The 110,051-nt window shown below is 39.5% G+C and overlaps 8 protein-coding genes and 2 non-coding genes across 18 annotated transcripts; 5 read left to right on the top strand and 5 right to left on the bottom strand.

Annotated features, from left to right (window-relative positions):
* Positions 1–581: 581 nt before the first annotated feature.
* Positions 582–771, top strand: LOC129371574 (U2 spliceosomal RNA). The gene has a single exon (XR_008607163.1). It is a non-coding gene; the product is annotated as a U2 spliceosomal RNA (small nuclear RNA).
* A 1,339-nt stretch (positions 772–2,110) lies between these two features.
* Positions 2,111–10,419, bottom strand: pdp1 (pyruvate dehydrogenase phosphatase catalytic subunit 1). Of its 2 annotated transcripts, none has more exons than XM_055048074.1 (9): positions 10,338–10,419; positions 8,645–8,936; positions 8,388–8,555; positions 7,989–8,200; positions 6,979–7,060; positions 6,528–6,622; positions 6,253–6,421; positions 5,932–6,150; positions 2,111–4,113 (listed from the first exon to the last, which is right to left on the bottom strand). In XM_055048074.1, the coding sequence occupies exons 2-9, from the start codon at positions 8,885–8,887 to the stop codon at positions 3,733–3,735; spliced, it is 1,569 nt and encodes a 522-aa protein (XP_054904049.1). In that variant the 5' UTR covers positions 8,888–8,936; positions 10,338–10,419; the 3' UTR covers positions 2,111–3,732. The 2 variants fall into 2 exon arrangements, with proteins under 2 accessions (XP_054904049.1, XP_054904048.1); XM_055048073.1 differs by lacking the exon at positions 10,338–10,419 and adding an exon at positions 10,142–10,290.
* A 751-nt stretch (positions 10,420–11,170) lies between these two features.
* tmem67 (transmembrane protein 67) lies at positions 11,171–23,091 on the bottom strand. Its single transcript, XM_055047592.1, is given in 29 exon segments — positions 11,171–11,408; positions 11,487–11,629; positions 11,722–11,824; positions 11,980–12,087; positions 12,170–12,286; positions 13,197–13,313; positions 13,395–13,475; positions 13,552–13,692; positions 13,780–13,895; positions 13,898–13,918; positions 13,992–14,091; positions 14,257–14,343; positions 14,641–14,739; positions 14,817–14,915; positions 14,992–15,048; positions 17,045–17,150; positions 17,235–17,355; positions 17,442–17,595; positions 17,701–17,766; positions 18,094–18,180; positions 18,295–18,403; positions 18,531–18,685; positions 18,786–18,848; positions 18,934–19,005; positions 19,107–19,170; positions 19,501–19,600; positions 19,718–19,808; positions 19,941–20,035; positions 22,862–23,091. Coding segments are annotated over 29 exon segments (2,955 nt in total). The 5' UTR covers positions 23,064–23,091; the 3' UTR covers positions 11,171–11,327.
* A 62-nt stretch (positions 23,092–23,153) lies between these two features.
* rbm12ba (RNA binding motif protein 12Ba) lies at positions 23,154–30,122 on the top strand. 3 transcript variants are annotated; one of them, XM_055047599.1, is made up of 2 exons: positions 23,154–23,534; positions 27,842–30,122. In XM_055047599.1, the coding sequence occupies exon 2, from the start codon at positions 27,897–27,899 to the stop codon at positions 29,838–29,840; it is 1,944 nt and encodes a 647-aa protein (XP_054903574.1). In that variant the 5' UTR covers positions 23,154–23,534; positions 27,842–27,896; the 3' UTR covers positions 29,841–30,122. The 3 variants fall into 3 exon arrangements, with proteins under 3 accessions (XP_054903574.1, XP_054903575.1, XP_054903573.1); XM_055047600.1 differs by having other exon boundaries at positions 23,154–26,397; XM_055047598.1 differs by having other exon boundaries at positions 23,154–27,689.
* Positions 30,123–30,381: 259 nt separating this feature from the next.
* Positions 30,382–37,865, bottom strand: si:ch211-197h24.6 (uncharacterized). Its single transcript, XM_055047601.1, has 12 exons — positions 37,801–37,865; positions 37,300–37,402; positions 35,936–35,966; positions 35,182–35,259; positions 34,241–34,380; positions 34,026–34,151; positions 33,758–33,803; positions 33,339–33,404; positions 31,129–31,475; positions 30,951–31,055; positions 30,778–30,862; positions 30,382–30,675 (listed from the first exon to the last, which is right to left on the bottom strand). Exons 2-12 carry the CDS (start codon positions 37,390–37,392, stop codon positions 30,632–30,634), a joined length of 1,161 nt encoding a protein of 386 aa, XP_054903576.1. The 5' UTR covers positions 37,393–37,402; positions 37,801–37,865; the 3' UTR covers positions 30,382–30,631.
* tex10 (testis expressed 10) lies at positions 37,501–49,365 on the top strand. 4 transcript variants are annotated; one of them, XM_055047596.1, is made up of 16 exons: positions 37,501–37,518; positions 38,720–38,923; positions 39,136–39,323; positions 39,404–39,730; positions 39,822–40,034; positions 40,126–40,378; positions 40,475–40,587; positions 41,322–41,569; positions 42,502–42,637; positions 42,729–42,898; positions 44,292–44,469; positions 46,678–46,894; positions 48,138–48,218; positions 48,322–48,506; positions 48,767–48,977; positions 49,072–49,365. In XM_055047596.1, the coding sequence occupies exons 2-16, from the start codon at positions 38,741–38,743 to the stop codon at positions 49,192–49,194; spliced, it is 2,826 nt and encodes a 941-aa protein (XP_054903571.1). In that variant the 5' UTR covers positions 37,501–37,518; positions 38,720–38,740; the 3' UTR covers positions 49,195–49,365. The 4 variants fall into 4 exon arrangements, with proteins under 4 accessions (XP_054903571.1, XP_054903568.1, XP_054903570.1 ...); XM_055047593.1 differs by lacking the exon at positions 37,501–37,518 and adding an exon at positions 38,115–38,518; XM_055047595.1 differs by lacking the exon at positions 37,501–37,518 and adding an exon at positions 38,115–38,572.
* A 1,083-nt stretch (positions 49,366–50,448) lies between these two features.
* invs (inversin) lies at positions 50,449–77,990 on the bottom strand. 2 transcript variants are annotated; one of them, XM_055047781.1, is made up of 20 exons: positions 77,866–77,990; positions 76,380–76,476; positions 74,751–74,777; positions 67,905–68,004; positions 66,438–66,604; positions 64,721–64,894; positions 62,252–62,419; positions 61,956–62,136; positions 60,204–60,313; positions 59,887–60,058; positions 58,613–58,768; positions 57,510–57,631; positions 56,619–56,726; positions 56,431–56,537; positions 56,151–56,360; positions 55,074–55,261; positions 53,737–54,235; positions 53,092–53,243; positions 50,922–51,008; positions 50,449–50,844 (listed from the first exon to the last, which is right to left on the bottom strand). In XM_055047781.1, the coding sequence occupies exons 2-20, from the start codon at positions 76,380–76,382 to the stop codon at positions 50,729–50,731; spliced, it is 2,847 nt and encodes a 948-aa protein (XP_054903756.1). In that variant the 5' UTR covers positions 76,383–76,476; positions 77,866–77,990; the 3' UTR covers positions 50,449–50,728. The 2 variants fall into 2 exon arrangements, with proteins under 2 accessions (XP_054903756.1, XP_054903757.1); XM_055047782.1 differs by lacking the exon at positions 74,751–74,777 and having other exon boundaries at positions 50,450–50,844.
* On the top strand, positions 51,178–51,250 carry trnat-ugu (transfer RNA threonine (anticodon UGU)). Its single transcript has one exon. It is a non-coding gene; the product is annotated as a tRNA-Thr (tRNA).
* A 98-nt stretch (positions 77,991–78,088) lies between the features above and the next one.
* erp44 (endoplasmic reticulum protein 44) lies at positions 78,089–89,682 on the top strand. The gene is made up of 11 exons (XM_055047780.1): positions 78,089–78,264; positions 82,335–82,407; positions 83,348–83,387; positions 83,606–83,721; positions 85,319–85,503; positions 85,604–85,719; positions 85,804–85,978; positions 86,162–86,273; positions 86,373–86,514; positions 88,996–89,098; positions 89,182–89,682. The coding sequence occupies exons 1-11, from the start codon at positions 78,205–78,207 to the stop codon at positions 89,287–89,289; spliced, it is 1,230 nt and encodes a 409-aa protein (XP_054903755.1). The 5' UTR covers positions 78,089–78,204; the 3' UTR covers positions 89,290–89,682.
* Positions 89,683–91,057: 1,375 nt separating this feature from the next.
* stx17 (syntaxin 17) lies at positions 91,058–104,499 on the bottom strand. 2 transcript variants are annotated; one of them, XM_055047418.1, is made up of 7 exons: positions 104,356–104,499; positions 102,131–102,316; positions 101,976–102,041; positions 98,820–99,143; positions 97,305–97,355; positions 94,971–95,057; positions 91,058–92,657 (listed from the first exon to the last, which is right to left on the bottom strand). In XM_055047418.1, exons 2-7 carry the CDS (start codon positions 102,251–102,253, stop codon positions 92,412–92,414), a joined length of 897 nt encoding a protein of 298 aa, XP_054903393.1. In that variant the 5' UTR covers positions 102,254–102,316; positions 104,356–104,499; the 3' UTR covers positions 91,058–92,411. The 2 variants fall into 2 exon arrangements, with proteins under 2 accessions (XP_054903393.1, XP_054903394.1); XM_055047419.1 differs by lacking the exon at positions 104,356–104,499 and adding an exon at positions 104,093–104,153.
* Between the last annotated feature and the right edge of the window lie 5,552 nt (positions 104,500–110,051).

Below are 110,051 nucleotides of genomic sequence, written 5' to 3'. Positions count from 1 at the left end.
TGCAGTCGTGTTCGCATAATTACCGCTATAATTAGCAGCAATAATGTATTTTTGTTGTTGTTTGTCTCAGAGGGATGGTGTGCAGGTTACTTCTGGCCTTGCTGTAAATGTTTCCTAAAGTTGATTTTTTTAAAACACGTTCCTGGGAATATTTAGCAGATTATAAACAGGTTGGTGATTTTTCCAGAAAGTAAGCAGTGAGCTCTATTAAGAGTTACTTCATATATAACCATTTCAATGACTGAGTGTGTTATAACTTTAATTTAGCTCTATCGGTAAATTAACTCATTAACAAGAATATTTTAGCCACCAAGTAGTTTTAGGTGAAAAAAAGTCATTTTTCGCTTCTTCGCTTCCTATTGGTCGAAAGCGTCTGTGGTTTTTTTAAACCGCATACTGATTCAACATTTTTTTCTTTAGTGACTGATTTAGTTTAATTTCCCGCAACATACCAGTATTGAAGCGCCATAAAATAAAATTTCCCACCGTCTCTATTTCTTTAAAACGATGTTAAAATATGTGAACCGTGAGTCAAACTGCGCTCCGCCTGAAAGACACGGTTTCCTCCCCGGGTTTGTGGCATCGCTTCTCGGCTTCTTGGCTCAGATCATGTGTAGTTTCTGTTCTTATCAGTTTAATATCTGATAGTCTCCCATTGGGGGACCGTATATTAAATTGATTTTTAGAACGAGGAGATGCGTTAAGGGCTTGCTCTGCGTTCTCCACGCATCATCCTGGTATTGCAGCATGTCCAGGTGTGGTGCACCCCACTCACGTTGTTTAATGAAAACAGCTGAAACTAGAAATATTGATCTCAGTTGACTTCCAGCTTGTCGAAGCTGATAACTCTCCAATAATATACTAACCATCATTTTAGTTTTAGTTAATGTATGTTTTATGTCCAGGTAGGGATGGAGATTTATTGCACTCATTTCAACATTAATGCGGTTGTAAAGTTCAAGTCAACTCCATAAAAGTTGCGGCTCGGCCTGGTGATGAATTGGACAACTCTGATTTTAACTCTGCTCTTAAGTGAGTCATTTAATGACATGGGATGGTTCTTTCGTTTTGCTGCAGAGCCTACATCTTATTCTAAAGACGCAGAAGCGCATAAACGAGAGCGTCACTCGGGACGTTTGTTCACAAAATATCCTTGCTGTAACGTCAGAGCTTCTGCAGAAACTGGGGGCTGAAAAATGACAATGTGGAAGTGTTTATTTCCAGTAAACTAAACTGAGCGTCATCTAAACACGGCAACTCTGCATCATGCATGTCAAAGAAATGATGATCAAAAGTGGGAAGAATAGAAAACTTGTGTGACGTTTATGAGAGGCACTGAGTTATAAGTAAAGCAATTGTTGATATTATCGAGTCAATCTTATTTTAAATACATATTTTTTCAATATAGAAGGAAGCATGATTTAAAAAAAGCTTCTAATATCAAACTAAAAGAAGTGAACAAGGGCAAAACTTATTGAAGGAATAAATATCTCCAGTCAATAGTATAAGTAACAGCATGGCACAGTCAAATATTTAGATTTTTATTTACATAAATATTAATCACATCAGATCTGATTGAACTGGAACTGAAAAAATGTTCCTATTTTATATATTATTGTAATTTTTAAGATAAATTGGAAAGTTTTCCTTGCATTGTTTCAAATGATATTTTGATAAAATATTTGCCAATTTAAAATTTTTTGATGTTTATTTAAAAAGTCTTAATGCTTACGGTATTAGGCCCTCCTTCATTTACAGATGATCAAATACCAAATATTGTATGGAAAATAATACCAACTATTTCACATTATGCGACAGTCTGAACTGTTGCCATTTATCCTGGATCATAAAGTCACAAAATATTTAGAAACTTGCACTTTGTATAAAACTGACTAAATCTGAGTTTTATTTCTAAAACAATCTAATTTTCTGCTGTTTGGAGCTGCAGCGCCATCTTGTGGTAAAAATAAGACAGTATCTCTCTAAATTAGCCCAGAAAGGTAGTTTATGAGCAGTGATCTTATAAACTATGTTTATCCTGAAGTGCAATGACCTTCAGCGGTTTAGTTGGCTGGATGCCGCGCACATGAAAACAAATAAATGCAGCGTCACGGGAAGCTGTCTGTTCAGCATTTTATTTTCACATACAAAACTCAAACCCCCATAAGTTACAATTTATACATACAACAGAGAAGATGTGTAACATACTGCTGAGGCAGAATAAATATTTGATGTTGCAACAGCCTGATTTTAAAACATGTCCAGCTTATAGTCTTTTTGTACACATCAGTAATTCATGAGCAAAAGAAAGAAAGGCTCTGCTTTACCTCCAAAGGGAAGAATAAAACAACCCAGGAGCAAAACAAACGGGTAATGATCTGTCAGCGAAAAAATAATGTAGATTCTTGACCTTTGTGTTTAGAAAAGAAGCTCAGTGACTGGCTTCTGCTTACAGTTTCATAACACACTCTGTCACCTCAGCCGAAGCACTCTGAGGTCCCCGAGGGGAACAACTCCATCATTAGTGCGTCTCCAAGCAAAGGAGGAGGAGGCTACACAAAAAAATGCTGCAGCTACGGATTTGAGATCGAAACAAGATGAATGTAATTACCCACTTTACTATTTTCAGATTATGTAAATAATTTGTGACCTAAAATGTAAGACTACTTAATTATTTTTGTGTAACTTTTAGGTTGTAACGTTCAGCGTGTGACCCATCAGATTTAACATAAAGCTCAAAGGATCCAAATCCTCCTCCTTGCGGGACTGAAAATGCAAAACCCAGGGAGATAATTCAACTGCTTTCAGACAAGCTGCACAGATTGACTCAGTCTTCGTAAAAAAAAAAAACCCAACAAAAACAAACCACTCCATCCAATAGTGAACTAGACAGCGACAATGATCTGAAGGAGAGAAACAGCTTTCAGTCAAGCTAGCATGGACCAGCTAGCAGCATCAAGATCAACCAATAATTTACACCCTTCATCTGGTTTTAAGTTTTCTTAATGTGATTCACAGTGGCGTGCTGCCCTTCCTCCACCTGTTGCTGCTAATTCTGGTCAGCTGGCTGAAAGAAAGTTACTAAGCATCATTCATGCTCAAGACACCATTTTTAAAACTACCTCTGGGAAGCTGTGAAAGGCTTTCATTGCCACTAATTAACCAGTTAGTTATACTTTATAAAGAGAAGAACACTAGAAAACTCATGTTCAAAAGCATAAATAAATATTTACGATGATAGTAACAGTATAGTTAAAGTTACAAGATTAGCAGTGGAAATAGTTGCTGTTGCTAAACTGCTCAGACCTAAAAGAAACTGGAATCTAATAGGAAAAGTGCAATAAGTCATGTGAAACATTAAATGCGTGTGTTAATACCGTGATAATATGGAAGCGTTTGCCGAGAGGATCTCATGCCTGAGTCAGAGTCGGGCCAGCTAACCAGAACCGCTTCGCTTTTTAGCAGACACGAAGCTCTTTAAACTCTTCTTGCTTAAATTTGAGAATGAAATCATGCGACGTCATCAACAGTGACTGCTGTGCATGACAACGGCTCCTCAACAAGACTAGCAGCATAAAAAAAAAAATAAAACACTAAGCCAAACTAAACTTTTGTGCTGCTGCATTAATATTCCATAAATAGTTAAAAATAGCCGAACGTAGATTTGTCCATGTGGTGTGCTTGGGTTTTAAATCTGTGGCACACAGTTGAATTAGTCAGTGAAAAATCAGCTCAGGACTCATCTTCCTGTCTCTGCGCGCCGATCACGTGAGGGTTGAACTGAGCGATGATGATGGTGATGTCATCACGGTACATGCGAGCCAGCTCCTCAGGCAGCGACAGCATCTTGGACAGCCGCTCGTGGTCCACAGTGCCGAACTCGTTGTTTCCCACCGCGTGGCGCATGAGGTGCGTCGCCGAGTTCTGGTCCTCGAATGCGGAGGACATGCGGGCCTTCCGCTCCTCCAGCAGACCCTGCATCTGTCCCAGAGTGACTTTGTACCCTCCCACTTTAAGAGGCTGCCGCTGGTGAACCCCAGTTAAATACTCGCCGACGATGCGGATCACTTCCTGCCGGTGGAGCGTCTCCCAGAGGCCGTCTGAGCCGATTACCTGCAGACGGAGGAGGGGCGATGCTCAGAAACATCTTGGTCTTACATAAAGAACATACTTTAATCTCTCATCTTCCATTTGTTCCTGCTCTATTCAAATCTCGCTGACAGTCTGGGCTTTCTCCCATTCACTTGGATTCCCTGTCGTAGTTTTCCTACCAGGCCAATCAAAGAACAGAAATCCTGAACGATGACGCCGATTTTCTGCGCCGTTTTAGAATTGGAGTCTCCCTGTAGTTTTAGCGATGGCAGCGGAGGAAGTAAACAAATCCGTTCAGTCTGTGTTGGCCACGCTTTCAAATATTGAATTAGCATTAACATCCGCTCAGCACTTCTCTCTGTAGCTCTGTCTTTAGCAGTATAATGCACCGTCAAACAGGCGCATTGCATGCATGACGGACAACTATTAGTGACTGGGTAAAATTTAAAACTTCAGCATCCAGAGGAAAAGAGAACAAGGATCTGGTCTCTCTTACTAGGCTAGTTTCATCTAAGAGTGAAAAAATACACAAAAATACTTTTCACAAAAAAATAGTGTGAAATGTTCTTTACAAATCAGTTAAATGAAAAGAAAATCTGCAACACATAAAACATTAATGAACCCATACTCTCAGAAAGAGCTTTTTCAAATGTACATCCAACCTTTTTATGTAAAGAGAGCAAAAAGACCACCCTTTCAATCTGGAGAAAAAGATTTACAAACATGTTTTGAAGGACAGACGTGGCATATTTGATGAATATAATAGTAAAAACATCAGTAAAGAGCCTATTCATCAAACCTGAGAACTAATTAGCTCTTAGACATGGGAGGTTAAGGAGGAAGACGCCATTAGTCACTGCAGTATTTACAAAAGACCCCGGCCTGGTTTTCTTCCATTGTATTAAAAATGTCAAGGATCTCTGAGTCAAAGCTAACATTTCTGATTTATTCAGTAGTTTGACAAAATGGAGGGAAAAGTGAGATAATTGGATATTATTTTAAAGGGAAGACTAAGATGAATATCGCAGCACATTGGAAACAAACAAGAATTTAATGACAACTTGTAGCTATTAATTAATTAATTGTATAGAAGAAAGTCTGCAGATTCGTCATTGAACCACTAACGCCTTCTTTTTTCTTTTTACAAAATATTAGAAATACATACAAAAGGCTAATAAATAATTAAATTACTTCAAATAAAAAAATTAATATTTCATTCTCTAAAATGCAAGAACAGCATTCCTTTGGTGAATGCTTGATCATTTGTAGCAAAGGAAGCTGCTGCAGCTAAAAAAATTCTTCAAACATGAGAAGCTAAAGGCGCCGAATAGGATTTTTTTTAACAGAATTTGAGCCAGCTGAAGCTAAAACTTTGCCATGTAAGGAGTTCTGGGTAGAACATATTTATGTTTTTGTACAGTTTTATCTCTAAGTGAATTGTTCTTTCAGAAAATGACCTTCTTTAGCATCTGTATGCAATTAACGATGCATCGATTACTAAGATAGTTGATCAGTATTTCAGTAATTGATTCATCACAATTTGTGTAAATAAATAAAATAATCATCATTTAGGAGATAAATGTTACATTCCTGAATGTTAAGATTTTATTATTCAACTAAATTAAATAAGTCTATTAAAACTTTAGCTATGGCAACGACTGAAATTCTTTCAGACATTTAAAGGACTCTTCATTCATACGACAGAATGAATGAAAGAACACATGAATTAATGATTGAATAACTAAATTAACTTAATTCTGGACAAATAAATGCATGAAGGCACTAAGCTGTTGCATAAATAACTTCAATGAACAGCATTTGTCGGCGTTCTTCTCTTACCAGGAAGCGGTCCTGTGGCCGCAGTCTGTGGTATGTGATCTCCGGCTCGGCGGTCAGGTAGGGCGGCGTGTGGTAGTTGGGAGGGATGAACTTGGTGTGCTCATTCTCATGGAGCTGATCGGGTCCAGACTCCAGGACGCGCTTCTGCAGTTCGATGCTCCACTTGAACTTCACGTCCCCGAAGGCGCGGAACGGCATGAGCAGGCCCAGCAGCCGGTCCTGATGCAGAGGAAGACGGAGAGAGAGAGAGAGAGAGGCGGAAGTTCAGACTGACTTGTTTTTCAGTTCTTTAGCCGCGGGTGGATTGATTTCAATCACTACCTGACGAATAACAGTCTTCCTCTCAGAGTGAGGATGCTCGCTTCGTATCCGAGCGACCTCGCCGTCGTTCTGGGCGTTGTGGTCGTTGGACAGTGTGTGAGCACTGAATGAACCATCCTCCTCCTGCACCCCCAACACGGCCCGGGCGTCCCCGGCATTGGCTATATAGCTTTGAAGATAAAAATGGGGGAGGTAGGGGTTTAGATATTAGCTTCATAGAAACAGCAACTGGAACGTTTTGTCACAATGTGCTGCTGGACATTTATTCTCCATACAGATCTGGTCCATCGATGTGCGCCACGCAGGCTGTAGCTCCAGAAAATGCCACTCTCAGAACCCAGTAGTGCAGAAACGCACTTGCGTCTCCAACCTGTAAGAGAGAAATCACACACATGGTAAGCACCTTAACGAGTTTATACCACATGGAGATGAAGTGACATCTGGGCTCATTTCTGCTCTACCAAAGTTTAAATCCGGAAATTCTCATTCCTAACATTGGCGGACTGGACTGACGGATGTCCTCAAGATCTCTTACTGATGGAAACATTCCTCAGATTTGACAGTCCAGATAAATTACATGACCTGTAACTCGACTCTATCATGACCGCTCATGGACATCTTAAACTGCAGAACAGGAAAAGGGTCAGCTCATGTTGTTGCTAGGAGGAACGCATCCAAGGTTTTTACCTATAAAAAGAAGCAGACTCGTATCAGAACTGTTCTCACCTGAGCTTCCAGAGAAAGGTCGTTGTCCAGCCTCTTGAAGGCATTCAGTAAGGCCTCTCGGGTGTCTGGAACGTCACCAGGGCTGAGGATGAAAATAATATTAAGACAGATTGTCTGAAAAAGAGGAACAGCAACCAAAAATTTCCAGATCAAACAATAACAGATTGGTCAGTGATACTGAGGTCACAAAGAGTAAAATAAGAAACCAGAAGGTTCTGTTTGAAATATTTCACATGACAACAATCACTGGTGAGAAAGACCACGTGATAAATTAACATGCATTGGACATTACAACCACACATTTATTTTTCAGATTTTTATCTGCTAATTTGGACGGTTATGGCTTCCAGCTAATGAGGATCCCAGATTTAGCTTTTCAAAAACATTAAATATTAAAAAGATAAGAGGATTTTTAATGTTATATTTTGGCTCATATAATATTACTACTGATTTGACATCGTCCATAAGGAGGGTAAACCCCAACAGGTCAAACAAAGAAACCCAATGGAAAATTTGAAACAGAACTTGATTAATTAGTGAACTAAATTACACTATTGATGATTTTCTACTATGAGAGGCAACTACAAAGTTGAAAAGCTTCAACTTAATTGGGAAGATGTTTTGAGTGAAAACAACTAGATTAGTTCATGTGTTAAATTGTCCAAATACTGTGATGAATTTCTCATACCGGCCCAAAACTCGTTAACCTGAAGCTCATAGATGCTCTTCATTCAAACACCAGAATAAAAACTCTAGGCATTAAAATCTGGATCAGACAAACACCAATAGGAATTTAAGGTTGTTATCTTTAGTACTGGGGGAATAAATACAAATGCACTCCATACTTCTCAGATTTTTATTAGTCTATCCAATTAATTAAATGAACTGAAGTTCTGCTTGCATTATGATCAAATGTGGAAATATAATTATTCTTGTGGACATGTCTTATTTAAAAATACTGTTCTTACCAGGATGATTATTTAATACAGTAATTACTGTGTGTTTCTCACCTGGTTAGGTCAATTAGCTCCTGCCAGTAGGTTCTCAGGCTGTTGAAGTAGAGGCTCTGAGCCTCCCGGGTGAAGTAGTCATTGGGGTGTTTGTGCCACTGCAGGATGGGACTGAGGGCTCGGCCGGCCTCCATCGAAGCCTCGAGCTCACACAGAGTATCATGGGGGAGCAGTGAGACCGCTATGTAGTAAAACAGCCTCTCACTCAGCGCCTGCAGAGAAAAATTCTGAGATTATAACAACATATATTGCTGCCGATAAAAAAAAAAAATGTCTTGGAAAGTGTCTAGCTGTTGTCTTTGTGCCTAAAAATAGCCTAATGAAGTCTGACATTACTGTTTGACCAATGCCTCAAAAAACAAAGAAATGAATTATAACCCCTTCGAGTGAACAGATCACCTGAGCGCAGGCGCAGCCAGCGTGTCCATCAAACACACCCAGTAGCATTCCTCGTGTCTGGAGGCAAGTCGCCGCGCTCCGCCGGTCCTCGATGGGAGCGTTGGCCGGAAGCTGGTTGCTTTCAAAACCCATCACAGATGACACATTTTTACCGTCGAACTCCGGCACCTGCAACCGGATGGTGAAAACAAACGACAGGATGAGAATGTAAACAAACAAATGATGAATCAGGAACTCTGTGCATGACCTGCACCGACCTTGAAGCTGTACTCGTTGGCTTTCAGGATGGAGTTGACCTGTGGGGGCGTCAGGATGTAATTGTGAAGCGCTGAGGACGTCCGGTAAGACCTTCCTGCCGGGTGCGTCTGCCATGTTTGGGACGGACCTCTAAGGACAGGCAGGGAACCGAGGTGGGACTGGTGGTGTTGGCATGGTAGCAGGCTGGAGGCGAAGGCCTTGGCACGGGGCAAACCCCTTAGTAGTTGGGATGTAACAGGCATCACTGATCATGCAGCACCGGTAATCAAAGCACCACCGATGTGCACACACCTGAAGAAGCACATCAAAGCTCAGAAGTACGCATGGTGAACAGAGCGTTCTCTGTTCGCACCATTAAGCAAACACTATGCAAACAAGTAGATTTATTCTCAGAAGGTTAAGTCATTCTGAATCGGAAATCCAAAAATCTCCAACACAAATTATTATATCTAGAGATGAAGATTTTCATGGCCAATGTCAACTTATAGTTTACTTTTTGGTCTGATCTGCTGATCTGAAATGGAAAATAGTTAATTTGTTCACTACTAATTATATGCTTACCAATCTTTGCTTCACATCAACTATTAAACCCAAACCCTGCTGCAGACAGATCGAATCAGATTAATGGCTTGAAAAGATTGTTGATCAACTACTTTTCTTTCTCCTGGACTCTGGCACTTCTATGTGTAAAAAAAATTGATAGGGTTATAGGGATCACATTTACTGCTAATACAGATCAAAATATTTCCTTAAAGCACTTCCCTGTTCAAATCTAGTTACACAGGGGCAACCTGTGTAACTCTATGCTTTATACAACTGGAGGAAACTTTGTCATGGTATTAAAAGGAAAAGCTATTTAACAGACATAGCAGTTTGGAACCGTAACCCAAGTTTACCAGTAGAAGGAGGAAGTCTTGTGCTGTAATTCAAAACTACAACGTGTCTTTTTGTAATGAGATGTCAAATTTGCAATAGAGGAGCAGGATTAGTTTGAGTAGCAGCTCTGCAGACCGCTGCAAATATAGGTCAGAAGTGATGCACGGAGAGTTAAAAATAACAGTACTGGCATTTGTTCCTCTGATAGTTATGACTGCTGCTGGCCAGAAAAACAGAGTCCTGACCGTGACTCTTCAAATAACCTGCTCCAATGTACTGATTTTAATATATCTGCAGCTTCTGAGGTCACCCTAATCTCTCTACGACTGGTTATTTCTATGTAAACCTGGAGCATTTTAGTCGTTTCTACTACATCAGTCTTTCACAGGGTGACCCTGGTGTGAACAAATATACTTTTTAAGGATAATAATAATAAACCTGACCCAAACAGACCAGAGGATTCTTTTCATCTCTGAGCTTTAAAAGTTGTTTGTTGACATAATTAGCTTCTCTAAGCTAATTACCAACCAGGGACAGAACGCAGTTAGCCCACAAGATTTAAGCAACAGCAGTAGCTTTCGGAGACATGGAGTGAATTAAAAATGTTTAAATAGACTCACAGATGAAAACTCAAGTCAGTCGTGAAGGTAAAGCGTCCAGATTCAGACTAATGTAGCTAGCTCTGGGTTACACCCACAAACCGTCGATACAAACTGCTCCACTTACATAACATAAACATTCCAGGTACACCGGAGAATACTTTATAAAAGTTCGTTTGTTGAGAAGGGGACAAAACAGAACAAAATGTGCTCTTACCCTATCCGACAGATTTGAAGTAGATATTTAAGTTCATGACTCGAACCCAGCCCCTTCGGTTTGTGTTACTCCAAAGCGCCACACCTCATGCTGAAACCTGATTGGTTGAGCCTTAACCTACGCAGTGACGTCAACTCTCCCATGCACGTAACGTGTCAAAAAACAGAAAGCTGAATATCCCAGTCCCAGGTTGTGATACTGACATGTTAAATGGATGTGTTGTTGGATGAAAATGGCTTATAGCTTACGAAAAACCCAAATTTATTACAGAAAAAATGTCTTTTAGTAGAAATTTCAGTATTTTTCTCAGTGAAGTGACTTTGAATTCTGGAACCAAATCAAATAGTGTACAATTGTAATAGAAATGAACCCTGAATGATCAGAGTTGCACATTTAGTCAAATGTGTCATACCTGTCAAAATCACTAAAAAATATTTATCTTACAAAATGTTTGTAAAATAAATTATGACATACTCAGCAAAGTGATAGTAAAATGTTTAAATTAATGGGTTTGATTGATAAAGGTACAAGTGATACAAATGTATGAATAAATAACCATGCAAACAGTAAAACTTTTTAATAATTGCAAATATCTTTACAATTAGGAAAAAGTTAATTTCTATATTTTAATGCTACAAAATAAAATAGAAAGGAGAGAAAAAAAACCCAAAGATACTACATATTTGGCTTTCACAGTGACATTTTATAATGTCCTATCAATAACTATTGATGTTAAAAATGTATATCATATCCTTATGTAACAAAGAAAAAATGAAAACACTGAAAGAGACAAAAGAAAGAAAAGGAACTTCATAATAAAAACAAAACTCCAGTCATATTTTATAGAAAACAATTTAATCAATATAAAAGCATACAAATATTTCCAAAAAGACAACATTTGCATTAAATTCAGCAGTGAACAGATTCCTTTAACAAGAACAGAACAAGAGAGCAGTAAACATCTTTGCCACCGAAAACAGACCCTGAGGTCTATATCAGAAACCTCTGATCCACCAGCGTTTTGTTGGCAAGGTTCCTTCTCCCAAGAGTCTTACGGATAAAGCGGAACATCTGCAATAAATACATTTAGGTTTAATGTACATTTTTACTTTGGTGAAGATAACGCACTAGAAAAACATAAACACCAACCATTTGCTGTAGGTGTGTGAGAACAGCTGCGAGCACAAAGTTCTGAGATCCAAGGTCAACAACACAGAAGAATAAAATGTCAAAGATCAGCAGCGTGGCCTCATTTCCATAAAAGAGGACATTACTGAAGGAGTGGGCCTCATCTGTAGAGAGGAGAGCAGTGGTATATTATAAATGCACAGATCCAAAGATCTGTAAACAACAAAATAAACAGTTTTTTTTTTGTTTTTTTTACCACTGTAAAAGTAGCTTTTATCAGCCGGTTCCATAAACTCCATCCCTATGACTCGCTCCAACATCAACTTTTCCTTCACCATGTAGTCCATGTCAGGATGGCCCTAAGTCAACAATCCAGCATGAGAAAACAAAGATTTGCATCAAATAAACTTGCAGTATCTATAAAACAAACAACGGAATAAGATTAGATGTGATCCAAGGATACATTCTCACAGACTGTATCCTGTATCCTAATTTCTGGATGTTTTTTACGAACATGATCAATAATGGATCCCAGGAAGTGGTTCATGGTGTTGTACGCTCTGAACTGTAGATCTGACAGATTGGCTGTAGATGCATCCATCAACCGTGACGGCCTGTTCCTCTGCAGTGAAAGAGGAACAGCTCAAAGATTTTTAGTTTTTATTTTGTATCGAAGAATAAGGGTGATGGAGGTGATCACATACCTTGCTAAGAGAATCTTGTATCCTTTCATACTGTTGCCTCAGACGGTTGGTGATCGACACCTGAAAGGTCTGAATGTCAGAGTTGGGAACCAAACCCCGCTGACCACACAGCGACTCCTACAGGCACAAGAAGAGAAATACAGCAGCATCCATAAGTGTTGAACCCCCTTAAATTTTTTTTCTTGTATATTGTGATATGATAATCACACATTTCTGTTTAATTAGGGATTCGTTTGGAAGACCATCACAAAGTAGTAAATCTGTGTCTTCATGTTCACCAATTCTCTGTAAATGATAAGAGGCCTTCGCAGTAGAGCTGCATTTATTCATTAAGGCATGTAAACGTGGAAGAGATTGAATACAAATGTAAATCCACATTTTTCAGATTTGCATTTGTTAATAAAACAGCTGAAAACCAAATGTTTCCTTTTTCATCTACTTGACATTGACACATTACTTAATCTTGTAGTGCTTGAGCAACAAAACTTAAAAAGTTAGAGGGGTACTAATATTTTCATAAGTCTATTATTCTTTTGATTCTTTGATATCTTAAACAGTCTGAAGTGCATAATGCTGTCCGATAACAGTTTGAAGGAGTCCAAGAAGACCTGGCTTCTAGAAAGTAACTTCATTTGAAATGTGGGACTTCTACAAAGCAGGGCTGAAATGATTCCTCGAATGACTCAAGCACCTCGACTATTAACATTCCTCGAGAAACATTTACCTGCCTGTTAATTTATGTTTTATTATTTAGCGCACCATGTTCCAGTCAGAACATTATTTGCATCAGGCGTAGCTCCGATTCACCTCTGATTTGTCGACAAATGCAGACGTTGGCGGCATATAGTCCAATTTTCAAGTTCGGGCTAGGTGAGAGTTCATCTATTGAACTGATTTAATTACTCAGTTAATCGAAAGAGTAATCGATAGATTACTCGATTACTAAAATATTTGTTTACAACAGTCCTGCTGCAAAGCACTGCAAATGAAAACGAAAGATGAAAAGGTTCACTGTCGTCGTACATACACGTTCTCTCTTCAGGTTATTGCTCATTTCCTCCATGTTTGTGTCTGCGTGTCCATGCACTGAGCGTCCATGGATGTAGTAACCAAAACAACGATTGATGAACAGCAGCACAGAGACCTACGCGAAATAACAGAGGAAGGTATTTTATGTAAATTATTACTGATTGAGAGAAAAAAAAAAACTGGAGCTTCTACTTACATTACTGACAGAGCAGAGATCCACAAACTGACGAATTTTGTCCTCCACAAAGTGTTCGTAAAATACTTTGAAGAATATCACCTACAAGCACATGGAACTGTTATTGTAGCCAAAACAAATAAACTCCATAATTAATAATGAAATGGTGGCCATTAACCTGCAGAAGGGCAATGCAGAGCCACAGTGTGGCGGCAAGGCCGTAGCGTAGAATCAGACTGTAAGGAGGGGTGTATGCCTCTGGGGAGCGCTGTAACGTTGACCAAGGGTCTCTCAAAGCTAGGTTGGAGAAATTCAGCACCTTAACACAAGACGGCGTAATAGCGATAAGGAAAACAGACGTGTACTGTCAGAATCCTTCAAACAGAACACGCAGGGTGAGATGTACTTCGAGAAAGAAGAGCACAGCCATGGTCTGAAAAGTTGGGCTGATCTTGCGAATGGTCTGGAGTTTGTTCCACTCGTTTGCCACAAAGTAGGTCCTCCAGATGCTGACTGGGGAGGGTCACGTTTACTGTCCCCATGCGCTGAAACAACAGGAAAAAAGCTCAACAGAAGAAAAATACTGAATGACTAGCTTAAGGTAGTCTCTGTTGGTACCTGGCACTGTCCTGTTCCCTTTGCTTCGTGGTCTCTCCCAATCTATAAGAAATATATCGACTGACACCTGCATATACAGCTTGTGTAGAAACTGGACAGCCTGGATGCAAACGCACAAAACATGACACTTTTATATACTGTTATGTACACAATCTGATACATGTGTTTAAAAAACCTATCCCCTATGACACTGGATGGCTGAATGGAAATACAAATAACCTGGAAACTACTAAAAATTGTATTACAGATTACAGAGTGATCTGACCTTGAGAGCGAAGGCACAACCAATGTACGTCACAAACTGCTCCTCTTGAGAGGGGAGTGGAAGCAGCACAGATACAAATCGCTGAGCCTGTAGCGACAGAAGCAGTTTGTCTGATAAAAGCTGCAAAAACAACCAGAGTTGAATCTGTTTTACAAAAAAAAGGTGGTCATGAAAGCACACAGAGTAAAAAATAACTTGCCTTCAGTGTCTAAAGAATGCAGAAATGGAAAGCAAGAAGAATAAAAGATCATGCAAAGAGTGGAAGTCAAATTTGTGCAGATTATAGTCAAAAACAGGATGGTGAACTGATGGAGACGAACACAACAGCACAACTGGGATTAAAACTGCATGAGTAACAAAAAATAAACATTTCTTATGACCCACCTTGTAAAATATGAGCCAGTAAAGGCCAGTTCCCACCGTGACGATAAAGAAAACATTGGCCAGGTCACCGGAGTAAAACAACAGAAACTTCAGCATCGTCTGGAGAACACAGACCAGAAACGCATGAACGCCCGGCGGTCATTTTTTTTACAGCGCTTCAACAGACTGCGATGTACCTCCAGATCAATGATGGGCGAAGCAATCCTCCTCTTCCAGCTGACTGTCTTCAGGAGCGAGTAAAGAACTGCCAACCCGCCCAAGATGCCAAGAGCAGTCTGTGTGACCCAAGGGTGACAGTTTTTCAGTTGCATACAGATTTATTGCCATGGTTTCAGCCAAACTTATACTCACGTCAGTCTTTGTATGAGCCTCTGTCTGATCCATCTCATACTCCATAGCAAAAGTTATCTACAAACACACACATTAGAGCATTAGTTCCCAAACTTTCCAGGTTGTGACCCACAAAGTAAAAATGTAACAGGGTCATGACCCCAACTCTCGGCAGAGCATACAAGTATTTTTACAGTCAGTTGGTGCTGTGAGAACAGTCGGGATCAAAAGACGACATTTTGGCCAGCATGATTTTTTAAATGAATATTAAAGTCCTGCTTTTTATCGTTTGTAGAATTTCTACAATGTTTATTCTTTCTCATCATCATTGGTTTCAGGTTAATTTCTGAAAAGAACAACAAGACCCCAGACATACATATCTGTGACCCCACAAACTATAAACATTAGCCTTATGTAGACTGGATCAAAAAGCCCTTTAACTTGATCCTTACAATTAATGGATTAACTTCAAGCATTGTCCCTGAACTCTGTCTACATTAGGCTAAAGTTTCTAGTTTTTCAAAGACCTTTTCATTGTGGTAAATGGTGAAACATTGACAAATGTGTCTTACAGTGGCCTAAAAGTAAAGACACAAAACCTATTTTAAGACATGTCAAGTTTTTGATATGTATGTATATGTATCTGACTTCTGTACACCGCAAATATGGTGAGAGGACATATCAGCGTCTCATGTGGCAGAAAATTTTCATTATAGGTTGACTACATCACTTTTCTTAATCTGATGGTCATGTTTTTAGTTTAATGCTTATGAACTTTTCCCAAATAAACTTTGTGCTACACATCCAAACTTAGACGTTGTTTTGCAGGAGGCAGACTGTCTCTAGTGTTTGGGATTCCTTGTCCTTCAATAAAAAAAACCATGCTTACTCTGACAGAGCTTTCACTCTAACCTGTTAAGTGTCTGGCCTTGTAGACTCATATCAAGTGCACAGTATTAACAATCCTGACTGAGTGATTTTAACCTACCAGTGCTGGATAATTAAGTTTTTCCACAACTGTTTGATTTTTATTAAAAAACTGTCTCGGTAATTAATTAGAAAATTGACCAGTAGTTGAAGCCACTCCAACATTTAGCATTTGAAAGCGAGTGAAGCAGATTGAGGCTCATTGCGTTGCTCATTACTGTGACATCTGAGTGAAGCGTGGATCTGGGAAATGTGTGTGGCATTTAAATTTGTTGCGCTTGCCATCAAGCTTTGTACATGATCAAAAGAACTTTTGCAGCCCAGCTTAGCTGTAGGAACCAAGTATGCCACAGAATTTGGTGGCATAATGATGCAAGTACAGCTAAAATATAGAATATTGTGATAAATTACTGCAGCATTCCAGAGGAAATTAGCCTGAGGTGCAAAAACGGTGGAATGGAAACTGTGATGGAGACCAGGGCTCCATCCCTAATGATTATTGATATATTTATTTACAGAACAAATGCCTTTTTTTGTTTGATTTCTTTATTTCAGTTACACTGACATTTAATTAAACATGGAATGTGGAGAAATGTCAGTTTGTTTTAATTTGAGGTTAATTGTCAAGTCTTACCTTTCAGGTGTGTCTCCTCAGCATGGCGGAGCAGCAAAGGGAGACAAGCGCTCCAGGTGTTGTTAAAAAGCTCCTGGAGCTTACCATTTTCAATTAAGAGGGGCAACGCTCTAAAGAGTTATATTAAATTCAATTTAATCTTTGATTGACCTTAGATTAGTTTAGTTCTAATAATTTGCACGCATGTATATATTCATTGGCACCAGTTATTGTTTTGTGTTAGGTTTGTGTAAACTATTTCTTGTTTTGTTTTGTCACCCCTTTACCTGAGTGTTGGAATTGGCCAAAGATATAAAAGCCAGCTTCTGCGTCTCACTGTGAAAAAATGGGTGTCGGTTCAAGTTTGACCTGCAGTTTCAACTAAAATCCATCTCGACTACATTCTGAACCTCTTTCTCTGAATGCAGAGCCCCCGTCGGTCAAAGTGACAGAAACCCAGTGGTTTTGACAGAGGTCACCTAGACTTTTTTGTACGGTAAAAAGTAAGAACATGCAACATAGCAATGTACTCACAGGCACAGTTTGAGTATGGATGTCTGTGATGAGAACATCTGTGTAAGTCAAAGTCATCAGAGGGGGGAAAATGAGCCCCTCTTGATTTCGAGGAACGAGTTGAAACCTACCAGAGGTTTGAAACGCGTCAGTAGATTGCACATTTCGCCATTTTCATTTCTATTTTAACCGTGGCAACATTAAATATTACCTTATTTTGACACTGCTGGCAACACGAATGACTTTAGGTGAGGATGTTATGCTCTTCTCTCTTCCACTCAAAGTGTCCACAAGAAACATTCGGCGAGTTAGATACCAGTTTCTCATACTATCTGCATAAAAAAATAGAAACATATATTGAAATTACCCAAACATTAATTTAGAAGGAAGTTGCATGCTTTAATTAATAAAACCTCACCCTGATTGATGAATCCTCCATTGTACTGTTGGTTTTCGACCAGCGTTGGCAGGGGAAGAAGTTTCCTGTTCTCTCCTCCTCCCAGGTCCATGTAAATGTCATAGAACAACGGCTCGGGATGGGAATCCAGCAGATCCGCCACTGAAAGGTCACACTGAACGAACACCAAAACACACCCAGAAACTGCTTAGAACCTAACTTTTCACAGAATATAGGTTTGTTGTCATTCTGTAAAGTAAATTAAGTTGAAAGCACTCACACTTTCTTGGTAAGCGGTTCCAAAGCTGAAGGCTGCTGCCTGTTTGGGAGCTAATCCTGGACAAAGCTAGAAGAGAGATTTGTTGGAGGTTTGTGAAGTCTTCACAAAAAGGCTTGCAGAGGTAATTTCAGGTATAAAATGAACATACATTTATACAGGACATTTAAATTTGTATTTGAATAAATATTGTCGTTCATCTATATAACAATAATTTGTCCCGGCACTTTTACAAAAAAAAAGGTTCCATTGAAAAAACATCCTATGGTCTGGACACACACATCTGATCATTTTCTCGGCAGTGCTTAAGTCTGAATTACAAGAGATGATCTAAGCCACAAATCTTATTTGCTTGCGGCCTAAGTCTAAGTGATCACAGACAACTTAAAATCTTACCTGCAGGTTGCTTCCTCCGACCTGCTCCCACCGCAGGAACTCCCCCCCGACATTATAGACAGCAGCAAGCAGCTGAATGTTGGTGTTCTGACAAAAATAACAACATTTACATTTAAAGTTTCATTTAAATATCTGTAATGACCAAGACACACTATTAATGTGTTTTTTATTTGGTTATTGTTTAATGTCAACGTGTTTTACTTGATTTGTTCCTCTGAAGCTGAAGACGGTGGGAACAGGATCTGTTTGAAGCACGCGACTAGCCAGCCCGGGTTCATCTCCATAGAAAAGCCACGGGAGATTAACTCTCCTAGAGAAGAAAGAATCAAAGCTGCTGGTGTCTGCTCTACGCTCAGACTGGAAAAATCTGTTTGAAATTTATGAACATGCTAAAACTGAAAAATAAATAAATAAAATAAATAATCAAACAGGATTACCAATAAGCAATTTCTTGAACTGAGCTCAGAGCAGCTTTTGATCTGTAAACGTTGTTAAAAAGACCACAAGCATCAGAAGAGGAACCAGCGACGGAGTGCATGTTCAACACACACATGTTGCCAAGAGCCTCGCATGCTGTCAGGTTGGAGTAGTCCTGCAAGGAGAACATCACATGTGTATGCAGAGGAGCTGATCCTTCATCTCAACAATCATTCTTTGAATCTTTGTTAAAAAAATGTGTGTGTTTTCATTACGAGGCACGCCGCTGTGGAGGAGTAGAGATGTTCCACAAACCAGGCCGACTGAATGCTGAATTTCTAATACAGAATGTAAAAATGAATCAGAGTGGATAATAATATGCAAAATGTAACAACTGAGAAACCAAGAGCAGAGGATTCCTACCAACTGAGCATAGTTGACACTGGGATTCACATTAGTGGAAAGGACTCCTGGGCGGAAACACAATCCTCCTTCCTGGAAAAAAACAAAGCAAACTGGTGACATATTTTCTTCTGACAGCTGAACATGAGACGAGTTGTTTGAATATGTAAAGAGAGAGACAAGATTAAACTCACTTGAACATTAGGAGCCGCGCACACACAGGAGGTGTTAGTGAAGGTAGACATACATCTCTCACACCTAAAAGACAATTTGAAAATGTACAGATAATTAAGCCATGAGGTACGCAAATCCCATGATTAAATGAGTGAGTTAAAAGTACATTTTGAATTTTTGTCATGTTGCATCAGATTCCTTTTCCACCTCTTTACTTTGTGCTTTGTGTAACTATTTGAAGTCAAACATATTCAAAAGTCTTCAGAAGATATTTTAAGAAAAAACTGGAGATCTTTTGGAGACAGCATGTTGCCAGCAGGGGGACTTACCGAGCAGGGCAAAAGATGCAGTGAGATTCACTGCATTAAAGTGCTCCAGACTAGATAAATCACAATTCAAGTGCAGGTCATTTACCTGTCTCCATTGATGTTTGATACAGACAAAGCAGGGCTTTTGTTGTTGCACGCTTCACATCTGGCATTATTCAAGGGATTTCCATTGATATCCCTTTCCACTAGAAAAACAAACAAAAAAGCCATGAACTCCCATTCTTACAGAAAAACATTTCACATTCAACTCCCTTTTCATTCCTATTATTAATGCAAATCAAGCTAAAAAGTAAATAACTCACCCAGGATATAGCCTGATTGGCACTGACATTTTCCCTCATTACTCAGGCTGTTTGGACAGCGAATGCACCCAAAGCCATCTTGTGTTACTGCCTGTATGCAAACACAGAAAGTCACCAAAAAGTCAGACTTCTATTGAGAATAGATATTAACTCTGTATTGGACACAGCTGCAGGACTTTCATATTAATATAATAACAAGACATTGAAGAAAAATTGAACATACGGGCCTGTCTGTAGGACACTGCTCGCAAGAAATGGATATTTTATCATTGAAGACATTTAAGGTTCTGTAGCCAGTCTGGCAAATGCAACTCAGTCCTGCAAAACAAAGGAAAATCAGATGAGTAGCAGTGAGTAGAGCTGAATAATATGTTACGACTAAATAATAATGGCAATATCAGCGTGTGCAATATTCTCATTGCAAAGAACTGATTGGTGTGCAATAATTGTTGGCTAAGTCCAAATGTTTAGATGTTCACAGCGGACACAAATGACAGTTGTGAATGTATTCACCATCTCCACCCAAATGGCACGCACTCGTTTAATAGTGGCTTAAAAATAATAGGGAAATAGAAGAAATAGAACATATGCTGATTTATTCCAGAAAAAATATAAAAGAGAGGAAAGAACTGAAAAGGGTAATGGAAATTTCAGTAACTATAGCTAATATATTAGGGAAGCATCAATCATATGATATAATTCAAGCACTTATTAAATATTTAAAAGATACAAAATTAGCTGAGTGGATTTAGTATGTGTATGTGAGTGTATAAGTATACACTGTATTTTGTTATTTTAAGAATTGGAGATATACAGGAAAAATGAATGTCTGAATTACATCTCCGTCCAGTTGAGGGCGGTAATACACAAAGTTTGTAAACTGCCAGAAAACTATATAAAAGAAGATTCATAGTGAGAAGCATAGAGACATGCCTGGACATGTCTGGACATTTAGACACTGTATTGTAACTAGGGCAAAGGTGGGGGCTGAGCTGAGCAGGGAGAAAAGGGAGAACAGCACAACTTAAACATCGGTTAAAAATGTATGCATTGTTATATTTTGAAATGCATATTGCAGAGTTAGGGGGGAAAAAACATCTGTCCAGTTCAGCTCCAGCCATTGTGAAAAATAGCAAAAATGATGGGTCACTTGTCCTCTGCTTATTATCTCTTGCACCAAAGACCATCTACTGACAGTTCCTCTTTTTCCCATAAGCCTCCTTCACAGTTACCTCTTCTTAGCACTATTCTCATCTCCACCGTTTCAACACTTGATGTCTCAACAGCAGATTATCATTGCATTAGTGATCATACACTCGCACCATTTTTATATAATTTTCAGGATTATCCTCAAAATCACAACTAATTTAACAACAACTTCTCAATAATTAGCACCTCTGATTGTATAACTAAAGTATCATGTTTCACTTTAATTATAATCCATCATGATCACAGCTTTTATTTAATGCAGGCACACTTCTGAAAATGAAAACAAGTTTAATTTATTATTTGCAATCAAAAATTGCAAATAATAAATTGTATTATTTATGCTTCTTGCTCTTAGGCTTCAAGCCTATTTATTTACTCAGTGCTGTACTTCTATGCATGAAAGTGATGAATGATTTTGCTTGTTTTGGTAGAGTAACTTTTATTTCAGCATTTGTAGAAAAAAAAAAGAGCTTATCATTTGATCACATATAAAGTTGTAGAGTGCTGGATGCGTTCACATAATGCTAAAGGGTAGCATTATGTGAATGCTATTTTTCTTCTTGTGCATGTATGCTCCAAACAATAGGCTAGAGTTAAACACACACTGCAACCTAACTGGTGATATGTTAATACTGTCAGCAGGCCAGCCTCTGGACATGTGAATTTGTTGGGATGTGATGCAAATGTGTGTTTGTGTTGATTCAGGTGTGCAGCTAAATGGAACAGACCACATGGAGTTCCAAGACGACAAAGAGTTATCCAGTCAACAACTGCGTGAATACAAAAGAAATGGTTTGAAACCCCTTAAAACTTACAAAATTTTATCACATAAATCAAATTGTGTGTGTCAGTTCACATACGGTTAATAACTAGCGAATTATTAATATAAGTTTGGTGCTAAAAAATAAGTAAGTTCTAACAAAACAGCCCAGAAGGAGCAGGAAAGATTTACAGGAAGGGGAGTTTGTCTTGAAGACCTTTCCTTTCTGATGCACTTTATGTACTTTTAATCACTTTTTTCTCTGTTTTATTTTCTACTTGAGTAATTTCAAACTTATGCATTCATATTTCTTTTTTCATAGCTTTTTCAGATTATTTATTCAACTACATTCACTGTTATTTTTAGTCATTTCAATTTGAACATCATAATATCCCAACACCAAAACAGTGGAACTAGTTTGTTGCGCTGATTAATTTAACTTTTAACTCTTTGTGAATATTGTTTTTATTTTAACATAAGTCTTCCAATTTTTATCAAAATCTACAGCTCGGGTTTTTCATTTATTCTGGTTTTGCTATCTCGCAAAACTGCACTGTATATTTCCAACAGATTCAATTAGATGACTCATTCATTCACAGTTCATTTTCGGTGCAAATGAACTGTGCTCATGTTTGAAATATTTTGATAAAGATACAACCCCCACCCACCAAATAAAGACCTTCCTCTTATAAAACGCAAAGACACAAAAATAAAATGAATAATAACTAATTGCACAATTACATGAATCATCATCAAGAAGCTTGAAACCGAAAATCTTTCAACCTTTAGTAAATATGGATGGACAAAGAATATTAAAATTAAAAGCATATACAAAACTTATATATATCTATATTCCAACTACATAGCAATAAAAACATTTTCACACTGTCTAACACAGGCAGATATTGCTGCGTCTGCTGTTTAAAAGATTTACCCTTAATAGAATTCAAAACATTTATTCCATGTTTTATTTTTCCCCCTCAAAACATGAGGCAACAGGAAGCTAACAGCTTTTAGCTTCACATAATGGGCTCTCTGATTATTAGATGACACACGCTAACATACATTTCAAATTACTCTACATTCAAGTACAAGTAGTAAAATGTTTCTTATCATAGGTCGGTACCACAGCCCGAAATCAGATTAAGACGCGTGTTAAGATGCTAAACACCGACCTGTGGAGCTCTTGCGCTGATTTGAACCACATCTGGAGCACGACAAACTTGATATGTCGAAGAATTCGTCGACGCCGCAATCTGAAGGCGCTTTAAACGGAATGATAAACTGCTGGCAGTCAATTAGATTTATACATAGCAAAAGTGAAACATATTGGAGAACTCTGTGTCTGCTAATAAACAGTAGCGTCCCCGTCGCCATGGTAAACAACGGTCCTCCTTTTTTTTTTTTACCCACAATCCTTCACTCAGCTGGTGATGGGATTTTAGGGGTCTTTCTAGAGATCCGAATCATTTGGCTTAGCACACCGAACAGGGAGCTTCGGAGATCTCTGTCGGTTCCCAAACGTCTCCTCAACAACTTCGACGGACTTCTAGTTTTTAAATAATGAGTAAGGGTGATTTATTATTTTTTAAAGAGAGCAGGAGTTTATAGTTATACTGAGGTGTCTGCTGTTGAAGAGGACAAAACAGAAGCGTTGCACGAGAAAGTCTTCTAACAGAAAAGACCAAGGCGTTTCTTCAGTGGTTCATCTGAAGTTAACGGTGACGTCAGATTTTTTTTTTTTTTTTTTTTACCGTTTTGTTTCATTCCGACATATCGACTTCCATATGATCGGTGGTTGAATTACTGCAACCCGGGGGTCATTTTTCTATGGGCTCTCGCACAAAGGTAAGCAGAAATCTGGCGCTAATTCAAGAAAAATGTCTGCTGTTGAACATTCCGGAATGAGTGACGGTTTCCAAAACCCTTTGGTAAGATTATAAGTGGAAGATTTGCATTGACGCGAAAGTTTTAGACTACTCAGTTCAAGGCCAAATAAAGAAGTTGTGAACGACGTATTTCTCTTGTTGTGCTCTCAGCTCAAACACATAACATAATGTTGCCATCTTGTTGATAATTCTTTCAGATTAAATCCGGCTTGTTTGGTTCTCAAGCAATGATTGGGTCATTTAGGAAACACATTTAGAATAAACTATCTATTGGAAGCTTATCAAAACAAACTCAGCTGAAATACTATTTGAATAAGTCTAAAATGCAAGGAAGTCAAAAGGACTATTTTAATGGAAAATCTTCAGTCTTTTTATAGGCCATGAGTCATGGGGACTTTCTACAGGAAATGCAGTTGTGTAGTTCTTTTACGCAATTCCTTTGCTTTTGCAAAGAGTGATTAATGCAAGAGCACAAAGACAGAATAACATGAATTATTAAGCTTAAGTAAGAATTGTGAATTTGAGAATTCATAAGAACGATTCGTAAGAAAAATCTTAAAGCTTAATTTGATATGTTACAAAATCAAGACAACTAAGTAGATTTCTGAATAGTTTGGGGAAAATAAGTATTTATTTTCAGCCATTTACTTACAAAGAATGGAGAGGTTTGTGAAAAATTATGGTAAGTACACCTCAGCTGTAAGAGACAGGACGTCACGTTGTGTAATTTTCAACTAATTAATTTCAATTGTATTGCATGAAATCAGTATTTGATCACCTGCCCTGCTGTCCTCCACTCATTACCTCTATTAATTGCACCTGTTTGAACTCCTTATTTGTATAAAAGACAACTGGCCCTGACACCAGGGACAAAACTGGAGATCCGAGTTAGGTGCAATTAATAGAGGTAATGATGCTCCTTGCAAGTTCTTGCCTCTTGGAGTATCAAGGATTGTTGAAAAAGGTGAGGAATCAACCCAGAACTGTAAATGTAATAAGTTTCTGTACAAAACATTGTTCTATGTTTCTATTGTGTCAAATACATATTCTATTTAAAAAAAGCTAATCATTTAGAAATCATACAATGTGATTTTTTTAAGACTCTTGACTCACAGTTAAGTTGTACCTACAATAAAAAATTTGAGCTCTTTTTTAATAAGAACATTTTAAAAATCCAGAGTATATCAATATCAATGTTCTGTAGATAACCCATACCTCAGACAGTACTTGCAGGTTATTGGGTTTAGTGTTGTAAAATACAAGTACTTAAAAATGTTTTTGAATATTATTCAAATAAAATATTTTTGGCAATATTTCAGATAGAGAAAATCAGATTAACAAGAGTTAAAGCCTTTATTTTTCTGTAATTCTGATGATTATGGCTCTCTGGATGAAAACCACAAAATTCAGTGTCAGAAAATTAGAATGTCAAAAATGTATTGCATAGAAAGTTCTATGGAAGGAAGACATGTGGTAGGAAAAATATGCAACAGCAACAAATATAGCAGGGGTGAGCTTAGCCTATTTGGTGCTCTGGCACCTTTTAATGCAGAATCTCCTCAAGGTCCCAGCATCTGGGTGAAGAGTGCAGAAGCACAGCATCCATGTTGGTTTAAGTCTAGAGTGAAGTTGTTCCAGAGTTAATGCAGTCCTCTACCAGGACATCTTACAGCACTTCATGCATTCTTCTGCTGCAAAGAATGAGATCAGGAACTACACTAGGCAAGGGATGAATAAAATGATGAATTGAAAGTTGATAATAAAGTCAGACTCAGATGATTTTTATGTTGATAAGGTTATGTTGAAGAATCAAATTAGAAGGTAATTGTGTTTTATGATGATCATACAGCATAAATAGAATTGTAACTGGAGTAATGTGAAACCTTGCATTGAGAGGTGAGATCTTCCCAGGTTAATACAGAAAACATCGTAAAGGCCTGAGAGACTGAAGTAATCTTGCATTTTGATTATTGATGATTATGAGACAAATTGTTTTGTGTTCTGATTTACTGACGTGATTTACTGATAATAAAATATGTGATTTTGTGTTTTGATTCTAAAGAGTTTAATGTAATAAAAAGATCAGAAAATGAATAATATGATGAATAAAGTGGTAAATTAAAGGTTGATAACAAAATTAAACTCAAATGATTATTAAAAGAAATTATGGAGAAGAGTTTAGATTTAAAGGTAATTGTGTCTAATGATTTATGATAATCATAACATACAACATTATAACTAAAGTAATCATACAGTGTGTGAAGCACAGGGACATGTCTGGGCATGTAAAGACATGTAATTCTTGGACTGTGTAGTGACTAGAGCAAAGGTTGGGGCAAGGCTCCAAAAAAGGAAGTGAATCCCGATGGCCAGTAGAAAAAAAAGTGAGAGGGGCTTTGACCAAATGTGGGGAGGTTTAGAACTTTCCATGAAGTAATCGGATGCTTGCTCTCCATACACAACCATGTGGTGAGAGAGTATATACACCCATGAAAAAGAGAAAGAAGGGTTATTAGTCTCTGGTGCAGAAGTCAAGCTAACAAGAAGATGCAGATGGGAGATCAGAAAAGGACCGCACCCTCGAACCAAAGGAATAAAGACTTTGCACTAGTACAAGGGGATAAGACCCTTTGACCCTCAGTCTTGGTTCCTGATTCAAGTGCTGTCCTGCGCTCAATTCAAGGATCTGACTGCAACAGACTTGGGGAATAGACAAGGATCACTAAGTGATGAAGATCTGAGTGTTCGGAAGACAACAACCAGTTCTGCTTTGCTTCTATTCGAAAAGAGGATTTCTGTTGCAGAGATCATTCGTCATCTGGGTATGAGTTGAACTGCACCCCAAATCCTGGCTCTGTAAATTAGTGACACAGTTTAGGGAAAGAGGTTAGGAAAGAATGAAGGTGATTTTACTTAATTTGATTTTTATTCTCAAATTGTAATAATTGATGATTAACCTGTGTGTTATATAAAGACTTAATAAAGATGCATTAAAATTCTAATTAGATTTGTGGACAGTAAAATTAATTGAGTCATCTATTATTTTCGGTTCTTCAAATCAGTGTAAAACCCATGATCATTATTCCTGAATTGTTGTGGCTTTGGATGGGCTTTTAGTGCTGGTAAAATAATGACCTCGGGGCTTATGTTGAGCTTCTAAAATTTATCTAGCCAGTAACAAGCGCTACCGTTAACAAGTGTGGTTATTGAAGTTATGCAGTTGTGAGGGCTACTCAACTAATTGCTTCTTAAATAAAAAGGCACATAACTTTTGGAAATAGGCAGTTAAATGCTAGATGAGTCTCTCTTGACGCCAGTTTAAACAGATTATCTCTCCTAGACCTGTCAATCATGTGTGCATGAATGCATTGATAATACCCGTTTTATGAATCCTTCTTAACATTAAATAGTATTGAACATATTTTCACATTTTTGTAATTTGGCAGAATACAGATTTGATTTGATTGATAAAATAATATTTAAGCACACAATTGTTTATTAAAGTTATTTTTATGTGGTCCTTAGAGTCAGAGGGGCACAAAAGCTGTGGTGGACTTTATTTGGCCCCCAGGCCTCGAGTTTGACATCTGTGCGAGTCTGACACCAGGCCCTTAAAAGAAATCAATTGCAAATTAGCATATGGTGGATTTCTGCATAATTAATGGAGGTTTAATCAACTGTTTCGAGCTTGAAAATGTGTATACTTTTCAGTAGTCAGGCATTTCTGTTTACAATATTACTGTGATCTTGTATAACATTATTTCTGAAACATTAAATTGTGGGTTCTTTTAAAGCCATAATCATCATACTTACAAGACATAAGGGTTTGAAATGGTTCACCTCGTGCGTGACGAATCTACATTACGTCTTTAAACTTTTTCATGATATTGTAATTTGTATATAGTGTAGTTCACACTCCATCCGCTGGGAGGCAGTGATGAGTTACCCGGCACCTCAGAGTAAATAAAAAGGCAGGAAACCCGCGGGCTGATGATCAGTCCGAGGCAGAGATGAGGGAAGAAGCTGGCACGGCTCACAAAGTTGTTATGGATAAGTTGAAGCTGGATTTCATCTCTTAAACCCTTTAAAATCCTAGGACACGTAGACAAGCTATGTAAGTATTAATAGACACGTCACGATTGTATAACTATATCTTCTCTCTCTCTCTCCTAGATATTCCCGCCCTTAACTTTTGTGTTTCCTGTGGCGTCTATCCTCATGTTAAGGCCTCAAAAATAACACGTGTGTTCTCAACTTTTCCACCAGAGCCTTCTAAATTTACAGACAACACCCAGCCCCGCAGGAACGGAGGACGGAGAGAATGAGCAAGATCCTCAGACTGGAAGGCCTGGACGTGAAGGCAGGCACTGAAGATATACGGACCTTCTTTCAGTCCCTGCACATACCTGATGGAGGGGTGTACATTATGGGAGGACATCTCGGCGAGGCTTTTATTTCGTTTACCACCGAAAGTGAGGCACAGGCTGCTCTGCTGCGTAGTGGGAATTTTCTCAAAGGCTCCATGGTGACCCTGCACATCAGCAGTATGGAAGAAATAGAGCAGAAATTCGAGGAGTCCTTAAATGGCAAGAAAACTTCGCTCACTGTAAGAAAACCACATCCACGTTCAGCTGAAAATGAAATGTCAAGGCAACATAAGGATAAAAATGGTAATGTGGAGTCCAAATCCAGCTCACATGAGGTTTATATGGCTAAGGTGAAGCCCAAATCCAGACCTCATGGCGTTAATATATTGAGGCCCAAATCCAGATTACATGAGGACAACATCACTACAATGAAGCCAAAATCCAGACCACATGATGTCAACATGACTACGAAGCCCAAATCTAGGCTGCGTGATGTTAATATGATCAAGGTGACGCCCAAATCCAGGCCGCATGGTGATAGTACTTCAATTTCATCTTCAGCTGCATTTCCAGTAGATCCTGATCCTGCTGATCTGCCAGCTTCTAATGCACAACATTTTCAGCTGAGTACAACAAACACGCCAGCTTCAAATGCACAACTATTGGATACTGATGCTTTTTTTCTTGGAGTTTGTAGTGTCCTTCAAAGACTCCAATCTGCTCAAACCAATGTGCCAAAATTTGAGTTTCCCCATGTTGACAGCGCAACTTCCTCTGAAGCGGTCAGAAATCCAGAACATACACTGGACTTGAAGCCAGGCTATGTTCGGCTATTTGGGCTGCCAGCTTCAGTTACTAAAGAAGACATTTGCAAGTTCTTCAAAGGATTGCGTATAGAAGATGTTATAGTTGACGTCGAATTGGGAATCAGTCGTGGCTGCCTCGTGAAGTTTGCAGATATACAAGATGCAACTAATGCGCTTGGCTTCAACCAACAGTTGCTGGGCTCCATTCCTGTGGAAGTACGTGGAGCAGATGAAAAACTGTGGGTCAGGGCTCTTCAGGAATGTAGTAAGGCTTTTGATGACAGGTCAAAGTGTAAACATGAAAGATCTCCAACAGAAAAGGCACACTCTGAAAGAAGATCTGTTACTTCCTTTAAGAGGACATCTGATCAAGTTCCGTCTAAACCATTAAAAAAAACAAAGCCTGATGTGGAACCCAATGCTTCATTATCAAGGCCCTCAGAGTACACAGTCATGGTCAGAAACCTGCCAAAAAACATGACCAAGACTGACATAAAAGAGCTGTTCAGATGCCCAAACCTGCCGCACAAAAATGTGCTTCATCTGCTCGACGATTCAAGCAATATCACTGACACAGCTTTTCTGAGTTTCAACTGTACCGAGGACTTTGACTACGCCATTAATCTCTCTGGCTGCCATGGTGGCTCTGGTGCCATTGAGGTTACATCAATCACCAAGGAGCTCATGTGGAAAATGATAAACAAAAACCACCCCAGAAACCAAAGGACTGGTCCGACTGATCCAAGATTACAACGCAGCTTCAAGAAGTCAGAGCCAGTGCGACCTAACGCGCCGCAGAGAGAAAGTCTAAACGAGACGGGTCAGCGGTACATTTTTATTAGGAACATGCCTGCAACTGTCAAGAAAAGTCAAATCAGGGGCCTGTTCTGTAAATTCAGTCTGAGTTTGGATGACATAATGTTACTACATGATAGTGAGGGCTATGGCTCGGGTGAGGCTGTGGTTAAGTTTGAGTCTGAACAGCAGGTCACACAGGCTCAGAAGTTGCACGGTGAAGAGTTCCTGGGGTCAAACGTGCTTCTCACCCCCATAAATGAGAAGCAAATGAAGAACATTTTGATGAACACCTGAGGAATGTTTTGCCTCATCATCAACTTCAGCTGCACTTGACTGCGAAGGTTTCTAGTTTGCATTAAGGATTTTTTTATTTCAAGATCTGCCATTGTTATCGTTCTCTTCATATATACTACACAATAAATATTCGAATAATTAATGGACGACGTTCCCAAGTGTTGGCTACTACTGCAATGAAAGGAAGATGCCTTGGATTTGTGTACAAACATGTTGGCGATCTCTGTTTACCTTTATTCTGCATAGCTCAATAAATGTTTTTATATGGCTTTTGAGAAAAGACCGGTTTGTTTAGGTTCAATGATTTTTCAGTATTCGAATGGATAAGTTTCAACACAATGTGGACCTGCTTCAGAGGGAAGTTAAGTAAGTCCAAAACAATGGTGAACAACAGCTACATGGAAAAAAGGAAGAGGATCAAGTAACCCACAGCAGTGTGGACAGACGTGGACTGCTATTGTTGTGTACAACATAATGCAGAAGCATTTGACTGACAGAGCAGGTAATTGGAGAGGAAATGTCACTTGATAAGAGACTAAAGTGTGGGATTAAATGCTACCTGTGAAATTATTTATTGCAGTTACATCAAGTTCTTCATTACTGAAAAAAAAAGACGATGATATAAATAATCTGAAACATTCTGTTATGCAAAACTTTCCTTGTTCTGAGGAAGAGAGAATTAAAACGGAGGAAAACAAAAAGCTACCCAAAATGAATATACATGGGGAAAAAACTGGGCTTGTGCGTCGGTGAGAGACGGAGAAGAGGAGTGAGGCGCCATCTTCTGACAATCAGTTGAAGTATTTCTGCGGAGGGTCAGGATACCTGGATGAACCTACAAAATATAATCCAGAGATTGAGGTGAATGTAAATGAAAGATGCAACGTTCTATGACTCTTCGTTTATAATCAAGTCTGACTAGCAAGTTGTTCTGTACCGGACTGATTACTTGAATATCGGTCGTTTTGCAACCTTGGAGGAGTATTAGAAAAGTTCAAGGACGGGTTGCAAAAAGTTGATGCCTGTGGAGGTAAAAGCAATAAAAGAATGTAGCTAAATTAAAATTCAGCTTAAAGGTTCATCAAAGCATAAAATTAATGGTCTCCATACCGCAGGAATGGTCCTCAACCTGTACTCCATCAGTGCATCTGTTAGCCTTTGTGTCACTTTCAAAACAAGCTGTGCATCGTTCTCATTCTCTATTTGGAAAGATTCCTGAAGACAAAATAATAAGTTACAAAGCGCGTCCATCTAGTTTGATTTAAGGAGCACAATTGAAGATTCTCACCAAGTGTTTCAGCACCGCAGGCATGTTGCTGCTCTGTGGAGCGGCTCCCAATAATCCGGGTCGGTCCACTGGCTTGCTTATAGGTCTGTCCACTGAGTTTTCCTGGTACTCGTTGGTATATGCTGTGTTTGAGCTTTCAACCATCGGTTCACCTCTTCCATATCCATCTTGCCCAGGACCGATACTGTTTGCGTACGGAGCTGGAGCCATGCTGCTGTCAGGGAAAGCTGGTCCTGACATATAGCCTCCATATGCGGGTTCCTCGTATTCCTCACTTGGAAAACCAGGGTGAGGTCCTCCATGAGGGGCAAACTCTCCTGGAAACCTCGCGTCATGGAACCTAGGGCCTGTTAATTATATGATGCAGTTCAATTACACATTAATATGACCGCAGAGCATCAGTTCAGCAGAGTTGTGGAAATCTGAAACATCTTCCAAGAAAGAAGACCTTACAGTTGCATTAAAAGAATCACAAAAAGTGACATTTTAGTAAGTCAAAAAACAAAGTGAAAGGCATATTCACTCATTCATCATTTGCCCAAAGTTTTTTTTTTTTTTTTTTTAAAGCAGACCGTCAATGAAATGTTTCAAGATTAATGCTAAAGAACCTGGGTATTCAGAGTGCTGTCTACAAGAATATACACGGAAAGTTCAGTGGAAGGAAACCATAAACGGGCAACAGGATAACTTCAGCCTTGTGAGGATTGTGACATGAAGCCAATTTCAAAGTTTGTGGAAGATCAACTAGGAGAGGACTCTGCCTGGAGTCAGTTTTTCTAGAACCACCGCAACGGCCATACTGCTTGTGTTAAGCTACTTCTCATCAAAAGCATTTTCCCCTAGCTAAGGTGAAAAGGGGCTGAGCTGTTCTCAATTATCCTTTTTTTCCCCTAATTATCCTACACAAAAAAAAAGCTGTCTGGTGTTCAGTCTGAAGTAAAACGCAGACCGTGAGCCTTCTCTGATGCCGTTGCTCCAATGTGATTTTCCCCTGCTGACACGCTTTATGGAGATGCCAAGTTAATTTTTTACCATGACTTGGCACAATCCCACAATGCTGACTGTATCAACATGTGCATGGGTTACCATGTTAACCTGAGCTGGACTGGCCAGAAACCCCAGACTGACCTAAACTCTACGGTTTCATTAAATAAGTTCAGGTCCTGTGAAGAGAGCATCAAGATGGAAGTCCAAACATGTTTGTTTTTCTCCAATATTACCCATAAAATGAATCTATATTGTAAATGTTCTACATCATGTAAATAGTTTAAAGAATCAAAATGATTAAAACATGGCTGATTTGATCTTCTATTAAATTTTGTATTAATTAAACTGAATAAGTGCTGTGTTTTAATATATAATCTGTCAGAAGAGGGTGAGAGCATCAGCTCAGCATAATTGTGGAAAGGATATCAACAGATGGGACTGAACGTCTAATCTTGATCAAGAGGTTGATTAAAATACTTAAGTGTTACACTTCTTATTAATCTTAATTTTCTGTAGGAAATCATAATTGTGTTAGAATCTATAATAAGTTTTAAATAATTTTCTGTTTATGTAATCAAATATGACTTGAAAGGTGACTTGAAAAACATTTTAATCGCCCATCGTGTGATAATCAGTGTATTTTAAGACAATAAGGTAATTTTTGTATTTTGAAAAGTTATGTGTAGAAGTAATACAAAAGCCAATAGAAAGGAGAATAAAGCCATAAGTGGAGCACAGAAAGGTCAAAACTAAAAAAGCAAGGTCGTCAAAGTAAACGGATGGAAAAGTGGAAGGTGTGGGTTGCCGTCAAGAGGACGATGAGAGACACCAGGGCCAACAATGGAGACGAGCTGAAGGCCAAAATGAAAGGAACCTAAGAACCAATCACCCTCATGCCACGCAGAACTGATGCTGTCATTCATACAGTAGGAGTATTGAGAGCAAATACAGTTCGGTATTATGAATAAAATTGCTTATTATCATTATTATTAGTAAAAGGAGACACTTTGCTGTAAGCCAGTGGTTCTATATTAAAAGTTGAAAGAAAAACCAAAAACCACTTGGTGTGAATCTTTTAAAGCTGAGTTGTGTGGGTTGTATTATCTGTAAGCCATAATCACCAAAATAAATATAATTTATATCAATGTGTAAATAATTTGAGTTGCACTAAATTCAATTAGTTAAAATAATGTGATTTTCTAGTAGATGAAAAGAGAGCTCACCAAATGGAGGACCCATTGGTCTCATCTCATTATTTCGTGGATTAATCGGTCTGGGAACAGCAGAACCTGTGGAAAATGATGAGAAAAAAAAAACACAAATCAGGACCATGAAGAAAAATACATTGTAGTCACAGAAGTAAATTTGCATCCAAAAGCTAAAATTCTGTTAATTTTTGAGATGTACAAAAAAAGTTGATGTCCAAAAATTATAAATTTGACAGGAAAAAAAAAAGTGGTTTTGTGATTGTCTAAATTTATGACTTTGTCATATTAGAGGAAACACATTTTGAGTTTTTTGGTAGTACTGTATCCCTCAGTGACCAAGAATGTGGCCACTGAGGCATAAACTACCAAACTCTGAACTTTAATACTGTTGGGTCTGAAATCCCCCTTGGTGAGTATGTAGCAAAATCACTCACGGAGTCCTTTAAATGCAAGCACTAGATAGGGCTCCTTCAGAATCACCTAAACATCACAACAAAAACAGAAAAATGTTAATAAATTTAAGTTCCCCAAAAAAAACAAAAAACAACAACATTTATTTATCCAGAATTTAAACAAAACTGAAACCTCTCCCCTAAATGTCAGAAAATGACTCATTATTGAATTAAAAATTAAACAATTCTGAACAAGACAGATAAAAATGGGTCCTTTTGAACTTGTAATTGTAATAGGTTTATTACATACCCTGATTTGCCCCCTCCCCTCCGCTTTTTCCACCTCTGCAGCAGCAACTTTAACTGCCTTTCTGATTGCAGGGTCCTTGACACCATCTTCCTCTTCCCAGATAACCTTATGAGGGTGAGTCTTTTTCTGTTGCAAGCCAAAAAAAAAAAAAGAACAAAAATTTACTTCACTGTTGATTTTGAACAAAGAGGCCCTGTGAGGCCAGACTTTCTCACCATGTATCTGAAGCTGTGTTTCCAGCCTTTGACGTGATCAACCATGTCATGCTGCACACGGGACAGGGAACACAGCTTGCACTGGTAATGCGGTTGGACCATTTTACTGGGGCTGCGGTATTCCCAGACATACTGGAGACCTGCAGACATCAAGTCATTACTGAGGCTTCACTTATTTGTAATTTGAAATGAAAAATCTTCAAAAATAAAGATGTAAAAGTATTAACACCTTCCAAATTTTTTTTCCACACTTGCAAGCACACTTGCATTGAATTTTATTATGACACAAAACAATCAATAACCTTGAAGCAGAGGGAAAATAAGAGGGTTTACAAACAATCTGAAAGGTGTGGCATGGATTTGAATCCTTCCCGTACTCCAATACTCCTCTTAATAAACTCAAATAAAACCAAATGCCAAATGTTACCGAATTGGTTAATAGATTCTCCCTATGTAAAAATTTATCTCAGAATAAATAAAAAAGCTCACTGTCCTGCAGGTTTGGATATTTTTCTGCTCCCACATATCCAACTTAAACTAATTAAGTCATCATTTGCATCACCTTCAAAACATTAGATCTAAAACATTAAAGACGGTGCGGTCTGAGAACCAGCACCCAGAGCCACTCCTTTAGTCACGTTGTAATTTTTGGACTACATGCAAAATGCTGCAGGAAGAAAAGTAACTCTGCTCATGACCATAAACATATCACCACTTCTTGCATAATGCTGCCACCTAGTGGAGGTATTGATGTGGTAAATATTGAACAATGCTACTATTGAGATATTCCATTTATCTTGGAATTTTGAGCTTGAATATGGATGTACAAAATATATTATGCATTTTTATAAAAATGTATAAAATTTTAATAAAACAGATATAACCTATGATTGCAACCGGTTACATAAAAACTGCTGGAGGGAAATGTTTCACCTGCTTACCGATGATGCTTTCTGTGACGTCCTTTAACACTTTGCTCAGAGAGGGGACAGAAAGGAAAGCATGGCCTTTGGAGAACACTGGAGAAAATACAGCAGTGATGAGCACAACAACTTCACTAGAAACAAAATCACTTTAGATTTCTTGGCAAACGCAAAGCTGCAACCAAAAATCCAGCAAAGGTTACACTGATCGAGTCTGCTGTGTTGTTGCAGAAATTGCAACAACTGATCACCAGCGAGCTCATTTCCTGATTAACTGAACACCATCAGACATCTCATTGAAATCTGGGAGGAATAGGAGAAGCTCTTAACCAATCCCCACATATTTCCCCACAGATATGCAGGACACTGCAGGTGCAGTGCCTGTCGCTGCGCTCAGCACCACAAGATTCACCGCTGTGCCACAGAAACGAAGCACCTGGTGAAGTAAGAAGTGTAAACACTGTGCTTGGCAATGTTTAAAAATTAAACATTCAGCAAATGTGATGCTGCAGCATCACAGGAGAATGTGGTGCAATGTCTGTAAGTGTTCAGAACCTTTTTACAATCTAAACTGGTCACCTGTTGTAACCAAACACTGGGTTAAAACTGTGTGAGGGCACCGAAAGAGTCCCATGGTCACAGACGGGGGCTGGGGGGATGTCACTGCCTGGTGAACAAGTCACCCACCATTCATGACATGAACCACAGAGACCCAAGATCTCCAGCTTCAATTCTCAGCACAGGAAGTGGCACCGTGTGTAAAAACACTTACCTATGTCAGCAGAATGCAGAGGCTGCTTTTTCTGTCAGCGTGGAGGGAATAAACCCACGAGGAGGAGAGAGACACACACAGGGATTAGTGACAGGGTGACACTCAGCAGAGGACAGGACACCTCGTCCACGTCCGCCGCACCATTCAGAGCCGCTCTTTTACGCCATTCTCCGTGAGCCCCGCGTCACGCAGAGACAGCCACGGGAATGAGTTTATCTGGGCTCTGAAAAGTGTCATCGAGTGATGAAGGCTCATCAGATGAGAGCAGCAACAATAAGTTACTGGTTTCATAGGGGACACGGGGATAGCCACGGTTCAAAATATGCAAACGTCTGCTGCAGCCAGGTAACAGAGCACAGAGATGAAGACCTGCTCGCTCCTCTGACCAGACCGACGTATTCATGAACAGTGGATCAACGTTTGGAAACAAAAAAAGATGCAAATATAAGCTCAGTTCCTCACATAGAGGAACTGATATGAACGGTAACACGATAGCTATTATTATTACTGCACACTACAATTAAAATAACTGGGAAAAAAAAGTCAACATTCCGTCGAATGTGTCTCACTATTTTACACAAATAGTAAAGTCTTTAAAGTAAAGTCGAACATTTTTAAAAGCCTTGTTTTGATCTCAAAAAGCAGTCAAATAATGACTCATGCCATTAAATCATGAGCTGTATATTTCATTCTGACTCAACTTACGATGCAAATTAAAGTAGGACTGAACACAAACTGGGCAGCTGACAAGAGTTTATCTCTTCAGAGTAAAGCTCTGCATTTGTGGGATCATCAGCTGGACTTTTAAAGCTCCTGATAACAAACAGAGCCAGCCCAGTGATGACCCCTGCACAGTGATGCATCGAGAGCTCAACGCCTGTGTGTGCACTGCATGATGCTGCTGCAGCAGCACACCCTCTGCCTGTATGGTGCCAGAGAATCACCACTGTTACCCAGGAAGGACTGAAGGCTGAGCCAACAAACTTATGAGGTTAGTGAAGCTCTCTTATTTTAAAGTTCGAGTCCCGAGTCCATCCCACTGTAAAGCGGGAAGCAGGGTGAGGTGGTGATTTCCTTGAATATGGAGATGGGTCCTGTTTCAAAAGGAGTTCATTGTTCTTTATATTTTTTTTTCAGGGTTTTTATTATTATTATTATTGTCTTGATCTCTAATCTTAATCTACTGTAGAAGAGGCTTGTTTCCCACCAGTAGTTGCAGTGGTGATTGACAAAAGAAGATAACCAATTTAATTATACTGAAAAGCTTTGGATGATTTACTAAACTTGTACACTTTGTTTTTTAAATTAGAGTTGAAAATAACAATAGAAAGGAAGTTATTTGACATCTAGTTACTGCCATGCACCTTTTTCTTTTTCTTTGGATACGGTGGCCCATGATTTGGAGCGGGTTGTTCTTCTGTAGGTATAGCCAGAGTCTCCACCTCCAAAGTCTCCATAGTTTCACCACTGCAACATAAAAAAGAAACGTGATTTTCTGCAAATATTGGAGGAATTAACTGCATGAACTTGGTCCACGAGCCGCCAGCGTGTATTGTTTTGGTAAACTAACCGATTCAACGAAGGTAACCAAATAACTTTCCACATGTAAAGAAGGACTATATGTCAGAAAAAATAAATACAACCATGGTTGTATTTATTGAATTGCATGTTATGCATGTTTATTTTAGCGTATTTTCGCAAGAGAGAAGGCCCAGTTTACCATTAAGCTAAGGAACCTTAGCTAAACGGTAAGGCTATTTATTATTGCCTTTCTTGGTTATAACCAATAATCAAAAAGGCAATTTAATTATTTAATACAACTCTTATGATAAAAGCTAAAAACAACATTACACAAACATTCATACCTTAGATTTAATTGCAAGATACGAGTTCCTCCCCTTGCAGACCGCCTGGACTGTTTGGTTTCGGAATAAAATGGGCACTCCGAGAAGGAGATAGATAGGCTGACAATTATTTATCCATGTAAAAAGAAAAAAAAAAGAAAGAAAGAAAAATATTTAACTACTTTGACTTCATAAATAGATTTTTAATAAATGCTTACATATATGTATCTGCTGGATATGATTAATGTTTACATTTTAATCTTTTGTAGTTGAATAATAAAAACAACAGTGTTATTATTTACAAGGCACTTGTGCGGACAGCTATGTGGTGCATTTATTTTTAATACCGGGGCGTACCGTACGGAGACCCAGACGTGAACTGTTATCATTATTTGCATTGAAAACGCGCCTGATTTCATCGTTATAAAAGCTTTTAAAACTTATTTAATTTCCAAATTAAAAATCTCACTCATTATCGAATTAGCAAGGTGTTATTTTAGCTTTAGCTCCGTTAGCTGCGCACCCCTTCAGGCCAACACATCGAACGGACAGTGTTAATAAACATGAACGCTTTGAATCAGAGGACCCAGTGAACAGCCAAGACGAAACTGAATACGTCTTTTTATATAAAATTATAGCCGTAAACTTGGCGGATATGTGTTTAGCATAACTGGATGTTTGATGACGTGAGAAGATCTGACGGTTGAAGCCAAGCGTTTCTTTCTTTTTTTTTACTGTGGTAAGTTAAAATCAGCTAACACCCATGCTTGTTCCTGTAGGAAGAACGTGAAAGGTGAGTTAGCCACATGATAGCAGAGCAGCCGCTCCGACCTTTCATTGTTAGTATTTACCATTCAGATTTGGGCTATTTTTACAGCCCTGCAAGCGTTGAAGTTATCTTCTATCTCACATATGAATTCCGTTTAACGTTGTGTTACAGAAATTCTAAGTGTCCACAAAGATGAAGGCCAAAAAGAAGAAGAGGCAGGACGATTTCCAAAAAGTTAAGCTTAAAGTGGGGAAGAAGAAGCCCAGGGCTGATAATGCCACCAACACTAACTTCCGTACAAGAGGAATCTGTCTGCCTGACCAGTTAAAGAGAGACACAAGCGGCCCCACAACTCACAGACAGCTGGGCATTAATGTAAGTTCTGCAGAATTCCAAAACAGACCTTATATTTACATTGGATTTCAACAGTATTCACACCTTTTGAACTCTGTCACATGTTTTATCATTGCAAACAAACCTCAGTTGGGATTAATGCTTTAGAGAATCAGAATTTAAAATTATAATAAACTTTTCAAAGTATTAATGGATTTAGCTATAATTCATACATATATATTTTTTATATCCAGGAGCTCCTGTCTCAGCTGCATCATTACAATGCCAATGTGAAACACAGTGCCTTGTTGGGGTTGAAAGAGCTGCTGTCTCTGAGTCCTTCTCTGTTGGAACAGCATCTTTCACGCCTGCTCGCCGAAGTGGCAGCTGTCCTCGCCGACAAGGATGGAAATGTTCGTGTGGCAGCAACCCGGGTTCTCAGGTCCGAAAAGCACCCCGTTTTCAAAATGATGCAGGTCTTTAGCTCTTATATAAAAACACATTGTCTAAAACTTGTTGCAGGTTCATTGCACAGTCTGTGCCGGTAGAACGAGTGGCTCCGTTCTTCCCTCTCCTCAGCGCTCACCTGACCTGCGCTATGACCCATATCGAGCCAGTCATCCAGGAGGATGGCATGAATGTCCTGGACATCTTCCTGGAGCATTACCCCTCTCTGCTGGCCTCTCGACCTGTGGTGCTCCTCACCAACTTCTTGGAGCTGATCTCTCACAGGCAGAACTCTGGAGGAGCCAGAAAGGCTCAGTACGCCAGGGGCCGAACCTGGACACTCTCAGTCCACCCAGACAGGAAAGTGACCAGCCAGCAGTGGCGCTTCTCTGTTCTTCTTCGGTAACTGTCTGCCGACATGGTTAAAAAATGTAAGAAGTAAAAAGATTTTTCAGAATAAAAGCCTTGTTTGTTTAATTTCATCATGTTTCAGACTTGGAAACTATCTGCAAGCGGTTGTTGAGGAAAGACCAACGGAGGAGGACGACTTGTCTGTGCGAACCAAAGGAGTGTTCGGTTCAAGTGGGATGGGCCGTCTTACCCCTCTGAATCTGAACTGGGAGGAGCTAACTTACAAAAAGATTGATGTCAAGATGTATGAAAACTCTGGTGCCACCCCAACTCCCCACTCCACCTTTAAACTCAGGTATGATGTCATTCAGGAAGAAAACAATTTCATCACTCTATGTATGAGTGTGAAATCTAAGTCTAGTTTTGTCCTAAAACTAATTGCTTAGACCTGAGATGGACTCTGGTGGCGTGGGAAGCACGGGTCTGGACTCGGCTGAGACCATTCAGAGTTTCGCAGGCACGCTCGTGCCTCTGCTGCTGGAGGTTTGGGTGGAAGCCTGCGCCGGAGACTGCTCCTGGAACAGCACCGAGGGCGCCCACCTGCTCACACCTGGCGCCATGTCTGTAATGTTCCAGGTCTTATCTATTCTCCAGCTGCTGAGGAAACTGCCCACTCACCGTGAGAAAAAGGATGCACTGGTGAGATGAGATATGCACTTTGATATGCTCTTTGTTTTGTGTTCAAGTAATTTACTATGCAACAAAATAATAACAGAAGCCTTTGCTCTTGGCCAGGATGCTTGGTTTCGTCAGGAATATCTGGAAGACTTTAAACAACACTTCATGAAGAACTTTCCGTATGGTCTACAGGACACACCGAAACATAAGAAGAGAGTTGATCTCAAGAGGTAAGAATTTAATACTGTTCACTCTAGGGGTAGGCGATGTGGACTTAAAGTTTTATCAGTATATTTTATTGTATTACTGTGATAACAATAAATGTGACAATAAAAAACTATTTATTGTAAATCAAATTCTTATTGTGAAGAGATCTTTATCATGACGAATGATAATGCAATAAACGTCCACCCCTAGATCAAATGCATACATTAACAAACATTTGATTTGAGTAGCAAGAGGTTAGAAAACTGAAATGACTAGCTTTACATCATGTTATAATATTATTCCGTCATCAAAAACATACCTGGAGTGCTGCTTTGATTCTTTTACATTACGGAAACTCAGCCCCTTCAGACTAGCGGTAGCAGCAATTAGCCAACACCTGGTGGAACTGCACATTTCTTGAGCTCATTATAAGAGCTACTTCTGGGTCCAGTTCTCCGACAAACATCTGTAAACACTTGAAAGATAAATGTGGATGTGTTGTTCCATCACTTAAAATCACAGTAAAATGAAGGTAGTAAAAGTTAGAATGAGGTCAGATATAAAAACATTTGAGTTTTTACTGCATAGTACTTTATTAGTGTACATTGCTAGAAAATGTACATATTATTGATAATATGAAATCAGACATTTCATATTTCGAATCAGACCTGAACCAAACAGGGAGCTTCGGATATCAGTAGATGTTTGAAGCAACTAAGTTTGCCGACGCTTTGCTTTCCTCCTTTTCTCTCTGCAGGAACAAACAGACAGCGGCCGTCCCTTCTTCCACCGTAGAGCCCCTGGCTTTAAACATCACGCTCTGCCAGGTCATGGTGTCTCTCAGCCAGAAGCAGGGTCTCGGTCACGAGGCAGACAGGGACTGGCTGTCACCGCTGAGGGCTTTTGTTCGGGACACCCTGGGGAGTGGTGTGAAGCTGAGCTACAGGCAGCTACACATGCTGCTGCGCACCGTGTGGAAGATGGTGCTCACGCAGCAGAGCCGAGGTAAGCATGCGCATGATTTCATCAACGCAGAGGCGTGAACTTAATGCGACTACAAGAGTCCATTGTAGTCAGCGTGGCCGTGTATGTCACGCTCACCCGGGTAAACTGTAATAGAGATTTAACAAACCAAATAAAGGTGTCTAAAAGACTGAGTGTTGTAGATTTTAAAGTTAGTTTGGATGCCAAAAAAAGTTCAATAAGTTAAATGGCCCTTTTTCAGAAATGGGAACTGGATGCTGACATTATTGTTGGGGACGTCTGTGCTTGCCGCAGCATGTTTTGCATTGAGATGGTATTTTAGCCTTGCACAGCTTTGGATAGATAATTTTTTTAAACAAAATTTAACCCTCAGCAGGCCGAAAGAAGCAGCTTTGTTTTCCACCGATGTTTGTCGCTTGTGTGTCAGATTTATAGATGAATTAGAAATGCATGAATGCGGGGTGTGCTGTGGTGGCGCAGGGGTTGGCACGCCCCACGCTTGGAGGCCTCAGACGTCGCGGGTTCGACTCCCGGTCCCCGCGACCTTTGCCGCATGTCTTTCCCCCTCTCCTCGCCCTCTTTCCTGTCTGCCTACTGTAAAAAATACGAGCCACTAGCGCCGCAAAAACTATCAGGAGAAAAAAAAAAAAAGGTTCAGTTTGTGTTCAAATCTATAAATTAATTAATTAGCACATTAGACCTGAATTGACCCTAAATAAGGCCAAAGAAGGTGTCAAAGCATTATAAAAACAGTTAAGGAAACAAACATGAGGATGAAAAATTTTGGTTTTCTGTTTTTATGTACGTATTTTTCTGCTAAAATTGAGCAGAAATCAAGAAATTATGTATCTGGAAAATTTTTAAATATGAAAATGTGTCTAAACCAGATAAAATAATGAGTTTTATTAAAATAATTAGCCTGAAAACCCGTGCTCTGTGGTGTATCTGTGCAGCAGTGACAGAGGAGCTGTTGGCGGCTGTTTACATCTACTACAAGCAGAAGAACCTGCCTCTGCAGACGAGATCGCTGCTGCTCTCCTTCTACAGCAAACTCTACCTGCAGGAGCAAGAGCACACACACATTGCCAGGTAAACAGAGAAGATGTCAACGCCGCAGATCATCTGCTCAAGTCTGATTTGAGTTGATGTGAACGTGTCATCTGTCCATCTCTGCCTGAAGGAGCAAGGTGTTGTGTCGATGGCTGGCCTCTCTTCCTGTTCAGTTGTCCCAGCTGGGCCACCGTAACCCGGCTCTGTCTGCTCAGCTGATCGTTTTCATCCATGCTGCAGCTTCCCGAGGAAACAAAGAGCTTCTCAATAGTCTGCAGACGTACGCATGCAGGCTCTACGGTGAGACCACCTGTTATGATGATGATGGGAACGTTGGAAAGGACTCTGAAATAGCATTCAATGTTTTCCCAAACACTGAAATCTACAATCATACTGAACTGCAGCCAATCTGCTTATTTTCATCTGCTTGCAAATTGCTTCTGTAATTCTGATAAAAGAGGATTTTAATATTTTTCAGGTCTGCCCCTAAAATGTTTTATACATTTAGGTTTTGTTTTTCAGTTTGAGATATTTGCTTTGATTTCCACATAATGTGGATTTTAACATTTTATCCAGCAAAATTAAATTTTTGGGGGTTTAGAAACTGACTCATTTTTTTGTTGTTGTTTTTAAAGCGCGTAATTTCAGTTCTTTTTTTGACTTTAGAGAACTTTAAACTCGGGTTGTGACGAAGCTGTCGGTTTAAATTTTGGTTTGGTTTAAGCAGCCCTACCTAAAGATAAGAAGTAATTACTATTCAAGTAGTTAAAAAATGACATATTCTTTTCAAATCTTCAGAATTAAATTAAACTCAAGAAGAAAGCCTGAAATTGTAGTTCAAATATGTAATCAAATAATAAAAACAAACACAATCAAATGTTCCTGCAGACTCCACTGGCCACAGTCTGCTTGGTCCAGGTTAAAGTTCATGAAAGGACAGTTAGAAAAACACCGAACAGTACAGCTTGCTTGGATCATGCAGAGGTTTCTTTACTTATCCATTAAGAGATCTAATTTGGAAACTTCTGGGTCTGTGATGGATCGTAAGTCAGTCTGTAACTCCCATTGAAATGTGGTAATATTGGAACACTGAAGACAATTGGGAAAAGCTAATTTTTTGCAAAAGCTACAGTTTCATTTTTGTGAATGAAGTTGCAACACTCCCTTCTCTCGTCAGTTTTTGTTTTTAAGAATGAAAGCTTTATTTTTGCAGTTGCCATAAAAATATTTTCAAACATTATTTGTCCCCCAGGGGGCGGTATTGCTCCACACATTAATCTTCAGACAGCTTGCATATTGAAGTTACGTGTTCATGTGCGCAGCTCAGAGGATGAGTAGATAGTGAGGTGGCTGTGTGACACACACAAACACACACACACACACACACACACACACACACACACACACACACACACACACACACACACACACACACACACAGGCCTAAAGGGAGGAGGGGGTCCGACAGAGCGCAGTCCTCCATCACAAGACTCCTTTTGTCTGAGATCTTTTGACATCAGCATGTGCGTCAGAGAAACAAACCAAGACACGTAGAAAGTATCTGCACACTCACAGTGGCAGTTTTTCTGTACTTTTTTTTTGTGTTCCACAACAAATGAATAATCCAAGTGTCACTGTTTTGTAAACCTCTGAGGGTGCAGCGTGTTAAAAAACATTGTGCGTCTGTGTGAAGATCCTCAGGACGGTGTTGTGGTGCTGCTACCGGCAGAGTCCCAGCAGCGAATGGTGCAGCTGCTCTACTTCCTCCCCAAAATGCCCCAGCCTCTGCTGGCCAATCTGAGCGGCTGCTGCACCGCTGGACGCATCTCTGCGACCCTCGCTGCCTCCCTCATCCGTATCCTACACTTTAGGTGAGCGTCCGACCTGAGCTGTTCAATGATGCATTTTAAATCACATTGCCACTACAGTATCTTGTAGAAACATTCCCCCCACCCCCCCCACATTTTATGTTTGCACTGCAAATTGAAATCTTTTTTATTTGGATTTTATGCATCAGACCAATATAAACTACTGCATGATTGCAAAAAATGATCTGAATTTTTCTATAGAGGCTGCAGAGATTCACAGCCTGGGTGGGAGAGTCTTTGGAAAGGAAAAAAAGGTGGTCAACATATCAGAGCTTTTAACAAAATCCTGCGTTAGAAAATGATAAGAGGTCCAGTTTGTAGTTTATCACCAGACATGTGGGAGAAGGTGCTCTGGTCAGATGAGACAAAAATGAGCTTCCTCCCCCCATTATTCTTTGTGAATAAGCTCTGGCTCAGACTGAATGGAGAGCCTCTGTTGAACATTCGTTTTCAAGACCTGCCACAGATTCTCAGCTAGATTTTGCCACAACTTGCATTTTTATTCAACCCCTTTATTCTGACCCAGTTCAGCCAGCTTTCTTCAGGAGACATCTGATTGGTGAAGAAAGTCCAACTGTATGCAGTTATATATGTGGTGGAAAACTAACCCAGGACATCACCCTGGAAATTAAGACTAAAACGATTAATCTGATTAATCATGACTTGTTGATTATAGACATAATCATCAACTAGTAATTGACAAATCACTAAATGGAATCTTCAGACTCAAAAGGCAACTTGCTGAAAGAACAAAACACTCAGATCAGTAGCTAAACTAATATTGTACAAAAAATTTACGTATTTTTTATTTAAACTTTCTTAGTTTATAGATATATTGTACCCAGAACTCCTGCAAGTGATGTAGTTATAGCTTCACTTGATTCAAATTCTGTATTAAGCTACATTTTCTCTCCAATTACTAATTAGTTAATTGAAAAAATAGTGAACAGGTCAGCCCTGTACTGTAATAATGTGAAGTGAAGCGGAGTGGTTTATTCAAGTTTTCATGTAGTTTTTTTTAGGCAATTAAATGTTTTTGTTATTTAGAAAAAAGAATTTAAATATTTGTTTATTTATATTTTTAAATATTTTTATTATTGTATAAAATAAGCTTTTAAATGGTTCAATTAAAAATCTGCAGGATGTTGCACTTTTAAATCCAATGAATCGTCTGAATAACTGATTACTAAAGTAAATGCCATCCCCACAGTGAAACAAGGTGGTGGCAGAAACACGATGTGGGAAGATGGTTGTGTGTGTGTGTGTGTGTGAATATCAAGGACTAAATCCAATTAGGAATTTGCAGCGAGATTTGCTCTGGAGATGGACCGAAGAAGAATCAGAACATTTTCGTTCTAAATGTGCAAAACTGGTGGAGACATAAACCAAAAATATTTACAGTTGTAATCATAGTAAAAGGTTTTACTTGGAAAAATGCTGAAAACCAAGTATATACTACTTATTTTTACTACAATGTGTCGGACCGCCACATAAAGACCCAATAAAATCTGTTCCAAGTTCTCGGTTCTGATAAAATGTAAAAACATTTGAGCCGTCTGGAGCAAATGTAAAATTACCAGCCACCACAAGATGGCAGTATCGTGCTTTCACTGTCCATCAAATCTCTTAACTGCATCTTCAGCTCTTCAGGTGCAAATTTCCCATTTATTTTACATTCAACATAGTGAGCAGTATAAAAGCGAGTTCTTGCAGCAGCTCACCTTTGCCTGCCATGTTGTCTTTGACCTGTTTTGCCCCCGGTGTCAGTGGGCCAGTGTTACACAAATTTGGAGCGGTGAGATTGCAGAGTTCACATGGGATGTGTGCATAATGGATTTGATACAAAGAGTTCTTTGGGAGGCTGGAATGCAGCATCGTCATGGAGTATTGAGTGTAGTGCCTGCATGTGCCTCCCAGGCTTTCTAAAACACACACCGTTATTCACACACATTTCCTGCGGTTACACATGCATCCTCCCTGAGGACAAGGAGCCATTTTTCATAACTGTGTTTACGTGCGTTTTTGGCTCTGATAAATATTTTTGCTCTTATGAAACTGATAATTTCTAGATGTTAGAGGAGGATGAGCATATTCAGTTTTTTTGTGTTTTTTTTTTAAAGAAGCTGCATAACTTTGCGAGTGCTGTGTTCTGTGAAAACAGACTCTGTTCAGTATTTATTGTTCAGGACGCTATCTGCTTTTGCCCCTCAGGTCCTCTCTCAGCGGCTGGTCGGTCGGGAGCCAGGAAGCAGCTCTGCAGGACGTCGACTACATCAGCTTCCTGTTCTCGACCCTGGCGGGCTTCTCGTCCGAACACCTCGCCGTTCTGCAGGACGATGACACCGCCCTGCTGCCCTCCTCGTTCTCCCTCCTCTGCCTCTACCAAACGCCGCTGGAGCAGTTCACACACCACTGGGATGTTGTCGAGGTGCGAACTCTCCTCTCGCCAGTCGGCTTCGTGCACATAGTGAAACCGCCACAGATGCGGTCCTGAAAATAGTTAAGTTTTGATATTCTGGACACAGCTGTGGTCTTTCAGTCCCCCCTGGTCTCTCTGTCCCTCACAAAGAGCTCAGAGGAAGGAAGTTTTATCACTGCGCTCCTGCTGAGAGGGGACCCTTTATCATGTTGCGCAGGTTGGAGATGCGCGGTTATCAGGCGTAGTGGATATGCACAAATGGTAATGAGAGCCTGTGGCATGATGGTAGAGTGACATTTCTGCACAGAAATTACCACTAACCTAACTGCGCCTTGGGGCAAGTGTGTGAGCTGGTCGGGGGGGCTTATAATCACTAATTCAGCCCCCTCAATTAAAGCCTCAGATCCCTCTTCTCTCATCTTCCTGTCTGAGTCAATCACAGCCGAAGCGGGGGGCGGGGGACACGCGGTGGCAGCGTTACAAAACGGACCGTGTCAAGTCTGGTTCGGCTAATGAGACGGGATTGTTTTTAATGACGGGTGGTGGGGGACGGGGGGCGGACGCAGACAGGTGCAGCGTTCAGACACGCAGGCTCTCGCACCTCAATTTGATCAAAGGTAATGAGAAATTTGATTTGGATTTTCAAGTTAATGAAGAAAAGCAAAGTCTTATTTTTCACTCGTAAAAAGTTTGGCAGCAAGAAGGCCTGAAATTAATTCAAACAGGTGGAGAGCAATGCAAGTTAAAGAGGCCGTCATTAGGCAGCTGTTTAATTGTTCAGACATCATTACTTGATTTTTCTTTCCTGCAAACAAAGGTGAATGCAAAGAGCATGTTGGTTTTGGACATACAGTGGCTTTCAAAAGGCTACAAATCCAAAGAACATGATCAAAACTTTCGCACCTAAAATGTGATGATTATCCAGTGACCTTCAACAAAAAAGAAAATATGTTAGAAGGAAACCAGGCACTCTGTGTTTTAATGTGTACAAAATTAAGGCATTGAAATGTCTTAAATTTCGTAAAAGAAAATGTATGTTGGTTTTACGTATGACAATCTAATTCTCAAATTTTGATTTAACAATGCAATGTGAAAGCGAACCGCTCCAGTAACAAATGCTTAAAATTTGGTCCCCAATCAAATCGAGTGTATTGGACCATCTGGTGTGAAAACACCTAATGTCTGCTGTATACTGAACATTGTTGAATCTATATTAGCAAGAGACTTCACTGAAAATATGTTTGATCCACAGGAGGTGTGTCACTCTCTGGAAACCATCGGATCAAAGTCGCAATGCTTTGACATTCTGCAAAATGGCATCTTCAGATACCTGGTCGGTGTTCAGATATCTGCTCTGGTGCCATAAGAACCGTTCAGTTCAGTCTGTGCCTGTTTATCTCTGAATTTCTAATCAAGATCTTGTTTTTTTGTCTTAGATGAAGTTGGAGGTTGTTCCTGACAGCATGGCAGCCGGGCTGCTGAGAGCCGTTTCCAGACTATTAGACCTGTCCATCCTCCCCGCCGAGCAGGTGCTGCGTTTCCTGTCCCAGTGCTGCCTCAGCCTGCTGGTGCTGCTGGTCATCATGCAGCAGCACGCGCCCACTGAAACCAACCACAAAAGGTGCATTCTGGGGTCAAGACGCCAAGTTTGCTGCTTGGAGAGATTCCCAGAGTTGTTATCACAGCTCGTTTCGCAGTTCATTTCTGGAGTCTTGAGTGGCAAAACTTAAGAAATATAGAAGTTCAGTAGTTAAAATATGGGATGGATGATTGGGAAAGATATTTTAGATGGTACCATGTTCCATTTCTCACCAAAGTTTAACTAGAGAACTGGACATTAAGTTACATTACCGGTCAGTTTTAAAGCCTCTTTGTCTTCAGGGAGGCAATCTGGAGTTCCTGTGTGACGGCGCTCAGCAGCGTTCCTCGCCTGCTGCGGATCGTTCTGCAGTCGATGCACGTCGGAGACCTGAGCGCAGAGGAGCTGCCGCAGCTCGGCCAGATCCTCTCGATGCTGCTGCAGCACACGCCGCTGCACAACCAACTGATGGCCAACGCCGTGCTGCTGCAAGAGCTCATCCAGAATCTAACGGTAAACAATCTCGGCGCCCCTGTCGAACTTACTGGTAGAGATGAAAGTTGGCGAGTAGACAGACTGTTTACGTTCTGCATATTTGTGTTTTTAGAGGTTTTTCCGGGGAGCGACCAGAGAGCAGTGGCTGACAGATTTGCTCTACTGTTACAGCGTCACCGTGGCTCACGGCACCTCTGCACACCGTGGGAGCATGGGCCTCAGAGACATGTACTAACTTCACACGTTTAGCAGAGACAGAATCAAGAAACTGTTTTTTTTCTTTTTCACTCGTAGTTCACATAAACTTCACCTTTTTTTGTTGCCTTTCTAAGTTTTTCCTTAGTCTTTATTAAAGCGTGGAAAACCTTTGTTTAAAAAAATAGAATAAAGGAAAATTAAAATCAAAGGTAAGCTCATCTTTTTATTTTATCCGTCTTTTACATAGAGCTATAATATTCAGTTTAATATTAATTAATTTATAAAATCACACAGCTCTGATAATGAAGGCCTAATTCAGACATGCATGTTTCTTTTGAAAGGGAAAACGTTTAAAGAACAGACCGATGTGTAGAGTGTGTGTGGACTGCTGCAGGTGGGCTATCTGTATGACCGGCTGTTGATAGACTACCTCATTCTCTGTTGCGAGGAAAGGTTATCTTGGCGTGTGTGTGTGTGTGTGTGTGTGAGACTGAGGGGGGCAGTGTGTATGCACTCCCTCCATACTGGATGAAAGGTTATCTTTTACACACGCCATTTCTGTAGACTTAACCCCACCCTGTGAGGTCACGGCTCTGATGTCACATGACTTAATTGTAGAAAGCCCGGCACCTTGAGCCAACATTGTGTGCAGTAAAGTCTGACGAGGTGAGACTGACAGCCAGCTGAGAAAACAAACCGCTGCATTGTAGAAATATTCATAACCCTGCATGTCTTGGACCGTTTGTCAGGTTCAATCCCAACTAAAAATTTTGCACAAATTTAAGCCTTCTGGCATCGAAGGTCTTCAACTTCAGGGCCCGAGTCCCTGCGGTCTTGGTGCCCTTAAGAGTCTCAAATTTATGCATCAAAAAATAAGGAATCAAAATGTCTTAAATTTATTTTACATAGATGGAAGTTGGCTTTCAATATGTTAATCCCAAGTCTTATATTTTGTCACGGCAGAACTATTTAATCTCCATGACAGTGTATTAATGCCATTGTGATGGCATATTAGGGCCATTGTAGATATTTGAAACTCAGAACATTTCCAAAAGTCAAATAAAGCTGTAAAACACACTTATCAAACAAGACAGTGGGGGGATATTCAGGTTTTCCAAAAATGAAATCTTCAAAAACCAAAAATTTGATTAACAGATTAAAATGGCTTAATTAGGGCGTGATGTGGTGGCGTAGGGAATAGCACGACCCACGTTTGGAGGCCTTGATCCTCGTCGTGGGTTCGATTCCCAGACCAGATGATATTTGGCACATCCCCTTTCTTGTCAGCCTATTAGAGCAAAAAACCCCTGCAGGGGAAAACATTAAATAAAATGGATTAATTACCTAGCCCCAAGTACTCATTTAAACTAAAATGCTGCAATGTACAACCTGCCCAGATATTTCAATGTTTAGATGAAGCCTGAAAGCTAAAAAACAAAACACTTTTTTTTTTTTTTTTTTAGATTTTTACTTCAAGATTACAGAAGCGATGTGTTCGACTACCTCATAAAATCCCAGTAAAATACACTGAAATGTGTTTATTCAATGCACTGTTGGTAAACTGTGTGTGTTCAGGGTTTGCCCCGTCCTCTCGTCCCCTGTCCTGCGCTCTGTGGTCTCAGGTGGTAGGAGTACAGCTTGGCTTGAGTCAAGGCGCCGGTCAGGTGAATGCAGTCTAAACCGCCCACTGAAACACAAGCAGAAGACCGACTTTAAGAGCCTCGAAGGCGGTAGAGTGCTTCGTGTGAGGATGTAAGCACTTACACTGACTCTGGGTGCGTAGGGGAACGTTCAGCAGGAGGTGAGGCTGAGAGCCCTGAAGCGAGCGTCCTCGTCTCGTCATGGAATTGCCTAAAGGAAGGACATTGGGAGTTGGTTTTTAACCCCATAATTTCTGAATTCAGTGAGCCAAGGGTGGATCAGGACAGTGAGTCCTGTAAGACTGGTTCATCCAGGCCAGGTCCACACCCATGTCCTCCTGTCTTTATATGTGTGCTGTCACATCTCGACATACATCAAGGGCCCTATAGCTCAGTGGTTAGAGCACTGGTCTTGTAAACCAGGGGTCGCGAGTTCAATTCTCGCTGGGGCCTAACTTTACCCTTTTCCTGTTAATATTGCCTGCAAACAAACAAATGAACAAGCAAACAAATGCTGCACAGGTGTTATAGTTTGACAGATTTTGAGTGAGGGAGTGGCAGCGGTGCAGGGAGTAGTGTACATGACCCATGTACTCAACACAGCTGTTGTGGGTTCAAGTCCCAGGCCCTCTCTCACAACTGGCCAATTATGAAATTGGCCACCACAATTAGATGATTTCAGATTGATGAGAAATGATTCAGGGAACATGTAGAACCTGCTCTAGGTCCAATTCCTGTCCTGAGCTTTTTACAGCTCCTCAAGGCTAAGAGTGGCACACAATCTTTTGTCACTTTAAATCCAAATTAGCTGGAGCACTTTCAGTATGACTTTCACATAAAAATGTCTGCAAATAGATGTGCCATTATACCAACTGTCTCTGAGCATTATACAAACATATTTTCTGAATAGTAAGTAAACAATTAAACTTTTTTTTTTCAAGTACATACAGAGATAAAAACAGCTGACCAAATGTGCTGGAACTCATCTTGGGTTGCTCGGTGACAGTGCTGGGCTCAGCTGGGGTTGCTAGGTAACGGCGCAGTTCCCATAGGATGTGACTTAACAATTTTTGAAATGACTTGTTTTCCAGAGCTTTTTAAGCACCTGTGCTGTTTTTAGAAACAGTTTTAAACCTAAAGTGAATAAGAAAAAGGGGCAAAATATGAATCCCCTCTCATAAAAATATCAAAGAAAACAAGTCAAATGGTTTATATGACCCAGCCACTAGTGTGTGAAACATCCTGCTGCTTCATGGAAATGAAAAAGTGAGAATTCGCCTCATAAACATATGTATGTGTGAGGGCGCGTGTGTCGGATGGTGAGGCGTGTGTGTGTGTGTGTGTGTGTGTGTGTGTGTGGTGAGCGGAAAGCTCTACGCAGTCGTTTGACATTCCCCGTGACAGCGCTGAACTTTTCACAGTGCCAGGAACTGTCAGGTAGGGAGAAGGAGAGACAGAGGCAGAGAAAGGGGGAGGAAGACGATGAGAATGGAGTGGCGGGGGGAACAGCCGGACCGAGGACCCTTTCAGTCCGTCTGAGGGAGAGCGCCTGGGTTTGTGTGCGTTTCTGCCTGTCCTCCTATCATCACCTGGTGATGTGCGGTGAAGGTCGCGCCTGTCTGAGGGAGCGAAACCGCGGCAGAAACACCCGGCTGATGGCGTCCAGATACAAACACTGGTACTTACACCTGAGAGCTTGTCGCTTTTCATCCAAACCTACAACTTCACTCTCACAGTTCTGCAGCAGCAGCAGCAGCTATTTTTCTGTTACACTGACATCATTAACTTATTCATCAGCGATCAAACTGCAGAAAATATATTCAATATTGGAAAACCTCAGCTTAAAGCCAATGCAGCTGTTGTTTAGTATTTCCTCAGGACAAATTCCTCAGAGAAAGACTGCCTCATTCCCTTTCAAAACATCTGAGTTTTGCTCTCCAGGGAGCATTTTTATGTAAACTCCTCAGTGCACCTTAACGCAACTATGAGTGTATTTAGACATGGAGGTGAAATCTATTTGTTTTTAAACAGCTGTTGAGTTGTTTCAGGTGTTGCCATAGAGTTTAAAGCTCTCCATCTCCATCCCGGACCTGTCTGTGTGCTCTTTGGTCTTGATGCTGTTTTTCTAATTCTGATTGACAAATTTTATGTTGGGGTATCAAAGTAAGACTTCTCAATACAACGCTTTCCACACTTTTCACAGAAATTACATTAAATGTCAATTGAACATCATATTTTGAGGTTGTAACATGACAAGAGTTTTACAATGTTTTGCAGCATCCTGGTTCTCTTACCATAGATGCTCTGCAGCACAGAGCTTTTACTCAACACAGGTTTGGCAAGCACTGCTTTGTTTTCCACTTTTTTCCTTCCGGGGGTGCAGCTCGACTTGCTCTGCTCAGCTTCTTCACAGGCCCTCACCTCTGTTCTCCTGCGTGCACAGAACCTGAAATCAACCAAAAAAACCCATCTCAGACGGCGTTCAAAGGCCCAAACGCTGGCGAGCCCCCACACCGACACTCACGAAGCGTAAACAAAGTAAACAGTTTATTCAGAGCACTTAACAAGCAGCATGTATACAACTTAAATGTGAAGGCCGCAGAGAAACAGAGGGCCTCCTGTGGGGGATTGGCAACCTCTAAGAGGAACACAGCAAGCGTAAGAAGGGTAGAGGGGCTGCTGGTAGCTATTAGCGCAGCCCTGCTGAACTTTTAGCCTCTTGTTAAATCTGTATGAAAGATTTAGATTATAGCCTTTCTGTTCTCACTCTCCCACGTTCTCTCCCCCACCGCTCTCCTGCTGATGGCATCCAGAGCAGTTAATGCTCAGGGTTGGGGGGTCGGTGTTACAGGAGGGAGAAGACACATGAGGGCACCACATGGCTCGTACAGTTAAAGCACGTTGACGTTACCGAGATCCAACCGAGGTGTGAGCCTCACCTCTGCCACGCTCGCTGGATGATCCGTGCGGCCTCGTTCCTCCTCACCTGCTCCTTCTCACGCTCCCTCCCACCAGGCTGCGTTTTTCTGCGGGGCCTTTTGGGATGTAAAGACGAGCTGCTCCTCAGTGATGGAGCTTGATGTCTGACCTCTGAACTTGGCTCTTTGTGGTTCCGGTGCTTGCGTGACGAGTGACCAGTCGTGGCAGGGTCTTTCTTTCTGCCGTCTCTTGAGTTCGCCTCGGCTCGGTCTGCAGAGGAGGCCGTTGCGGATGCAGCGGACGCCACAGAGGAAGACCGTTCTTCGGCAGCTTTGGCCTCTGTGGAAGGTGTAAGTTTAAGAGTGGGGGGTTCTCTGGAGCCGGCGGGAGAGAGAAGCTTCTTCAGCCGGGTGTGTTGTGAGGCGTCGGGTGGAGAGCGGTCGCTCAGGGCAGAGCTGCAGCTCAAAGCTTCTTGTCGCTCAGCTGCAGCACTTCTTCTGGAAATCTTGATCTTCTGGCCTGACAAGGAAAAAGGAAAAGTCAATTCAATAGCTCACTTGGAAAAATATGACTCAGTAGTCCTGTTTCCATCAAGGCTTTTCATACCTTGATGATTTTGAATTAACGCAAATAAATTTTCTTTTAAAAAGCCCCACATTTTGTTTAGAGAACATTGCAGAGGTAATTAAATCAGTCAATGATAATGATAATAATAACAAAAATAAAAATCCCATCTGAATATCATCTCTGACCTGAACTCTGAACTAAATACATCTGAAAACTTGCCATTTGTAGTTCCAGTGTAAAGTGTGGATTTATCCTCCAGATCAATATCAAAACCCAGAGACATTTGATCACGCAAAAGGAGAACATTTCATATGTATGGTCACAATTTAAGTGTTGAATACATGCATTCATCTGCTTGATGTTCAGCTTGTTGAACATTAATTAAATCAAATGAAAATGAAATGTGTCATTTTTATTTAATGAAGATGGATTTTTTTTTTTTTTGTGTCTGTCAAAATGACGCTCAGCGAAAAAGTCTAGCGTCACCTCTGGGTAGGAAACTCTCCTCCACTGGTGGATTTCTGCCTTCCCAGAAGCAAAAAACTCATCTTACATCTTGTTTTATGTTTTTTACAAACAAGCACGGCCTGATTGATTCACTTCACACCGCCAAATGGAAGCAAGCCTTTTCACATTTTCTTTTCTGCAACATCTTAAAAAATTCTCTCAAAATCCGCATCAAAATTGGACGGAAGCCTGGCTGCAAATACATGTAATTTCTCTATTAAGAAAGTATGTTTTTAATATTATCATTATGTTGTAATAACACAGTTGAGCATTTCTTTGGCACCTTTATGCCTCCCCTCTTTGACCTTGGCGTGTTTCTTCGTGTCGACCGATGAATCGTTCATGGTTAGGTCTTCCACGATGTTCGTTAAGGAGAGCGCCTCCTGCTCTGCTCTCAGAAGTGAAACCCTTGGTTTGTCCGCTCCAACATGCTGCGTCGCGCCTCTCCTTCGCTGCTCTTCTTCTCTCTTCCTGCAAGAAAAACACAAAAACAATAGCAGCGGTTGTGCCTAGAATGTGGAGATTTTGAACAGAATTGCGATAATTAGCGATGCTAACAATAAAATATGATTTTTTTTTTTTTTTAGTTGAATGAATATTGTTTTACAGCCTACCCATGGTTTAAATTTTTCCTTAATGGTATCCCTTACCTGCCTGTCGGGTTTCTACAGCTTCATGTTCTAACAACCTTCTGAGACTTTCATATAGTATACACAGTTGGACTTTGATTTATTATAAGGTGTCTCCTGAAGAGAATTGGTGTAATTGGGTTTTATTGAGATTGAGTTTTATTGAGATCATTTTACTTCTACTTCACAATTATCTCTTTCCTTCAATTTATTTTCCTTGCCTTCTAACCACTATTTAATTTTTCTGTAATCATTCAGCAACAGAGTGAGCACAGCTAAAAAAACATCTACCTGTAAACCTAAGTGCTTAAGCTACATGTTTAAATGTTCTTACTTCATTAATGCATTTATGAAGTGAGGAAATCAAAAAAGAATCATTTGTTTTTCGTTTGAAAAAAGAATCTATTAATTAAAACGAAGGTGAGACTGGAGAGCAAATAACCAATGAAGAGTAAACTGGAGGCCAGAGACAAGAAAGAAGATGCATCTGTTTAGCTATGACAGAAAAAGAGACAGATGAGGAGACTGAAAACAAAGACTAAAACTACAACGAGGGACAAATAGGCAGGAAGAGACCCCGTCCTATGGATGAGTCAACAAATACGTAGAAAGATAAATGGACTTCCAGTTGATTGACACAAGGGATTATGAAACTGCATCAATAGTTGGGAATCAGTGTACAGGTGGGGGCTGCTCATATAGGTGTGTGTTGCTGTGCGCTCCTCTCTCACTTGGCCGCGTCCTTGCGCAGCTGCTCGTGTCGCATGAGGAGCTGCTTCCTCTCCCTGAAGGCCTTTCGGACGGTGTAGCCCTTATAGACGGCCTGGATGGTGGCAGCGGCGATGTCCTGGATGGCGGCGATGGACAGAGCACCGTGCTCCAGCATGAACTGGGTCACCTCACTGTGCCCCCCCAGTAAAGCGTAGTCCAGAGGCGTATATCTGTGCAACAGGAGCGGCGTTAGTCATACAGCCGTCCGCCTGGCCGCGGCTCCAGCGCCTCCCTCCTCACCTCTCCTCGGTGTGCTCCATCTGGTTGGGGAAGGCGTTGTAGCCCAGGAGCAGCTTCACAGCATCCAGGTACCCATTGTTGCAGGACCAGTGAAGCGCAGTCCGCCCCTGTGCTCCCACAAAGAAGAAACTCGGTTCATATGACCTTCTTTGAACCCAAATCAAACACATGGGCCAGCATATCTTCACCTCCTTGTCCTGGATATTTGGGTCAGCGTTGTTTTCCATCAGAACCGCCATGCATGTGATGTAACCACCGTATGCAGCACACTGCAGCGGAGTGCGTCCTGCATGATCCTGCAGCCAGACAAACATCGAGACAAAGAAACGTCTCATTCTATGCTTCGACTCAAACCATTAGAGAAGCTTTGTGATTGATCGACAAACCTTTATGCTTTTTGAGGGCATTTTAGCAACATTGTCTAAATGTAACAGGCTGTCAAAACCTACATGTTTATTATTTCTTATCTTCTTATAAATTCTAAAATTTGTACTCTTTAACAGAAAATAGTAAATGTAGTTTGCATAAAATTTGGCATAAACAAAAAGATGAGTCATTTCCATGACTTCTACAAAATAGTGCAGATAATTATTTTTTTAACCCAGTCTGTTTCTTTTCTGTCTCTCAGCATCCACCATGCCATGTACCATCATGGTTAGCTACACAAGGTGCACATAAATAGGTTAAAATAGCTGCCAAAATCCAAAGAAAGCCACTATGACCCATTACTCAAAATCACTTTACAAGATTACGAGAAAGTCTGAATCATGGGAAGCTTAAATGACTCTAATCAAGGTCATTTACTTTCAAATAAAGACAGATGGCTAAACCTCAATAAGTGAAGAGTTTTCTTACTTTTGCCCTTTAAATTAGAGGAGGATAAAAGCAGATGAAACCTCATCTCAAATGAAATAAAACTCAATTAACCCGTCATGCAGAGACCCCAGGATGGGACTCGAAACCAGGACATTCTTGCTGCAAGGCAACAGAGCTACCAACTGTGCCACTGTGCACTTAAAAAGTGACAAAAAACAATCTCTTAAGTCCTCTTTTAATTTTTTACATTTTCCTGTCAGTACCTGGACGTTGGGACTGATCCCGTTCTCCATCAGTATCTGGCAGACCTCGGCGTTCCCCCCCAGAGCTGCCCAGTGGAGAGCAGTGTGACCGTCCACATCAACCAGCTCCACACAAGCAGAACCTACATTTATGTGTTTTGGAAATATAAAGAACAACAAGGTTAATAAAGAAGCAAAGTAGTTATGTTTTCCACAGTGACAAATACAGACAGTCTTGGTGCCCTGCAGGGATCTGTGTTAAAACTCAAACCTCAGAGCGTTTTATTGGCCGTTCATGTAGTAGATTAACTCAAAGTGGTGCCTAATTGTAAAGTAGAAGGACAGAGATATGTGGTTTTCAATATTAAGATATGGCATTATGTATCCTAAAAGTGTAATATGCATATGAGTTCAGTCCCACTGACTCCCTAAATAAAGCTCAGTTTAATAAACTATATTCATAAACTACATGAATTTAATTTAATCTCAGAGTAAAGACAAACATAAAAGACTATATACAGCACTTCTGAGGTTTACACTAGTAAACAAACCGTAACTTGGGACTACAAAATCCTTGTGAGAAATAAAAATGGTGGATTTACAGAGCTATTTAGCTGGAAGTCCATGACTTTGTTTAGCAAGTCAGCAGCAAAAACATGACATAATAGTTCAAAAAGTATAAACAGGAACAGAGAAAACTGAACGGACTGAAAAACTGACACTTTCACTATTTTGTCCACTGTTCAATTAAAGCATCAATATGTGCCAAAACATTTGAAAATACAGTTACTATGTATAACTTAATCATACAAACCAGATTTCTTTCTCTCCTAAAGAGGCAAGTTACAAAAGGGAATGATTTTCCAGAGCGTCACTTAATGACTTAATTGCAGTGACACGAAGTCATTGTTATACAGTTACTTAAAAATGCAGTATTACTGTGGACCAAGTCATTGTGATTAAACTTTAAGTCCATATTGCCCACTCCTGATGTAAAATCAAAATAAGACACAATGATTTTTGTGGTAGTGATGTGCCAAAATGCAGAAAAGTTAGAGAAGAATAAATACAGTCTGCACAACGCCATAAAACTACATTTGCCAACATGTGAGCGTTACACCCACCTTTGATGAGCGTGAGGATAACATCTCTGTATCCCATCTCACAGGCACGAAACAGCGGCGTGTGTTTCATGACGTCCAGGGAGTCGACTGTCGCTCCCTTCTCCAGCAGCAGCTTCACCGTGCTCACCTGGCCCGACAGGGAGGCCGCATGGAGCGCTGTTTGGACAACAGTGATTTGAAAGTCTTTTAATTGACACATTAAACACATTTGGGATGTGTGAATCACTTCCTCCTGCTCACTGTATCGAGTCAGGAGCGTGAGTCAGTGAGTCAGTGATTCGGTGATTCAGGCTCCAGTCAGTTCTGTCGCCCGTCGCTAAGCATGACTCCAGCATTGATAAACTATTCCCAGCTGGTCAGACCAATGCGATGTTACCATGAAGATTATGCGCATACACAGTATGTCATGTATGTCAAAGGCTAACAGAACTCGGTTTGACCCAGTTCTGTGTTTTCCTTGATGCTATCCCGTCTGGTGTTATAATGCTTCTTTAGTCCTCTATAACTTCTGTACTGACTCCTCCATGTCTGGACCCTGCTGGCTCTAGTCAGCAGGGTGAAAAAACAACCGGGATGTACGTGCCTTATTAATGAAACACATTGTCTTTGTTCCAAATGTAATCTCTCGTTGGAATAACCTTGACTCAGACCTGAACCAGACGAAAAATCTGATGTCTTCTGTCTAAATATTTGATTATTAATGAATATCTTTTAAGATTTTGTCCCTACAAAAGAACATCGACGCACTGAAAAACATTTGAAGGTGGTTTGCTGCCTCGAACATTGTTGACCATGAAGCTGCTTTAGTAACAAGAGACAAGTTGTCCAAACATTGTTTTTTTTGTAAGTTTATTAATCGTGAATTGTGAGTTTCAACTTCATGATGTAAAAGCTGTGCTTGCCTAGTTAGAGAGAACACATTTATCAATGTGGTTGCTGGTTCTGTCCTTTCTCATATTTTCTGGCAAGATATTTGCACATTTAATAACTTTTCTCTCACTTCTGTAAATAAGTTGTTTGGATTCTCCTCCTATTTCCCTAATAAAACAAACCAATCATATATTATTGGTTTAATTTATTGTAGACATAAATTAAACTTTGATTCTCAATATTTCAAGAGGAAAAACTATTAAAAAACATTAAAGCCATTAAGACATTTGTTTGTTTTTTTATGTACACATGAATATATATTTATGTTTGTTGGCATTATTGTTTTGTTCTAAGCTCTGATACTGGTTTTTGTCAACCCCGTTACTATCAATAAAATTTCTCACCGGTGCCGCCATACTTGTCGGCCATGTTGATGTCGATGCGAGGGGCGAGGGTGAGCATGGTGCGGATGACTTCATCACTTCCCTTCCCGGCGGCCCACATGAAGGCCGTCCGGCCCTCCAGGTCGGGCTCGTCTTTCACAGACGGGTGAGACAGAAACACGCCGACCGTCTCCTTCAAGCGCAGAGAAGGAGAACAGCAGTCTATTAACGCTGTTTAATGGACTCATTATGACACAAGAGGCCACAGAGGACAACAATTTGCCTTTATTGGGAAAGATTTAACTCAGCTAATTTGGCTGAAGTGCCAGAAAACTCACAGCGTTGTTGCTCTGCGCCCCATAATGCAGCGGTGTCGCTCCTTGGCTGTCTGAAGGAATCGTCCCAGACGTGTTTCTCTCCAGCAGCAGATGGACAATTTTCGCATGTCCTAAAAAAGAAAAAGAAAAAAAATCATTTTTTACATCAGGAGGAGATAAAGTTGGAGAGGTAGAGACATGAATCTGAGAAACTGAGATGAGGGCTGAACCACACTGTCACACAAATCATTAAAACTCTATGAACAGTGGATCTCCAAAGTGTGAACATTCCTAGTGAAACGGCACAAAAGTTTAGATAATTTTACAACATTGTTCACTCTTAATGCCACATTTATCCTTTACAACAAAACTGAAAACAAGCTAGTCAGGACAGGGGAAAGTATTTTTAAAAATTAGTTCTCCACAGTTAACTTCAGAAAAACCTGCAACTTTAATAAAAATATGGACTATTAGAAAACCGTACTGCTGCGCCAGTGAAGTTGTTGGTGGTTTGGATCTCTTGACATTAAAATGAAAAAAAAAAAAATCCCTCTTCATCTTCAGCTTCCTGTGGCCAAAGCTGACTGATTCAAACTTTCCTCCACCCTGAAATAAACTTCAGTTTCATGTGAACAAAGGGAACCCTGGATCATAATGCTGACAGTGTTTCCGTCTCTGTGTTGTTTTTGGATCTTCCTCCATGGAAATGTACAAATTGATCACAATTTGTTTCATCAGAGCCTAACACACATTCTTCCACTGGAAGGTTTTTGCTAGTTCTTTATGAAAAGGCTTCTGTCTAGCAACTCTACTCCTGAGTCCAGATATATGTAGACTATATGAGATTATTGTCACATGAGGAACACAATCAGTCCTTGTGAGAAATTCATGCAGCTCCTTGAGTTTCTTGGAAGCATCGCTGACCGGCTTCTGTCTTGACGTTTCATCAGTTCTGGGAAAAGTCCAGTTTCTATAATGTCTCCACTGTGCCACTTTATATATAGACCATATACTCTTCTCCTGACTGATACCTTTATGTAGCAAGATCTTTGGTCCTTTCTGATCTCTCTGTGCTTTAACTAAAGGACTGGCTGAGATTTATTCCTTGTTAAAAAACATTCATTAAATTTTGGCAGCTGTGAAATCAAGTAATCTGAATTCAGGTTGAATGTATTTATGCTGGGTTTTATTTTTACACTTGTTGCATCTATTAAACCCAGGAGAACCCCACTGAGGTCTATGTCGTCTTAGATTCATATTTTGTTGAAACAAATCTTTCTTTTTATCAGCATTGTGTGCATTTTCTACTTGACCTTATACTTTTTGTGTCACTAAACACGTTCACTATATTTGGATGCTTGAAGTGGCTTCTTCAGGCTTTCTTCATGTCTTCCATGTAAAACTTTCTCCATCCTTTGTGTTCAGTTTAAAATATGAAATAATAAAGTTTACCTTGATTTTTTTTGGCTGATATTGATAATGAAAAGGAAATAAACGAGAGAACAGAAGTAGGACACAAGGAAGAGGAAGGGAGCTAGGAATTGAGCAAGATAGGAAAGACATAAAGGAGGGAGGAAATAAGGACACAAGGAAGCAAAACAGGTGACATAGAAAGAAGGAGAGTGAAGGACGATTTTTATACAACACTATTGGGAATGAGGCCTGGAAAATATATAGAAATATTAGATAGTTTCAAACTCTTATTCTGTTTTCCCGACTTATCCAGATCTAGAAAACACTTTAAGTGACGGGGAAGCTGTGCGGCCCACTTACCCAGCAGTGCGGCCCAGTGCAGCGGCGTTCTGAAGAGGTTATCGTAGGCCGTGACATTGCAACCCTCATAAGACGTTAACACCTCAACCACTGCCTCGTTTCCGTCGGCAACAGCAAAGTGCAAAGGCGTCCGACCCTCATAATCCTGCCAGTTCAGCAGGGACTCAGTGGGCGCTGCTTCCTTTACATACAGACACGCAGACTGATGAGTGAGGATGGCAGATTGAGACGTGTGCGTGTGTGTGTGTGTGTGTGTGTGTGTGTGTGTGCGTGTGTGTGTGTGTGTGTGCGTGTACCAGTATGCAGCGGACAGTTTGCGTGGCGCTGGCCTCCTGACTGTGTGCAGCCCAATGCAAAGGAATCTTGCCCTCGCTGTCCGGGATGCCGATGTTGGAATCGTGCTTGATGAGAAGGCGGACGTGCTCCGGTCGGTTATAAAATGCTGACCAGTGAAGAGCGGTTTGCTGTAAACAGGCAAAAAAAAAAAAAAGAAGAAAAGGCGATAGACAGAGATGGATGAATGAGGCTGGAGGAGACAGAGAGATTGCTGTGGGGCTGAGGTTTCCACTTACGTTCAGAAAATTACTCCACTATGACACGGTCAGAAAATATGAAGGAACGTGCAACACAAAGCTTGTATTGAAGGCCCCGCAGCGGCCCAGAGATCCTAACCCAGATATTGACTCCATGACGGCTGCTGAGCTATTCTGAGATCTGCTGAAACCACTGTCATCTGACGCGATGATGCATATTGGATTATTACAAAACTAAATACTGATGTCAGATACACATCAGCTCTTGCAGACAGAGAGGACAGTGTATTTGTGGTCTTATCAGAAAAACACAGAACAAAGACGCAGATTGTTGCATCGCTTGCCGTTGTGTGCGAGCGCGTTTCAAGGAAACTATCCTGAGTCGGTCAGTTATCTCTCCGCAGGTTATTGGTCAGACGCCTGGACCGGCTGCTTTCTAATTGAGAAATTATAGTGAGAAAGTATTCCTATCGCTTGAACTTTTTACATTTTATTCTACTACAGCACACGTCAGAGTATGTTACTGATATTTTATGTCAAATTCTGAATAGTCATCGAATTTTTTCCCAAATAAATTTCTGAAAGGTTTTGCATGCATCTACTATTTTATGCGTCTACGATTTCTTCATCCCACTGAGTCAACACTTCGGTCTGGTGCATCTGCAGCCGCAACTTTTGAGGTATTTTTTTAACCAGCTATGAACATGTAGGGACTAAAATATGTTCCCATTCTTTCCTGCTTAACAGCTCAACCTCAGTCAGCTTGGATGACTATTTGTCTATTTTCTCAGTCTTGCCGCAGATTCCTAATTGGACTGGGCCGTTCAAATGCATGAACAAGTTTTGATCTGAAATATCCAGCTGTAGCTTTGTCTGGATGTTTAGGGTGGTTGTCCTGATGGAAGAATAACCTGCGTTCAGACTCATGTCTTCTATTTTTTCCCAGGATTACACAAAACTTAACTGAGTTCAATTCAATTCAGTTTCTTTATATTGCCAATTTACAACAAATGCTGTCTTGAGGCACTTTACAAAACCAAAAAGTTGTTTCTGTTTCGATTGGAGGCATACAGCACTTTGCATGTATGCAAAGTGCTGTGAACAGAGCAGCTTCTTCTACATGTTTGCTGTTTCCTCTGCATTGCTTCTGACAAACTGCAAACAGAACTGGCTATTGCCTTCTTTCAAAACTGAATTCCCTCTTGCCACATTTCCCCAACGGCCAAATTCATAGAGCAACTGATTGGTAGTTGATCCGGTTGTTCTATCTAAAATGTGGATCTCTGCAGCTCCTCCAGAGTTACCATGGGCATCTTGGCTTCTTCTCTGATTAAGGCTCTCTTTGCACAGGTTGTTAGTTTAGGTGTCTTGGTAGGTTTGGCATTGTGCCCTCACCAGATTACGAATGAGTCAATGCTTTTGGGTTATTGTTTCATAATCTAACTCTCCTTAAATTTCCCCATAACTTTCTTCCTGACCTGTTTGCTGTGTTTCTTTGTCTACATGATGCTGTTCCAACAATCCGCTGAACAGCTGGGTTCATAATCACATTTCAACAGGACGACTCAACTTACTTACTCTAAATTTGGGGACAATATGAGAGTAAAGGGCTCTGCATATAAATGCAACCTACACTATGCAGATTATGACTGTAAAACTTTTATTTTCTTTCCACATTAATTCAATTTGTTTTGGTCTAGCACAGGACGTATCAGCAACCTTTTTCATTCAGAGCCAGTTTTGCGCCCGCTACTGCAAAATAAAACTTGCCTAAAGCCACAGCAAATGACTTTCGAAATATGTACTACATAAAATGCTTTATTTTATGTAGCACATAAAATTTAATATAAAAATACAATAGAATGCATTTCTATATTGAGAATAAAATGAATCCTTTATTACAAAAGAAAAAATACGAACAATGACATGAGCTTTTTCTATAAATATAAAAAATAAAGAAAGACAGCCTTGTTTGAATATAGTTATTTTAAAAAGTCTATTGTAGATATTCAAAGCACATTCTGCACATGAAAAACTGATGAAAAACTCCTGGATTGACAGTTTGCTGCATCCATAATCCATTCCTTTTTGGTTTTGTAGGAACCACGGGTTGCAAACTGCTGGTTTAGGGCGTCAAATCCTGATAAAATGCACTGAAGTTTACAGATGAAAGAATAGATAGAGGCGGATGAATACTTTTGCATGCGTGTGTGTGTGTCTGGATTATAGGACCTTATTTTTGTCCTGTGTGTCCACCTCTCCAGGCCCAATGTGTTTAAGCAGCAGGGCGAGGGCTTTGGGAGACGGGTGTCGTGTGGCCAGGTGGAGGGGGGTCATGCCCTCCAAATCCTTCTGCAGACAGTTGGCACGCCTGGACAGGAGCAACTTCAGGAAACGCACGTTGCCCTGCAAACACACCACCAGGGTGAACCGTGCTGATGGGAATTTCAGAAATCACCCATTCTTCTCAAAGGCAGTCATGAACCGGTAGCAGTGTCATGCACACACACACACACACACACACACACACACACACACACACACACACACACACACACACACACACACACACACACAACACACACACACACACACACACACACACACACAGGGCTTTTTCAGCGGCGTCTGCTTCAATCCACAGGTCATCCATCTCCGTCCCCTTCCTCCTGCCTCGCTACTGAGCGCTGGTGATGAGCTGTTAAACAGTAAACAGCGGCCATGTCTGCCTGTCATCCCCCTCCACATCATTATCACCCTCACTCCTGGCCTCTTTAACTACCGGGCCCCCTGGGTGATGCATCGCAGCGGAGAGCTCAGGCGACGGCGGCATGTCCACGCCATGCGCACGTGTGGCTGCGCTTTTGTATATTTGCCTTTCTGAGGATGCAAAGCCACAGTCTGACAGATCTATCTTGTGTGTGAGGATGCATCTCGACAGTGGAGGAGAGCCTGTGTGTTTGTGCGGGTAGATGCGTGCGCGTGTCTGTGTGTGCGTAATCCTGTCCTCTCCATTCTCAGTCCAATTAGATCAGTAATCCCTGGTCTCTCTTGCTGTCTCAGCCATTTATTGATCAGATGTCAAAGAGACAGGGCTTCCCATCACTTGCATCCCCCAACCCACACACACACACACACACACACGCACGCCTACACACACACACACGCTCACACCTCCCATCGCTGAGATCCTACCCAATAACCCATTACCTCCCATCTCTTCTTAACGATATGATGATCCTGCATCAAAAGTAGCGACATTAGTATTATTGTCACATGTAGCTGTGTTACAAAAGAGCATGTTCCTGTTTGTCTCTTAAGCATGATGTGGAATAACTCTTTACATATAAAAGCATGAGTTACACTGCAAAAATACAAAAGTATTTTTGGTCTAGTTTCTAGTGCAAATATCTTAGCGCACTTGAAATAAGACAAAACTAACTAACAAGTGAGTTTTCATAAAGAAATAGGAGCCTGAATGTTGATGGAGCGATACAACACATTTTTCCCATACAATAAGAGTAAAATATCTTTTTTCACTGGCGGATTATTTAACTTATTCTAGTACTTTTTCATCAATATTAAGGAATTATTGACTTAAAACAAGTCCCTAGTTCTTGGTGAAACGTTACTTGTAAGTGATTTCAAGATATTTGCACTAGAATCTAGTTTGAAAATACTTTGTAAGGTTTTATGCAGTTTAAAAACTCACAGCTGCAGTGTTTGTCCTTAATCATTATACATTAATCAATAATACCCCACATAAACTCTTAGGCTTTGGTGGCAGCCACTAGGGGGCACTAGCTCCCCACTTGAGCTCATTTAACTCCGCTTTAGTTTTTATGGGCAGTTTTTCTTGCCATGTTTTACAAAATTTATGAAGAACATATGATGCATAAAACGGTAAATGCTTGAGTGTGCTCCACTGTGCGTCTGTGGGCGTCGGTACCTTTTGTGCTGCCAGGTGCAGAGCGCTCCTCTGGCTGTCGTCCGTCTTGTTGACTGAGGCGCCGGCCTTCAGCAGAACCTCAGCGCAGTCCAGCCGGTCGGCCAGCACACAGTACATCAAGGGCGTGCGGCCAAACTGGTCCTCATGGTCCCTCAACTGGGGCTCCGCTACACACGCACAGTCAGAGTTAGTTATTCTGCGTTTGAAAGACTAAGTTTTACAAATTTGCTCATTTCTGCTCCTTGTCAAATGCACTAAAACGTCTATTTTTCTTCACAAACAGCTTCTCTACACATCTACTCACTAAAATTGTGTAAAGAATGTGAATAAACTATGTTTCTTTAAATATATATTTCACTTTTTAGGTTAATCTTGGAATTTTAATTATTAATTCTCTGGTACATAATATGATAAAGAGGCTCATCTTTTGCTTTTGTTCTTCAAAATAAAAAAGACCGGGATAAATCAGGGAACAAGAACATTTTAAAAAATATTTTAAAAGTTTTAAGCAACTGAGACTTTGACAAACATGGCTGGATGAGCCTTTTTCTACCAAACCAACACAAACCTGCTGACGTGATGCAATGTGACTTCCTGAGACAGAAACTTTAAAAACTGCTTTTAATAATTAACTGAGTTTAATGTACTAATGATTAACTACTATCACAATATATGTGTGATTAAATTGAAATTAATTTATTTTTAGCATTATGTAAATCCATTGAATTTATCTGGTTTCTCTCACAAAGGCCTGCAGAACCTTGTTACAATGGATGTTACTGTGTGAACTATTTGAAACGTTAAAAAAAAAAATCTGGTCACCTCCAACACAAAATGGAAAATGCTTGATTTGTTCTCCAGATAGAAAATCATCTGTTCTCTATCAGGATATAGTAATGTTGGGACCAAGGACCCACAGAGTTTCTTAGTAACATTATCATACAGAATTACAGAAATATATTTTAAATGTAAAAGTAATAGAAAATGCTACTTTCTGAAGTTACTCTCTTTGATTTGATAGATTTAAAATAATGAGGCTGTGTTTCAGAAATGTGAACTCAACTCGCCTTGTACTCAATAAGGTATATTTTTTCTCCCGTGTAGGTTCTGTTTTTGTTAGAAGTCAAAATTAAATTAACTGAGTTTGATGTACATGTGACATGTTGAATTTCACGATATACAAAGTATGTTTCCATGTATTACATTTGTGGCTTAAATTGAATTCTGCAGGAATGAGGAGAAAATGGAGTAAAAATGTTTCTGATTGACAGATTTGCAAGGAAACCCCTCGCTCCTTTCTCTACATGTTATTGTATAAAGCCAAGTGCTGAATTTTAAAGTGTACCCAAATTACATTCTTCAATTGTCATGTTTAAGGCTTTTTACTAATCTTCAGCAAGTGTGCTAGTATTGTTAAAGCGTAGTGTAGCAGAGGGAGCTACTGATGAGCGCCGGCGTGTGTCTGACCTGTGATAAGTTTGACGAGGGCGCTTCTATCTCCGTTGACAGCTGCCGCGTGAACCTGCGAGCCGGGGGAAGCTGATCCTGGGCTGGGCGTCGCTGAGGCCTGCAACAAAAACACACTGAAGGTCACAACTCAACCTAAAGCAACATAGGCTTACTTATCATGTGGGCAACATAATGAGCCCAGACAGCTTCCTGTCTGGCCTCCTTGCTCTCAGCAACACCAGTAGCTCTCTATAAAGATACCTTACATTAAATAAGACAAACTTAGGAGGGTAAAAATGACAGAAATTTTAGAAGAAAAACATTGATTTAGCGAACCTGGAGGTGAAGAGGCTGATTTGCATTTTTTCTGTAGTCCAAATGAAACAAAAGCCACAGAGGAGTGTACAGTATATTTAAAAATCACTTCTGACACTGCTGTAAAAATGTAATAAGTTAGTGAGGCAACAATTAAATTAAAACTAACACTAATACTACATATATAATTAATTGAAACAGTTTCTGATCAGAGTTTTACCATTTGAGTTCACAGTTATGGTCAATTATAGCAAATCAAAAAAAAATTTAAATAATGTTCAGCAGTCCTGGTAGAAAATAGCCAACATTTTCTCAATTAGATCCTTCAACTTAAACCAAGATTCAAAAGAATCAAAATAATATCTCTGTACAAAGGTATCAGCCAGGAGAGGAGAATAAACAATTCCTCAGGGAATGGCAAAAAAAACATTAAATCTGGACATTTCTTCAAGTTGAAGAGAAGTCAAAATGGAAACTGGTCACTGAAAAAGCAAAATTAGAAGATGCAAATTAACAGCAAATTAACAATAAATAATATTGTACAGTTATCAAGAATAGCATAATCAGATTAAAAGAAATGAGCAGAATAATTTTAGAAGGTATACAAGATACGTATATGTGTACATGTAAACCATTTAAAAGAAATTATAAAAATCAGGAAAGATTTGGAAATAGCAGAAAGGATGTAAAGTGCTGGTTATAAAGTCTTAGCAGCAGCTGGGAAGGATCTGCGATAACGCTCCTTTGTGCACCCAGGATGCAGCAGTCTGTCTCTAAAGGAGCTTTCCAGTTGAGCAACAACTTCATGCATGTGTAGAAGACATTATTACATTTAGACATTTATTTAATTTTCCTTTGGGATCAATAAAGTATTTTTTAATTTGTCCAAAAGTGATGTTACTTTAACTAGATTTCTTCTGTCTCCCACCAAGGGGTCATCTTAGGACATCCTGTAGGAATGAAGAACTGATGAAGGCTCTTCTAAAGGTAACTACCAATACCATGTGGCTCACATTTCCAAAACACTTTGTGGAAGAATAAGTAATATTTGGGAATTTTGACACAATTCTTAAAGAAATGTTTGGCATAAAAACAAAACTGCACATCTGGAAAACAACACCTACCGAGACAGAGGAGGGTGATGGCATCATGAGTACGGATGAAATTAACTCCAACTATCAATCAGTTTCGATTCCAAACCTTTAGGTGGGAGTTCATTTTTTTCAGTATGGTGGTGAAGGCAGGTATGAATCCAAGCCAACAAAAGAATAACTTTACAGGAGAAAATTATAGTTTTCTAATCTTCAGTCGTAATCTGAGAGAAAATCTTCAGGATGACAAGAACAGCATCATCCTACATCAAAGAGGCGTCTTCACAATCTGACAGATTAGGAGAACATCAGGAAGCTAGAGCGGGCAAATATTTTATTAAATAGAAGAAGACTGGACGCTGAAATTAAATGTAAAGGTGCTTCAGCAGAGAGTGAAGACATGTACGTGCCTAGACAACTGCAGTTTTTAAGACTTTTGCCCAAAACAAATTTTCCAGGATTAATTATGTACAGATTAAAGATATTTGCTAAATGACAAAACCAGATTTTTAAAAAAATTTAATTTTAAATCATCTGAGATTCCTAAGTCATATCTCAACGCACAAAAAAAAATTACTGAAGGCGTAAAGTGTGTGTATGTGTGTGTGTGCATGCTGATACATGTATGCTGGATGTCTCCTCCTGCTGAGGGGGTTAAATCTCTTCCTGGCCCCACTTAACCAGAACCCAGTGAAAGCTGGGTAATCTGCAGACAGGAAGCAGGTGGGGAGGGGCGACCCTGTGTGAGCATGTAGGAGGGGGGTCTCTCTTCATGTCTTATTCATGTCTCATTAATACTGCAGCAAGCCTGGATGTGTTTGTGTGTGCGTTGGGTTGGGAGATGTGGGGATGAGCCATGCGGGGCAAAACACAGAAATCAATTATTGCCCCTAAACACATAAACGCTCGAGGCATGAACTCCTGGTTACAATGAGAAAATTTTTCCAAAACATTTTCATCACTGTGTCTAGAAACAGATCTGATTTAACACTGGAGATGCACCAATCAAACGATTAGAGAGAGGAATCTGGCAATTTTCCATTTAAGGGCTCAAATCCCCAATCAGAGGTCAAATACGGAAAATAATTTTTACATTTCCACTAATGGCACCAACTAAGATGGACTTTGAGCAACTTTAGAAATCAGATGACGGTAAGTGGCACATACTATGAGGTAATTCTGGAAACTCTTTCTGGACACAGAACTACAGCATCTATTCAAGAAAAGCGTTTTTCTTTTCTGTGGTTTAGCCCTTATAAAAAAACCAAATCGAAATCATTAAGAAAATTAGAAATCAGCGAGGAAACTCCTGATCACTGGCTTCCCATTTTATATATGGAAGGATGGACAGATGGATGAAGTTTTTATGTAAATACCACCATTAAAAAACCTGGCTGCAGATTTTTATTTTTAAACTCAGATGTTTAGTTTGCGCACAACAGAACCAGGCATTAAGTCCTTTCCCCCACCTTTTCCACACTACTCAACACTTTTTAGGACCAGGAATTTTTTGAAAATTGTCAAAGAAATGATGAAAATCCCCCAGGTTGCTGTTCTATTTTCTTCTCGTTCCACTCTTCCTCCCTCTGGTCACCTCATAAACAGCGCTCATGTAGACACTGCGTGCAGCACGGCAATTACTTGTCATGCTTCTTGCTTTCTCACGCTCTGCCAAGAGGTGGTAGGGACCTAACCCAGGGAACATCTCTGTGTGTGAAAAAGAGGGCTAGGTAGAAAAGAAATGGAAGATGCAGCACCATAAAGGTGTGTGTGTGATTATGTCGCTGCGTGAGTGCTTGGAACATGTGCCGCGTCATGGAAAGTGATCTTCCGTGAGAGGCAGAGAGTTTTTACGGCCACTTCACCAAAATTAACCACAAGCTTCTCTAAACATCTCTAATTAACAACGATTGCTCAGACAGAAGTGTGCACATACACGCATGCAGCTTTCAATTACTAATATTAAACATGTGCAGAAAGAGCAGACATTTTACAAAGAGCTTTACTAGATTTGATGTTAAAATTATGTTACAAAGACTTTGTTTCTCCTTGTAGTCTGAACTTTTCTTGCACCATGAAAATTTTTCCCTCCCTCAAATTTTTCCACATTTCTTTCCACTTTAAACTACAACCGCTTAGGTATTTTACAGCAAGTTGACTAATACAACTTCAGCCACTGTTATGAAATGGGAGGAAAATGATACAAGGTAAATCTTAAAAAATAAAAATAAAAATCTGAAAAGTGTGCCATCCATTTGGACTCAGCCCCCCTGAGTCATTTATTTGTAGACTGTTATTATGCTGCAGTTGCAGCTGCAAGTATTTTGGGGCTTATTTCTGGCCACTTTGCACTCAAAGACACAGCAATGTTTGCCCATTCCTCTTTGCAAAATAGCTTGAGCTTGGATGGAGAGTGTTTTCGAACAGCAATTCTCATGCCTTGACACAGATTCTCAATTGGATTTAGGTCTGAACTTTGACTAAGCCGTTTTATCAAATAAAAGTGCTTTGATTTTAACCATTCTGCTCCAGTTATATGCTGGCTTTTCCTCAGTCTTGCCTGAGTTATTTGTTTGTGACAACTGTGTCTGAGTTGAATAATAGTTTTCTCGCAGCATGGTGATGTTATTGCCACGTTTTACTTTGAGGATGCTGTGTTATATGTTGATGTGCTGTGTCAGATTTTAAAGCAAACCAAAAACAGAGCTTCTGACAGGCTTTTTTTCAGATATAGCCTTCTTCTTCACATTCTCCTGCCTCCACATTTCCACCTGAGCTGTGGAGTTCTGCATCTCCTCCAAAACCCATCATGGGCATTTTTGCTGATATTGTGATTGTTTTTTTTTTGACATACATAGATTGTAATCTTGCCTTTGCATGCTTTTTCTACCAATGTGCAGACCTTCTGCATATTTTGGAATACTATATGTGACATGTTTTGTGAATTGGTACTCTACAGATAAACTTAATTGAATTGAATATAAATTAAGATGCAACCGGAATTAAGTGGGGCACAATTCAAAAACAAAAAGCCATTTTATAATTTTTTATTTGTAAAAAAAAAAACCCTGCATCATTATTATTCTTCCACTCTACTTTTTTGACTACTTTGTGTTTGTCAAGCTCCTAAAATCCCAATAAGGTCCATTGGTATTTATGGTTGTAGCATGAAAAAATGAGGAAAAAGTTCAAGAGTTCTGAATAGTTTTGCAACCCACTGTGTTCTGATTCTTCTTTACATTTTTCAAGCAAACCTGAAAGGCTCCAGCTGCTGCAGGAATAAAGCAAATTGATTATGAATAATCTTAAAAGCAAAAAAAAAAAAAAAAAATCATAATATGACGGAAAAGTGACACAAGAGGGACGAGTCAATATCCGAATCCGTGTGTGGGACATTCATGACCGCCATATGCAGCCAGATATAGTTTCATGAGAAACGCAGTGCTTTAGAAACACCCACCGCGCGTCCAAATTTGGCTAAAAAGGCTTTTTGAGATGCAGTGTCTGCAGTCAAACAAAGGAGGGTGCAAAAACAACACAAGTTCCCGTTGAGAGGTTTGGAGTGGTCTCATTTAGCTATTCATACGAGTTCCTCTGGGAGCGCTTGGCTTGTTAATAGGAAGACAATAACTCAGAGTAAACCATCGATCAGTGGCTGAGGTCCTGACCAAGTGATTGTTTATCTGCATGAGTATCGACTCATGCTGATGCTGACATTATTTAGTCTTTATTCATATTCTACCTCATATAACCAAAGTGACTTTAACAAAGAATCCAGACGCTTCCCTGAGACCTTTCAGCAACACTACAGGTGTGCGGCACACAAACACGCTGCAGCCTGTACATGCACACAGACCCTAACCAGCACATCAATAGGTGCTATTGAGACGAGAAGGTAAAGAAACCAGTGAGTGCGTTTGTGCAGAGTTTTTTTTTTTCATGGCTGTCCATCACTGTGAAGGTGTCTGCTTTTGACAGAAGACTGCACTGACATGCTGGGTAAAAGCAGGGGGGAACTACACAACGCTAAGCCCACGCACACCCACACGCAGGTTTTTACTGTTTAAAACATACAGATTTAGAGTTTGAGTCATAACAGAGTGTTTAAGTTCTTAGTCAACGTGGGGCCATTATATCCGCTGTCTAGGCCACCTACATGTCCCTCTGTGTGTTTCAGAATGAGTCTGTATGTTTCAGATAAAAAGATATACGCTGCAGGAAACAAGCCCTGGGTTTTGACTGACAGCTAAAGAGGTAGGAGGAAGGATAATATCAGTCCAGAGGGATGTCCAATCTGCGAAGCCCCATTTCTGGGGGACTCCCCGGATCCCTGAAGACCAATGAGCCGGCTCCCTCGACTGGTTGGGGGCCGAGCCCCGGGGGCACAGCGGGGCCAATCAGCAGGAGGCGAGAGGGCTGAGTGACATATAGATCTGCTAATTTACATCATTACCAGAATGCATCCTGACAAATGAGCCCCCGGGGCGTGAGCCAATCACCTGGGAGAGTAATGCAATTAGGCGGGACTACAGCTGTCAATCTCACAGCCACAGGGGTCAGTTTGTGATGCCTATGGTTACAACAGGCCTGCGTTTTGTCTGATTATTAACATATAAAACACACATAAACATAAACCTCCGGTCAGAAATTTACATGCACTCTGCATCAGCATAAATGTGATATTTAATTGGGACTTTTTAAATAAAGTAATTTATTTAAATAATGATTTATTTGAACTGTTCTTTTTCTATGACAGAGTAAACGACTTAAAAAAAATCATTCTTTTTATTTTATGTTTTTTCACGTTGAAAAATGTTGAACTGTACCCATTAGCCTGTTGAAATAATCAATAAATCATTCAACATTGTTTTATCCATTGATATTGATCACATGTCTATTGTGAAATATATTATTGATTTATTGTCCAGCCCAAGCTGGAAGTGACTGTGTGATTCATGCTGATGATGAAAGCCTGTAAACTTATGCCACTAATCTGAGCGCATTCAGATTAGACAACCATGTTTGAAGTGTTGGCTTTCAACCGGGTTAGGCAGCAGTCCAAAAAGGATGTTCTGTGTTTGACTTAAAGATAAGCTTGTGTTCCTCGAGAACAAACAGCAGAGTTAAAGGGTGAATATTTGCAAATACCTGGGTGTTGTTTGTGCCTATTTGCCAGATGGTAAAGCCGTCTAAGACGTCACAAAGCCTAAACTCTGTGCAAAAGAAAAGGACAGAGGAGTGTTTTCCTGCATTTGACTGGCATGTTTTAGCGTCATGAGATATTATTATATCATACTGTTGCACTGCGATGAGTCAGAGGGGTTGTGTCCAGCATGCAGTTCATGGTTTTAGTTAGTGCTTTGCTTGTGTGTGTCTCCAGCTTGGGCCAAAGAATAGTAGCAGAATGCAATTTCTTAAGAAACTTCAACCAAAAATGTCCAGATAGAGTCTTTCTCACCTTGCCTGTGCAGTTCGGCCAGACACTCTGAAAGTAAGAGAGTTGGTGCGTTTAGTGTCATCGCATTATATCACTAATGAGACGCCTCCAGGAGGGAGGACAGGGGGCGACAGCAGTGCAGGCAGTAAAATGAAGAAATGAAGAAAAGACTGAAGAGAAGTGGAGAGAACATGAATCGGGGGGGCTGGGAGACAGATAGACCAGCTTGGGGACTTTTTCCTCTCTCCTCCTCTATCCTCATTCGCCCCTACACCTCCAAGTCTAATTGGACTAAAACTGTGATCTAATTAAATGGCCAATTAAAGTGCAGAGAGCAATGTGCCCACTGGTGAATCAGAGGACGAGGACGTAATCAAATGGAAAAACAAACTGAAAAAGAAATCAATGGAAGTGATAAAAAAATGGAAAAACGGAGGAAAAAAACTGAAAAAGAAACAATCAAAGTGATGGCGGGTTTGCGCGACTATTTAAAAAATAACTCATCAACAAAAAAAGTCAAGTGCAGAGGTTTGATGGCTGACAGCAAAAATGACGTTCCAAATGTTCTGTAATATTAAAATGTTTCTTTTTTCAACTTATACTACAAAATAGCTCCTAAAATGTTTTAATAAATACCAAATGGTGCAAAGCTAAACTTCCTGTTTATCATTTATTTTTAATATCTGCATTTTAGTCTGAAACCAAAATTGAATCATAACTCGTCATGTTAACGTCTTATACTGGTGAAAATGTGCCTGAAAAATAAAAATAGAAACAGAACTAACAGCACTATGAATGGTGCTTCAGTGTTTATGTACATTTGAATTTGTCTATGTAAAATAGCTGAGGTTCAGTCAGACTGAGTATCAAACATAACATCAAGTTTCAAGTCTTGCAACAGAAAGCAACCAGTCTGGACTTTGACTGGTCCATTCCATAGTAGCGTTGTCCATACGTCAAGAGTCATTGTCTTGTGAGGTGAGCTAAGTGTCTTTCAGCACATGAACACAGTTTGTTAAAAACTCCAAATCCCATATGAAATAATTTAAAGTTGTTGCTGGTGAGAATGTGACAAAATGTGAAATAGTTAAAATCAAAAAACAGTCACTGAACACTTAATAATCCAAGGCACCGCACATCAGAATCTGTGTATTTTATCATGGGCAATTAGAAATTAATCTAAATTTGTATATCTGTTAAAACACATGTAAGAAATAATTATGAATGAGGCAAGATTTATTGGTCCTACTTCAAATGTACATTGCTCAATATTCTAATGCAAAAAAATCCCAGAATAGAAAATTTTGACTAATGATTTGAGCAGGTCAGTGGTTTGTTTTCTCCTCCTCCTCCTCAGAGGGAGCTGATTCTTCCTCTCTCCATCTGTGACTGTGTCCCACACTGGGAACCCCCCTATGGACAGCTTTAGCACATCAAATATTAATGCTGGGATTCAATTCAACATCTAATCTCCTTAACAGTTAGGGAGATGCAGCACCCACAATTAGCTTTGTTACACGTGGCCTCCATAGTCTTAACTCCTGAGGGGTAATTACAAACTGGAGACCAACATATATACAAACAATGAGTATAAGGGAAAAATTATTGGATTTGAATGTGCGAAGCTGTTTTAGAGTTTTGGATTCTTACCATATCTTTGTTGAGGGGGGGAGGGGACACTTTGGAGGATTCTTCCCAGTGGGTCTAAAGACACATCCAGGTCTCCTACCTGGTCTGATCCTGGCTCCTGGCAGAGCAAAGAAAGACACTCACTCACGCTGAGACCGACCCACCTGTCCACACAAATACCTGCCAGTAAAACTCAGTTACTGCGCTGATGACAGACGTAAGGATGAGAGAGACGGTTAGTTTTTGTAATTGATCTTATGAGATGTGCCTCACTGGTATCAGGATATGCAGAGGTTTTAAAATGTTCCAGCTAAACTTTTTCTTGTTCTGTTCCTAGCATTTTAAGTCTTTTCTGGTTTCTCAATCTTTTTATTTTTTTTAAATTTTTTTAGCACAGAATATTAAAGCTGCAGTATTTTTGTTTTTTATGTATTTGTTAAAACTGTCATCATGTCATGACAGTTTTTTATGAGAAAAATAATCAATCTCCTCCATGTCTTCCTGAGTTATTATTGTCATCTAAAGAAATGCACCAAAAACAACCAATCAGAGCTAGGAGGAAGGGCTTAGTGCTGTCAATCATCTTAATGTACTCACTGTTCAATGTGCTAATGGTGGAGAAACAATTTAACTTTACAGGAAAATTGTTTATCCATCGTCATCGGTGGCTATGCTAACTAGCCTACCAATTAATATGCTAATATCAGCTTGCTATATTTATAAAAAGTAATATGACAAAAATATATGAAATTGTGCACCATAAGGACCTAAAAGTAAAATTACATTTAATGGATATTTCTTATATGTTTTTACTGAAGTCTGTTTATATCAATATCAATACTTACTATGGTGATAAATACGTACTGTACTATAAACAAATTCAAAGCTGCAAACATATTATAGATAACACAATTACAACCCTGTCAATATGTGTATTATTTCAGTAGCAGTGGGAAAAATGGTTGCTTCTCTCCTCAAAACAAAACCATTTAGATCATAATATTTCTATTTAAAATCTCTGTGTTAATAAATAAGTAAATAAGTGGCAGTAGAATCTTAATGCTTTCACTCAAGCTTACCATAACAAGATAATCTGAAAGTTTGAGTGAGTTTGAAATCACAAAAATTACAGTTAAACAGTTTGTGCAGTTGGAAGGAATTGGAATGAACCATTTAGGTTAATTTTGGATTTCTTCGTTTTTGTCTTTTTATTTATTTATTTTTTGTGTCACACCTAATGTTTCAGATTTTCAAAGTAACAAACATAACCCCGAATACATTTTAAACGCTGTTTTAAATGAGGATTTCACATACAAGATGGGTAAAAGCTGTGTTAGACATAGATGTGGGAATAACAAACCTCTAACTACAATGATGCAACTCTCCCGTGTTTCGCGAAATACATTTGTCGTACAAATAATGTGGTTCAACACAGTTTAAGATTAAAACCATTCGAAATGTTGATAATGTATCATGCCAGTTTAGTCCTGTTTGTAATCATATTTACCTTCGGAATCCTTTTTTCTCAGACAAAACTCTTCAGAAAGTTTTCCTCTCAGGCGTCCCGTTGGATCAACGCAGGGAACACTACAACTCCCGTTACAGCGCCACAGCAAAATTCACTCGCCATGTTTTGAGTTCTCTACGATGTGGACAGCGCTTGTTTGACAAAGCAGCCAAAACTCCATTACCCAGAAAGCCGAGCGATAACCAGGAAGTGTGGCTCGGGTTTCCGTGGTCACCCTGAGTTCTGTTCGCCGTTTGTTTCCTGCTACAGAGAAGAGCGGTGTCGAGACTGACCGGGAAGGCTGAACAAGACCACCTCCTCCGATAACCACAGCATACAATGAAACTGTTCGCAATATCTCCATCTCTGGATATCCGTTTCGCCGCTGTTATATTGGTGGTAAGCGTCTTTTTTTGCAGCCGGGGACAGTACGGTCACTAACAGATGGAGCTAATGTTAGCTAAATTTTGCTCGCTGGTCAACTGTACTCCCATTAAAAGCTTGAATTCATGTTAAAATATAAGAGACGTGTTTATTAAAATTCAAAATGCGGTGATAAAGTTGAAATTTTGTTACATTTTGTTGAATGAGCAATGGACTAGTTAGCAGTAGGTGCTACCTACTCTTATGTATTAATTGCAGTGAAGTCATTGCTAATTGCTAGCACGGTTTTTGAAAATTATTGGTTGCCCTACTGTTTGGACGGGTTAAGCGTTTGTTGTTGTTTTTCTGCACATAGTTATTGTCGTACTTTTCCTGTCGCTATGTATGTGTGTCTCTGAATGATGCTCGCCGGTTGGTAAATTCCTCTGTTGTGGCTCATTCTCATTGGCCGACAACCCGGAACTAACGGGAAGCTTAGTTTGGCCCTGAAATGAAAACTTCTCTCTGAGCTGCAGAGACCTATGGTTTGATGGGTTTAACCACGGCGAAAGTGGCAGTTTGTGGGTCTGCAGGTGTTACATGGCATTCTGTGAAGCCAGAAGCGATCAGCAATGAAATTACACCGTTTTGAAATAGATTGTTGTCAATTAGTTATAGCAGTTCTGCAACTTGTGGCTCCTAACAACTTGAATATTAAACGATACAGAAATGGGGAGACTATTATATTATAAAGTTATCCGGAATGCAAGTTTTCTGAGTTATTTATGCTTTGTACTATATCTGCATTGAATTTTAAAAATGACACTGATGGGGGAAAAAAATCACCCTTGGTGCCTTTTATTTCAGAAAGCTGCAAAATGATTAATTTCTCTTTGACGCGGATTATCCATTATTATATAGTTATTATGATTTTTTTTCGAGTTGAATATTCTGATTGGAAGCTTGCATGTCTCAAAACTTGAAAAACTGTTTTTTGTAGATGTTATTAGTTCTAAAGTTTAAACATAAAAATAAATTGACTTTGGTTCTTTAGTTTAATTAAAAAACGGGTCTAAATCTGCTCTCAGCAGAGTAACACTTTAACAAGGTATTATTAGCTGGCTAATTAACCTGTACTCAGCTGATTTACAGACATGCTGCTCTTGGTATCCCTTTCCTAGTTTTACGAAAGAGTAAGGTGTAATATTCAGATACACAAATAACGTTTTCTTGTAAGACAAGAAAATTATAGTTGTTTTATTTATTGTTTTTTCTTTCTCAATTAACTGATTAGCAGTATGCAGCAGCAGGCGGCGGAAATACATTAATGCTTTTGACAGCTAAAGAAACCCCCAGCTCACCAACCCATTTCTCTGGCATCGAATTATCAAGACTTTTAAGCTGTAGGAACAATATGACAAAAAATTATAGTGGTTTTGAAACTGCAACTTTTTACAACCTTGGTGTGCTTTCATACTCATCAAGAACGTGTGGGTAGATAATAGAAACCAGATTAGATATTAATTATTAGCACAGGAGTAATTTAAGTCTTCCTTTTATACATGGACGTATGGAAATGATAGTGGCATTTCCACTGTCATTTGTTTATGAACATATTTATCCAGCTTTAAATGTGTTTGTGTTCTTCTCACATCCCGGTTAAAGCGGATTTTTAGTCATCTTGGATCACACCTCATATATTAAGCATATTTTAAAAGTCTTGACATGTCATAGAACTTTTTACTAAAGTGGATATGACAGTGAGTGGCATTATCAACTTGAAATGAACAGAAAAAGGGAACTAGGTGGAAAGGGAAAAAAATATGTTAAACGTGTCATACTGTAAAAGGTGACACAACTTTGGTGTTTTCACCTTCTGCACACTTTTGCTCTTCTGACCTTTACCTTCATTATCACCAGAAGATTTATTTAGAGTTTATAAATGCAGTAATTTATACATAAATAACTATAATTAACATAGTTATGAACCCATCCATTAAACAAACTTGACATGACTTTAATATTTAGTGTAGCATTAGTTGCATACTATGCTACTGCTAAAATGCAAAAGTTTTGACCTACATATACTTACGGACAAGCAGTGAAAACCTTCTTACATGACTATAAGCAATTCAGTAAAGCACATTTTTGCATAATTGACATAGTATCTGCTTTAAGGTTAAGCCTTGGGAGTGGCATTTTGTTTATTGTTTTTCCACATTGATTATTCTGACTTGAAGCCTGCGTCTTTCAAAACCTGAAATTCTGGTTTAAAAATATCAGGGCTTGTTTTAAAGATAGATAAGAAACATTAATGTCAAAAAGGAGGCAGCTATTATAGAATGTCTCTTTTATTTCTGGCCAAACATTGCTTCACTCAGGAATGCAAAAAATTCTGCACACACTACCTCATAAAGTAATTTAAAATATTAGTTTGAAGGAAATGCCAATTTATTAACAATAAAACAAGAAAATTCCAGGTTGATAAGTATCTATAGCCTTTGTTTTGTCAGTTAAAATAATATTTTAAACAGAAAGGTCCGTCTTCTTAAAAATATGGAGGCAGTCAGCCAATGGTTCTGCTGATGTTTTCAGGAAACTCGGTGCATTGATAGCAGTCTTCAGATTATCTGCGCTGTTGGGTCAGGTGTCTCTCATCTTCCTCCTGATGATACTCCTTAGATTCTGTATGGGGTTCAGGTCAGCCCAGTTTGCTAGCCAGCCAGAAACATCATGGTCCCTGATCCAGGTATGGTACCTTTGCCAGTGTGAGCAGGTGCTACAAACTGTTGCAAAATTAAACCACCATCTTGATAAAGCTTGTCAGCAGATGGAGGCATGAATTGCTCTATCATTTCCTGGTACATGGCTGCAGTGTTTGTGGACTTCAGAAAGCTCAGTGGCAGCCCTAATCATCACTAAATGTGGCAAGTTCAAGTACAATGTATTCTGATGTCATTCCTCCTCATTCTGGAACCTTGATTTCTAAATGAAATGCAAACTTTACTTGTGTTTGTGCAACTTTAGACTTCTGAGCAGCAGGCCTGTTTTCTCCTTTACCTATTAAGACACTGTGTAGCTTTCTGCAGGTTTTGCCTGAGTACAGTGGCCTTGATGTGCTGACTCCAGCTTTAGCCCACTACTTGTGAAGCTCTCCCAAATTCTTGAATTGATTTTCTTGACAATATATATACATAATTTAAAAGTTGTACCTATAAAATTACAGTTTGTCAAATGGCATTTGAGTGACTCTTACGATATGAGAGACAAAAGATTTGGTCAGATGAAACAAAGAAAGTATTTTTCCTGAATGCCAGGTGTCATGTGTTCAGGTACAACTCATCACCTGGTGGGCAATGAAGCATGGTGGTGGCCCCATCACACTGTGGGATGTTCTCAGGAAGCAGGACACTAGTTTGAACTGCAACAATTCACAGAGACATCTTTGGCAATAACCTGCTGCAGAGTACAGTGGACCTCAAACTGGGGTGAAAGTTCATTTTCCAACAGGACAATGCACACAGCAAGCATTAAGAAGGAGTGGCTTCTGAAGAAGTTTGTAAATGTCATGGAGTGAGCCAGCCAGTGCCCAGACTTTTACCTGATCGATCCTCGCTACAGAAGAATAAAAATGTCTCCATCGATATTCTCCTACAACCTGATGAAATTTAAGAGGTTCAGCAAAGGTGGTAGAAAATGCTTTTAAAATAGATACAATGGTTGCAGCTTTGCACTAGGAAGGCCTGAGTCTGTATTTTCTTGCAGAGGTAGTTCAACAAAGTATTAATCGACTACTTTATTAATACTTGGCATATCAAATTGAATAAAACTATCTTTTATGGAATTTGTTATGATAGGATATTGTATGTAGAATTTTGAGGGGAAATTATTTTCTGTCGTATTATAACAAAAGGTGAAGCTCTGTGAACGTTTTCCCCATGCAATGTGGGTAACAATCTGTTATCAATCCAGAGTTGCGAAAGCTACAGTTTCCGACTTACCCTTGTTGGAGGTTCTGTTTGTCTGAGCCACACAAATGCATCGTTTTTTATCTGCTGTGTTCATACGCTCAGCTTTAATTGATGATGTTTCTGATTCATCTATAGGTGATGGGCCTCTCCACTCCAGGGCAAGCAGAAATCGTCAGTCTGGACTCATCTAACATCGATGATGTCCTGAGTAAGAAATTACATTTGATGTACTTAGATGAAACAAGTTTGACATTTGCTCCATTTGATGACTATCATTTATGTGTGTATTTCTGAAATAAATATCTAATTTTGGATGAAATTATTTTGAAACAACCTGTCTTTCTTTTTATCAAGCTGTAGACAAGGCAGATAAATGTTAGCATGAGAGGAAAAAAACATTCTTACTACACTGCCATTTAATTTTAGAGCTTTTTGTAATATCGACTTTTGCACTTGCTCTCCTACTATTTTTGGCTCAGTGTATAATATATAGAAACTAGGAATTGTCATATTTCCATAAGTATATGTTTTTGTTTCAATAACAAAATACTTGGCTTATTTAAGAGGGTTTGATTATGAAAATACATATTTTTTAAGGGGATAAGACTACAGAAAAATCTCCTTATTGTGTTATAATTGTTGATCCAACCAAACCATTACTGTCATAAAATAACTTCCTTTGTTAACACAAAAAAAAAACATTGTAAAATAACTCTATAGTCTCAAATGCTCCAATTAGGGAGCTTTTGAGCAAGGCTGCAATGAAGTTTTCTGTTAACAACCTGAGTTAAAAATTTTATAGCCAATTGGAAAGTTGGCTATAGTTTACAAGTAGATAATTTGCAAGTGGTATTTAAATGTGCCATCTCGACCTGTCTGCCTGTCCAGCCATGAAAATTTCCGCAGAAGCGTAAACAAGAATCGGATAGTCTAAAAAAACAGCAATACTGAATGAATATACTGATTGCAATAAAGTTCAGCTAGGCCTATACATCATAAATAATTTTTATTATGTCAGACATTATTGTTCATGAAATAGTAAGATGATGGTCTCGTTATATTGAGAAAATCACACAAAAATATATTCATATTATTCTTCAGTGATAATAAACTTGTATTTTTGTATTGATTTTGTGTCTTTCTTGCAGATAATGCTGGGGTTGCATTAGTCAACTTTTACGCTGACTGGTAAGTATTTCTTTTCGTTTATGATACTTTTTGATATTTTTGTATTATTTAAGTTGCATTTAAATTGAGTTTTTGCAAAACTTGATATCTTCTACCCTAAGTAGAAAATAGTTCTTCTAGCTTTACCATTTGATTTATTTTATTACCTTTTTAATGTTTTTTTTTACCTGAAATATGTCCGGTTGTGCAAAGTGGACACAAATCTAAACTTTCTGCAGGTGTAGATTTAGTCAAATGCTCCATCCGATCTTTGAGGAGGCGTCAAACATCGTGCGGGAGGAGTTCCCTGATACCAAGCAGGTGGTGTTTGCTCGTGTCGACTGTGACCAACATTGTGAGTAATACTTTCCTTACCTGCTATTTTGTGTGTTCTCTAACTTTGTTCAAGACGTTACTAAAAATACGACTTGCAACGTTCCTGTGAGCAGCGCATGACCAGTAATCGTTAAAGTGAATACTGCACCAGCGTAGAATTTAATGTAAAGAATGGGTTTTGTTAGAACGGAAAAAGTAAAATATTTTAAACTTCGTGAAAATGTTTTGAATAATATTGGTTGTATGTTTTTGAGCTGTCTTCTTGATGGCCAAGTGTCTTGTCCTAGACTTGCCCTAGTTTATCAGAAGTGAAGTCACGACTTTATAGAGTTTCTGCTGAGCGTTAAAAAGCCTTAAACTGAAAACCCTTAAATTTAGGTGTTAAAAAAAGTCCTGAATTTGTACAGATTTACCAAAACTGGTCTGAAATTCTGTAAAGTCTTAAACTTAGATGCTTATTTAATTGTTTGTTTATTTTTCCCATGTACTTTTTTTTTATTTTGTCTTTTTAATTTGTTTTGCCTGGAATTGGACAGACAGCATTTATTTGGTATGTTTGTTGTGGTTCAGTCTGAGGGATTTGGGTGACTTAAGCTGCAACCCCTCTAACTGTCTTTTAGACCTTTATTTAAGCAAATAAAATCAAAAGATCTTGTTACAATATGTAATATCATAAATTGATTATTATTTAAATAATAATTTAAACTTAAGTTTTTTCATTAAGTTGATCCTAAATTTTAGTTATAAAGGGCCTAAAATGTTCTCAGAAAGTCTAGAAAAATAACTGAAAGTTGCAGATATTTTGCTCACTGACTGCATGATGTCAGCTTCATTAAGACAAATGAAGACTTTGCAGCTCTTCTGTAGAGCCATTTGACTGCTATAACTTAATAAATGTATTACTCATTCAAGAAAAAATATCATATAACTGGAAGCTCAACTTCATATAAGCTTTGCATATTCAAAAAGTATCTTAAACATGTAATAAATAAAAAATATATTTGTTGTCTCAGTTTGGTTGCAAGTTTTAGCTAAAATGTAAAAACATATTTGCGTTTGTGTTGCTGCTCTGCTTTATTGTAGGTTTAATCACTTTACGTTGTTTGAGTATATGCTCAAAAAAATCCAACAAACTTTATGTGGGAAGGGAAAGAGATGCACAGCTATACTTTATATTTGATGCACATGTTCACACGGAGATGCCCATCACACCAGAGCCCACACACGTAAGCTGCCAGCTTCAGCCTTTTGAGATAAAGCAAATTAAAGAGAATTATTGATGACCTGCAAACTGTTTGAAGACTAATGACAAAACTGCTGCATCCTGTGAAGACTGGAGGCTTAGAGACGCCCCGCGGAGAGATTGACACCTGCCACACATGCACACACACACTCATTCAGTGTGCACAGCGAGAATATTTACTCCTGGCGGGGGGGCTGCTTTCATGTGGGAGATCAGAGCTCGGAGCTGACTGAGGGCTGGGCTTTCAGGCTCTGGTTTAACTGCTGTCTCTGTCACCGCTCCGCTCTTCATCTCCATGTGGTTGTTTTTTTTCTCTTTGCATCTCGCTCTTCATCAGTTCACTCGCCTAACTCCTCCTTTTCCCCGTGTGTAGCCGACATAGCTCAGCGCTACCGCATCACCAAGTATCCGACGCTGAAGTTGTTCCGCAACGGGATGATGATGAAGAGGGAGTACAGAGGTCAGAGGTCGGTTACCGCTATTGCTGACTTTATCCGCCAGCAGCAGGTCGACCCTGTGAAGGAGATACACTCAATGGAGGAGGTCAATACTATAGATGTGAGTGCCAAAAGCATTATGTCTAATGACATATAAACATTTATGACTGAATTGAATCGCACAGGGTCATCATTTAACTCTTTACACTTTAACTCAACAGAGAAGCAAAAGAAACATTATTGGATACTTTGAACAAAAGGACTCTGACACCTACCACACATATGAAAAAGTTGCCAACATCCTCAGAGACGACTGCACCTTCTCCGCTGCGTTTGGGTGAGCTCACCGACATTTTTACAGCTACACAGTTTCTCACTGAATGTTTACTTATATGTTTGTTCTTGACCTTTGTCTGACCAGAGCGGTGTCAGCGTCTGAGCGCTTCAGCGGAGACAATGTCATCTACAAGCCCGTGGGTGAGGGCGTCCCTGACCTGGTCTACCTCGGCTCCCTCACCAACTTTGACCTGACGTACTCCTGGGCGCAAGACAAGTGTGTGCCTCTAGTTCGGGAGATCACCTTTGAAAATGGGGAGGTTTGTTTACCTGGTATTTCTGCTGAATATTTCATAGAAACGATTCATGTTGGCACTTGTTCTGATAAATATGAACGCATGAATCAGGTTGCACCAAAATCTGTCCTGAAAGGCAAATCGGGCATCCATTTAGTTTTTGATTCATACACTGATTCTTTTCGTGGGCGTGTGTGTGATTTCCAGGAGCTGACCGAAGAAGGACTTCCCTTCCTCATCTTGTTCCATCTTAAAGAAGATTCTGAAAGTTTAGAAACGTTCCAGAATGAAGTAACTCGACAGCTCATCAGTGAGAAAGGTAGGCAGCATTTAGAAGATGTTGTCAATTTAGATTTTAATCAGTCACAACTTCCTCTACGCAAAGATGGTGTTCGTGAAATGTATGCGTCTCTGACAGGATCTATAAACTTCCTTCATGCGGACTGCGATAAGTTCCGCCACCCTCTGCTCCACATTCAGAAAACTCCGGCTGACTGTCCCGTCATTGCCATAGACTCGTTCAGGCACATGTATGTCTTTCCTGATTTCAAAGACCTCACGTAAGTACTTGAGTCATTTCAAATAATACAAAAGTTTCTTGCATTCCACTTCAATCTGAACTCTTATTTCAAAGATCAGTCAAAATTATCAAATGCTTTTATTTTGCGAGAAATTAGAAATAAATTTTCTAAGATTTTCAGTTTGAGTGCTCAGTTTTATGTCTTTAATAAGTTGTTTGCCACCAGTTTGAGGAGAAACACTAAGAAGTTTATACCTTCAACTCTCCTTATGTTTTCAATTCTCTGCAGCTGCACTGGATACTGACCTCAGTTCTGTTCAGAGATCTTTGTCAGGATCAGCATCTGCGCATCCAATCAAACTCAAAAATCCAATATGTCTACAGCTTCGGCCCAAGCGTAGTGAAAATGAAAACAATTTATTTGCACTTCTGAGAATTTGCATCCTATTAAAGCATTGTACTTACCAACCTCTAGTTAATTCTAACCCTGACAATTAGCAAATTTCACTATTTTTCTAACGCCCTGAACTTGTGTGTGTGCATGTGTGTGTGTGTGTATGTGCGTGTGTGTGTGTGTGATCATAACTCCAACTTCTGAGGCAAAGCGAGCTGAGCGAGGTTTGCATAAATAGCTTCAAATGTTATCTCGTGTTTTTAGTTTTTTGAGATGAGTCAAAAAACTCTGTTTTATAGGGACCTCCTCCCGCTCACATACGGTGCGACATCACTGCTTCTTTTAATGTAAATAATCAATAACTGAATAATATTTTTATTGGATTTCTTAGAATGATGTGTATGGACAGGCCAGAGCTTTCCAAAAACTGGAGGTTTGAAATCAATCAAAACTTTCTGGTTGGTGCATCTCTAATATAAGTTAATGAAATTTGGCTTAAATGGTACTTGTAATTGATAAATAAATCTTGTTTTATATGCGGTGGGAAACATTCCTTTGAAGAGTTCTGACTGATGATGAGTTTTGTGATGTATCACTCACATGCGTGTGTAATTGTTTATAATGAGATCCGTTCATGATCAAATGAATTTTGTCTAAAACACACACACACACGCACGCACACCCACACTCACACACACACACAAACTGCTGAACAGCAGATAAATGCCACACCTCCTAAAATCTGTCCTTTATGAATGGGCCAGGACACCGGAGCTAATGTGACATGATTTGGCACGTGCAATAAGTCCTAAACTAATCCAGTCTAATCTAATTTAATCTTATTTATTCTGGTCCCCCAACACACCCCCACAATCAGGCCCTGATCAGATAGACAGTAGCCTGGAGGACTTTACCAGCTCCTTCACAACCTAATTACATCACATCAGCACTGCATGTGATGCACACAGCTTGTAATTACATTAGTACACAGTATGTTATATATACATGTTTGTTTATGTGTGTCCTGATGTGTCACACTGGTGAGTTTGATGTGGCACTAGCACACGACCCGCCCATCACTCGGATCAACTCATAAACCAGATTAGATTTCTTTTCATGCTTCAACTCATCGGCTGTTTGGTCTCATGGCGTCTCTTGTCTCCGAACAACTTTGCAGCTCCACCTCGTCTCTGTTGGATATGTGTGGAAAAATCATCTTAAGAATGGAGAAATTTTTATTTCCAGATTTTATTCCTTATTTTTCAAGGGTGGACTGATTTTATGCATCCCCCCCCTCACCACAATTTAATAATTCAATAAGGGCAAAACTATGACTTTTAAATTAAAATCTGTGTATTTAAGTATTAGATGCAACACAAAGTGATTGTATTTCCCAAGCTTTTTGGTTTCCTTGTATTTTTATGGTAAATAGAGCCACATCTACTCATTGATTTATGCTCTAAGCTACACTGTAGTCCACAAAAATCTGATTTTAATTGTTGTACTAGAACATGACTAACAATAGCAAATGTTTTCAAATGAAGACTGATGAAGATCCCGTTTTGATAGCTGATCATGGACAAAATATTTATTCAGTTTTCTTCATTGAAGCTCAAAGTAATAAGCTGGTTGCTTTTAAGTTAATTAGAAAATGTTGCAAAAACCTTTTGAATCTTTGGATTTACAATTCTTTTCCTCTAAGAAAAAGAAATTACATCTTTATTTAACTAAAATAGTTCATGCTTAGTATATTGTTCAGTAGGTAAAAAAACTGCAATATTAGTGGTGATTAGTTATTTTTTTTCCCACAATAATTTCTTTTGAGCTGATGATTTTGACCCACATAACATACGATACAGCTTATCAACTTGATGTTACATTTAATTACCATTTGTAAACTATGAAGTTTAACCGTCTACGTTTCATATTTAAAGCCTGACGGCCATGTAAATATCTGCCATAAATTCATGACAGAACTTCATATTTATTCTTTAAAGATGGGTCAAAGACATTTGGAAACAGGATTTAGAGACATAAGAATCTTTGACTTCATACTGATAGTAAATGAGTTTCATTAAGCCAATTTTGTTGAAGGTTTGTTTCACTTTGTTGTATTTGTTCCCTCAGTATTCCTGGGAAGCTAAAACAGTTTGTTTTGGATCTTCACTCCGGAAAGCTTCACAGAGAGTTTCACCACGGTCCTGACCCCACAGACAGCACACCTGGACAGGTCGGCCATTTGGTTTATCCACAGGAAGTCCGCTTTTATTGTGAAGTGCTGCAGCTTTAGTTCAATCTGACTATTGTTCTCAGGAGGCGGAGAAAGAGGTGGCCAGCAATCCTCCAGAGAGCTCGTTCCAGAAGCTGGCACCAAGCGAGACCCGCTACACCATCCTCAGACGGGACCGTGACGAGCTGTGACCTAACCAGCCCTGCAGGGATCCTGAGACTCAATGCCACGCCCCAGGGTCAGGGAGGGGTCAGGGTTGGGACAGGCCAGAGGGACAGAAGAGTAACACCCAACACCCTTACTGGAAAAATGGAGAAGGAGGACGACAAAAAGAAGAACAAGGAGAGAGCGGTCCATCACATAATGTTGGAGTAGCCTATATTTTCATAACTCTTTGTCATGCAATTTTTATTTTGATTTAGGAGAACGGGGGATGAAGAAGAAAACGTGTGTGGGCAGGGATCTGGGGCATTTAGGAAATAAAGAGAAGTTTACTTTTATTTCTTTGGAGGTTGTAAATATGTTTGTGCTACGTTGGAATCACAATGTTGGTCTAAATTAAATGCAGAGTTTTCTTTATTTTATGTAGTCTCTTTGTCATCCCGTTTGTTTTTCTGCCCTGAGCATCAAACCATGTCCTCACTCCAGTTGTGCGGTTCTTATCTGTCTGTGGGTTGTTCCAGTTCAGCCTGTCTCGATTCAAGATGCTCCTGTTATCTCATTAACCTCAAGGCTGCATCTCCGCCATGACCAACTCCTGTCTAATTCATTTGTAGAGCACATGTTAAAACATTATGCCTGTTTAAAGTAGCTTTATTTCAATGTCTCCTCATCAAATAGACGGGAGAAAGAAAAAAAAAAAGACGCCTCGTAGGAGTAGCAACTTTTCTAATCGAGACTGAACTGTTCCATCCTTCTGGGATGCAACCTTTCTCTCTCTGGTACTGTTTGCATTATGACGTCTCCTCAAATGCTCCTGGGATATTTTTATGTTCTATTTTTACTGTACGGTGCCACAGAGGGGGGTATTTATCTGTTTCTGTCATTAGTAATGCCACAATTCCTGAGAAATTTCAACCTAATTTTCTTAACACCTAAAACACATAATCCCCATTTCAAAGTGCTGGTAGTGGCAGCATTATGCTGAGGGTGGACCTCTTTGTCCCAGAGTGCCTCTGGTTAAAGCTCTTCCTTCAAACCTAGTAAAAAGAATTTATCAATAATCAGAGATCAATCTGACTGGAACTTAAAACGAAAGAACCTAGTTTGTTGCTGAGGTACTAAACTGACTGTAAAGAAAGACATGAATTATTTTCTAATGACTCGGAAAACAATTACAAAATGTTCCTAAATGATCTTCATCATCATTAATTTATGTAGCTCCTGTTTTTGTTGATTGTCTTCATGCTGGGGGCGAAAACACTACAACTCTCCAAAGTGTTTTAAGGGGAAAACCCAAGCGGTAAAAATGAAGCCTGCTACTTTCCACCAGTTTTTGTTTCTTTTTAAATCCGGTTTTAGTCTCTTTTTACCTCTGTAAGGTTTTCGTACTGTTCTTGATTTCTGGGAATCAAGATGTTGGACTTGGACGTGTTTGGGGACTCATTTGTGTTGTGTGTCCTGTCCTCCCATTTTGGACCTGCATAGTGACATATCAGCCCGCATACGAAGCAACAAATGGGATTGGGTGGGGGGGGGGTCTGATGCCATTTTTTAACTGCTCATCTCAGAGGTGAAGGAGAACAAAAAAATGATTAAATAAAAAAACATTTTACAGATTTGTGTTTGTCGGAACTCCATTATTCCTGTTAGCAAGTAAAACTGTTTATACAGCAGCTTTCAAGACAAAATTCGCAAAGTGCTTCAACAGGCAAAATGCATACATTGAAAACAAGTAAAAGCTGATTTAAAAATCTGTTTTAATTAAATTAGTGACCTTATTACAGCAGGAGGAACAAACTTAACTGGTTATTGATCATGACGTCTCCTGAAATTCTGAGAATTATGCTTGGATGTTTAGATTTTTCCTTTTCTCACAACAGTTAAAAAAAAAAAACAGATTTTTTTTAACATAAAACCTAAAACATAAAGCTCAACTAAAAATCCAGTAGTGGCAGCATGATGCTGGGCGGTCACTCATTAGTATCTAGCTAAAATTAGATCATCCAACAAAAATACGCCAACTTATTCATCCCATTTGTTTCTGTCAATGAGCGACGTCTTTGCTAAAAAAGAAATACTTTATTTGACAACAGAAGCATCTCGGGATACAACAACTCTCCAGACTGAAGTGGTCTGGACTTTGGCACCAGGAGTGATACTTTGCTGCATAAATATAAGAATTATTACTTCAATTTGTCATTAGCTATTCACAAAAACACAGAAGAATAGACAATGTAGAAACCCTGCAGAAGAAGAAAAGGAAGAGGCAAGGCTTTCATCTGCCTTAGTGATGCATTGGCACAAATGTTGAAATCTCATGATTTTCTCACAAAGGCCACATTTTCACATTAAAAAAAACAGGTATAAGCTGTAGTGTGCTTTGATGCAGTAAATATTGCTGAAGAAACCATTCACACCTGAAGATTTTTACAGTCTCACCATTTGAGCTGTTCTTGGAACGATTAAGTTTTTAAGGTTATACATACCACCACCAAATGCACTTCAGCCACAGAGAACGATGAACAAGGTTTTGGTGTCATTTGAGAAAAACATTTGATGATTCTTCTTGGCTGAACCTGCAGAGTTCATTCAAATAATTTGGTTTCTTGTCGGTGATGTCATTTTAAAACGTTCAGATATTATAAACAATATCCAAGTCATCTTTGGGGAAAAGTGTTTTAGTAAGTTAATGTTTTATCCATTTCAACATCACTGTTTGGTATAATTTTGGTGTTGGAGACAAAAAAAACGTCTCCACAAAACTGTTTTCCTCACATGAAAATTAATTGGCTAGTGTATCTAAGTGCAACCGTGAAACCAGTACAGTTCAAGCCAACGAGTAGCTAAAGGAGTGACATGGAACCAACTGCGATGCATGGTAGTGGCGGAGTCATGCTAGTTTGAATTTGTGCTCCTTTTCATGCTTTTATGAAGTCATTGCGTTTTTTTGTACTTTAACCCAACCTGGGTAAACATAAACCATTTAAACAATCAAAGTGTCGGAGTCGTCCTGATGCAGAACCGTCTGAGCAGGACTGCAGGTCGCAATTAAGGCATTTTTAAACATCTGTTCAACAAAGTGCACACATTGTCTGGCGCTGAGTCTCTTCAGACCCACAGGTCCAGGTCAGTCAGTCCGCGCAGAAGAGCTTCATTTGTCCTTATTTTTCTCCAGTTCTTCTGCCGGCGGCGCCGTCAGTCGTCTCATCTGCTGGTCCACTTGAGCTCGGCGGTGTTTTCGGACCAGGCTGCCACCCGCGAAGCCCAGGGCGCCCCCTCCCACAGCAGCAGCCACCCCAGCAGCTTTGAACCCGGCCAGCAGGCCGAGAGGCCCTGCCAGCGCGCCGCCCAGCAGCGCCCCGGCGACCGGCAGCACCGCCAGCTTGTAGCCCGCCGCCTGGAGAGACATGAAGAAGAGATACGCTCCGGTTTAATTTACCTCGCGCACCTTTAGAGGCGCCGGGCCTTTGTGGCTTAAAGGCAGGCTGCGACAGGGCGAGCATGCATCTGCCCTTTCATGATCACTCATCAATCCGTGTGCAAGGCTGAAGCCCAAGTCAAAAAACATAAAATACAAACAAGCCCGCATGTGTAAATGCGAACGGACGCATCATCAAAGCCTTTTTATTATCTTCATTTAGGAGAAATCAGAGAGATGTGGGGCGCGTGTTATTACAGCTGTTATCATCAGAGTGGAAGGTGCTTTTTGCTGATGGCAATTAATGATTGATTCTCCGACCGTCCTCACACACACGCACACACACACACTCACTTGATTAACACTCGCCATTAAATTAATCTAGCTCAAAAGCCAGCATTGCTTGTCCACATCCCTGTGGCAGTCGAGGGAATTTTAATTTCATGTGAGCAAAGTTAAAAGGACTCTGGCTATAGAAGTTGTGGTTGGAAGGAGGAAATGAGCGGGTTGTATATATATATCTGCGTATGTGTGTGTGTGTAATACGTGTTTGACCCGATTACAGATTACAAGCTTTCAAACACGTTAAAACATCTGACACCCTTCTCATCTGTTTCATCTGCTCAGCCTCTACACCCACCAACGCGGCTCACAGCAGGTGGGAATTTGTTTGTCCTCTTATTCTGCTAAATTTCTTTTAAACAACCAAATTAAACGTAATGTTTTATTTTATTACATTCAGCTATAATTTACATTTAAAATGTTCCCAGTTGTTATTAAAAACCCGCCACAGACACATTTTTGGTTCATTTTCTCAGAAGTTTAGTGTAACCATTGATGGGCGTATAAAAAGAACCAAACCGCTACTGAAGTAACACTGTTAAATTGACCCACTGGATGTTTTAGACTTGAATGTTTCTTTTTTTTAAATAAAAAAAAAAGCAACGGCTCAAATCTCATCTACTCATTACCCGTACAAAGCCAAAAAAAAACAAAGAAAACCAAACATTGCCAACACCTAAATTTAATTAAACAACCCTCGGTTATTGGCACCCTGGCTAAAAAAAAAAACAAAAACCCAAATCCTTGAAACTTTTGTTACAGCAGCATAATCTCACACTGTAAAAGTTTTACAAAAACCGGGAAATAATGTTCCTTTTTTTTCCCCAGAAGCACATTTGTAGAAACCCTAAAATCCCAATAAAATGAACACCACTGAACAGTTTTTATTATTATTATTTTTAAGAATTTGTAGTCATCAGTAGTCTTTATGTATTGCTAGTCTGCATAGAGAGACAAGCATGTTTTACAGGCCCATGTCAGGAATCAAACTAGCGACTTTACTTTGAGTTAAAGCTCATGTTCCATAAATATGAGGCGACACAGATTTCTATTCTCCTACTCACTCTTCAAAATGGGAAAGTTAAGAGAACATGTAAACACGTTGATCTCCATAAATCAGTGAAAATATCTCCTCTCCTAAACTTGTACTTCAACATTAAAACAACTGGACCTCTGACAAACAAGGCTGGACTGGGACTTACAATGTTAGGACAATGAAAATGAAAAAGTGAAAAAGTCTCTAAGGATCATTTTTCTATATGAGGTTATGTTGCAGTAATAGAAGATTAATTCAATCTCAAGTTTTCTGCACATCTTTAACAGGAAAGCTATGCTATGCCACATTTATTTTGTTAACTGTAGAGAGCATTACACTAATAATTTAGCATATTTGTAACTTTTACATATTTAACAAAAACTGATATTTAAACAAATCCCTTAGGTGATGAGCAACTCAAACCTTTTTAAAAAGTTTCACTTGAGAGGAAATTTTATATAGGAACGTTCTTCTGTTTTTCTATCTTTGATTTAAAATAAATACTTCAACAGGAACATAATTACAAAAAAGGATTCATTCTGGATAATAAAGAGAAAAAGTTCAATATTAATACATATAAGGGCCAGTGACTTATCCTCTGATTTATATTGTGGGTTAATGTAGATGAACTGAGAAATGACAACATATTTATTTAAATCTAACACACACACACTCAAACATGTGGGTCCTGCCTTGTTCGCCTTATCCAATGTCTTTATCACTCCCCCCGCCTCCGTCTTCCCCCTCTCCTCTCTCTATTTCCTTAATTGCAGCTTTCCTCCATATTGGAAGGGATCGATCGGGACAAACGCAGTGGAATGGCCGGGAGGCAAAGTGCCATCGATCTCCCAAACACCACACACACTCACACAGGGGGATCATCGGGACATAAACACAGATACATAAACACCCACCTTCCCCAGGCTCCTGGTCCCCTCCTCCACGTTGGCCGCGGCTGTGTTGACGTTGTCCTCTATGCTGTCAATCTTCTCCTGCTGGGACTGAAGCATGGAGGAGCACATTAGCACACACTCATATTCCAAGGTGCACTGAGACACACACGCACACACACACACACACACACGCAGGTGTAGCGACCACCTGTTGTGCTCAAAGATTTATTTTCTGACCAAACTCTGCTCTCCTGCACGGTGGAGGCACGCGCGCGCGTCAGTATATTCGTCTGGGATTTGGTCACACTCTGTGTGCTATTGTGTGGATCTCATGAAATATTCAGAGTGGCAGCTGCCTCTCGCTCCATGTGAGGACTGGACGGACACAGGGGCCAAACAACAAGCAGAACACGGAGCTCTACCCTTCGTTTCCTCTTCCTCCTCAGAAACAACCCGCGCCTCCTTCACCTGCTCTTACTGCTCCTCTTACACCACAAAAAGGAGCTTCCTGTTGCTTTCTGATGATATTTTGCTCATTCCTGCAGAGGTCTGCAATATTCACCAGCCTCCGAGTTACGCTGAGCTGCTTTGTCGTCGCTCTCTCATCTTACAGGCTGTCATTGTTTTTGTCTTCAAATCTGAAACTTCAGAGCCTGGCAGAAGAACTCTGGCATAAACTTGTTTTTATTACAATAACTAGTTTGATTTCTTCTAAAAGAAATGATGAGTTCCTAAAAAAAACAAAAGCTTCATAGAGCACTCTTATGATCTTTTTGATAATATAAAATAAGTCAAAACGTGCATTTGCCTAGATGCACGTAACACAACAACTAAGTGGTTCAAAAATATATCTATATTTTTGCAAAATAGTTTAATATTAAAAAAAATTGCTCGAAACACAAGTCAAAAACGTTTAACATTTTTTAAAATGCTAATTTTAAGTTCCATGAAAAAAAAATGTTGAATTTAAATATTTCCCAAAATGTAATATTTTTCCAACAATAAACATTTTGACAAAAAAATATACTTTTGTCCTTTAGCCTGAAGATTTAAGAAAACTGTAAACCTTATTAAATTAGCATAGGTATGTTTAAGTTGCACAAAAACTATTAGAACTAAATAAAACAAAGAAACGTTGCTATAATCGTTTGGTTAAATTGTTAATATTTAAAACTGACAATTTGTTAAAAAAAAAAGGTTTTGCAAAGCAGCCAGTTATTTTATAAATTAAGATGTTACAATTTAGGCTGCACAAATGATGGAACAAAAAGAAACATCGGGCAAAACTTGTTTTTTCAAATTAATCAAAATTTTAATAGTTTTCAGAATTGAAATTTTTTCCCACATTTATTTATTTAGGTTTAATAACTATAGAAAAAATCTAAAGTTTGTAAGAAATTTGAGATGTTTGGAGCTAAATAAAGCTGGAACTCTTACACGCTTTTTAATAGTTTTATGTTTTTTACAAATTAAAGTTTGACTTTTATACATAATTCCAAGGACATTTAAGGTTAATATCAGATTAGAATAAATTACAAATGATTCATCTTTTGATAAAAACCAAGAAACTATTCAACTTCACAAATGATGTAAAAAAAAAAAAACTTGTAAAATGACACAATAGTGAAAAGATTTGACGAACTAAAGATGGGCTGATTTTATTTGGTTCTATAAACGCATATGCTAGCTAAACAGATCATTCAACGCTTAGAGATCGGTGGAAAGTTCTAAAGAGAAGGCAGACGAGTAAAGAAACTCAGACGCTACCGTGACAAAAACAAAGGAACAACCACACACTCACTCAGTGTTTCCACTGTGGCTCAGCCTGCTGGAATATAACTCCCCAAACAGCATCTCTCACCCTAGAGACGCCACAACATGTCTATGCTCTTTTGCCCCCCCTCTGTATTTTTTTTTCTTACACCGCTACATCTCTACTACTACTACTCTCACTCTCTCTCCTTTGCTAATCTCTCTTTCTCTCAGCCTCCCTGCTCCTCTGACTCTTTCCCCGAGGAAAGAGATAATCTGAACCGTCTGTTCTCCACCTGCTCTGTTGCATCCCTCGTTTCCCTCCTCTCCCCACATGACAACCTGCCGGCCTCCCACCATGTCCCCTCTCCTCCCTCCCTCCCTCTCGTCAACTCCGCGGCCTCTCCCCAGCGTAGGACGTCTGGGGCCCCGGCCGTTCTCTCCTGAGCTGATCTCTGAGGACGCCGCTCAGAGATCAGGGCGCTTCCTGGAAACGGTGCGGCTGAGCGGCCTCCGTCACTCTCGGGTTTGCTGCGTGTAGACGGAGCAATGCAGTCGATGCAGAAAGGTGAACGTCGCAACCTGCAGAGTGTTTTTACTCACATGGACGAGCAGGGAGAACTCCGTCACCAAGCCGCTCAGTTCCTTCAGGTCCTGAGGGAGAGAAGGGTTAAGGTTTTCTTTTATTTCAGTTAATTACTTATCAGACAAATGTACTGCATTATCTAATGAAAATAAACTAAACATCCTTTTCACTGCAATCTCCTCCATTTTTTCTATTTTCAAGAATGTTTATCCCTTTTCACTCATTTCTCCTTTTTAGAGTTACACCTCATTATACCGTGCTGTTAAAAAGAAATCACCCATATTTGCTTTTAAGTCTTTCAGACCATCAAACTAATTTTAATATCAGACAAAAATACAATACGCAGTCTCAGAATGATGCACTGCAGAAACACAAAGTCTAAAAGGTATTTTGGGTTTCTAGTGCAAATGTTATGTTTGCACTCTTGAAATAAGTCGGAATTAACCTACAGGTAAACTTTTTAGCAAGATGTAGGAAAAATAAAAGCACTAGTTCCCCCGGCAGATTATTTCACTTATTCCAAAGCATTTTCCCACGTTAGAAATGAAATAATCTCCCAGTGGAACAAGAACTTTTCTTAAAATCAATATTAGGAATTACTGATTTAAAACAAGCTCTTACACATTACTTAAACGTTATTTGTAAGTTAGTTAAAAAGTGATTACCCCTTTGTCAAACAATGATTTTACTTTAAGGAAAAGTAGGTTAATTTTCGCCCGGGCCTAATTACTAGCAGACATGTTGAGTGAAGAAACAAAACCTGTCTGAGGCCTTGAAGCAGGAGATACAACACATCACCTTCCACGTTAAAGAAACTCTGGTACAGACTGGAAACAAAGTAATTGACTTTGATCACTAAACATGGTGGTGGCAGTGTGATGATCTGGGCCTCTTTGCTAGTTTGATCCTTGAATTTTGCTCTCCAGAAAAAAACCTTGTGAGCAAATCCAGCCATTATTTCTCAACCTCAAGCGTCTTGACCTCTACAGCAGGATGATCTAGAGGAAGTTCACCTCTGAACGGCTCAAAGTGATAATCAAAGTGATCTAAAACAGACTTGAAACCTCTACAATGTGGCTGGATTAAAACAATTCAGAAAAAAGGGGGCCAAAATTCCTCCACCGTGATGTAAAACACTCATTTTCAGTTATTGCAAACGCTTGACTGCAGATGTTACCACAAAGTGTGGCACAACCTGTTCTTAGGGCACGGAGGTAATTGTTCTGGGTTCTTTTGTGACCTCCTGGGTTGATGAGCAATAGTTTAGTTTTGTTAGCCTGGACACCCCTGGAAAGGCTCATCTTGATACCATGTTTTCTCCATAAATGCATAATGACCCTCAATTCCTTAGGAATGGCTTCATATCCCTTTTCCAACTGACAGGTCTAAAGTCATTTGTTCCTCAAAGACAAGCTACAAAAAAAAAAAAAAAAGGAAAAAACTGAAGGAGGAAAAATACTTTCTCACATAATAGTTTATAAACACTCAAATATAGGTACAGGCATTTTTTGTTATGAAATTGACAAACGCACCTCTTCCAGATTATCCCAGGACTCGGACGCGTTCTGATCGGACGGAATTTCTGGAAGTCGAAGTTGAATCTGCAGGTCCGACAGCGGCTCCTCGTCTTCCTCCTCCAGATCGTGGCAGCTGCTGGACCGATTGATGGAGGGTCGAGTGTTCGGCGGCGCCGCGGGGACTGGTGGGGGCGGGTTGGAGTGCAGAAGCAGGAAGTCCTGTGCAGCGGCTGACGCGCTCTCCCTGACCGGCTTTACGAGCTCCTCCAGAGCTTCGGCGTCTTCAGATCGGACCCGGCTGCACAGCTGCTCCATCTCTCTCATGTTGGCTCTCAGTTGCTGCAGAACCGCACATGACTCACAGGTTACTCAGAATGAAATCTCGCTCTGGTGCTTAGGAAACTAAAATAAAGCTAAAATGAATTAAGTCCTTGAAAAGTACAAAAAATAAGAAACAAGACCAGCATACCTGTTGGTTGAAACAGGAAAAGGAACCTAAATTATGTTTTTATTAAAAATATATTTTCACTACTGATTCCAATTTTCCAACAGAGCCTGTTTGTTCACAACATTGCATCCTGCGTGACTGCTCTTGTTTTTAAATGTGAAACACTGAGGTGCTGAATTCATTCAAAGTTCATTTCACCTGTACCCTTCAAAATAAGACTCATTTTAGGGCAACTGAAGGAGGACTTGAGCTGAACCTGAACTTTCAAAACAAAATTATAACACAGAATTTGTGCAGCCTGCCGACTGCAGTTCAAGGATGATGCAAATTTGTCCCTTTTTATCTGGCTTGTGAGCTTTTGCTCAACTTTTACAATGTTTGTTCAATGTAAGGCTTGTCTGTGTCTGTGTGTGTGTGTGTGTGTTTATACGTGTCTGTGTGGGGGTGTGTGCTGGTGAGTGAGGAGCTTAGTAAGGTTTAGATATGAGGCAGGGGAACACGAGAAATGCCCCGAGGGTGACAGGAGGATTACATCGCAGCCATCAGCCCTCCAGGCCGAGGAACAACCCGGCCTTGTCGGGTCAACGTCCTGCCGATAACACATTCCTTTAATTACAGAACATGAATAAACATGCGCCCACACCCAGGCCTCCACGTGCACGATGCCGAAAAGACAAACTGATTAACAAGGAGGCAGACGGGTCAGGCACATGTCAGCCTGCAAATGAAGCGGGTCAGTAATGTGAGCACAGATCCTGACCCAACACAAGAGGAGACATTTTATGGATTCTGATTTAAAGACCACCCATCAGTCCGACTACCCACCAACATCTAAAAAATAAAAAACAAAAACACACCTCAAAACACACACAAACACCTAAAACAGCAGCACCTAAAACCGACTCTGACTTAATGACTTGAAGACACAGGAAAGCACTTCGTGAGAACTCCCAGAGGGGTGAGAGGAGTAATGGTGAGAGGATAGGTGTGTGTCTGTCTGGAGTTATTTCACCTTCAGAGACACAAAGGCTTCCAGGAAGCAGCATCCCCCCTCGGGGGTCGTCACACCAGCCAGGTGAACAAGAACGCCAAGAACTACTTACCACACACAGGAATTAAGGTTCCTGATGTAAATTCACTTCATTTCTTATTTAGATTTTTAGTTTGGTTTTTTTTACATTTATGGAAAATAAATCCAAATATATTCTTGACATATTGTAAAATATATTTACACTAAACACAAACCCATCCATACATCCATCATAAATAAAAAACAATTCATTCATACATTTTGTTATTGTACTTAAAGGGGCAGTATTATGAGTTTTCCAGGTTCATAATGCCATTTTATAGCACAATCAAGTAGCTATACTCTAAATATCAAACCTGGCTTAAAAGAAATTTGCCTTCCTAATTTGATAACCTCGAAATTGGGCATCTGTCTCTTTGAAACTCCACCTCTTTCTGAAACTCCGCCTTCAGGAAGTCAAAACAACACAGCTCCTCTACTAACTAACCTTTCAACATTGTTTTTACCAGCGTCACACTGAGAAGTAGCTCATTTAATGAGCTCTGCAGATGTGGAGTTCTACCAGGTGTTTGCTAATTGTTGCTGGCTAGTCTGAAGGAGCAGCGTGGGGAAGTCGTGGAGGAGGGCTGCTCTGTGAGCTGGAAATTCAGTAGCTTGAAAACTACTCTAAGGAGGCGCTGGCTCTAACCAGGTGTTTTGCCCAGCTGAATGGTTGCCATGAGCGATTAAAGGATTTCTCAAACATGGATGAAAGAATCAAGGCAACAATCCAGGTTTGTTTTTTAAGAAGAGATGACAGTGTAATATAATGTAAAGCTTAAAAAAGTCGATTTTACATGATGCTACCTCTTCAAAATGATGATGATGATGATAATAATAATAATAATAATAATAATAATAATAATAATAATAATAATATAATAATAATATAATAATAATAATAATAAATAATAATAATAATAATAATAATAATAATAATGGAGAAACTGGGTTCCTGTCTAAGAAAGAAATTAAAATAATTTCCTAAAGAACCTTGCAAATTTAGTTCTGAATCAGGCAACAAACTTTTCTTTGACTTGACTTCAGAAGGGAAATTTATTCCTGTTTTGTCGGAGAACTGCCTAGAGATCGAAGTTGGGTTTTAAGTTTTACTCTCTAGATGTTAAAGCTGATAGAGTCAGATCCTTGAAGACCTGCAGCTGCAATTGCAGTGACTTTTCTACAAAATACACCTTTGTCATTTTTTTCTATCATGTAAGGTGCTGTAGTTTGTGGCTGACCTATGACAGAGTTAAAGGCACTGTGACTGACTGTTTACTTTGAACTCTATTTTGCAGCAATAGTTTACAGATATCAAACTGGCTCTACAGCTGAAAACTAACAATTATTTCCTTCATTTAGATGCTGCCTGTACTTAAATAGATAAACCCACCAATAGCTGCCCTAAACCTGCTCTTTGATCGTTAAATCGGAAAACGTGATTGCGACAAATGTAGAAAATGTCGAGATCTAAGTTTAGGAGGTCACAAGCTTAAAGTGGTTTATTAAACAAAAACACTCTGATGCAGAGACATATGGGGTTCAGGGCCTCTAATTGGCAGTCAGTTAAATTATCTTCTAAATAAAACCTGTTATTCATTAAGTACACATGCTTTAGATGCCTTCCCTGTTCATTTAAAAAGTTCTAACATACCTGAACAGTTCTGCTGGCATTTATTTGCTCCTGATGGAGGCGCTCCCACTGCTGGCTCTGTTGATACTGCGAACACAAAAGACAAAACATGCACTTATTCCCACTGAGGCAGCATCCTGGTGTGATCATGTGTCCAGGCAGATGTGAGTCCTCGCCTTCAGTATGTTACTTTGGTGTTTCTGCAGCCTCTCCAGGTCCGTGGGCAGAGCTACTTTAATGAACTTGTTGATGGGTCCCTCCAGGCGCCTCAGTGTCAGCTTGTTGCCTTCCTCTGCCATGTGTCCCGCAGAGTGTCCACAGCCGACAACTCTGTGTAACGTCCACGCTGCACCCGAATCTCACTGTAAACACCAGCAAACACCAGCAGAGCTCCATTTTTATTCAACACACAGTTCAAGTGAATTATCTTCACGATATCAGTTTATGACATTGAATCCTTTGCAACTAATTTAGAGTATAAAACAGAAACCCTCTTTTATAACAATTTGCCTCTATATTTGATTAATTGAGCGATTTCTGCTGGACTTGTCAAAGCTTTAACTGTTTACATTAAGACGTTAATAAAATGAAGTTAACCGATCACTTTAAATGCTTCCATAAAAAACTAAAAAATAACACAAAACTCTTGGACATGAAGGTGTCATGGTATCATTCTCGACTGCTGCGCTGCTATTCTGTCTTCAAGACGCCTGTCAGAGATTTCTTAGCTTAATATTTGCTTTAAACCTATGTGAATCAGATTTATTGGAGGTCATCTAACAGTCTTTTCTTATACGGAGGTCTTATTCCTCAGCATGTCAGAAAGAGGATGCTCTTCTTGAAAGTGGTTGTTACAAATATGAGGTGGTTTCTGGTGGTTTTATGCGACATTGTCGGAGGATGCTTCTGTAATTTTATGCTAACGTTTTATTTATGTTCTTACGGCATTGGTAGAAAAAAGGTTATTATCATGGATTGTAAACCTCAAGTAAAAACATAACTGTATTCTGGTATTCACAAAAAATAAAACAAAACAAATGTAGCATAACTTATTTCCTAATTTAGCAATTTACCGCTTTATAATGAGCAGAATATTAAAGTGTTTTGTTGTTTTGAGCTTTGTAGAGTAACACCAGTTTAACAGACTGATAGTAACTGGTTGTTCAATCATGGTGTCTTCTGTTTTTCTTCCACTCAACTTTCCATCATTCTGCTTGGATACAGCAGACTAGACATTAGTTTTTCTGGCTGTCAGGTACTGTTTACTGGACCGCTGCCCAGTCAGGATGTTTTATTACCCATAGTCACTAAAATGAACAGCAATAAATCCTTGAAATAAATGACAGCGATTTCCAATACCTCTGAACATGAACACTAAAAATTATATTTTGAATCACACTCTCATTTATTCACATGCACATATTTGTTCAGCATCATAGATTTCCAAAACACCTCCAATAAATCTGATGATTAGGGCGAGTGCAAGAGTTGTGATGTATGTCAACATTTCATATGCTTGGTACATTTATGAATCAGAGATTACTACGATGACTATGCATATAAGTATCCCTACAAATAAAACAATACTGTATAATAATCTAGTATATAATAAGCTACTAGTTCTATATGTGGTTGTATGGTCGGTTGTTTACCCCACTAACAATAAAACCCAGTGATATCAAACACAGTTTTTAAAACACTTTAAATAACCACAATGGTAAAAATATAACTACTGCAAAACTCATTGGTCAAAATGTTGATTGGAATAAGAAAATAATAATTTATAAATCTATTTTCTAGCAGAGGTGGCAAACATACAGAAAAAAACTATTGGATTCTTTGTTTATACCTTTGTTTTGTCTCCAATCATTAAAAAACAAAGTATGTTCAGGTTTATTTTAAAGCAGCATAGTTGCTAAACGTGCAAAACAAGAGCATAATTTAAAAGACAATATTTCTTTCGACAGAACTTTGAAGGGATAAATACTTGGCCTGAGGTATTTCTCAGATTAAGATGAATTTAGCAGCAGTGAGAAAAGAAACCTATTCTGATAGATAATTATTATTATTATTATTACATTATTTATGCAAACAGCAACGAGAATCCGTAGCAAATCATTTAAGAGGCGAAACATTACCTGCGATTATTTTTTTCAGTTTTCATTTCCCGAAGCTAAATCGGGTCACATTTCATTAGCCTGACTGTCGCAAAAAGCTTTAAACCGAAAGTGAAATTAAATTATATTCACTGACAGCTCAGAGTGTTAAGCTAAAGGACAAGCTCTCCGAAATACGGAACTAGCTTCTTGAAGAGAGACAAACGGGCTTTGATGAACTCAAATTATCCTGGAGACAGACAGATTGTAAACATCACAGTTAAAGGACAAAACGCGCCACTTACCTGTCGGAATAAAGATCAGTGATGTGACTCATACGACCGAGACTCGATGTGAGCCTTCACACTGATCAGAAAATTTACTTTCACAAACAATTGGACTGATAAAAACTATTTCGCCCCAAATCAGCAAGTTGTATGTAAACAATTCTCTTCCCGGTGCGACACTAAAGAGTTACCGACCTCAAACGGCGCCCACAGCCAGTTAGTTCCTCATCTACTTTCTGGCATTTTTGCTCCTAAAGCTTTTAATTAATTATTTATTTGCTCATTTATTTACTTACATATATCTCTGTGTCACCGTCATATTAAATCACATATAGAGAATTGCAAAATAGTAACACAAAGCTCCATGTATTTTACTGTGATAATTACATAAAGCAAAGAGCCAGATAAATGTACAATTGAAGAAAAAACGACATGTGAATGTATTGACTTCCTTTCACTTGTATATCTTGAAATAAAATCAAGAGCAGCTAAATGCCATCAGTAGTTCTTTGTGTGCACTGATGTTAGTACGAAATGTAGCTGTTCTGTGAAGCAAGCAAGCAACACCATAAAGCCCAAAGAACAGAACAAACAAGTGAGGAGTAAATTTATGGAGAAATTACATCAATGCTCCATACAACAAAATGCATTGACTCGGGCAAATGAACTCTATGCACTTCGAAATTTTCATTTGCAACCATCCATTACTTTTCCTCCACTTTAAATTTATGCACATACAAATCCTATTAAAATACACTTAAACATTTGTGTTTGTTGTCACCTCTATTTTCACAATTTGTTGTGTATCAAAAGAAGAAGGTATATTCAAATCCCCTTGAGCTTCAGGGCAGACAGTACCAAATTAACAAAGACGTCCTGCCCCCTCTAATTTAGTACACAGTATTGCACAAACAAGAGGTTAACCATTTCTGATGATTTGCTATTTAAACTTTCACTGTCAGTTTTGATCCGCCCTCTCAGTCTGCAAGTCTGGGAGTCCCCCAGAAAGTGGACAAATCGCACTCACAGACAGACAGACACACACACACACACACAACAACAACTGCAGCAGATGGGTACGACACCAGGGGAAATCCCCCGCAGCTGGGGACGGCGTGCTTCACTGCGGCCCCTCGCATGGAGCATCCGCTGAGGGAAGAGTGTGTGTGTGTGGGGGTTGGCCTAAATGTCAAAGGTAAAAGGTGCTGAAGAATGGAAACATGCAATAGACCCACTCACACAGACTGATCTCAGAGGAGAGGAGGGGGAACCCCAGCCCTTCTCTCTGTCTGTCTTCAAAACACAACACAAATAAAAATCTCACACTTAATGTCACTTTCCACAAGATCTATCCTGTTTATACACACAGTAGGTTGAGACAGCATGACAAAAACGGAAATGTCATGTAAATATGACTTTCACCGCTAAATTATACTGGGTCTGGACTTTTATGTGAGTTTATTTGTGCTCATAAATGTGAACGAAACTGCATTTTTATCACCCTGTCATGTGTCCAATATTTTACATGTATGACCGCACAGATCAAGAGTGGAAATTCTGTGGTTGCAACGTCTCGAGATCTCCAGCCAGACGCCACCCACCTACAGCAAGAAATGCTAGACAGCCGCAAAGAGCTACCCCTTCCTCCTGAACACAAATTACTGATCCTGTTTTTCAATTTCTTATTCAACAAAACATATTTTTTCAACAATTTTATATTTTTTTGACATACACTTTTCCTCAATATTATCTGGAAAAATCTGTAACAAAGCATTTATTGTTATGTTATGTTCTACGGTCACTTTAAAAGATGTATTGGTCCAACTTATATCCCATAATATACTAATGCAGTCATGGTCATAAAAATAGCTTTCCTTTAAATTTAGTTCATGATGTTTTAATTATTATTTTTAGTAATTTTGTTTTTATCGATTTGTTCTTTATGTATGCCTTCATCATGTCTTCATTTTCAGTTTTGACAAATTAAGATTATATAATAGTTTTTTGAAAGGAATTGGTTTTACAAATGGTTTTTAGGGTAGCTTAATGGTCGTTATGTTTGGATAAATCAACATTGTGCATTATTCCGGGACATTTAGCTTGTTAACTCCTGCAATCAGGACTTCTTTGAACTTTATTTCAAGTCTTTACCATTTTAATGGTAAATGTCTCGTCATCAACAGCTGATCTGTTTCTGCTGATGAAAAACGTCCCCACAGCATGATGCTGCCACCTCCATTGTGGCAACATTAGAATACACCATTGCTTTATTGTGGTGTGTTCAGGGTGGTTGTATATTATAATATTCAAAAACACATAGCTTTTCGCAAGTGCAAAGCTTCTTTCCTGCACATGTGTTTCTTTCATAACTTCAGCCAAACTTTAAAGGAGGCTGCTTGGCTTTCTTCTTTCTGCTTTTCTGTAAAAACTAATTTTCTCGTCAGCACTGCCGCTTCCCAGATGTTGAATTGAGCTGTGCCTTCTGAGACGGTCAAAGCTTAGGATATCATTTATTACCCCAACTCTACTTTAAATCTTTCCAAGACACAGGATGTGACACAGGGTACTCTGAAGAGTATCAGAGTTGACAGGGTTGAATATTAATGAAAGCACATACTTTTCAGATATATTGGGAAATAAATGTTGTTAACCCTTCACAGTTACACACTCCTTTCTGTTGCTTTATCACAGTATACTCCAATAAATAAAACATGGTTAAAGTGGTGGGTTTGTGACCATTTGTGCCCGGTTACGTGCATATGTGTGTGTAAAGTGTGTCTGCGCGCATTAGGCCCACAAGGACTCAGGTGTGGTTTGCTCCAGTCTAATCCGGGAGGTTCATCAGCAGGAGAGGAAGCCAGCAGGGAGCTCTGCTCACTTAGTTCCTCTTGAATCTCTGTTTTTATAGAAAGGTGTGACTAACACACCCTGACAACTCACAGGAAGCGCGCCTTTTTCACAGCAGACGCATTGACATGTCGTAGTAGAGGAAACACAGGTGTTACTAATAAAATTAGAGAAGAATGCTTAATACGCAGGTGCTCTTGTGTCTAAATGAGCCTGAAGCACCAGGGATCTGAATCAGCAGCATCCATTATGTTTTTCTCTTAGACCAATGCAGAGGCTTTAATGTTTTTTTTTCCCTGCAACATCCAGAATAAATGTAGCTATTTTAGAGCTAGTCAAAAAAAAAAGAAAAAAAAGAAAAGAAAAGCAAAATCAGCTGCATGAAAGATCACATTCATCACTGCATAATCAATATGTATGCTATTTTTAGGATGTTTTTAGTAACTTCCTAAAGTATAAAAGTCTCTAGTAAATTTCTAAACAATAAAAAGTAACTAAAAGTAATACTTATTGACAGATTTATAGTTTCTATCTCTCAGATTGTGTGAAAAAATGTCTTATTTAAGAATAGTAGTCTTGTGACACAGCTTTCTTTGGTTTTGACCCAATTTTAATCACTAACTTGACCTTATTTAAACTTGATTACTTCAGTTTCATTTCAAATCATTGAATTTTCTTCTTTAATTTGTCTCATTGTTGTGAATAATGCACTTTCATTCAGATGTATTTTATGTTTATAATTTTTTAGTTTGTATTTTTTGATGATTTTGGCATAAACATTTCTTTCTTAGAATTCTTTCTGCCTTTTGTCTTTTTTAAATTGTCTTTTTTTTAATTTGTTGAAGACTGCATGAAAAGGTTTCATATAAAAGGATTAACTGTGTGAGATTTTTAAAAGTTCGAACAGTTCGAATAGTGGTAGAAAGAAAATCAACATGCATTAAGTAAAGATTTTTGAGATTCAGTTTTATTTCCAGGTCATAATCTTTAAGTGCACAGTATCTGGAATGCACTTATTTATTTGCATAATTCCTCTTTGATCCAAACCCTTACAACTTTTTCCCCCCATATATGGTTCTTTTTATTTTCCTGATGTAGTTTTATTTATTTAGTTAGTTAGTTTTTACAATGGCCAGCATTATGTATGTTCTGGATACATTTACACTCTAGGTAAAGCTTTTTTTGTTTTGTTTGTTTTTTATTGGGATGCTGGGGGGAATTCCATACTGAGAAATAATTATTTTCAATAATTATTCTGCAGCAATAAAAATATATATTTATATCGAGTGCCAAAAGTCTAATTGGCACTGCAAATACTTATCTTTTCTGGGACGTCATGTTGCTTTCTGAAGCAATTTGATCTACACCTTTTGTCCGAAAAGTTTTATATTAATGATAAGATTGCAAATTATAGACTCACAGCTTCAATAAACCTCCTCTGAATGTGAGTGTGCATGCATAATTATTATGTATATCTGAGAGGCCCTCTAATTAAGACTCTGGGTATCTGCTACCTGTCAGCGCAGATCGATTGGGTGGAAGACTGGCAGCTCTCTTTCTGTGTGTGTGTGTGTGAGCGCGCGCGTGCGTGTGTGTGTGTGTGCGTGTGCGCGTGCGTGCGTGCGTGTGCACCATGCAGATTTCAGCACAGTAAACTTTAGTAATATTTTTCCAAAACGTCAGCTTTTTGCGGAAACACTTTTACAAGTCATCACAAAAATGATCTTGGTGTTATTGCTGTTTTTCTGCATATTGATGAGACTCCCAGTCTCCATGGGATTGTTAAAGTGTTGCAAATATTATTTTATAAAATACAGCCACCAAGAATAAAAATGGGCATAAATATTATAGTTCCTTTTATTAAAGCCACCTAATATTTCTACCTTCTCTATAAAAGGCATTTTATAGAGGACTCTTGTACCTCTTCTAACTGATACACACTCTCACTGAAGGATCTGTTCACTATTTCCCTACCAGTTGGTATCCATCACTGCGCCGTTTGAGAGAGAGAGAGAGGAAGAGGCAGCAATGCTGCGTCTGTGTAGGTGCTCTCGGTGCTGCCAGTGAATGATGGCAGTGACAGTATAGACGGCATGTGCTGTGAAATGTCACAGTGCCGATCGATGTTGTTTAACGAGGCTAGAGGCTGATCTGGACCTCACGCTAACATAAAGCTCTCCTCTCCTCACTCTTCCTTCCCCTCTTCTTTCCCTTAATCCCCCCTCTACTCTCTGTGAGCGTCCGAGGGTCCCTGGGGGTGGGGTGGAGAGGGGGAGAGGCCTGTTACCTGTCAGGAGGGTTTGGCTATGACAAGAGACACACACACACACACACGCACACACACACACACCCACACACACACACACACACACACACACACATATGAGTATGACTACTTGCGAAAAGTATTCATATCCCTGGAAGTTTTTTGCATTTTTAACAACAAAAACTTCTAAGTATTTAATAGGAATTTTATGTGATCAAAACAAAGTAGTCCAAAGTTTCAAAAAGTTGCGAGGTCACTTCTGATGGTTTGCTGTGGAAAGAAAGGCGACAAAGTTTTGAGAAGCATCAGGGCTCTAGAACTACGGTCTCGATGTACTGATTAGGGATGCACCGACTTCAAAAAGCCTGACCTGCCGATTCTGATTTTTATTTTCAATGTTGCAAAATATAGGAAGAAAATTAATGAGTTGGCAACAGTGGGGCAACTATTGCTAAGTGCAAACATGCAGACATGACCTGGCGGGTCTGTCAGTCTCTCTCCAGGAAGAGCAAAAGAGGACAGAGGTTCATTTTTAGAACTTTGCTGAGGTATAAGACCAGCTTCAGATTTAAGTATCAGTCGATCACTGATCCAATAACTA

The sequence above is a fragment of the Poeciliopsis prolifica genome, unplaced genomic scaffold, assembly GCF_027474105.1.
Source record: "Poeciliopsis prolifica strain line A6 unplaced genomic scaffold, Auburn_PproV2 SCAFFOLD026, whole genome shotgun sequence".
Taxonomy (NCBI): domain Eukaryota; kingdom Metazoa; phylum Chordata; class Actinopteri; order Cyprinodontiformes; family Poeciliidae; genus Poeciliopsis; species Poeciliopsis prolifica.
The sequence above is the reverse complement of the archived record's forward strand: the minus strand, read 5'-3'. Positions and strand labels throughout refer to the sequence as shown.

What these genes read in the sequence shown, in the direction of transcription:
- pdp1 (XM_055048074.1), bottom strand. Translation starts at nt 8,887, where the DNA reads ATGCCTGTTACATCCCAACTACTAAGGGGTTTGCCCCGTGCCAAGGCC. An exon ending in CCAACGAGTACAGCTTCAAG is followed by an intron (nt 8,556 to 8,644) that starts GTCGGTGCAGGT and finishes ATCCGGTTGCAG; the next exon opens with GTGCCGGAGTTCGACGGTAA. An exon ending in CTGGCTGCGCCTGCGCTCAG is followed by an intron (nt 8,201 to 8,387) that starts GTGATCTGTTCA and finishes TTTTCTCTGCAG; the next exon opens with GCGCTGAGTGAGAGGCTGTT.
- rbm12ba (XM_055047599.1), top strand. Translation starts at nt 27,897, where the DNA reads ATGAGCAAGATCCTCAGACTGGAAGGCCTGGACGTGAAGGCAGGCACT.
- si:ch211-197h24.6 (XM_055047601.1), bottom strand. Translation starts at nt 37,392, where the DNA reads ATGGAGACTTTGGAGGTGGAGACTCTGGCTATACCTACAGAAGAACAA. An exon ending in GGTTGAGGACCATTCCTGCG is followed by an intron (nt 30,863 to 30,950) that starts GTATGGAGACCA and finishes TTACCTCCACAG; the next exon opens with GCATCAACTTTTTGCAACCC. An exon ending in ATATTCAAGTAATCAGTCCG is followed by an intron (nt 30,676 to 30,777) that starts GTACAGAACAAC and finishes TATATTTTGTAG; the next exon opens with GTTCATCCAGGTATCCTGAC.
- tex10 (XM_055047596.1), top strand. Translation starts at nt 38,741, where the DNA reads ATGAAGGCCAAAAAGAAGAAGAGGCAGGACGATTTCCAAAAAGTTAAG. An exon ending in ATCCGTATCCTACACTTTAG is followed by an intron (nt 44,470 to 46,677) that starts GTGAGCGTCCGA and finishes TTTGCCCCTCAG; the next exon opens with GTCCTCTCTCAGCGGCTGGT. An exon ending in ACCACTGGGATGTTGTCGAG is followed by an intron (nt 46,895 to 48,137) that starts GTGCGAACTCTC and finishes TTTGATCCACAG; the next exon opens with GAGGTGTGTCACTCTCTGGA.
- invs (XM_055047781.1), bottom strand. An exon ending in GCACTGGGCCGCACTGCTGG is followed by an intron (nt 60,314 to 61,955) that starts GTAAGTGGGCCG and finishes TTTCTTTTTTAG; the next exon opens with GACATGCGAAAATTGTCCAT. An exon ending in CAAATATCCAGGACAAGGAG is followed by an intron (nt 56,538 to 56,618) that starts GTGAAGATATGC and finishes GTGGGAGCACAG; the next exon opens with GGGCGGACTGCGCTTCACTG.
- erp44 (XM_055047780.1), top strand. Translation starts at nt 78,205, where the DNA reads ATGAAACTGTTCGCAATATCTCCATCTCTGGATATCCGTTTCGCCGCT. An exon ending in TGTCGACTGTGACCAACATT is followed by an intron (nt 83,722 to 85,318) that starts GTGAGTAATACT and finishes CCCCGTGTGTAG; the next exon opens with CCGACATAGCTCAGCGCTAC. An exon ending in TCACCTTTGAAAATGGGGAG is followed by an intron (nt 85,979 to 86,161) that starts GTTTGTTTACCT and finishes TGTGATTTCCAG; the next exon opens with GAGCTGACCGAAGAAGGACT.
- stx17 (XM_055047418.1), bottom strand. Translation starts at nt 102,253, where the DNA reads ATGGCAGAGGAAGGCAACAAGCTGACACTGAGGCGCCTGGAGGGACCC. An exon ending in ACCAAAGTAACATACTGAAG is followed by an intron (nt 102,042 to 102,130) that starts GCGAGGACTCAC and finishes TTGTGTTCGCAG; the next exon opens with TATCAACAGAGCCAGCAGTG. An exon ending in GGACCAGGAGCCTGGGGAAG is followed by an intron (nt 92,658 to 94,970) that starts GTGGGTGTTTAT and finishes ATGTCTCTCCAG; the next exon opens with GCGGCGGGCTACAAGCTGGC.